Below are 131,553 nucleotides of genomic sequence, written 5' to 3'. Positions count from 1 at the left end.
GAACCATTCCTGGTGTCTAACGGTAGCCCGCACCTTGCTAAAGCCCCCGCAGCCTCTACAGAGACCTTGGGACAAGAAATCCTCGCAAAACTGGCATCGTCGGGGGCCGCTTGCTGGTAAATACGGAACACCAAACACTCACCTGCACACACAACTTCGGCGCGGCTGAGACGAAATGGCTAGCGGGCGCCTGCGCAACCTAAATAAGGCCCTTTGAACAAGCTCTGCGCACGCGCAGCTAGGTTCCCGCACCGCCCCCTTGCGTCACACAGAGCTCGGGCGCATGCGTAATACTATAAGCCGGCCCACCTCCCGCCAGTAAATTATTACACGCATGCGTATTTGGGTCAGCCCCGCCCACCTCCTTAAACCCGCCGGGCTTTTTTGCGCCTGCGCCTTACCGCGATTATTCGAGCCTTAGCGGTTTGAGTTTCACGCGCATGCGTCTTCCTTCAAACCGTTCGCTCGACTTACCCGCCAGAAGGGGGAGGGGTGTGGCGGCAGTTAGTTCCTTACGGGAACAGTACCAGGCTCTGGGTTGTGAGGAGGTGTCCCTAGCCTATTATCCGCAGTCCTAGCAGACCTGAAAGTACAAGTGCTCCCCTCCCTCGCGCCGCCTATACTCCTTTTCTCCCTAGAGCCATCCCGTGACAAACTGGGGGCTGCGGGACTGCATACTTCCTGCACCCGAAGCCACCCCCGCGGCGCCGGGAGCATGTCCAAGTCTTTCGTGCCGCCACTAACCCCCTACCTGCCGCCGTTGGGCCTGGGACCCGGACCCCGGTCCCGTACCCCGCTTTTGCCCTAACGAACTCCCACCCTGCGACCCCAGCTGCCTCGCCCCGGGGTCGGCCGGCTGGGCGCTCGCACGAGAGGGGGGCGCCGGATGCGCGTCTCGTCGCGCCTCGTGAGCGTAGGGTAAGCCGCCGGTGCACGCCGGACTTCGCTCTCCCGAGCAGGTTCCCCCTTAATTCTCCCAAAGTTAAGTAGATAACGTTATGTCCATTCTCCAGGTGGAGGCCTTCAGTTCGGCAAGATTCCAGGGTCACCCCATGTGCGCATATGGCCCGAGACTAGTGATGTTCGTGATTTCCGGCAGCACTGCGGAAACTGGGACCATTCCCGTAGCCTTCCAGTCCTCACCTTGTCTGATGCCGGCTGTCCTCCCCACCTCGGCCTGGTGGACACATGCAATAAACACAGGGGTACCACAGCGAAGGCCTCTCTGAGTGCCACCATGGGAAGATGCAAGTAAAGCACGTTTTCGTCCCTACAATGGTCTGGAAGTCGTATCCGGTTTTAACAGGTTTGAGAAAACTGGAGAGGACATCAATGGAACAGGGAGAAGATGATCCAAGATAAGGTCCCACAAGTAGGTGAGGCCCGATCCTGAAAGACCATTTAGGCCTTGGCAAGGGTGATAACTCCAAGCACACGAGAAGGCTTTGGCAGGTCTTCAGCAGGGCGCAATAGGACCTGTTTGAAAAGGAAAACTCTGTTGCTGGGTGTGAAGGGGACTCAGACGGGACAATCATGGTGAATGATGCTCCTTGCCCTCAATTGCAAAAAGAGCTAGAGGAAATAGAGGGCATTTTGGCTGAAGTCACCAAGATGTGGGATTCCCAAGTCTTCCAGATTGAAGGTCTATCTCTGAGTGATTCAAAAGCAAAAACAGTTTTTGCTCTTGGGTGCTATCTCTCCAGGACATCACAAAGATATCTCTCAAGGTTTCTTAATAGGTTACAGCATTTAAGAGCTCTGGTCTAATTAAATGACCTAAGAAGGGCGTTGCCTGGCGGTCCAGTGGTTGGAACTGGACCGAGGGCCTGGGTTCCATCCCTGTTCAGGGAACTAGGATTCTGGAAACTGCAGGGCGAGGGCAAAAAAAAAATGACCTAAGAACACTAGTTTCTGATTAGATGAGGGGAAAACCTTGATCCCCCCTGGTAGTGCATTATAAAGTCATGTTTTCGGGAATTCCCTTGTGAAAGGACTTAGCGCTTTCACTGCCGTGGCCTGGGTTGAATCCCTGGTCCTGGAACTAAGATCCCGCAAGCTGCGTGGCCAAAAAAACCCTAAAAAGATACACAGTATATCATGTTTTCGCCCTTTAACAACACGGCTACACTTCTAAGATTTGTTTGTTTGTTTTTTGGCAGCCTGGCTTGCGGGATCTTAGTTCCCTGACCAGGGATCGAACCCGTGCCCTCAGCAGTGAAAGTGCGGAGTCCTAACCACCGGACCTCCAGGGAAATCCCTAAGATGTTTATTTTTCCTAAAGTTTTCTAGGATTTTCTTCCATAATAAGTAGATGTACTGTATAATCATCATAGAATATTAGATCATTTCCTCAGGATAGATTTCTAGGAGTAAAATTATTCAATGAAAGAATCTGAATATTTTTAGGGCTACTTATAGTAAAAGGTTATCGCACTTGACAACACTCTTCAGCAGCAGGTGAGGGTTCCGTATCCCTTTGTTTTGCTGGCATTGAAATTTTCCTTTCCTCTAATCTTTGCTAATTTAATACTGAGAAAAACCGTATCTCTAATTTGCATGTTTGATTATTAGTAAAATAGAATAAATTATATACAATTAATGCTGATTCCCTCATATAAATTGTCAGTTCAGCTTCTTTCTCCAGTGCTCTTTTGGTCTTTATTAAGACTATTACCTTGGCCATAATTGCCCCAAATATTTTTCTGTTTGATTACCTTTTAATTGTTGTTGTTTTTAATGTTTAGACATACAGAGGTTTTTCATTTTGGTGAAGTCAAAGCCCTGGATACTTTGAGTTTGTCTTTAAGCTTAGCAAGCCCTTTCCTATACAGAGATGAAGCACATTTATTCATTATCTTTTTCACCAATTCTAAAGCACATTTTTTTCAGTTTAACCTCTCAAAATAGGGATGTGCCTTAAGAACCAGTGGCGCATCCTAGTTTAATTGGCGAAATTTTTTTATAAGTGGTACATAAAACATGGTGTGTCTTAAAATTGATGACCTCGGGACATCCCTGGTGGTCCAGTGGTAAAGAATCCACCTTCCAATGCAGGGGATGAGGGTTTGATCCCTGGTCAGGGAACTAAGATCCCCCAAGCCACGGGGCAGCTAAGCCTGCACACCACAACTAGGGAACAAAGATCCAACAAGCCACGTGGCTCTGACACAAAAAAGTAATGACCACTAAAAAGAGTCATGATAGAGCTGGAAAGAATGCAGGGAAGTGCCATGCCCATTGTAAATCGGTACACTAGAGGGCTACTGGCAATGTATATTCAAGATCTTAAAAATACGCATTACCTTGGACCCATACATTCCACATCTACTTTTGCACAGATTTAAATTTGTAAGAATGTTCATCACAGCGTGAAATAGGTAAATTTTAAAAGCAACTTAAATGTCTAATGGTGTATTGAATAAATTATAGTACAACTTTATCATGCATTGTCACCGGGGTCAATATAGCCTCCCAAGGGGGCAAAATTGGTTCTTGACTGTGGGGAGAAGAGTGAATACATCTAGGCTATTACAATGGTTTTTGGCCACGGTACCTAAAAAGATATACAGTATACCTATGCTATTAACATTTCACATGGGGGAGAATTAGGGAAAAAATTGTCTAAAAAGGTTCCTTTGGGTGACAGTCATAGGAAAAAAAAGTTGAGAAAAACTGACCTATATAATGCAATACTTTGCAGTTTTTTTAAATGGTGACTAGAATTATATTTTTGGAAAGATGTTTACAATACTCATTGAGTAAAAAAAAAATGAAACAATAATAATTATGCATTATTATGAAGCAATAATACAGTATGGCTCAACTTCCTGGAAATATAATTACACACATGCATAAAGAAAAATTATACATATATGGAAAAGATATATGTATAATTTTATACATATATAAAAAAATTTTTTTTTCTTCTTTGTATTTTCTCTTTCTTCTTTTTCTTTCTTTCTTTCTTTCTTTTTTTTTTTTTGGCCACACACCACTCACGGGATCTTAGTTCCCCATCCAGGGATTGGGCCCCTGTGCCCTGCAGTGGAAGTGTGGGTTCTTAAGCCCTGTACTGCCAGGGAACTCACTCTCTTCTGTATTTTAAATTGTTTTAATGCTGAACACATTACTTGTAGCTATAAAACTTTAAAATTTTCTGAGTAGTAAGGATTGAGAACATTTGAATGTGAGTTTCCTCCCATCCTTATAGCACCACGGCATCAGCTGCCTCCAGATCGTGCTGAGGACCGGGGGACCCCACTTTGAAGCTGGAGACTGGAAGCATAGCGACGGTGGCTCAGTGGTTAGAACCTGGGTACAGAGTCCCAAGCCCATCCCAACCCGGTGCAACATGGCTCGGCCCTTTCAGCTGCATAATTATGGTTGTCTTGAATAAGAACTCCTCCGACGCCTGGTGAGGGCTCCGAAACCATTTAAACTGCTCAGTGTGAATTCTGATACGTACTTTTCCTAAGTGAGATAGAAAAACAAAGGCGTCCCCACAGCCAGCCCAGCATCGCCGCTGAGGGGAGGGGCTGGCGCTCCTGATGGAGTGAGGTCAGCTGCTGGGGTGACCTGGAAAGGGGATCCTAACCTCTTCGGTTCTCTCAGCGCATCTCCTTTAGGCAGAATGTGACAACCATTGGTTTTGAACCTTCAGGGTATTGGCCCTGATTTTCCAAAGCTTCAGCTGGGACACTCACTGTGGTTGAATCCTTCGGCCATGTGTTCAAAATGTATTGATGACTAGTGTCATTACTTACCTTTTAAAATGTTTTATTTATTTAATTTTGGATCTGTTGGGTCTTCGTTGCTGCGCGTGAGCTTTCTCTAGTTGCGTCGAGCAGGGGCTACTCTTTGTTGAGGTGCGCCGGCTTCTCATTGCAGTGGCTTTTCTTGTTGAGGAGCATGGGCTCTAGGCACGTGGGCCTCAGTTAGTTGTGGCATGCGGGTTCAGTAGTTGTGGCACTCGGGCTTAGTTACTCCACGGCATATGGGATCTTCCCGGAGCAGGGATCGAATCCGTGTCCCCTGCATTGGCAGGCAGATTCTTAACCATTGCGCCACCAGGGAAGCCCCATTTTAACCATTTTTAAGTGTACAGTTCAGTGGTATTAAGTACATTTACAGTGTTGCGCAAATATTTCCACTCTCCATCTCTAGAACTTTTTCATCTTCTCCAACTGAAACTCTGTACCATTTAAACACTTAACTCCCCAACCCTGCTCCCGCAGACCCTGGTAACCTCTATTCTACTATCTGTCTCTAGGAATTTGCCTATTCTAGTACCTGATATAAGTGGAATCATACAATAATTGTCCTTTTGTGTATGGTTTATTTAACGTAACATAATGTTTTCAAGGTCTATCCATGTCCTCAGTTTCCTTCCTTTTAAAGCTGAATAACGTTCTGTTGTATGTATATAATACATTTTGCTTATCCATTAATTCATTAATGGGTTGGTTCCACCTTTTAGCTATTGTAAATAGTGCTGCTTTGAACTTTGGTGTGCAACTATGTTTGATTTCCTGCTTTCCATTGTTTCAGCCTGTATGGAAAACATTTTGGCAGTTCTTTACAAAGTTAAACATAGAATTACCATATGATTTAGCAATTCCATTCCTAGATATGTACCTTAACTATTTTACATACCTCCCAGCAATTCACCCAGCTTCCAAGTCTTTCCTCATCCTCACCAACACTTGCTATTTTCTGGCTTTGTTTTTGTTTTTTGACAGTAGATGTCCTAAAAAGTGTGAAACAGTATCTCACTGTGGTTTTGAGAAAGTTTCTGGAAGGTGGCACTTAAACTGGGATTTGACAGGTGATAGGGCCTGGTTAGAAGAGAGTGATTTGGCAGAGGGGAGGCTTTGAGGCTGGGAGACTCCAAGGCAGGAGTGGCAGCCCCAAGGCCAAATGGGCAGGGAGGGGTTGCTTCTACCTGCAGAAGGAAACCACTGAAGGGTCAAGGTGCACAGTGGCACGATCCAGTTTATATCCTTCAAAGATTATTCTTGCTTCTGTGCTGGGAATAGTTTCATAAGGAATCCTCCTTCCTCCCCCCACCCCATATGACATTCACCACACCCTGCCTTGTACCCATGGGCAGCACTCTGCCCCAGGTTCCTTCATCCCTCTGTCATCTGATGAATGCAGTTGATCTCCCTGGCTATACTCTTGGCATTTGTCTGGTCACCCTCACCACAGTCAGAATGATTTTTTTTCCTGCCAACAGCTTTTCTGAGATATAATTCACATACCATACAATTTTTTTTTAGTATATTCACAGAGTTGTCCAACCATCACATTCTAAGTTTAGAACATTTTCATCACCCCATAAAGAAACCCCATAACCATTATCCAGAGTCATCTTTCAAAACTGCAAATCATATCATGTAACTCCCCTGCTTTAAATCCTCAGTGGCTCTCACTGCACTTCAAGTTAAGTCCTTTCTTTGCTGTGGTCTTCAGGGTCCTGCATGATGTGATGCTGTGTACCTCTCCAGCACCTCATTACTTTTCCACCCCCTTTTTTACTCCCCAGCCACACTGACCTCCTTTCTGCTCTTTTCCACCTGTAGGCCTTTGCAGATGGTGTCTTCTCTGCCTGGAGCTCTCTCCCCAAATGCTCATCCTCACTAGCTCCTTCTTCAGGTCTTTCTCTATCAAATTCCTCTATTCATTTCCTTCACAGTGTTTCTGCACTCTGTGATTATCTTATTTATTTATTTAATTACTTTTTTTTTTTTTTTTTGCGGTACGCGGGCCTGTCACTGTTGTGGCCTCTCCCGTTGCGGAGCACAGGCTCCAGACGCGCAGGCTCAGCGGCCATGGCTCACGGGCCCAGCCGCTCCGCGGCACGTGGGATCCTCCCGGACCGGGGCACGAACCCGCGTCCCCTGCACCGGCAGGCGGACTCCCAAACCACTGTGCCACCAGGGAAACCCTATGTAATTACTTTTTATTGCCTGTTCCCCACACTAGAATGTTGGTTATATTGCTAACACTGGATGGAGTGCCTGGCATGTAGTAGGCATGAACAAGTTAAGTGTTGGATGAGAGATGGATTAGGGAGAGGAGGCAGAAGGACATGTGAAGGTCAGTGTACTGGAGTGAGTGAAGATGGGGAGAGCTGCAGGCAGGCAGAAAGGAAGGGGCATGTCAGTAGATCCATTTTAAACATGTTAAATTTGAAATGCCTCCAAGATATCCAAGTGGAGATGTCATATAAGCAGCTCGCGTTTTATGAGTTTAAAGCTAAAAAGAGTAATCTAAGCCGGATGTAAAATCTGGATGTCACAGGATACAGATGATATTTAAAACCTTAGGAATGAATAAAGGGGCTGACCTTTGAGAAGAGGCTCTTAGAGATTCCAACACAAGGTATCACACACATTACAGATTGGGAGTTTGTAACAATGAAAGAATGAGTGAATGAATGGGAGAAAACAGCAAAGGAGGCTGAAAAGGAGTGGCCAGAAAGATGGGCAAACCTGGGAATCATTAGGGTAACAAAGGAAAAAAAAAGGACAGGGTTTCAGGTGAAACAGTGTGGTCAACAGCATCAAATTATGGTGAGAGGACTCAGAAGATAGAGGAATGGAGGCCCCAGAATTTAGGTCTCTGGTGCCTTTAGCAAGAGCAGTTTAGGTTAAGCAGAAAGGGTGGAAGCAAGACTAGAAATGCAGAGAAGATTGAGGGCAAATGCAATACCAGCCTACACTTCTTAGAACCTAATATAATAAATGTGTGTTGATTTAAGCCACTAAATTTGTGGTAATTTTTTATAGCAATATCAGGAAACTAATACAGGGTTTAGTCCAGGAAATAAAAAGGATCGTTCATTTTCTTGCAAATTAAGAAGAAAAATCATATGATTACCAAAATCCATAAACACTCACTAGATAGAATTGATGGATAGATCTCTATCCCTAATAAAATCATAAGTTAAAAAGGAATAGAAGTAAAATACTTAAATATGAAAATACTATTTATCAAAACCCAAAAGTATAAAGCAAACTAAATGGAAATATCAAAGTCGTTTCCACTAAAATCCAGATCAAGACAAGGATGCCCACTACTTCTTAAGACTGTGTTAAGAGAGTCTAGCTATACCGTGCAATTAGAGCTGGTTTAAATGATTTTAAAGTTCAGTTGGAAGAACAAATGCCTGAGTAGATCCCAGAATACTGTGAATAGAAGAATGGTAGTGGAGTGGAACTGGCCAAGAAAAGGACAAGAATTCGGAAATAGCTGCAGATATATGTTGGATGGAAAAGGAGGTGATTAATTTGATGACTGGTGCTGACATTATTGGCCATGATTATGGGGAAAAGAAACACAAGCTGGACTCCAACCCAGTCTTTCTCAACTAGGGGGGATTTTACCCCCAACGGACATTTGGCAATGTCTGGTGACATTTTGGTTGTCACAACTGGGGGCTGCTATTGCATGTAGTGAGTAGAGGCCAGAGATGCTGCTAAGCATCCTACAATGCACAGGATAGTCCCCCACACCAAAGAATTATCTGACTCCAAATGTCAATAGTGCCGTGGTTTAGAAACCTTGCTCTGAAATAACACAAAACACCAAAATACTTTTCTGATGTGTTAAAGATTTCATACTAAATATTTAAATATAAAACCAGATAGCAGAAGAAAAAAGCAAGCATATTTATAATACTTTGGGGTGGAAAATCCTCCCTAAGTCTGGAAACCAAAAAGCCAAAAAAACCACAAAAAAACATACATTTGACTGCACGCAAATTTTTAGTTTTCCTAGTAGAAGATAAAATATATAAACAAATGATAGGCTGAGAAAATATTTATAAAATATGTGAAAGACAAAAATTCAAAAGCCGTAAGTCAAAAGTACCTACAATTTCTAACAGACAAATAAGAAAACAGGATACGTAAATGGTCTAAAGCTTATGAATAGGGGTTCAACCTAACAAGTGGTCAGAGAAATGCAAAGTAAAGCAGCAGCAGGATTGGCTAAAATTAAAGAACGATTTGTGTCCACAATCCCTTATCCCCAATCCAAAATTCATAAAGTCCTGGAAACCAGAAAGATGGTAAGTTTGAGGCCAGTTCATTTAGCAGCAAGACTTAACCTGAGCTAATATGAGGCTCTTTGCAGCATTGACTCATCTTGCTTGGTGAGAATATTTCTTATATTCTGCTACAAAACCATTAATTAATGAGTTTGATTAGGAGATACTGATTCAGAGTCTGCTGGGAGTGTCATAGAATTTTCTAAAATCCAAAAAATTCTGCATTCTGAAGCATATGTGAGGATTTTGAATAAGAGCTTATAGATCTGTAATCTCCAGGGCTGGCAAGGATGCAGAGTGAGAGAAGCATGCACTGACTGATTTTCAAATATTAAAACAACCTTGCATCCCTGGGATAAATCCTACTTGGTCCTAATGTGTTATATTTTTATATAATGTTGTATTTGATTTGCTAATATTTTATAAGGATATTTAAGTCTGTATTCATGAGGGCTATTGGTCTGCAATTTTCTTTTTGTAATGACTTCATAGGTTTCTGTCCTAGGTAATGATGGCCTCAGAAAAAGAGTTTCTTCAGTGTTCCTCACTACTCTGTTTTCTGCAAGTGTTTGTATGAGATTGGTGTTTATTTCTACTTTAATAAAATTGACCAGTGAAATCATCTGAGCCTGGATTTTTCTTTGGGAGAATATTTGGATAACAAAATCAGTTTCTTAACCTGTGTCTCTTTTTAAAAACAAGCCCCGGGCTTCCCTAGTGGCACAGTGGTTGGGAGTCCGCCTGCCAATGCAGGGGACACGGATTCGTGCCCCGGTCCGGGAGGATCCCACGTGCCGCGGAGCGGCTGGGCCCGTGAGCCATGGCCAATGAACCTGCGCGTCCGGAGCCTGTGCTCCGCAACGGGAGAGGCCACGGCAGTGAGAGGCCTGCATACCGCAAAAAAAAAAAAAAAAAAAAAAAACAAGCCCCAAGGCAGATACCTCCCCTGTCTCTCTCCATAGTCAGAACTTGGTCACATTCTCAGCGCCAACCAACCAAGGGCAGGAAGATGGCTCTGCCATAATTGGCTTAGACAAATCAGGATTTATCCCTGAACCAAGATAAGGGGCACCTTCTCCAAGGGTGGAACCCAAACTGTCACAATTCTGTAGGCAAAGAAGCAGGGAATAGAGATAATGCAGGCAACCCAGTGTCTGCTACAGAATGAGAAGGGGGAAAAGAAGAAAAATTGAAAGACTGAGGAATTACCCCAAAGACTAAATTAAATCCAGAGAGACTGTCACCATTAAAGAGCAAGTTTGCTCAGTTTCCCTTTAGTAGGAATGGGGCTCAGAAAAAGATGTGCTTGGATTTGAGGATACTTTGACCTGCCGTCCATTGTTCAAGAATGAATTCTGTATTCTCAGGGCTCACAGTCTCAAGGGAAATAGTCTGCTGGCTTTCTAGTTTGTACTGTTTTGTTTCAGAAAGGATTTAGAATGCATTAGTCAAGATGTGCTAGGTTATCCTGCAATAACAACCCAAAATATCAGTGGCTCAACACAGAAAAGTTGATTTCTCATTGGTCATACTACATGTCCATCTTAGATCAGGGGTTCTGCTCCATTTTGCCTCTTTCAAGGACTTAGGCTGAGGGAGCCTCCACCATCCAGAACCACCACTCTGGCCCTTAGAGGCTTCTGCCCAGAAATGACACATATACTTCTACCAACAGTTCATTAACCAAATAAGTCACATGGACAAACCTTTCCTCTGGAAGCCAATGTAAACATAAAAGAACGAAGAGTCTTGCCCAACATCCACTTATAAAAAAAAAGAGTTAAGTCACAACCCACTGCAGTCGCCCACCAACAGTGTGCACTGAGGAGAATTCAGTATGGAGAAAAATAGGGTGAAGAATTCTGTGTCTTGGATATATGGCTCCTAGACAGTTAAGATGCATATCTAAGGAAGAATTTCAGTGATCCCGGATTCTTGCATCTTCCCATACATAGAAAAGCACTAAAATTTTTAACTTGAGAACTTCCCTGTTTGTCCAGTGGTTAAGACTCCCCCACTCCCAATGCAGGGGGCCCGGGTTCAATCCCTGGTCAAGGAACTAGATCCCACATGCATGCCGCAACTAAGAGTTCAAATGCCACAGCTAAGAGCCCACATGAAGCAACTAAATACCCCGCATGCCACAACTAAGACCTGGTGCAGCCAAATAAGTTTTTTTAAAAAAGATGTATGCATGACTATATTTCCCAGTCAAAAATTTCATATACATACTAGTTCCTCCCCTACCTCTTCTGAGAAGTTCCTCAGAGCTGTCTGAGAGGCTATCTCCCAGGCTATAGTCCTCAGTAATGGTCCCTAAATAAAACTGAAACTCACTGTTTTTGTATGGTGGGTTTTTTTTTTTCCCAGTTGACACCAGGAATTAAATCTTATGAGCCTGGAAAGAGAAGAACCAGAAGTATCAGTGAACAATTAGTATGACCACCCTAGGTGGGGTGTCTGTGTTTACAAACACCCATGGAAGAGGAAATGCCTCTTGCAGTAAAAACAGAGCATGTGCTTGGTGGCATTGCTAAGTTTCATTTAGCCTTTGAACCATTCACCTCAGTGAATACCCTGTCCCAATCAATCCATCAGTCAGGAGACAGGGCAGCATCCCCAGAGAGCATGGCCTTGTCAATAACAGCCACATTACACTAAAGCCCTTGTGTTTCTCACTTTACGTACCCTCCCCACTGGGTTTTCCCCATTCAGGGCTAAGTCTCTCAACTGATAAGACTCTAGTGTTTTGGCCTAGAATTTGATAAATCATTATTTTAGTGTTGAGTTACTTCTGAGTCACATGAGTCTGAGAAAAGTAAGACTTCCCTATGACCCTGGGCTACTATAAAAGAAAAGTGAAGCCCACGGTCAGGCCCAAGGGCTATGCAAAGTCACTTGGAGTGGTATGACAGGGAGTGGGTTGGGCATTCCCAGTTGAGCAGAGGAACCAATGTTTGAGGGCTAGTCACAAACTTGGGGGGCCAGGGTTGGGAAAGACTAGAGGGAGGTTATGAAAGTTCAGGCCGTTGGGTTCAATGACTATTTTAGGGCCAGACCTCATTGCTGGGTACTTCACCATCTCTGTCTCACTGGGGCCTCTCAACAATCCCAAGTCTCCAAGAAACAGGCTCAGAGATGTGCATAGTCAGAGATCCAGTGAGTGGGCGGAGTGGAACTAGACTCCAGGACACATCCAAAGCCTGTGCCCCTTCCTCCACTCCAAGCAGTGGGAGAGCCAAGGGCACCTGGCCAAAAGGAACACTTGAGGAGTTGCGAGCTCCTGTGAAGAAGGTGCGACTACACTCCAGGACTGCTGTGAGGGAGAAGTCTCAGGAATCTGGTGGACCCCAGGAAGAGGAGTCGCCCAGAATCTCAAAGAAGTTTCAGAAGCAGCAACGTGCAAACCAATCCAGAGCCCTATCCAGAGCCAGAAAGGTGCCGCCCCTCTAGGAGGCAGAAGCCACTCCAGTCTCCATGTAACCAGCAGGGGGTGCCCCATCCCCACACTCCCACCCGAAGCCTGAAGCTATGCTGGGCCTGGGGACTTGATTCAGCCCAGGGAAGTCCTTTCCCTGTTAGTGCATTGAAAGTGGTTGGAAACTATTATCCCTGGTTACTATTGTGGAATTGCACTGGGTTAGAATAAGGACCCCTGCTCCTTAAATACTAAACATACTGTTTGACACATTTATAAGCTTGTATCATTTTGATAGAGTGTATGTTCTGTATCTGACTTGGCCTGGGTGCCCCTGAAAGCAGAGCCTACGGGGTATTGATTTAGCAGGTAAGGAACGTGAGCAGTAGAGGAGAGAGCACCAAAATAACCCCTCATTACCAAACTGGTCTCTGCACTCAGTCCCCCAGGACATTCTGGGGCACATCATGAAATGTCTCCAAACCATCCTGCTGGGAAGGAGAAAAGGAATTTATCCATTGGCTCCTAACCCCCTCTTCCAGCACAGGTCTAAAGGGAGCTTCTGTCCGGTTGTACCTGTGTAAAGCCTGCCCAGGAAGTTTTCCCAGTGGGGGCTGGAATAAAGGTGAGCGAGGGTAAGAAAGTCTGAAGAGGTGCACATGCGCTCAGAACCCCACCTGAGAAAGGGACCTAAAGGAAGCAAGAAGACCCTAAGGGAACCACTCACAATAACTACCAAGCTCTTCATCTCAGGGCCCTTTATACTAGGGGGAAGTTGGTGTGAGTTTGGAATAGATTCCAGGAAGTGGGATTGCCTGGCTAAAGGGTAAAGGCACATGAAATCTTACTACATGTCAAATCTTCATACCCAGCAGGTTGTACCATTTTTGCATTTTCCCCAACAATTCATGTGAGTGCCAGCTTCCCCACAGCCTTGCCAACGAAATATGTTGGAAAAACTTGGGTTTTTTCTGATCTGACAGGTGAGAAATGACATCTTAGTACACTTTCATTTTGTATTTCTGTTATTATGAGCAAGATTGAGCACCCAGCTTATGCACAAGGATTTTCATGGCACTAGACTCTTCATTGCAATATTAATTACATTAGCTAATTACAGGAAATACAAAACCACAATGAGAGATCGCCTCACACCCATTAGGATAATGACTATTAAAGCAAAAACAGAAAATAGGAAGTATTGGTGAGGATGTGGAGAAATTGGAGCCCTTGTACAGTGTTGGTGGGCATGTAAAATCATACAACCACTGAGGAAAACAGTATGGTGGTTCCTTTAAAAATTTAGCATGGGATTACCTATGATCCAGCAGCTCCACTGGATGTGCACCCTAAAGAATTAGAAGCAGAGTTTCAAAGAGATATTTGCACACCCATGTTCATAGCAGCATTATTCACAATAGCCGAAAGGTGGAAGCAACCCACATATCCACTGACAGATGAATGGATAAAGAAAATGTCGTGCAGCCATACAATGGAATATTATTCAACCTTAAAAAGCAAGGAAATTCTTACACATGCTACAACATAGATGAATCTTGAGGGTATCGTGCTGCGTGAAATCAGCCAGTCACGAAAGGACAAATACTATATATGAGGTACTTAGTCAAATTCATAGAAACAGAAAGGAGAAGGGGAGGGAGAAATGGAAAGTCATCTAATGGGTACAGAATTTCAGTTTTGCAAGATGAAAAGAGTTCTGGGAATGGATGGTGGTTACGGTTGCACAGGAAGGTGAATGTACTTCATGCCACTGAATTGTACACTTAAAATTGGTTAAGATGATAAATTTTACATGTATTTCATCACAATTTTAAAAGGGACAAGAAACAATCCAAACATTGAATACATAGTGAAATAGATTGTGCTACACTCACCCAGTGGGATACATTGCAACTATAAAAAGGAATAAGGAGTATCTCTATGTCCTGCTGAGGTGCGACCTGCAGGATATGTCACTCAGTGAAGAAAGTAAGGGTGTTGGACTGTAACCCACAGGACTCCAAGTCTTGTAATTGCCCAGCTGTGAGACTAAAGAAAGAGCCCAGAAACATCAACAATTTATTGGATAGGGAATCTTACAAGTCTGAAGCAGAGTCCTGGAGTGGCACCCCACTGTGGGTGGCAGATGGCAGGCAAGACAGGGCAGCAATCTTCACTCCTGGGTGGGGGGAGGAGGATACCATTTATAAGGGGGAGTTGACGTTAGGTTGGCTCATCAGTTACCAGAGAAACCAGTGGATGGGGCAAGGGGCAAGCACTAGGAGGTTACTAATTAAGCCCTATGATTAAGAGGATTGGATAGTCATGTGAGTCGGATGTATGTGAAGCAGGGACTGGTCGAGAAGGGAATGTACAGAGAGCAAGAGAACAGCCATCTTGAGTGGCCTGACCATACAAAAGGGTTTACAGGTTTTACTGTATGCTGCAGTAACCAAGAAAGGTTACTGCACACAGTAACCTCTTAGGCTACACACAGGCCGCACCCCAAGCCATTGACTGGCCTTGTCAATGCAACTGGCCCTGAAATGTAAATATATGTGCTTTATATTTTTCAGTAGAAACAATTTAAATTTAAAAATTTAATATAGGGCTTCCCTGGTGGTGCAGTGGTTGAGGGTCCGCCTGCCGATGCAGGGGACACGGGCTCGTGCCCCGGTCCGGAAAGATCCCACATGCCGTGGAGCGGCTGGGCCGTGGGCCATGGCCGCTGAGCCTGCGCGTCCGGAGCCTGTGCTCTGCCACTGGAGAGGCCACAGCGGTGAGAGGCCCGCATACCACAAAAAAAAAAAAAAAAAATTTAATTAAAAAAAATTTAATATAAACATTTACCTAGATGGGGAGGAATGATCAGGGTAGAGGTGTAGCTAGACATATCTGTATATACCTTGCTTCATGGTTTTTTCTCTGGAAACAAGTAAATGTGTGCACAATTTTTTTTAATTTAATCAATATAGAGTTAGTTGAATTGATTTCTCTGCAGTCTTAGTAAGCATAGCGTGAGAGGGGTATGGATGGTAATTTTTGAGATTTCTTCCACTAGGGTGGGTATAAAAAAAAACACAGAAAATAACAAGTATTGATGAGAATGTGGAGAAATTGGAACTCATACACTACTGGTGGGAATGTAAAATGACTGCTTTGGAAAATAACCTGACTTTGTCAAAAATGTAAACACAGAATTAGCATATCCAAGAGAAATGAAAACACACATCCACACAAAGGCTTATACACAAATGTTCATAGCAGCTTTATTTATAATAGCCCAAAACTAGGAACAACCCAAATTTCTACCAAAAGGCAAGTAGATAAACAAATTGTGGTGTTTCCATACAATGGAAATGATGTATACAACAACATAGATGAATCTCAAAGTAATAATGCAGAGCAAAAGAAACTAGCGTTTTGTTTTTGTTTTTTAGTACATACTGAATAATTCCATTTGCATAAATTTCTAAAAAATTAAAACTAATCTATAATGACAAAAAGTAGATCAGTGTTGTCCTGGGGCAGGGGTAGGAGGGAAGAATTACTAAGGAACACAAGGAACTTTTGGGGGTGATGAATATGTTCATTACTTGATTGTGTTGTTGGTTTCATGGGTATATACATAAGTCAAAACTCATCCAATTATACACTTTAAATATGTGCAGTTAATTGTTTACAAAAAATGGATGAGGTAATAAACAATACTTAAAAACAATGGATGTTGTGTTTGGAGGACATCTATCTAATCAGAAATTTCCTTTTTTTAAATTTATTTATTTATTTTATTTATTTTTGGCTGCATTGGGTCTTCGTTGCTGTGCAACGGGCTTTCTCTAAGTTGCGGTGAGCGGGGGCTACTCTTCGTTGCGGTGCGCAGGCTTCTCATTGCAGTGGCTTCTCTTGTCTCGGAGCACAGGCTTTTAGGAGCGTGGGCTTCAGTAGCTGTGGCACACGGGCTTAGTTGTCCCGCGGCATGTGGGATCTTCCTGGACCAGGGCTCAAACCCGTGTCCCCTGCATTGGCAGGTGGATTCTTAACCACTGCACCACCAGGAAAGACCTGTTGTCGTTTTGTTTGTAGTTTGTTTGCTTGAAAATCAGGAGCCAAATAATGTCCATGCATTGTAACTAGCTGATATATCTCTTAAGTCTCTTTATAGGTCTGCTCACAGCTCGAGGGTTAGGCTCCACTCTCCCACCTGCCTTTTACTTCTTAGGCTACACACAGGCCACACCCCAAGCCATTGACTGGCCTTGTGCTTTCTCTCTGGAGAGCTGTGGGACCACTGGTATGACCCCAGGACATGGATCTCAAGAGTCCAAACCCATCCCCAGACCCTGTTGAATGCACAGAGGCCCCATGACCCTGCTTCCCTTACTTCATGTCAGCCCTGGCTGATTAGAGCTAGGTTGGACATAGACCAGTTGAAAACAGACTGAGTATTTGAAGATATTGATACTACAGTTTTATTAAACTTTTGTAGGTGCAATATATTAGGAGAGGACAGAAAGCAGCAGACACACCACTGGTGTTGGCTCCCAAGGGGGCAGGAGCCAAAGCTCCTGAACTGTGCTCCAGAGGCAGCTGGTGCTGGTCCAGCCCTAGGCCAGTCCTGCTCCCAGGATCCCATGCAAGGCCCCCTTCCTCCCCTGTCAGCACTGTTCTTGGTGACCAAGCAGGCTCTGTGGGCCTTTGGTCCTTGCCCATCCTCTCTGGTTGCCATGGACTTCTGTGGTAATCCCATCCCACACGTGTGCAGATGCACACGGAACACCATGGGCACAGGCTTCTGAGTGATCTGGTTCCTGTGCTAGACACATCTGAGAATCAAAGGCAGGCAAGGCCATGCACAGACAGCCTCCCAGACTGACCAGGTGAGGAGGTCGGTCCTGGTAGTGGCCCCAGGAGTATGAAGGAGGAGACACACATGTGTTGGAACTGGCAGGTGAGGCAGGAGCAATGGTAAGAGCTAAGCTAGATGGGGACAGGAAAAGTAGAGAAATGGGGCGAGGCTGTGAACACTTTCCTCCTGGCCAGACACAGGGGAAGCAGGTGATTTTCTGGGAGATACCCCAGATCAGCTACCACCAGACAGCTGGGTCCCCTACAAAAGGCAAGAGGGCAAAGCCCCAACCTAACCAACGCAAGGCCAATGCATTGGCTCTCCTGGACACGTGACCATTGTCTACACCCGCTCGGCAGTCACATCCTGTTCCTCTCCCCTTTTATCCTACATGTATTTTCGAAAGCACTTCTGTCCTGGGATTTGCAGGTTGTTTTGTGGACACATACTGTTTTTCAGATACAGTCTGTTTTTCCTCTTAAGAGCTATGCTGCTTCTTATGCTCCTCTGGCTAATATTCTATTCTAGACCCCAATCTCTACACAGTCACCACTAACCATTTTTTTCTTTTTTTTTATTATGGTAAAATATACATGACATAAAATTTACTATATTAATCATTTTTCAGTGTACTGTTTAGTTCACATTGTTGTACAATTATCACCACCATCCATCCCCATAAGTCTCTTCATCTTGCAAAAGTGAAACCACTGACCATTTTCACTGGCCCATGTTACTGTCCCTGCTGCCATTTATCACCTGGACTTGTGGGGTGAGTTAAGTGCAGAGCACTGTTGCTGCAGGTAGAGGTCCTGGTCTCCCTGCTGCCTGCTGAGCCTGATTCCAGTTCTGGGATTTGCCTCCTGTTATGGACTGAATGTGTCCATAACATATGTCAAAACCCTACCCTGCAATGTGATGGTATTAGGAGGTGGGGCCTTGGGAGATGATTAGGATTAGATGAGATCATGACGTGGAGACCTCATGATGGGATTAGTGCCTTTATAAGAGTCACAAGAGAGCTGGCTTCCCACCTCTGCTCTCTGCCATGTGAGGACACAAGAAGTTAGCCATCGGCAGGAGGGCCCTCACTTGACCATGCTGGCACCCTGACCTAAGATTTCCGCCCTCTAAAACTGTGAGGAACTAATTTCGGTTGTTTATAAGTCCTCCAGTCTATGATGTTTTGTTACAGCAGCCTGAACTAAGACATCCACAAAAGGTCTGAATTTGGTGAGTCACTGTCACATTCATTTCTCTGCATGCCATACATCAGCATCTCACACTGCCTTGTCTCCTTGTTGGTATTTGTGGCTGGTACAGATCTTGCTCCATGTTCTTGGGTGTTCAAGAAACATGGTTTTTAACTGCTTTTCAATAACTCAATTTGTATGTCAAACCTGCCACTCTGCTGCAGTGGTGGAAACTTAACTTCAGTCTATTTGGAGCATTCTTCACCTACCTTTCCTAGGATGTATCTAAATACTGACCTAATACTAAGGAAGGCATTTTAATAGCAAGACTGTCTTTGCTGGCATGTCTCTCATCCTTGTTCCCCAACCCTTTCTATCACTTATTCTCTGCCTCCATTGGCTGCCCATTTATTTTGCCCCTACGAACACTGTGGCCTATTATCATCATTACCACAGGTCTCTGAGAAGCGAGGCCCCCCAAGTTGCCATTCCACTCTTGCTGCAAAGTATGATAAGAATGCCCTCCTGGCTTCTGATCTGTAAATGTCACCATCCAGAATGGTTAAATGCCATTCCCAAATCCCATCATTCCCAATGACACTAGGGAGCCCAGTTCCCTAGCAGCATCTCCTGCTGTCAACCCTGGCATACCGGGGACAACCATCAACACCTTCTCAATGATGCAATGCCCCCCCTCACTGTCATATTCCCTACTGCTTTAGCCAAAGGGGCATCCTCTGGGCATCTCCCAGAGAACAGAGTCAAATGGTGAATCTTCTGGTCTCATGTAATAAACCCATTCTAATATTCTCACTTCCCTGTAGCCTTCAGACCCTTCTTTAAACTCAGCCAATGCAATTCTGGTGTCTCCACCTCACTGACCCTAGGCCACCATCGTGTCCAATTTTCCAGAGTCATCTAGTAGAACATTAGGACAAGCTCTTGGCAGAACTCTAGTCTTGAGTTATGGGAAATGTTCCATTGCAATCAACTTCCTACCCAGTGTTATATACATCCCCACCCTCTAGATCCACTCCAATGTCTGTTCCCCCAGAGGTCCTGCGGTTAGACATGTCCTGCAACCTTTTGGACGATCAAACTATTTCCTTCTAGAGTAGGGACTGTGCTTCACTGCTTGGGCTATGCTGAGACTCGATCCTAGTTATTGGTCTAGAGGCAACGAGAGGTGGAGCTTCAGAAGGATTAGCATCATTTTATGACATCTACCTCAGGTGAGATCGCTGCATTGTCTCCAGGAAAAATAAAGCTGTTCTCCTCTATCAAGGGAAGGAGCAGCTGCTACTGGCCAGAAGGGTTCAGGGGCTCTGGGGGCTCAAGGTTCTTAGGTATATCCACCCAAACATCCCCATGCCAGGCCTTAGGGTCCCATTCCTTCCCCTTAAAACGCTTGACTTTAGTACAGGAAAATTGTTAAGGATGCCCGGGTCTTCTCTGCAGCTCTACTGCCCTTGATTAAATCTTGAGCCTTATTTTCAGCACACTCTGCTTCCTGGCAGCAGAAGTGAGCAGTTCTTTACATGTTGCCTTGGGAGACTTTCCAGCTTTCATATCATGCCCTGAGTTGAGTGGGCTAAGAAGAGCCTTTCATTCTTTCTTCAAAGCTTCTAAGACAGTTTAGAAAAGTTAACCACTTCCATAATCCTTGTAATTACAGCTGCCTCCATATCTTTCGAGTGCCAAAGCTACTACATAAGCCAAACTTTCCCTTCAATTTCTATCTCATTCCAATCCATCAAAGGTAAGAGTCTTATGCTTTAGGACACTAGGGGTTACTACCATCCTTCTCACCAACAGTGGTGAGCGAGCCTTCTGAATGGGGGGTGATCTAGTTCTAGATTCCTTTCCCTATGGCCTGCCTTCTAGTGCTACTTCTTACTAACTGCCTTAGCTTGAATCCCCATAAAAGCAGAGTCTGAGCTTAGAACTTGGGTGCAGTTTATCTGGTAGATGATTCCATGAACTGAGAGAGGGGGAGTGAGGAAAATGGTAGAAGGAAAATTCAACAAAGTGTGTTTTGGTTTCTGTCCTCTACTGGAGGTTGCCCCCAGAAGGCGTTAACTCTCCTGCACTCCCAGGCTATGTCTGTGGGTTGAGAGAGCTCCTGAGGCTTAGGAGAAAGCCCTGAAGCAGAAAGGCCGAGAAACCCACAGTAGACACCTGAAATGAGGCACTGACAGTATACGCAGAGCCATCCACCATAGTTGTGGCTAAAATCAGAGGTGGGCTTATCAGATGCAACCAAAAGTTCCAAAAGCATCTGGTACACCTTCCCTGCCTCCTAGAGGATTAGATACCTATGACAATACCAAAGGCCAAACACCATCTGCTCCTGGGATTCAGGTGCCTGTCTCTTATAGACCTTTGTTCATTCTAGGAATATCTGGAGAGAGCCTAGTAAGTGTTAAGCACTTTTCTAACTAAGATACAGAAAAAAAAAAAAAAAAACCCTATGGAGGGCTTCCCTGGTGGCGCAGTGGTTGAGAGTCTGCCTGCCGATGCAGGGGACACGGGTTCGTGCCCGGGTCCGGGAAGATCCCACATGCCGCGGAGAGGCTGGGCCCATGAGCCATGGCCGCTGAGCCTGCGCGTCTGGAGCCTGTGCTCCGCAACCGGAGAGGCCACAACAGTGAGAAGCCCGCGTACCACACACACACACACACAAAAAAAAAACCCTATGGAACTTACACTCTAGTTGGGGCAGAGTGGGTGGAGGGAGACTGACAAAATACATAGGAGGTCAAATGGTGACAGATGCTAGAAAACAAAGCAGGAAAGGAGGATAAGTTGTGCTGGTTTGGTTGGGTGTGGGGAGAATGCATGCTCTTTTAAATAAAGTCATTAGGGAAAACTTCACTGAAAAGGTGACATTTAAGTAGACACCTGAAGGAAGTGAAATCAGCAAGACACTGAGAAGGAGCAACTGTGAGGCAGGAGAGAAATCAGAAGAGTGTAGTGTCCTAGATGACAAGTGAAGATGAGGAGGCGTCAACTGCATGAAATGCTGCTGATGGGCCAAGATGAGGATGGAGAATTAGCCAAAGGACTTAACAACACTGGAGGCAATGTCATTCTTGACAAGAGCAGGCTGGGGAGACTTGGAGGTGAGAAATCCAAAGCTGAGGGGAACTAAGAGCAAAGAGGGAGGGGAGGAATTGAAGACAGTGAATATAAGCAACTTTTTGGAGTTTAGTTATAAAGGGAAGCAGAGAAATGAGGCAGTAGCTGGAAAGTAATGTAGGGTCAAGAAAGGACTTCTTTCCAAGATGGAAGGATCTCTTCTTCCATTTCCCTTCATCTTTCCTCTTGCTGTAGACAAATCTACAGCCTTTTTGACCTCCCTCCTCAAGCCCAAAAAATATGTTTTCAAAGCTCTGTTCCCCAGAGGGTTCTGAGCTGTAGAAGATGAAAGCCACAAAGAGTTCTTTGTTCCTACTTTCTGCTCTGTCACACACATACAGCCCCACCCCCAACCCCGGGGCAATGAGCTTGCTGCCTCAGTCAGGGGGTGAAGTTCCAGAGCAGAAAGAACAAAGTCAGATATCTTAAAATATCATTCTGCCCCATTTGATCTGGGTCCTTTATCCACTTGGATACCCCTCCCTAAACATGGGGCTCCCCATCTGCTGCTGATCTGGCAAGGCAGATACTTTTCTCTGTTCTAGAAAATAAACTATTTGTTTGCAAGTGCCCTAGCCAAAGCGATATTCCTTAAACTTTAGGTACTCTTGGATCACCTTTATGATTTTTGCTATTTCCCCATACCACATAGTTTTTATCTCATGTTTTAATGTAAAGCACTTTCCTCCTTAAAAAAAATCTTTTTTTATTGTGGTAAAATTCACATAAAACTCACTGTTTTAAAGTGTGCAATTCAGTGGCTGTTAGAACATTCACAATGTTGTACGACCACTATAGCTCCGAAACATTTTTCATCAATCCAAAAGGAAACCCTACTCCTGTTAAGTAGTCACTCCTTCCTCCCCACATCCCCCGGCTGTGGATTTGTCTATTCTGGATATTTTATATAAACAAAAGCATACAATATGTGGTCCTTTGCATCTGGCTTCTTTCACTTAGTATAATTTCTCCATCAGTGCCTTATTTTGTGCTTTTTTCTAGGTATTGTTTTGATTCCCTTCTCATTTCCTTTTCTGTATATTTTTTATTTTCTAAGTTATTCTAAAAGGAAATTATATTTTACAACTATTTAAAAATATTTTAATCTATGTTAATATAAATTAAAATACAAAAGAGCACTGCTCAAAAGAAATGTTTTTAAGCATAGTGTCTAATGACATGTTTTGTGTTGTTTTGCTGATTTAATTAGGCCACATTTTTATACACAGTAGTGGTTTAGTAATCCCTAGTCTTTCTCCTGAAAGCAAGTTAGGCCGAAGAAGGACACCCACTTCTCTCAAAGTTTTCACATGACTCTAAGAAAATGTGTTGTAATCCTACCGGACTTAAGTTTCACTGGGTGCTGAAAGGGCCTGTCTACATTCCAAGGGAAGGTTGCAGATTGCAAGGACCAGTGCCATCACCTTTGTTGTGCAGCCACATCACTCACAACACCCTCACCAAAAGCACTTTATATGATACCTTGGGCACAGGGCTCCCTATGCTCCAGGAGAGAACATCGATCTAGAACGGATATAGAAGGAGATCCAAAATCAGACACCTATAGGAGGAAAGGAGTGAAGCTGAGCAGGAGCTGACAGCCACAATTCAGGCAACTGCTGCTGGGCAAAACCAAGGTCCAGCAATGGCTGAGTCTTCTGGGTTTTCAGGAGAACACGGGAAATCTGGATTTTTAATGTGAAATCTCCAAATTCTTAAATGTTGGCAACTCATGCAAAATTGTAAAATAAGGTGGGTCGAGCAAATCCTATCTGTGCGCTGGATTAGCTCTGGACAGTGCTTGTTTGTATCCCCGACCCATAATTCTAGAGAGAGGAAAAGGAAACCCGCAACGAAAAGCGACTCGCCAAAAGCCACACAGCCAGAAGGGGGAGGCAGAGCTCAAAGTTTCGAGGGATTTTTTCGGGAAAGTTTCCAGGTCGTAAAATACACTTTTATCCTGGACTCGGGCTGAAACCCCTCCCGGGATCGCCTCAGGGAGGGAAAGGCCAACTGTAAGGTCACCGACCCCGCCCGCCCGCCCAACCGCACCCTCCATCCCTGAGCCCAGGTTTCCCTGCCTCCCGGACTTTGCCCTCCGTCCCTCGGGCCAAGAAAGCCATTGCTACCACTACCTCTCATCGCCGGCCATCCCCGCCCCCTGCTGCACTGTTGCAAGCCTGGCTCCCACTCCGCGTTTCCAACGGGCTGCAAACATCTTCCTCCACCGCCCTATCGCACCCTCCCGAGACGGACTGCTGGCTGAGTCTCCCCTCCACACCAGGCCCGGAGTGATGGTCCCTGAAGGCGCGCAGCAGACCCCCGCGCAACCGGAGCCCAGTCCTGGCCGGGCCCTCTAGGGGGCACAGGAACGAGACCGGGCCTAAGGTGTGGAGCGAGTTGCGCATGAGCTGCACGGGTTTTATTGCGTCACCGCGACTCTGGAGGCAGCGGCTCGGTCAGGAGCGCGCTGCACGCGCCTTCGGGCTTGCGCATTTTCCTCTGCCAGGCGCGCGCCGCAGAGGCAGTGCTTGCCTCGTGGTCTATCTTTTTTTTCCAACAGGTGCATGCGTGCTGTGGTCTCCGTCAGCATGTCCATGAGCAGTTCCTGCTGTAGCTTCAGGTAGTTGTTCTCCTCCAGCAGCACCTGGCTCTTAATCCGCTGCCCCTGCGCCTTCCAGCCCGAGGTGGTCGGCGAGGGCAGCTGCGGCCGCGACCGCACCGGCTGGCCCTCCGTGGTCCACCGGCCGCCGCGGAACACAAAGGCCTCGTCGCTGAGGCGCGTGCGCGGTGTGCCGTAGCTGAGGCCTAGCTCTGCCTGGCGCGTCTGGTGGTCCAGCAGGTAGAAGGTGGACATGGAGGAGATGCGGCGCAGCGGAGGGCGCCGCGGCGAGAAGCGCCGCGAGAAATGGTGGGCCCAGAACTGCCGCAGCTGTTCCCACAGGCGGCTCGCATGGCCCGAGGCCGAGTACCCGAAGGCCTCCAGGGCAAGGGCCGGGTGGGCCTCGTCAGGCGCACGGATACCCAGAGCAGAGCCTCGAGGACGCGGGCGACCCAGGCTGCTCCCTTGCCTCGCAAGCCTCGATGTCCAGAATGATAAAGGCGAGCCAGGGGCACTGCTGGAGAGCAAGAGTCTGGGTGAGCAGCCTGCTTGGACGTGCTGCCCCCTCAAACCGCGAGGCCTGGTGGGCAGGGCTCAGGCCCGCAGCTGGCGCTCAGGGTTAGCCAGCTGCTGGCCACTGAGGAGTCCATCCCTGCACACTCATACTAGCAGAAGTCTCCCCGAAACCCCCTTCCCCAAAGACTACTCTGTCAGGCTTTGGGGATAGATGGGCAGGTGAAGGACCAGAACCCTGCTCTCTGAGTGCTGGGTGGCTGCTGGAAGGGGTTAATAGGCCCTTAAGGGAGGAAGGAATGATAGCAGAGACAAGCAGGTACTTAAAAGATGCACAGGAATTTGACAGGTAGATTGGGGGTGGGTAAGGGAGAGCCGCTAGGCAGAGTGAAGAGCTAGGCAAGGCTCGAATGTTGCACATGTGAGGAAGAGCTTGGGGTAGGATTGGTGTAGGGTATTGAGCTGGAAATAGCAGAAGAGGAAGCTGGAAAGGGGGACCAGGACATTATATGAGGGTGCTGTACAGGCAGGCTTAAAAGTTTAGACTTCCTTCCGTGGGTTAGAGGGCGCTGCTGAAGCACTGCGAAGCCAGGGCTGGATCTACATTCTGAAAAGTATCTGGTGGATGTCTAGCATACCCAACAGCATTACTGCCCTCGTCATTCAGTTATTTTACAACCTTGAACTGACTGGCATCTGCTTTGTGCCAGGCCTTGGTCTGGGTAGAGGGTGCCAGCACAGCCTATGCCTGCCCTGAAGATGCTCCTGGTCCAGCTGGGAAGCCAGATGTGTGCGTGTAGATCATAGTCTGGTGTGGTCAGTCCAGTAGGGGCATGTGCCATGGGCTAGGACCTATGCTTAGGGCTTGAGCCAAAAGGGGTTGCACAGACTGCATGTGACTTTTATCCAAAGCAGACTACATGCTCAAGGAAACTAAAGTCCAGATAACAGACATGTCCCATACTCCTTCTCCCCCCATTCCTGTACGTTCTGATTCTGTTGTGTGAGAAAGAAGACTATATGCTTTCTTTTGAATTCCTCTTCTCCCAATGGAGAGTGAAAAGAGAAGGAACCCTGGGGCAGGGTTACCTCTGTCATGCCTTCATTAATTCAACACACACTTACTCCTCACACATAGCTGGGCAGTACTACCCCCTAGATCTGGCTCAGGGACATGTCTCTTGGAAGCCCAAGGCTAGAACCCGACCCACCCTTGAGGTTGCATCTTTCCAGAGGATCCTTCCCCAATAATCCTCACATGTTGTACCTCACCTGGAGGATGTGTTGGAGGTGCCAAACTGCTGTCCCAGGCCTGGCCCCATCTCTGAACCACTCAGTTGCTGTCTACCGGCTATGACTCACAATGCCTCTAGGCCAGATCAGCTAATCTATAAAACAGACCCCTGGGCTCTCCCCTGTATTCATTCAGCACACTTATTGAGTGCCTTCTCTGTTCCAGACACTGTTCTTCCAACGTGAGGAAGATCTTCCGTCATCAAGCTATCATTCTTAAGGGGGAGAATGTCATAAGCAGAGCCTAAGATAGGAATTTGTTCTAGGGGATTGAACAAAATAGTCCCTCATGAAGCTAACCAAGGGTGTCATGGGTCAGGTTTCCTAGAAGCAGAGCCTCAGATGAGAATTATTGAGGGATTTACTGGGGAAGTGTTTTTGGGAGAAGGGAGTAAGGGAAGCAGGACAGGGCAGGGAAAAGAGCTAAAGCTAAGCAGGAATGTGGCCTCAAGTGGAGAAGAGCTCTAGCCAGATCTCACGGGGAACTGTAGAAATTGTGCCACAGAGTTAGGTCTCCTTACTGCAAGGGAGCCAATCTTTTGTGCCCTTCTCCCTCACCCAGCCCTCAGTCAGTCATTGTCAGGGGCAACTGTGAGTTTGTCAGCCAACACTTAAGGCACCTATGGGGTGGGTGCACCCCCAGTAAAGGGATTTGTAGGATGTCAACAGCATAAAAGAGGGAGGAAGAGGGCTTCCCTGGTGGCGCAGTGGTTGAGAGTCCGCCTGCCGATGCAGGGGACACGGGTTTGTGCCTCGGTCTGGAAAGATCCCACATGCCACGGAGCGGCTGGGCCCGTGAGCCGTGGCCGCTGGGCCTGCGTGTCCGGAGCCTGTGCTCCGCAACGGGAGAGGCCACAACAGTGAGAGGCCCGCGTACCGCAAAAAAAAAAGAGGGAGGATGAGAATAGGTAATAAAAATGAAAGGAAATGGGGCTTCCCTGGTGGCACAGTGGTTAAGAATCCACCTGCCAATGCAGGGGACACGGGTTGGAGCCCTGGTCTGGGAAGATCCCACATGCCGCAGAGCAACTAAGCCCGTGTGCCACAACTACTGAGCCTGTGCTCTAGAGCCCACGAGCCACAACTGGTGAGCCCGCGTGCCTAGAGCCTGTGCTCCGCAACGAGAAGCCACCACAATGAGAAGCCTGCGCACCACAACGAAGAGTAGCCCCGCTCACCGCAAATAGAGAAAGCCCGCACGCGGCAACGAAGACCCAAAGCAGCCAGAAGTAAAAATAAAATAATTTTTTTTAATGAAAGGAAATAACTAAATGAATAAGAATTTCTGGTTGTGATACATGCCATGAAGAAAATATAGAAATACAGAAAGTGACTTTAGGACAAAATGAGGTGTAGGAACCAATTTAGACCTGGCACCCGATGAAGGCACTTGATATGCATACTAAAACCTGAATGATGAGAGACTCTAGCTACATGAAGACAGGGGCTAAAGGTACAAAGGAGTTGGGCTTGTTTGAAGGACAAGTGCTGTGTTGAGCTGTGGAAGGAAATGAAGTCAGCCCTACTCGCCAGCCACACCCAATCAATTGCCATCACGTTTACTTGGCTTTCCTGACCCCAAGGGTCTCTTGCAGGGGCCTCCTAGTTAATCCAGCATCCTGATGGCTCTAGAAGGGGTCACCCAGCTCCAGGGAGCTCACAACATAGGGCAGAGCCAAGTAGTAGTGCCATCTTCTGGGAAACCTTTTTCTGTAACAGTTTTATTGAGGTATAATTGACACAATAAACTACATATATTCAATATTTATAATGCACACTTTGATATGTTTGGATAATTTGATGTAAGAAATCATAACCAAAATCAAGATAATGAAGATACACATTACCTTCAGAAGTTTCCCCTGCTCCCATCACTATATAGATTAATTTGAATTTTCTAGAATTTTATATAAATAGAATTATTTAGTATGTACTTTTTTTTTTGCACTGGCTTTTTTTAATAAATTTATTTATTTTTGGCTGCGTTGGGTCATCGTTGCTGCACGCAGGCTTTTCTCTAGTTGTGGTGAGTGGGGGCTACTCTTCGTTGCAGTGCGCGGGCTTCTCATTGCAGTGGCTTCTCGTTGCGGAGCACGGGCTCTAGGCATGTGGGCTTCGGTAATTGTGGCATGCGGGCTCAGTAGTTGTGGTTTGTGGCCTCTAGAGCACAGGCTCAGTAGTTGTGGCTCACGGGCTTAGTTGCTCTGCAGCATGTGGGATCTTCTTGGACCGAGGCTCGAACCCGTGTCCCCTACATTGGCAGGCAGATTCTTAACCACTGCACCACCGGGGAAGTCCCTGCACTGGCTTCTTGCAGCATAATTATTTTAAGTTGAAATTCATTCATGTTGTTGCATTTATTAACAATTCATTCCTTTTTTGGTGAGTAGTATTCCATTATATGGAAATACCACAATTTGTTTTTCCATCCACCTGTTGATGGAAATTTGGGTTGGTTCCATTTGGGGGGCTATTACAAATACAGCTGCTATAAACATCTGTGTACTACTCGTTGTGTGGCCACGTGCTTTAATTTCTCTTGAATAAATACCTAGGAGTAGAATGGCTGGGTTATATGGTAGGTGTATTTACCTTTTTATGAAGTTACCAAGGTTTTTCCAAAATGGTTGTACCATATCCCTACCATCATTGAAAGAGTTTCTGTTCCTTTTCCTCCACATACTTGCCAACACTTAGTATGTTAAACCCTTTTAATTTTAGTTATTCTATGGGCATCCCTGATGGTGCAGTGGTTAAGAATCCGCCTGCCAATGCAGGGGACACAGGTTCGAGCCCTGGTCCGGGAAGATCCCACATGCCGCGGAGCAACTAACCCCGTGCACCACAACTACTGAAGCCCGTGCGCCTAGAGCCCGTGCTCGGCAACAAACGAAGTCACCGCAACGAGAAGACTGCGCACACCGCAACGAAGAGTAGCCCCCACTCCCTGCAACTAGAGAAAGCCCGCGTGCAGCAACGAAGACCCAATGCACCCAATAAATAAATAAAATAAGTTTATTTAAAAAAATTTTAGTTATTCTAGTGGGTGTGTCTAAATTGTGATTTTGATTTCATTTCTCTGTTGGCTAATAATGTTGAGTGTCTTTTCATGTGCTTATTTGTTACCCTTGTTGTTGAAGTTGTTCTTGTCTTTTGACCTTTTTTTTTAAACTGGATTGTTTGTCTTGTTGAGTGTAAGTTCTTTAACGCTAGATAAAAGTCCTTTGCAGATATGTTTTGCAAATATTTTTTTCCCAGTCTATGGCTTGCCTATTAAAGCAAAAGTTTTTAATAAAGTCCAATTTATCAATTTTTACTTTGACCCTCAAAAGGTCATGCTTTTCATGTCATATTAAAGAACGCTTTGCCAAATTAAAAGTTTCACCATTTTAGCTTTACATTTTGTGTTCTATTTTGAGTTAATTTTTGTTGATAGTGTTCTTTTCATATGGTTGTCAAGTTGACCCAGCACCATTTATAAAGACTAGCCTTTCCTCACTATTTGCGGTTATGTCTTTATTGTTCGTCATGTGACTGTGTATGTATGACTGTTTCTGGGCTCTCTATTCTCTTTATTATTCTTTTTTTTTTTTTTTTTGCAGTACGCGGGCCTCTCACTGTTGTGGCCTCGCCCGTCGCGGAGCACAGGCTCCGGACGCGCAGGCTCAATGGCCATGGCTCACGGGCCCAGCCACTCCACGGCATGTGGGATCTTCCTGGACCAGGGCACGAACCCTCGTCCCCTGCATTGGCAGGCGGACTCTCAACCACTGCGTCACCAGGGAAGCCCTTTATTATTCTTTTTATTCTTGTATCAATACCATATTTTCTTAATTATTGTAGCTTACAGTAAGTCTTTATCTGGTAATGTAAATCTTCAAACAGTTTTTTTTAAGACTGCTTTGGTTTTCTAGGTCCTTGGAATTTTCATATAATTTCAATTCCATGTAATTGAATTTCTATCCTAATTTTAGAATTAGAATGTCAGTTTCCACAAATAAACCTTTATGCTCACTGTTCAAAGCTCTCTCTTATCATCAGGATAAGCTTGAATCAGCCCTCAGAAGGTTATCTAATGGACATGGAATCAGAGCCCAGGAATATATTAACCCAGCCAATCACACATTCGCCTTCTCTCCCTCACTCCCTCTTCCACCCCCCCCCAATTGTGTCTATGTTATTAAAGCTACTTTTTATTAACACTCATGACATCTCAGGAAGGTCCTGAGTGATCATCAGGAATGGTATTCAGCAACTTTCAATTTCCCTATTTCCATGGTCTACAAAAGAGGAAAAGCTACAAAACCCAAGGAAGTCTTTTTTGATGATTTGAAAAGGAAAAGTTTAGAGGAGGAATAATTCCCACTTAACATGTTAACTCCTTTCACAAACAGACCTTGATTTTGAGGAAATTTAATGAAAACTAGTTTTGTTTTGTTTTTTTTTCTTTGCTGCATGGTGCAGCATGCGGGATCCCAGTTCCCCTAACTGTGATCAAGCCCATGACCCCTGAAGTGGAAGCGCGGAGTCCCAACCACTGGACTGCCAGGGAAGTCCCGAAAACTGTAGAATTTAAAAATGCACAGTCAATAACAATGGTTCCTGGCTCCTTTGAGGCACTCCATCTAAATGTCACTGAAAAGACCAGATTTGGAGCCTGTGAGGAAAGGAGTACCAACAGGTCTGAGTTTAAGGACGTAAAGCTCATTCTGATGGCACAGAGGAAAGGAGAGAGGACTTAAAAAAGAATTTTCATTTCTTCACAGCCATAGTGGCTGTAAATGTCAATGGTTCCCTTCTCTTGGCAACCAAGAGGAATAGTTCCAAAACCAAGGAAGCAAAATCTTGTTTACCCTCATGACCATTTCAATCCAGCTTCTATGATAATCTGTTAGTGATATTTAACCTTCTCTGAAACAATGAGGGGTTCTCTGTGCTAACATAGTTTTTTAAAAACTACAAATATTTGCATTTGTATAAGACCTGATAAAAACAGTAATTCAAGTAGTACGGAACACAAGAAGAACATAGTTATACAAAATGCACACGCTTCACCTGGTACTTCCATTTTCTGCACAGTGCCTTTTTAGGATGCATGAAAGGATGCCCATCTCCTATGTGGTTCATCCTTCCCTTGGGCTTTTTCTTCTTTAGCTTCTCCTTCAGCCTTCCTCATGGGGTTGGTGGTTTCAGCAGGGGTGGGATGCAGCATGAGGGGTAACCACAGTGGTGGTCTAAGTGTTGCTATTGCTTCCTCTCTCATACCCATGCTGCTCCCAAGCCATTTTGCCTTAAAATTAGTTACATGCATGTTCTCTGGAATCTTCAATACTCTATAGAAAATGTTTAAATTTTGTTTTAAAAAATAACTGAAAAAAAGTGTTGATGATGTTCTATTTGCTCTAGATAACCACCAGGAAGCACCCTGGAACCTGAGAGTCTGCACCTGGGTTTGAGTGGTAGTGGCTAACCAGAGGGGAAGGTAAGCAGACAGGCATGAGAGCACTGAGTCCCCCTGAGAATGGAAGATTTCAAAGTCTTCTGAAGAGTGAAAAGTGGACTTAGAATGTGTATCATGACACAGTACAGAGTGTGTGGCAGCAGAATCTGGAAACATCTGCCTCAGGGCACTGGGAGCAGATCACAGGTCAAATAGCACTTATTTTCAGCAGAAAAACATTTTTTGTTGTCCTATTGAAATGTTAATTTAAATGCTTTATAGGTAATTTATAAATTTATTGTGGTTTTATATTTGTATAACAGCTGTAAATAGGTAGGCTTATGTTTATAGACATTTAAACAAGAATGTGTGGTGGGTTAATATTCTGATTAGCCCATATATAGTTGTCCTGAATATTCGTTTTTATACAGGTACCTGTTATCATTTAAATGAAAATCTGAGGCTTCCTGCAGAAAACAGAATTATTTGGGGGCTTCTAACTTCCAAAATAGGCTCTATAGGATCTGAACAACTCTGAACAATTGTCTTGAATTGTGAGAGCCTGACTTTTTTTTTTTTTTTTTGCCATGCTCGCTGCGTGGCTTGCAGGATCTCAGTTCAGTTCCCCGACCAGGGATTGAACCCTGGCCACGGCAGTGAAAGCGCCGAATCCTAACTACTAGACCACCAGGAAAATCCCCTGGCTTTTTTATTTTTTTAAGTTGTAAATTTAAAAATTGTGCAAGGAAAAAAAATTTTTTTAATAAAAATTGTTCAAGGAACACCAGTATACCCTTTATCTAGATTCCCCTACACTCAGCATTTTACCCTATTTCCTTGATCATTTCTGAACCTTTTACATACATCATAGTCCTTTGCCCTAAATACTTCAATGTGTATTTTCTTACGTAACCACAGTACAGTTATCAACCTTATGAATTTACATTGATATAATACAACCATCCATATTTCAATTTTGTCAGTTTACTAAGAATGTCCTTTATAGCGTTTTTTCCCTCTAGTACAGGATCCCATCTAGGGATAGGTATTGCATTTAAGTGTTGCAAAGGAACCTTCCCTACTGTGGGCAGACACTTTTAAGACCATTTAAATGTCCTGTTCCTCAAAATTCCCACTAAAGTTAGCATCCACTGGTGACTCTTGCCTGATCCAATCTTTATGACTGCCAAATTATGCTTTTCCAACACAGCACATACTTATCAGTCGGCCCTCAGCATTCTACTGTAAGCAAGAGATCTTCTTTCTCCTCTGCTGGTATGGTGAGATAATAGAGAAAAAAAATACATATATATATATATACATATATATATATCTCCGCCCCCAGGCACATCTTTTGTTCTAATATTTGGTCTTTGACTCCTGTTCCTGACAGTTTCTAAATCCCTCAGAATTTCCTGAGTTATAGCAGTGTCTTTTGGTCTAATGAAGTGACTCATGGTGGGCTCCTGGATAGGAGCTGTTCACCAGAAAGACAGAGCCATGATTGGACACTTGGGACTTTCAGCCCCTCCTCCCCTCCCCCATTCTCCAAAGGGGAGAGGGGTTGGAAATGGAGTTAATGATTGATCCTGCTTCCATAAAAATCCCCTAAGTCCTGGTTTCAAAAAGTTTCCAGATCGGTGAACACAGCCATGTACTGGGAAGGTAACACATCCAGCTCCACGGGGACAGAAGTTCGTGCTTGGGACCCTCCCGGACCTCACCTTGTGTATCTCTTCATCTCGCTGCTCATCAGTATCCTTTATCATATCCTTTAATAAACTGATACATGTAAGTGTTTCTCTGAATTCTGTGAGCTGTTCTAGCAAATAATCGAAGCCAAGGGGGAGGAAGTCATGGAAACCTCTGATTTATAGCCAAGTCGGACAGAAATTGCGGGTAAGCTGAGGATCCAATTCTTGCGATTAGCATGTGAAGTGGGGTCAGTCTTACAGAACTAAGCCCTTAACCTGTGGGATCTGACACTAGCTATCTCCAGGTAGCTAGTGTCAGAATTAAGTTGTAGGACACCCAGCTGGTGTCACAGAATTGCTTGCAATGGGGAAAACTGCCACACATCTGGTGTAGGAAGTGATGTGAATGTGGTAGTAGTGTGACAGTAAAGAAGAAACACAGGAGGGGGACTTCCCTGGTGGTGCAGTGGTTAAGAATCCGCCTATCAATACAGGGCACACAGGTTCGAGCCCTGGTCCGGGAAGAGCCCACATGCCGCGGAGCAACTAAGCCCGTGCGCCACAACTACTGAGCCTGCGAGCCACAACTACTGAAGCCCACGTGCCTAGAGCCCGTGCTCTGCAACAAGAGAAGCCACCGCAATGAGAAGCCTGCGCACCGCAACCACGAGTAGCCCCCACTCGCTGCAACTAAAGAAAAGCCCATGCGCAGCAATGAAGACCCAACGCAGCCAAAAATAAATAAATAAAAAGTAAATAAATTTATTTTAAAAAAAAGCAACACAGGAGGAGTGTGAGTTTTTTCTTTACAGGTATAGACTTATTAATTCTATTTTTCTTTTCCTTTTTTTTTTTTTTTGGCGGTACGCGGGCCTCTCACTGTTGTGGCCTCTCCCATTGTGGAGCACAGGCTCCGGACGCGCAGGCTCAGCGGCCATGGCTCACGGGCCCAGCCGCTCTGCGGCATGTGGGATCTTCCCGGACCGGGGCACGAACCTGCGTCCCCTGCATCGGCAGGCGGACTCTCAACCACTGCGCCACCAGGGAAGCCCTTTTCTTTTCCTTTTTAAAATTTGTTTACAGTTCTCTTTTTCAGTGGTTTATAGTTCATTTAATTATTTTGATTCTCAGCTGGCTGGGCCCTCCCCCAGAGATTCTGATGTAATGTTCTGGGGGTACAGCTTGGGCACTAGGATTTTAAAAGCTTTCCAGGTAATTCCAATGTGCAGACAAGGCAAAAAACAAAAACAAAACAAAAATACCCTTGCAATGTAAAACATAGAGACCAAGGCAAGCAAACAGAAAACAGCTGAAAGGAAACAGCGAAAACATACAGAGAAAAAAATTTTCAACCAAAAGTAGTCAGCAAATTTTCTCCCCAGAAAACAATTATGAAACTGGAAAAAAAGATTTTTTTAAAGATTTAGGGCTCTGGAAATTGACCATAAGTAAATGAGAAATTGAGAAGCATTTATCCATGAAAAACTTCTGAACTCTGGTTAGAACAGTGAGAGTCTGTGGCATTCTTGTCTGAGGCTGCTAACATTCCCCGAGCTTGGTCAGCAAGCTAGCTGTCCCAGAATTGGGGAGGCTGCACAAACCAACAGCTTCACTGCCAGAGGGGGGCTCACTGAATCCGAAGCAAACCACAGTGAGATACTACTCTATATCTACTAAAATGGCTATTGGCAATGATGTGGAGAAACAAATCCTCCTACATGGGAAATGTAAAATCAGCAGCCAATTTGGAAAACAATTTAGTAGTGTCAAACAGTTAAACATAAACTTAGCATACAAGTCAGCAATTCTATTCCTATGTACTATTCAAATGGAAACTTGTCCATATGAAGACTTGTATACAGGGAGTTCCCTGGTGGTCCGGTAGTTAGGATTCGGCGCTTTCACTGCCCTGGCCCGGGGTTCAATCCCTGGAAGCTGCACGGTGTGGCCATGGATAAACAAAATGTATATCTATGCAATGTAATATTATTCAATAATGGAAAAAGAATCAATTCTTGATACATGCTACAACATGAAGTGCAAAAACATTATGCTAAGTGAAAGAAGTCAGATAATGATTCCATTTATGTGAAATATCTAGAAAAGGGAGAACAATAGTGGGAGAAAGCAGTTCTATGGTTGCCTTGGGTTGGTTGGGAGTTGACTACAAATAGGCACAAAGGAACTTTTTGGTGGTGGAGTTATTCTTTTTTTAAAAGAAATTAATTAATTAGGCTGCATAGGGTATTAATTGCTGCACGCAGGCTTTCTCTAGTTGCAGCAAGCGGGGGCTACTTTTCGTTGTGGTGCACGGGCTTCTCACTGCAGTGGCTTCTCTTGTTGTGGAGCACGGGCTCTAGGCGCGTGGGCTTCAGTAGTTGTGGCACACGGGCTCAGTAGTTGTGGCTCACGGGCTCTAGAGCACAGGCTCAGTAGTTGAGTTGCATGGGCTTAGTTGCTCCGCGGCATGTGGGATCTTCCCGGACCAGGGCTCCAACCTGTGTCCCCTGCATTGGCAGGCAGATTCTTAACCACTGCGCCACTAGGGAAGTCCGGTGGTGGAGTTATTCTAAAACTGGATTGTGGTAATGGTTGCACAATTCTATAAATTTACTAAAAATCAACGAATCATTCACTTACAGTGGGAAAACTTTATGGTATGTAAATTATATTTCAATAAAGTTAAATAAACTATGTGAGGGTAGAATAAAGATACTTTTACATGTGCAAGATTTCAAAAAAAATACTACACAGTCTTTCTTGGGATAGATGTAACTATTAATTGAGGTAGTAAACCAAGAATAAGTGAAAATGTTGGGTTTTAAGGGAAAAATAAAATATATGTCTATACAAAGAGTGGTACACCATGTCCATAGCAGTTGTATATCATATAGCCAAAAACTGAGAACAGCCCAGTTGTCTTATTACCTGGTTAATGGATAAACAAACTGTGGCATACTTGTACAATAGACTACTACTCAGCAATTAAAAGCAACAAATTACTGATACATTTTACAACACAGATGAGGATCTCAAAACAATATGAGTGAAATAAGCCAGATACAAAACACTATATACTCTATAATTGCATTTATATTAAGCTCTAGAAATGACCAGTCTTTTCTATAGTAACAGAAAGCAGATCAATTTTTTTGCCTGATGCTGGTGGTGGGAACGGAATGGGAATGGATATGAGGAAACTGTGGTATAATAAAAAATACATTTGGTCTTTATTCTGGGTTCCTGGCACAGAGCTTCTAAAACCCTTGGCATTTCCTGAGTGATGAGAGCCTTTTGTTATTCATATCATTATGAATATCATATCATCATTCATATCATTATGATGATGTCCCCTTCCAACAACACCTGAGTTTATGCTAATCAGGTGATTATTGCTGGGCCCCTTGATCAATTCAGGATAAGGGTGCTAGAGAAACCAAACCAAGTGATTTAGAGGAGTAGGATTTTCAGCTCCACTTCTGACCTTTAGGAAGGGGAGAGGGACTGGAGATTGAGTACAATCACCAATGGTCAACGATTTATCAACTGTGCCTACTAATGGAACCTCCATAAAAACTCCTAAATAATGGTGTTCAGAGAGCTTGCAGCTTGGTCAAAACATGCAGGTGCTGGGAGTTGCATGCCCAGAGAGAGTACAGAAGCTCTGCACATTCACACACATACATATCCATACCTTGCCCTATGCATTTTTCCATTTGTTCCTGAGTTGTAGCTTTTTTAGTAAACCTGTGATAGCAAGTAAAGCACTTTCCTGAGTTCTGTGAGTTATTCTCTTGAATTACTGAACCTGAAGGGGGGGTGTCATGGAACCCCCAAATTTGTAGCTGGTCAAGCAGACATGTGGGTAGCCTGTGCACCTCATTTGCAGCTGGGCATCTGATGTGGGGGCAGTCTTAGCTTCTAAACCTGTGGTGTCTGAAACTAACCGGGTAGTTAGTGTCAAAATTGAACTGAACTGACAGAAGTGGTGTCAGAAGAGAACTCATATTTGGTGTCGGGGAACTTCAGAGGAAACTTATGGTGTAATGGAAATGTTCTATATCTTCATTATGTAGTGGTTACATGGTATGTGCTGTACATTACCAAAATTATGGAACTGTACAATAAAGTTGAATTTTTAAAATGTGGGGTCTAGGAGTTGAGGAAACAGGAGATCTGAACCCAGGAGGAGGTACAAGGAGGTCCAGTGACAGTAGCTGAAGAGCAGTCTGTTAACTGAAAAAATATAATTGCACAACCTAAAAGTTGAGAATTATGTTTTATTTGGTGGGCTTGCTGAGGACTTAAGCCCAGGGGATAGCCTCTCAGATAGCTCAGAGTGACTGCTCCAAAGAGGTAAGGTAGGAGTCAAGATATATAGGGGGTTTTGCAACAAAAACCAGGTAGTCGGAACATCAAAAGATTACTTTTTTAAAAAAATTTATTTTATTTATTTATTTTTGGCTGTGTTGGATCTTCATTGCTGCGCACGGGCTTTCTCTAGTCACAGTGAGTGGGGGCTACTCTTCATTGCAGTGCTCAGGCTTCTCACTGTGGTGGCTTCTCTTGTTGCGGAGAATGGGCTCTAGGCTTGTGGTGGAAGCCCTATGGTGGATTTTTAATATATATTCTATCTTTTTTGAAAATCTAAGCACAAAAGCAGAAATTTGATTACTTACTGAAAAAATAACATACGCATTATAAAAATATCTCCTTTCCATATCCAAAGTCTTAGCCACCTCTTGGGCATCAACCACTCTTAGCAGTTTCTCCTGCATCTTTCCAGAAAGCTTGTTTGTCCAAGCTTATATCCATGAGAATATAGCTCCCTTTGCAACATGAAAGGAAACATACTTTTCTCAGTGCTTTTTCACATAACACTAAATCTTGGCAATCATATCTATATACATATGTGTTCACCGAAAGTTTTCCAATGCAGAACCATTATATGGATGAGCTATATTTTATTTAACCAGTTCTCTATGATGGTGGTTAGGTTGTTTCTAGGATTTGGATACTACAAACAATGCTGCAATGCACATCACTGTGTGTGTGTGTGTATATATATATATATATATATATATATTTTTTTTTTTTTTGGCGGTACGCGGCCCTCTCACTGTTGTGGCCTCTCCCGTTGCGGAGCACAGGCTCGGGACGCGCAGGCTCAGTGGCCATGGTTCAGGGCCTAGCCTCTCCTTGGCATGTGGGATCTTCCCAGACCGGGGCATGAACCCATGTCCCCTGCATCGGCAGGCGGACTCTCAACCACTGTGCCACCAGGGAAGCCCGTGTATATTTTTAAATACAAGTACATCATGTGAATATTCTATCAAACCTAGATATAGATACAGATATATTCCCAGGAGTAGAATTGCTGGGCCAAAGCATATGTGCATTTTTATTTTATTTTTATTTATTTTTTAAAGTTTTTTTAAAATTTATTCATTTTGGTTGCTCTGGGTCTTAGTTGCAGCACGCAGGATCTTCGTTGCAGCATGCAGGATCTTTAGTTGCAGCATGCAGGCTTCTTAGTTGCAGCATTTGAACTATTAGTTGCAACACACAAACTCTTAGTTGTGGCATGCATGCATGTGGGATCTAGTTCCCCGGCCAGGGATCGAACCCAGGCCCCTTGCATTGGGAGCGCAGAGTCTTACTCACTGGACCACCAGGGAAGTTCCCATGTGTGCATTTTTAAATGAATATAAATAATTTATTTTGAAAATCATCTTGCAGATTATAAGGTCAAAATACATTCAACCCAATCTCCCATACGTTCGACATCTAATTATAAAATGATTATTTCTTTTAAAGAAATACTCCAATACCTCAAAGTAACTTTTGCATTATCAAGAAAAGATCTTATGCCTTTTTCCAACTGGAACCATGGTGGGTGTAGAAGAGAAGGAAAAGCCTTAAGAAACAAGTGGAGGGATTTTACAGAGCCTGAGATCGAGTGCCTGAGAAAGAAGTTTGCCCAAAAGATGCTTCAAAAGGCAAGGAAGAAGCTTATCTATGAAAAAGCTAATCACTGTCACAAGGAATATAGGCAGATAGAACTGAGATTCAGAAGGAAAGGATGACAAGAAAAGCGGGCAAGTTTGGTGTACCTGCTGGACCCAAATGGGCATTCCTCATCAGGATCACAGGTATCAGTGGTGTGAGCCCAGAGATCTGAAAGGTGTTACAGCTTCTTCGTTTTCGCTGCATCTTCCACGGCACCTTTGTTAAGCTCAGCAAGGCTTCAGTTAAGATTTGAGGAATGTGGAACCACATATTTCATGGGGGTACCTGAACCTGAAGTCAGAAAATGAATGCATCTACAATTATAGTTATGGCAAAATCAACAAGAAGAGAATTGCCCTGACAGATAACACTTTGCTCCATCCCTTGGTAAATATGGCATCATCTACATGGAGGATCTAATTTGAAGGGCTTCCTGTGGCCCTTCAAATTACCTTCTCCGGGAGCCCAGATCAACAGATCTAACAGGCTTATTAGATGGATGAACTGAGGTGTGTCTACCATGATTATTTTTGTAATCTGGTCAGTTAATAAACAGTGACTGATTTCAGAGTATAAAAAAATTAAAAACTCATTCTGCAGGGATTTGTCCTCAACTTCTTTTCAAGAACATTATGCTTTAGCAGAAAAACCCCTAGAATTCCAAGATTCTTGGCAGGACCTACAGTCCTGTTCTGTCTTGGGCCCAGACCCAGGATTCCCAGGATCAGCTAAACCTGAATTCCCTTCTTTTAAGGGGCTCTGTACTTTACCACCAGTCACTCAGGCTCATACTCTCATCGTTGCCTTTGGTTCTTCTCTTTCCCTAGGCTCCTGAATCCAGTGGAGCATTCTTCAGCATCAACATTTAATGCTTTTGTTCCTATACACTCTGTCATTCCCTAATTCTGCCCTTTAATCAACTTCAAGAAGTGGCTTCCTAACCAGCCTCATAGTGGCGGCATGCGGGCTTCTCCATGCGGTGGCTCCTCTTGTTGCAGAGCACGTGCTGTAGGCACACGTGCTTCAGTAGTTGTGGTACGCAGGCTTAGTTGCTCCTTGGCATATGGGATCTTCCCGGACCAGGGATCAAACCTGTGTCCCCTGCATTGGCAGGCAGATTCTTATCCACTGCGCCCTGGAATAATATTAAAATAATGCTTCCCTAGGGAATTCCCTGGCGGTCCAGTGGTTAGGACTCGGCTTTTTCACTGCTGGGGCAGGTTTGATCCCTGGTTGGGGAACTAGGATCCTGCATACCACGTGGTGTGGCCAAAAAAAAAAAAAAGCTTCCCTAAATATCTAAATCATAACCCAAACCTAGAATTTAAACTATCTCTCTACAGACTCCTTGGCTAGGTCCTAACCCAACTCTGGAGCTGACCGATCTCCTATTACTTTCTTGAACACCTTTCTCCAGCCAAAATACTCTCATACATGGTGTCCCCAAACACAATACCCATTTCCCTGCCTTTGCATATGCCATTCCCTCATCCAAAGAAGCCTTTCTCCAAGTCTCCACCTATAGAAATCCTGCATATCCTACCAGGCCCAGCTCAAGTCTTACCTATTTTCCTGTCCATTCTAGATGAAAGCAGTTCCTCCCAACTCAAGACCCCATTAAATTCTTTTCAGTACCACCATGTTTTAGCAGTTACCTTTGCTGCAGTAGCTCTTTTGGTCACATACAGTTCCTGTAACTACATTTTAAGCTCATTGTTTGGAACCTGTGACATCCAGAACATCATTTTGCCTCGAATATCCACTTCCCCACGTAAAAAGGAAGCAAATGCTCTTAACACAAATTTGGGGGGTGAGAGTTGGAGAATACTAAACTCATGCAAACACCAAACTCTTGACTTCTCATTTTCCCTTCCAGATGGCAGGAGGGAATAAAGCTGGCTCCTGGGGTAGTTGATACACCTACTGAGTCTAGTTTTTCCCAGCCTAGCATTCAGTCTTTGGGTATCCAAACAAATGGAAGACAGAGACCAGGACCTATAAAGGTCTAGAAAAACGATAGGTTTTTCTGAGGTTCTCAGTATACTTCCATTTTCTGAGGTTCTCAGTATACTGAAAACTGAAGATGTGCTAAAAGTGAGTTACAAAAATTGTGGTGTGTTTGAAATTTTTCCATTGCACCATCCTTTTCTTTCAATCCTGTTGTCAGTGTGTCTTTGTGCCCTCTTTGTCTAATGTTACTTAAGGAAACATCACAAATTGAAAGTTGAAATAACCTTGGAGGGTAGTGTTCTGGACTGTATTTGATGTTGGGTAACAGGGTGGCCTCAGGCTGCTGGGCCCAGAGCAGTGACTCTGCAGGAACGGTGGCGCCTGGTTACACAGCGTGATGCAGTCGACCTCAGGCCTGACTTAAGGAGCCGTGACGGGTTCCGTCAGCGCCGCGCACTCGCTGCATTGGGGACCAGGCCCTTCCCGATATCTCACCGGACTTCCCACCCCTTCTTGCCAGCTGCCATTTGCCCCTCCAGAGAAGGAAACGGGATGCCAGACCCCGAGACCCAGGTCCAGGCCCAGGAGGGGTCGGAACCACAGAGACTGGGATGCAACGCCGGGCAGCAGGCCCAGTAAGGAACGAAGGCAACACGGCGCGGGAACGCCGACCCGGCCGGCTCCGCCTCAGGGCGCGCGCCCTGGGCGGTACTCCATTCCGCCGCAGCCCGACCCCTTCCCTCCCGCCCAACCAACGGCCACTTCCTGCCTCACTTCCAGCCAATCCCCACTCTCCACGAAGAATAGCCCTAGGGGGCGTATGGGAAAGTGAAGAGAGCGATGGTCTCATCGACCAACCGAATCCCGGAGCTTGCGTGGGGGGGCGGGATTTAGCGCTGGCCGCAGCTACTCAGGAGCGAGGGGCGGACGCAGGGCCGGGCTTCGTGCAGTGGGGCTCGCTCGCGCGGCGGTCGCGGTAGTCAAGGCCTCTTGGTTCAGCAGCACGTGACGGTTGTGCTGCCTCAGCCGCTGTCTTTACTGCAGCGCGGGGCCGGGTGTGCGGGCGGGAGGAGACGCGGCGCCGCCGGCGGTCCCCCTGAGGCTCGAGGTGAGACGGGAGGCCTGCTCATGTTCTCGGGCCTGTGAGGACCCCTGGGGGCCTGGGTACGCGGCGCCGCGGCCGAGGGCCCGAGGAGCCGGGCGTGGCCGGGGCCGAGGGGTCCGGCTGGGTTTCGAGAGCTCAGGCCCAGGCGGACGCTCGGGCCATGAAGGGCGAGGCCCGAACCTGGGCCGCCTGAGTTGGGTAGCCAGGCCCAAGCCGCGCCGGCGGGGTCGGGAGGCGTGGCAGGTGCCCTAGAGCCTCTCTTGACCTCTGGGAAAGCTAACTTCTCCTTCTGGCTTTGCTTCTAGGGCTTTCTTAAGCCTGTTGTTGGCTGCTTGTGAAGCTGCGAGGTGTTCTGGTGTAACCGGGTAAAGGTCTGGAATAGGACCGGGCCTAGTTGGTATCCCTAGTAGCGGGGAAGGGTGATAGTGGGCCGAGAGAGAATGTTTAGGATTAGCATTACAGGTTCAGTATTTGAAAATTAAAACCACAAAGTGAAGACTGGACTCTGGTAGCCTGACGAGTATGGAGAATGTGCTAGAACACGCAGTGGTTGAAAAATTTCAGTCCTAACATTTACATCTATTCGGGGATGGGGAGTAAGTAAACTAGTAAATTCACAGGATTTTTAAAGCAGGAAAGCTCCCAAAAGCTCTCTGTGGGCAGGTTGTTTTATAGTGGAGGAAACTGAGGCCCAGAGCTCTGAATGATTGGCTCAAGGTCATGCGATTAATTTTATGATCACGTTGGAATTACTGTTGAGGCAGATTTGGTGTAGTTGTTAAGGCTAAGCCCTGATTCAAGTCCTTCATCAGCAATTTGTTGCTATGTGAACTTGGACAGTTTACTTCCCCTTTGTGCCCCAGTTCTCTCCAAATAATGGGTATAATACCTGGTGGAGTTGTTAGAATTAAATTGTGTATAAAAAAGGACTTTAACTGCTTGATAAACGATTGAAATAAATTGTTACGGTCTGAATGATGTTGGTCCACTACACCAGCATCCTACTTTTTGAGTTGGTTAAGCCCTGGGACCTAAAATCACATTTATGGAGATAGAGGAAGAAACTGACTTAGTGGATTAACTACTGGGCATGACACAAGTGAATGCTGGCTGAAGGAAGTTAAACTGAGCTGAATATTAAAAGGTTGGGAGGACAAAGGTGAGCCACAGTTAGGCTCTTTACCTCTAATTTAGGAAATGGAACATTTTGCTTAATTTTTTAATAAGTAGAGTTGGTGGGTTGGGAGGATTTGATTTGTTTTGGTTTAGTTTCTTTTAAGGGAGGAACTGTATTGATCTTAAAATCATTCTGTATCTCAGTCTTTTGACAGTGCTGTTTAAGGGCCATGAATAAAATCACTGCTGAATTGTACATTTGCTATAGTTAGAGCAGAGGTAAAAGATGGTGTGGGGAGTTCTGTGCACCACCCAGGGTACACAAGCAAATAAGCGGGGGAACTGGATTATGAGATGGCCAGAATGAACTTTGTATTGGAGTAAATGTGTCGCACAACAAACAAATTTTCTGACCTATCTGATAATGGGTGTTAGCATCCCTCCCTACCTTACTATCTTAACTCAGCAGTTTCAACTAGCACATTATCTTTCAAGGACCTCGAGGGGTAAACGTTTTGACGGAAGTTGTTGCTGCAGTTTTGGCAATCATGCTCTTGCATCCTTTCAGTTACAGAGTTCACTTTGCCCTGAGAGATAGCTTAAGGGGATGAAGTGACAGTTGGTAAGCATAAATGCAGACTCAAGAGACTTGAATTCCAGGCCCAGCATGGTAACTAGCTTAATGAACTACATTGGTTTCCACCTCTTTAAAATGGGAATGAAGAGTGCCCTGGATACCTTACCAGGAGGGACAAATAAGATGGTGAACATGAAATTACTTTGAATGGCATAGTGAACTGTGCAAATAGAAGAATTGGCAGCTCATAACAACTCCTAGGAAATAATAAAAGTGCCTGAACATAGTTATAACCTATATAGCTTACCGTAGAACTTTGTCAGTAAAGTGTATGTTGAATGCTTTGTTAACTAAAACAGATGTGCCTTTAAATTAAGCTTAACTGTGCGCTGTGAAAATTATTTGGAGAATTTTGTTTTTTAAATAATTTAGAATCTTCAGCAATGTTTTGCGTATCCACATCTTAAACCTACTTAGTTTATAGGAGAAAAGAAAGTGCTATGGAAAAATAGATTTTAATGTTCCTGTCAGTGAAAAGCAAAATTCAAAACTGTAAACTAGGCAGTAGTATATATCTGTTTTTAAGTGGATGATCATCTACAATAAAGACCACTTTGAATTTTATGTACTTTTTTCCCCCTTTAAGTGCTTCTATATTTTGACTAGATGCACATGTAGTAATATCAGAGGGACAGAAAGTAGTATTAAAATGGTTATCTGCGACTGGAATCAAATTCCTTTTAAGTGGTTCCTTTTCAATCTAAGACTTCAAATTTCTTATTGCCTTAAAACTCAGCGTTTTAGAACCATCAAAACTTAAATGGTGTCACTGGGCAATACCTAGTAATAGTAGAAATCACTGCTAATGTTGCATTTACTGTAAGCCAAGTACTGACATAAACACTTAACATGCATTTTGTTTATATAACAATCCTAAGAAGTACATAGTGTTGTTATTCTCATTTTAGAGATGAAGAAACTGAGGCCCTGAAGTTATTAAGTAGCCGATTAGGGATTGTGACTTCTGAGTTCCTGCTCATAACACTATTCTATGTTCTACGCCTAACTGTGACCTTGGACAGCTTATGTAACTTCTCTTAGCCTTAGTTTTGTCATGTGTCACATGGGAATGATAGAACTTCCTGGGGTTCTTCTGAGGGTTAAATTAGACAACCTAAGGTAAGACTTAACATTTTTAAAGGGTATATTGGGACTTCCGTGGTGGTCCATTGATTAAGACTCTGTGCTCCCAATGCAGGGAGCCCGGGTTTGATCCCTGGTCAGGGAACTAGATCCCATATGCATGCCGCAACTAAAAGATCCCGCATGCCGCAGCGAAGATTCTGCGTGCTGCAACTAAGACCTGGCGCAGCCAAAATAAATAAATAAATAAATAAATTTAAAAAATAAAAGGGTATGTTAATAGATGAATGGATAGCCTACATGAAAGAAAGACTGCCTCATTTTTTATTACACACTGCCTTTTAAAAAAAAATCACTTTTGGGAATTCCCTGGCAGTCCAGTGGTTAGGACTTGGCTCTTCCACTGCAGGGGGCCGGGGTTCGATCCCTGCTTGGGGGACTAAGATCCCACAAGCCATGCGGCATGGCCAAAAAATAAAAATCTTTTTTTTCCCCCCCCAGAAACCTAGAACACCAGCTAGGCCACTTCTTCTGTTCTTCTTTCTAATTTCTCGTGGATCAAAGGAATTAGAGGTGAAATTTCCTAACTACTTTTAAGAGGTAAAATTCCACAAAGGAAAGCCCCGAACCAAATAGTTTTAACACCAATCCTTCACAAACCCTTCTAAAAAATAGAAGAGGGAACACTTCCCAACTCATTCTATGAAGCCAATATTACCATGATACCAAAACCAGACAGACTTCACAGGAAAAGAAAAACATAGAACAGTATCCCTTAAGAAAATAGATGCAAAAATCCTCAAAATGCTAGCAAATGGGATCCAGCAACATATAGAATTATAGGGCTTCCCTGGTGGCGCAGTGGTTAAGAATCTGCCTGCCAATGCAGGGGACACGGGTTCGAGCCCTGGTCTGGGAGGATCCCACATGCTGCGGAGCAACTAAGCCTGTGCGCCACAACTACTGAGTCTGAGTGCCACAGCTTCTGAAGCCCGAGCACCTAGAGCCTGTGCTCTGCAACGAGAAGCCACAGCAATGAGAAGCCTGCGCACTGCAACAGAGTAGCCTCCACTTGCCGCAGCTAGAGAAGGTCCACGTGCAGCAACGAAGACCCAGTGCAGCCAAAAGTAAATAAATAAAATTTAAAAATTAAAAAAAAAAAATTATACACCACAACCAAGTGGGATTTATCCCAGAAATGTAAGGTTGGTTCACCAAACTATAATAAAGAATGTAATATACTGCATTAATAAAGGACAAAAACCGCATGATCATTGCAGTTGATAAAGTGCAACACCCTTTCGTGATAGAAGCACTCAACAAACTAGGAATAGAAAGGAACTTCCTCAGCCCTCTGAGACAAATAATCCCTTCTGTGGGATTCCTTCTGTTCCTCTTTCTAATTTCTCATGGATTAAAGGAATTAGAGGTGAAATTTCCTAACTACTTTTAAGAAACAAAGTCTTACAAAGAAAATCCCAGAACCAAATGGCTTCACTGGTGAATTCTACCAAATACTTAGGGAAGAATTAACGCTAGTCCTTCACAAACTCTTCCAAAAATACAAGAGAGAACACTTTCCAACTCATTCTATGAGGCCAATATTACCCTGATACCAAAACCAGACAAAGACTTCATAAGAAAACCGTAGACCGGTATCTTTTAAGAAAATAGATGCAAAACTAGACTAACTTGAAAATATTAAAGTTTAAATTTAATTTAAAAATAATGTGAGCCTCCCTTTGTTTTAAAGATTTTTTTTCTGAATGGACCCTTACTGAGCATAAAGATTCTGCCAATGAGAGGTGACAAATGTAATATTTCTTTAGTGTTTGCCCATTCCTAAAGTTGATCAATTTTGGATTTGTTAAAATTCAATGCAGAATGTGTCTGTTTCCATTAAATAGAATATTTTGTGTTCAGTTGAAGTCTCATGTACATTATTAAATGTGTATAGTAAAATAATATGGACTTTTTTTAGAATGTGTTGAGAACAGAATTATCATTAACCAAAAATAAGTTAAATTTGGGAGAATTCATAAAGAAAATTGGTGGAAGAGCAGGAAAAAAGAAAATCACAGATAAATAGGGATATTTCCCTGTCCAAATGCTATAATTGTATATACACCGTTGCAAGGAAGAGTTAAAGACGAAATCATAGAGTATAATCAGAGGAAAGCTAGTGTTTCTTGTTACATAAAATCATTCAGCTTTGTTGAAATATAGGAGGTGTACGGGCACAGTTACACCTTTTGGCCCATTCTGGGAATTGAAAATGTATTCACTGTGGTTGTACTAATTTTGTATCAAAGAATAAACCATTTGGGAACTCCTATGAAGTACTGGACTCTGATAGACTTTGTATTATCTTTTTATATTTTCACAGCAAGCCTTCGAGCCACTAATACTACTAGCTACATTATAAAATAGGGAAGAAAGACTCATGGAAATTCAGTAAGCTGACCAAGGCCACAAAGAGGATCAGGAAAGTCTAGAACCCAGCTTTCTCTGACTTGACAGTTTACACCATCACATATACCATACTGCCTTTTGTATAAGGAGTTCATTTTCTGAATCATCAGTTTTTAAAATAGAAAACTTCCATCTCTAGAATTCAAGATAAATTCACTCTTTGAAAAGTTAAAAGAGTGAACTGAAACATTAAAAGTGAGTAGATTAGTTTCTCTTGAAAAATCCTTCTGACTCAGATTTTGAGAACTGGGCTTTTTGCTCTGTCCTTGGGAAACTGAGAAGCAAGTCAGAAATCATTTATATTATTTATAAATATATATTACAAATGTGCATATGTTTAGCTCCTGTTTTCTTGGCTTTGTGTATGTTTGTCTATGTGATCCCAGAGGGTAGAGCTTCTCTGACTTGGATATAGGTTGATAATTATATTTTATTATTAAAAACAAAACACTTATTAACTGGAAGGAAGGGAGTAAGAGGTTCATATTTCTAATCCAACTCATTTGTGAGTCTTCCTCTGTACTTCTGTGCTTTAGAATTTAAAGCTGTTTTCTAGACAACTTTGATCAAGTCTAAAGAACCATCTATACTGATCCAGTAATAAATTTTTTAAAAGAAGATTTTAATTTTGAAATAATTATAGACCCACGGAAAGTTGCAAAATAGTACAGAGAGGTCTCTTGTACCCATCACCCAGCTTCCCCCAATAGTAGTATAGATAGATAACTATTGTAAAATATCAAAACTAGGAAAAAATTGCACTGGTACAGTCTAAAGACCTTATTCAGATTTCTCCAGGTTTTATATGCCCTTGTGTGTACATAGTTATGTGCAATTTTATCATGACACTAATGCATTTTTGAAATTTTTACTTGACTTCTTTTTTAATAGAAGGAAAATACTCAAGCTAGAGCGTTAAGTAGTACTAACATACCTATGCACATTTTTTTCCTAGTTAGATAAAAGGTTATGAGTTTATTTTGGTATTATCCCCCCAAAACCCCCAACATTTGATTAATAGAACTAATACTACAGAATATTCATAAACTCTGAAAACATGGGCAAATACTTTTTATGTTTCCAGACTTTAAGGACACCCTATATAGATTGATCCTGAAGGTCAGAGACTTTTTTTTTTTTAATCCTTAGTAACTAGTTGACACTCATGGAATTGACCACTATCAGCAAACATTCATTTAGTTTCTAACATGTGCTGGGTTTTCTGATGGGCATCAGATATATTCTCCTTTAACCCTTTGTAACGCAGAATTCCGACAGTTCAGTCTTGTGACTGCCAGAAAACAAGTCTTGAACTCTGCCACCCAGCATTTATTAAAAGTCCAGTTGAGAGAATTCACTGGTGGTCCAGTGGTTAGGACTCAGTGCTTTCACTGCTGGGGCCTGGGTTCGATCCCTGGTGGGGGAACAAAGGTCCTGCAAGCTGTGCAGTGCGGCCAAAAAAAAAAAAGATAAAGTCCAGTTGAGAGATTTATTGATGAGTATTTGAAGGAAGTGCAGTCTGTTCACTTCTCTAGAACCTAGAAATTGTAAGTTTTATTTGTAGATCAGTTCTGGATCAACAGAAATCAGAACTTGGACTATATAGTGTTGGCCCTCATAGTACTGGTTTTATTGACTTAGGCTTTGCTCTAGTTAAAAACTCAAATTTACATATAACTTAAGGTATTTTAAAGAAAAGTTCACTTCAGTAGACTCATAAATATTAAAAGATTTTCTTGTTCGTGGTTTTGATTTTTAATTGCTGGCTCTTCTGGAGGTCTATGCCTGTAAGTAATTTGTAATTTGGCCAAGACAGGAATTTAAATGGGCCTACTGTGGGACAGTTTGTGGCATTAAGTAGCTTAGTCATGAGTTAGACATCCACCCAGCATTTGCACCCTAGCTCAAAGGGGCACTGCTGTAGAGTAACGGTCTTGCAGTGATAAAAAAATTAGAGCGAGAAAATGGCTCTTGGAAGAAAACCAGGAAATGAAGTGCTCCAAGAAAATGATGGCTTTCAAGCAGAAAGTAAAAGTATGGGAGAAACTGCTATAATGGCATTCAGGAATATGATAAATCTTGTACTAGAAGAGCTAATGTAGCTTAGTGAGCATGAACTGTGAAGTAGAAGAGACTTAGAAAATGTAGTAAATGTTTATTTACTGCTGGAAAGTTACTCGGTTTAAAGGTACCTAATTTCTTTATTCACTTTTATTCCTGAGCATTCTGGATCTAGGAATCACTTGCTCTGTGGCTTTGGGCAAGTTGGGGGTGGGGGAGATGTGCTATTTGTTTTTTAAAAGCATTATTGCTTTGTTGCTGAGCTACTTGTTACGTATTTCCTATTGATAATCCTAGAAATAGTGGGTGACAACAGAGAAATACGCTCTCTGCTTAGGAGTCTGTAAATGTTAAGACAAATGAAGAGGGTTTTTTTTTAAATATTTATTTATTTTTATTTGGTTGTGCCCGGTCTTATGTGCAGCAGGTGGGCTCCTTAGTTGTGGCATGCGAACTCTTAGTTGTGGCATGCATGTGGGATCTAGTTCCCTGATCAGGGATTGAACCTGGGCCCCCTGCATTGGGAGCATGGAGTCTTAACCAGTGTGCTACCAAGGAAGTCCCCAAATGAAGGGTTTTAAAGGGAGAAAAAAGCTTCTGAAATCTTTTTATACACTAAAATGTGAAAAATTATTTTGTGTTTCTAAGACAAAGCCAGTATAGAATTACCAAGTAAGGTATTAGGAGACAGGAGACTTGGCCTCTGATCCTGATTCTGCCAATAACTGGTTTTTGGCAAATCAATCACATTTGGTGCATAATAATGGAACATCTTTTTTTAAAAAAAATTTTTACAGAATAGTTTTGGATCTACAAAAAGATTATAAAGATAGTACAGAGTATTCCCATATAACCCATAGCCAGTTTCTGCCATTATTAACAACATTAGTATAGTACGTTTATTATAATTAACGAACCAATATTGATAAATAATTACCAACTAAAGCCCATATTTAATTCAGATTTCCTTTGTTTTTACTTGCTACCCTTTTTCTGTTCCATGATACCACACTACATTAGTCATCATGTCTCCTTAAGCTTCTCTTGGCTGTGACAGTTTTTTAGATTTTCTTTGTTTTTTGATGACCTTGACATATTTTGAGGACTACTGGTCAGATTATTTTGTAGCATGTCCCTCTGTTGGGATTTCTTCGATGTTTTTCTCATGACGAGAGGGAATATGGATTTTTGGGAAGAAGACCACAGAGGTTAAAGTACTGTTTTCATCATATTTTATCAAGGGTACATACTATCAACATGACCTATTACTTTGGATGTTGACCTTGATCAGCTGGCTGAGGTAGTGTTTGCTAGGTTTCTCCACTGTAAAATTCTTGTTTTTCCCCCTTTCCATACTGTGCTCTTTGGAAGGATATCAGTATCACTATGTGTAGCCCACACGTAAGGAGTGGGGGGTTACGTTCCACCTCCTTGACAGTGGAGTATCTACATCTGTTACTTGGAATATTTCTTCATGGGAAATTTGTCTCTTCCTCATTTATTTATTTACTCAATAATATATTTGTATTGTGTAGATTCATGGGCATTTATTTTATAATTTGAGGTATAATCCAGTACCACTTATTTTGTTGCTTGTATTGTTCCAGCTTTGGCCATTGCTTTTTCTTGTGTTCTTTTGACATAGCCCCCATCACTGTGGGTGTTCTGTTTTTGTTTTGAACACTTCCCTTTTGGGCACCACAAGATGCTCCAGGCTCGTCTTGTATATTTCCTGCCCTAATCCTAGAGTCAGCCAAGGAACACTGTTTCCTTTTATTCGAGATGATATTGGAAACCAAGATCCTTGCTACTAGGTGTATTTATTGCTACTGGGGTGTAGCAGTTTCTTGTATGCCCTCTTAGCTGACAGAGCAAGGAAATATATGTGTGTATACTAACTGGTATATATGCACATATCTATAAATACTTCTCTGTGTAATCCTCTGTATATTAAGATAAACATGAATTCATACTATAGTCTCTCTCACCCATTACCATGAGGATTATTTTAGCCTCTTTCCCTTGCTTATCTGTAAAATTCACACACCCAACACTGAAAGTGGCTCCCACAATCCATTTATTTAGTTGTTAAATTTTGATATACATATATAGCAGTATCCGAATTCTTAACCTGTATATTCATGTGAAACAACTTACTCAGCTTGAGCAGTGCTTTTGTACAGTCTGGTTTTACAGACTCCACTCATTTCCAGAGTTACTTAGGTTAACATCTTTTCCCTCCACCCCATTCAGTGAGGTTGTTTTGTATGTTTGTAATACAGTTAGATTGTTTTGTCACATCCTGTGTGCCATCCTTGGATCACTCAACCTCTTCAATGATTTTTTAAAATTTTCATACATGGGGCTTCCCTGGTGGTGCAGTGGTTAAGGATCCACCTGCCAGTGCAGGGGACACAGGTTCGAGCCCGGGTCCGGGAGGATCCCACATGCCACCGAGCAACTAAGCCAGTGTGCCACAACTGCTGTGCCTGTGCTCTAGAGCCCGCGAGCCACAACTGCTGAGCCTGCGTGCGACAACTACTGAAGCCTGCACACCTAGGTCCCATGCTCCACACAAGAGAAGCCACCACAATGAGGAACCTGCGCACTGCAACAAAGAGTAACCTCCCTCACCGCAACTAGAGAAAGCCTGTGTGCAGCAACGAAGACCCAATGTAGCCAAAAATAAATAAATAAAATAAGTTTTTAAAAATATATTAAAAAAATTTTTTCATACATGAAGATTCATTCTTTGTGCTATAAAGTTTTATGGGATTTGAAAGATGGATAGTGTCATGTATCCATAATTGTAGCATCATAACAGAATGGTTTCACTGCCTAAGAAAGTCCCCTGTGCTTACCTATTCAACCTGACTTCCTCCCCTAAACCTCTGACTACCACTGACTTTTTTTTTTTTTTTGGTATCTAGAGTTTTGCCTTTTTCAGAATGTGATCTAATTGTAATTCTATAGCATGTCACCTTTTCAGACTGGCTTCTTTCACTTAGCAATAGGCATTAAAGATTCATCCAAGTCTTTTTTTGGCTTGATAGCTCTTTTTTTTTTAATTGAAGTATAGTTTATAGTTTATTTACAATGTTGTGTTAATTTCTGCTGTATGGCAAAGTGATTCATTTTAGATAGCTCATCTTTTAATTTCTGAACAATATTCCATCGTATGGGTGTACTACAGTTTGTTTATTCATTCCCCTACTGAAGAACATTTTGGTTTCTTCAAGTTTTGGGTGCTTATGGATAAAACTGCTATAAACATTTGTGTGTGAGTTTCTGTGCATTTGTAAGCTTTCAGATCAGTTGGGCAAGTACCTGTGAGCATGATTGCTGAATCCTGTGGTAAGTCTATAGTTAGATTTGTAAGAAATTGCCAAACTGTGTTCCAGAGTGGCTGTACTATTTTGGATTTTCACCAGCAGTGAAATGAGAGTTCCTGTTACTTCACATCCTTGCCAGTTTTTTTAATCTTAGCCATGCGAATAGGTGTATAGTAGTATCTCATTGTTTTGTTTTATTTTATTTATTTTTTAAAATTTATCTTTGGCTGTGTTGGGTCTTCATTGCTGCATGCGGGCTTTCTCTAGTTGCAGCAAGTGGGGGTTATTCTTCGTTGTGGTGTGCGGGCTTCTCATTGCGGTGGCTTCTCTTGTTGCAGAGCATGGGCTCTAGGCTTGCGGGCTTCAGTAGTTGTGGCACGCGGGCTTCAGTAGTTGTGGCACGCAGGCTCAGTAGCTGTGGCTCGAGGGCTCTAGAGCACAGGCTCAGTAGTTGTGGCGCATGGGCTTAGTTGCTCTGCGGGATCTTCCTGGACCAGGGATTGAACCCGTGTCCCCTGCATGGGCAGGCAAACTCTTAACCACTGCACCACCAGGGAAGGCCCTCATTGTTGTTTTAATTTGCAGTTACTTAATGGCAAATGATGTTTGATCTTTTCATATGCCATCTAAATATCTTCTTTGGTGAGGTATCTGTTCAGATCTTTTGCCCATTTTATAATTGAGTGGTTTTCTTATTTTTAAAAAATATTTATTTTTTAATTTATTTGGCTGTGGGTATTAGTTGTGACGTGCGGGATCTTTAGTTGCGGCATGCGGACTCCTAGTTGTGGTGTGTCGGATCTAGTCCCCTGACTAAGAATCGAAACTGGGCCCCCTGTGTTGGGAGCACGGGGTCTTTTTTTTTTTAATTTATTTATTTTTGGCTGAGTTGGATATTTGTTGCTGCACGTGGGCTTTCTCTAGTTGCAGTGAGTGGGGGGCTACTCTTTGTTGTGGTGCACGGCCTTTGTAGTACCTTCTCTTGTTGAGCACGGGCTCTAAGTGTGTGGGCTTCAGTAGTTGTGGCTTGCGGGCTCTAGAGCGCAGGCTCAGTAGTTGTGGCGCACTGGCTTAGTTGCTCCGCGGCATGTGGGATCTTCCCGGACCAGGGCTCAAACCCATGTCCCCTGCATTGGCAGGCGGATCCTTAACCACTGTGCCACCAGGGAAGTCCGGGAGCACGGAGTCTTAACCTCTGGACCACCAGGGAAGTCCCTGTTTCCTTATTGTTGAGTTGTGTTCTTCGTACATTTTGGAAACCAGTTCATTATTAGATATGTATTTTGCAAATATTTCTCCTACCTTGTTTTGTTTTTTAATTCTCTTAAGTTTCTTTCATAGAGTTGAAGTTTTAAATTTTAATAAATTTCAGTTTAACCAATTTTTTCTTTCATGTATCTTGCTTTTTTTAATTTTAAAAAATTTATTAAAAAAACAAAACATCATGGTACAAAAAGGTTGAAAGTAAAAGAATTGGAAAAGATATACTGTGCAAATAATGTATCTTGCTTTTGATGTTGTATTGAAAACTCATTGTCAAACCCAAGATCACTTAAAATTTCTCCTGTGTTTTCATCTGGAAAGCGTAATAGTGCAACATTCTTTTTGGACGCCGTTTGATATAAGGAGTGTGGGTAGGAGGATTGAAATGAGGGTGGATTATGTTTCTTGGTAATATTGGATTTTCATTAATGAAGCAGAGAATTAATATCACCTTAAAATATATAGTCTTGAATTATTTGTAAGTGTGACCAGGTCTTTAACAAAACTTGAAATGTTTGGGCTGGCTTCATAGTGGCTCTTGGGACTAGACCTGTTTGCTGTAGCAATTTCTCGGGAGTCTTGGCAAATTACAAATGTTGAAATAGCATATGTAAAACTAGCAGTGGCTTAGGATCATCAGTGCACAGCTATGAGAATCGGTTTACCATGGTTTGGCAGTAGTGGTTCCTCCACAGCTTTACAACCCTCTGGATAATGCAAAAGTTAACAGATATGTGCCTAAGACTTCTGAAAAACTGGGTCCTGCAACTCAGGGTGTAGGGGAAACGGTGGTGGAGCGAAGTGCATTTCCTGAAGTTTGCTGGAGACTCCCTATCCCTTTGTTGTTCTTGACAGGGATGGTAGCCTTCTGCTACCTGAAAACTGTTTTCCTTTCATTGGGTCATTCTGCCTCCGCCACACAGATGCCTCCTTTCCCAGGATCTTTGGTCCACCAACCAGGGCTAGCTGTTCTGCAATTGCACTTTCCCTCACTAAACCCTACCTGAATCCCCTATTCTAGACCACTCCCTTTAGTACCCTTACTGACTAGTCTTCCAGTCCTGTCTCTATCACACCTTCTCAGTATTCAACTACATTTTGTCTAGCATAATAGAAATATGGGATTTGAATTCTTTGACTCTTATTGGTTGTGATAATGAGTAAATGATTGGGTTATTTTCATTTTACTAGTCTTAGTTATTAATATGTAAAGTAAAATTAGAGTAATACCTCAAGGGAGGTTTATGCGAAACAGTGTGCCTATGTGAAAGTGCTTTTATTAACTGGAAAACAAAGCACAAATTGATTATTCATAAACCCTAATCAGTGGTTCTCAAAGTGTGATTCCTGAGCTAGCAGCCTTTGCATCTCCTGGAACTTGTTAGAAATGTGAAGTCCTAGCCCGCTGGGCCCAGCCCACATCTACTGAATCAGCAATTTTTTAAATTTATTTTTAATTTTTAAAATAAATTTATTTATTTTAGTTATTTTTGGTGGTGTTGGGTCTTTGTCACTGCGTGCAGCCTTTCTCTAGTTGTTGCGAGCGGGGGCTACTCTTTGTTGCGGTGCACGGGCTTCTCATTGCAGTGGCTTCTCTTGTTGTGGAGCAAGGGCTCCAGGCACGCAAGCTTCAGTGGTTGTGGTATGCGGGCTCAGTAGTTGTGGCTCGTGGGCTTTAGAGCACAGGCTCAATAGTTGTGGCACACGGGCTTAGTTGCTCCACGGCATGTAGGATCTTCCTGGACCAAGGCTCAAACCTGTGTCCCCTGCATTGGCAGGCGGATTTCTCTTTTTGAATTTTATTTAATTTATTTTTTTATGTAGCAGGTTCTTATTAGTTATCCATTTTATACATATTAGTGTATATATGTCGATCCCAATCTCCCAATTCATCCCACCACCACCACCACCACTACTACCCCACCCCCGGCAGGCGGTTTCTTAACCACTGCGCCACCAGAGAAGCCCGTGATTTGTTTTAAAAAGCCCCCTGATGCATGCTAAAATTTGAGAAGCACTGCCTTATATAAAATTATGCTTAACCTAAGGACAGTTGTATTAGTCTGCTTGGACTGCCGTAACAGTACCACAGGCTGGGTGGCTTAAAAAACAGAAATTTATTTTCTCACGGTCTGGACTCTGGAAGTCCATGATCAGGGCATTGGCAGAGTTGGTTTCTGGTGTGGACTTTCTCCTCGGCTTGCAGAGGGCCACCATCTTGTTGTGTCCTCTCACATGGACTTATGTGCACACGGACTTCTGGCTCTCTTCATCTTATATAGATTCCAGGCCTATCGGATTAGGCCTTATGACCTCTTTTAACCTTAATTACTTCCCTAAAGGTCCTATCTCCAAATATTACATTGGGAGTTAGGGCTTCAACATGTGAATGGGGGGAGGGGGGCACAGTTAAGCCCACAACAGCAATGTATCAACAAATTAAAAATTATTGGGAAAAAAAAAATCAGGCTTACCTTTTTAAAAGGTAAGTAGTTAGCTCATCTCCCTGATTAGCTTTTCCTTGAGCAGCGATGTTCCAGCATCAGTACTTAGTCCGGATTAATCCACTGGTTTTGTGCTTCATTTAATTACTACTAGGCTTACCACATTTTGTCTTTTAAAAAGTTTTAACAATTGTATGCATATATTGTTTTAGCTATGTTTTGGGCTAATTTGGTTTTGTAGCTTATCCCTGGGAACCCAGCTACCATTTATAGCATTGTTTCTGTGAGGACTTGGGAGTTGTATAGAGTTGATTTAGATAAAAGTGTTGAATCAACCTGTTTAGTTTTAGAGAATCCCTTGTAGTTGTAAATGAAAGCAATGTTGCTGTGCCATTGTATATTATTTTGATAGTAGAGAATAGAGGCCTTTCCAGTGAATAAATGAAATTAGTGATATTCCTAGTATATTAGAAACTAGAGCAGAATGTTGACATTGAGAGTTTCTCCTAAAAACTAATACCAGTCCTAGGAAACATTATCTATGATTTTATTTAGCACTTTTTTTTTTTAGCACTTTTATTTTCTGCACTGCCTAAATGCTAAGCATTTAGGAGTCCAGTGAACTTTACCTTCTTTCATTTTGTGAAAACAGTACCCAAGATATGTAAATAAAAGAAATACCACCAAATGATATGTGAAAATCTAGTTCTACATACTGTTACTCACTTTAAAGGATTATAGAGTTTATAAGGAATTAGGCGTCAAATTCAGCATTGGAATAAGTTGATGTATAAGACACCAAAAAAAATTAAGCTATTTTCTTTTTTTAAATTTTTTTTTAAAATTTTTTATTTTATTTATTTATTTTTGGCTGTGTTGGGTCTTCGTTGCTGCACGCGGGCTTTCTCTAGTTGCGGCAAGCAGGGGCTACTCTTCTTTGTGGTGCGTGGGCTTCTCATTGCAGTGGCTTCTCTTGTTGAAGAACACGGGCTCTAGGCGCGTGGGCTTCAGTAGTTGTGGCACACAGGCTCAGTAGTTGTGGCTCACGGGCTCTAGAGTGCAGGCTCAGTAGTTGTGGCACACAGGCTTAGTTGCTCCATGGCATGTGGGATCTTCCTGGACCAAGGCTCAAACCCGTGTCTCCTGCATTGGCAGGCGGATTCTTAACCACTGCACCACTAGGGAAGCCCCTAAAATCTTTTTTATTGTAGTAAAAACGCTTATCATAAGACTTACCGTATTAACCATTATTAAGTTCAGTGGCATTAAGTACATTCTCATTGTTGTGCAGCTTTCACCTCCATCCATCTCCAGAGAGAACTCTTTTCGTCTTGGAGAATTGAAACTCTATACTACCTACTACCAAATCTTTTTGTGCATCCATGTGGCTCAGTTTTTATATCTTTAGGTCTGCGGTTTTGGGAAAAGGACCGACTACCATCCATGACAGTCTAATACAATACATAAGGCACTTACAGGCTTAGAAAATAAGAGGTAAAGATAGCTGGTCTGTGGTTTAATATATTTTTTTGTTGAGTCTTAAAACACTAATTTAAAACCATATCTACACTTGATGGTCTTTGGACAAGAGCAGCAGCATCTAAATTAAGTGTTTAATGTGAGGCTAGTTAGCTCCTCTGTTACTTCATTGTAATGTTTTAACTCATTTAAACTAACCTGTAAAAGGGGCTTTGTCCATTGTAGAGCTCTTTACAAATGCAGGAATTTAGTTTGAAATTGTATCTGAACACCATAAATTTGTGTAGCCAACATGATATTCTATATGGGGACACCTGTTTATGTTTGAGTTTTATTTTGAAATTTTTATTGAAATTGAATCTTTTAACTAACTGATTTTAGGAAAACCGCTTTATCATTCTGGATTCACTTTCTTTATCTGTAAAATGAACTACAATGAAGTTCTGATTTGAAAGCCTTAATTTTAAATAAGAGAGGGGTTAGAGCTTCCCTGGGGGCGCAGTGGTTGAGAGTCCGCCTGCCGATGCAGGGGACACAGGTTTGTGCCCCGGTCTGGGAAGATCCCACATGCCGCGGAGTGGCTGGGCCCATGAGCCATGGCCGCTGAGCCTGTGCGTCCGGAGCCTGTGCTCCGCAACGGGAGAGGCCCGCGTACCGCAAAGAAAAAAAAACAAATAAATAAGTGGTCCATGTAGTGGTCTTACAAAATTTTTTTAAAAGGAGATGATGCATTTAACTGTACCCTTTTTTATATTTAGATCATGGAAGGGAAGTGGTTGCTGTGTGTGTTACTGGTGCTTGGAACTGCTCTTGTTCAGGCTCATGATGGACATGAAGATGATGTGATTGACATTGAGGATGACCTTGATGATGTCATTGAAGAGGTAGAAGACTCAAAACCGAAAGCAGATACCAGCACTCCTCCATCTCCAAAGGTTTGAAGTGGTCTTTGAATCTATTCATTTTGCCTCTTGAGATAACCAAAGGATGAAGGTAAATTTTGGATCCTTATCACAGGGAAAGCAAAATTTGCTAAAATTTTTATTGACCTCTCTGTCAGCCTTTGTTATATTGTCCCAAAGATAAGTTATATGGATTGAATTCGAGGGCCAGCTATGAAAGTTTGAAAGCAAATCAAGAGAATAGATCCTACTGAGAAAGGAGTGTTGCTGAATATTTCAATTCTTAATTCATTTTTATATTTAACACAGGTCACCTACAAAGCTCCAGTTCCAACAGGGGAAGTGTATTTTGCTGATAGCTTTGACAGAGGAACTCTGTCAGGGTAAGTGTTTCTTAGGGGGAAAAAATCTTAGAGGCAGACATCATATAAATAAGATGGGATAGTGTATTCCTTTTTGGATATTATTTTATATAGTGAAATGTCTAACTATTTTATATCTTTCATCCCTTTTAGGAAAATAGTGTTTTAGAACATGTGGTTCTTGCTTCCATATCTTTTCCCTTCACCCTGTATTTTGTTCTTTGAGAAAGTTGTTTTCTCTTGAGTCTTAAAAGGTGAAATTATTTCATGGGTTTGGTACTTTTTCTTACAGATTTTTGAGTTGAGTACAATATATTATCACTACTTGAATGACATTTAAAAGTTGAAAGTACAGTGGTTAGGTAGGCTAAGAAGAGCTGGATAGTTCCTATTTTTATTATTGTTTACATTGTTTCTTTTTACAGGCCAACTATAATTTGAATCTTAATTTAGGGGTATGTCTTAATTACAGGTGGATTTTATCCAAAGCCAAGAAAGATGACACTGATGACGAAATTGCCAAATATGATGGTGAGAGTTGCATTTGATTTAGATATAATAGCAGATTGAGGTTTGATGTATTTCCATAGTATCTCTCAAGACTAGTTTAAAAGGAGTATGTCTAGGGCTTTCCTGGTGGCGCAGTGGTTGAGAGTCCGCCTGCCGATGCAGGGGACACGGGTTCGTGCCCCGGTCCGGGAAGATCCCACATGCCACGGAGCGGCTGGGCCCGTGAGCCATGGCCGCTGAGCCTGCGCGTCCAGAGCCTGTGCTCCGCAATGGGAGAGGCCACAACAGTGAGAGGCCCATGTACCGGGGAAAAAAAAAAAAAAAAGAGTATGTATACATTTTAAGATTTTTCACTGGAAGTTTGCTTTCTTTGTGTGTTCTATTATATTTTATAGGGTTAGACCTGTTTAATGTTTATTTTTACACCGTAAAATGGAAGGAGATTTATTACCCATGGTGCTGTATTTTGGAAATGGAAGGTCTTTTCTAGGCATTGGTAGAATGAATGTGCTATAGGTTTTTAAAAACCATATCCTAATATTTGTCAATTATGTGTGTTTAATATTAATAGACCAGCTCTCAGAGGTAAATGGAACATGTTAAACATTTGTCAGTATGATGGATTTGCACAACTTGGAGTTTTGTTTGTTACGATTTCAGGATCTTCAGAGGTGTAATTAGGGAGTGGGACCTTTTTGTTGTCTTGCAGGAAAATGGGAGGTAGATGAAATGAAGGAAACAAAACTTCCAGGCGATAAAGGACTTGTATTGATGTCTCGAGCCAAGCATCATGCTATCTCTGCTAAACTGAACAAGCCTTTCATCTTTGATACCAAGCCTCTCATTATTCAGTGAGTGAAACAATTGCTTGATAGACCCTTTCTAGGAAGAGTGAAGACATTATATTATAAAACTATTACTCTATGTAAAAAAAAATTATGAGAATAATTACATGCTACAGTAGGAATTTTAGGATGTATTTAAGCATCCTGTAATGTAACATTTTTTTCATGCCCAGTAAATTATTTTGAAATAAATCAGCTATTTTTCCTACTGATAGCAAATGAACTTCTGGATTTTGCAAATAGTATTTACTGGGAATCTGCATTAAGATTTAATTTTCTTTTACTTAGTTAATTTTGGGGGATTGGGTAAGTATAACAATAGAAGATGGAATCTTCACATATGACCTGTGATAAAACATGTGACCAAAGTGGGGGAAAGGGAAATAAATTAAGAAATTTGATCTTTCAAAATGCCATATGGTCTCTGCCTTTCTCTCTGAAATTAGGTATGAGGTTAATTTCCAAAATGGAATAGAATGTGGTGGTGCCTATGTGAAACTACTTTCCAAAACCCCAGAGCTCAACCTGGTAGGTACTTCCTATTTCTTTATGTGGCCTCCCACAGTTACCTTTTAAGAATCTCAGAGAAAAGGAAAGAAAATTTTCTAAGACCAGTGAAAATAAGGCCGTTTCTCCTGCTGTTGAAATATTTTGGAGGCTGGAAATACTGACCTTGACATTTCTGTGCTTTTTATTTGAAATGTAAATTTCAAAGCTGTTTTGTTTTATCCTTGGTTTCTGTCCTGTGTAATTTTTAGTTTTAGCAAACTTATTTCTTTGTTTTATGAAAGAAGCAGTAACTATCTAGGTATATGCATTATTTTGTGTTTTTAAGCACTTTCATATATTCTCATGTAAAATTTCCCGGTAATTTCTGGTTATTCCTTTTCACTGGTATCTGTACAAACCTCATAAATGAATAAACTTTTCCTGTAATAGGACACTATTTGGGATTTTATAAGAGGACATATCACACTTTTGAAAGGTTGCTTTTCAACACTTTGAGTTACTTAATCCATTTTTGTTTCTGAAGGATCACTTCCACGACAAGACCCCTTACACGATTATGTTTGGTCCAGATAAATGTGGAGAGGACTATAAATTGCACTTCATCTTTCGCCACAAAAACCCCAAAACGGGTGTATATGAAGAAAAGCATGCTAAGAGGCCAGATGCAGATCTGAAGACCTATTTTACTGATAAGAAAACACATCTTTATACATTAAGTAAGAAAAACTGTTAATAAATTTTGGTTTTTATGGCACTACACATTTATCATCCATTTAATTTAAAGATTGTAAGCCTGCAAATAAGAATCTCTGTTGACTTAATATTAGTTGTGAGAAGAACTTAATTTCTCAGCACTAAAATGTCTCTTCCTTAGGTTGAATTGAGAGCTAGGGTTTGAAACAATTTTAAGAATAAGATTGTATGTCCCATAAAGAGCTTCTTTGCTTGATCCTCACCCTTCATTTCCTCCCTTTGTTTATTTTCTTGTTGATGGGATGTTAAGTTATAGGACATACAATAGAAATATGTATACAGTTTTTTTCAAAGTATCTTCTAGTTGAACTTGTTTGGATGCTCCAACACCTAGACAGTTGAGTTTAATCATTTGGACATTGGAATGGGTCTTTTTATTTAATGAAGTTTTTCCTGCTGCTTTGAGATCACATATAGACATGCCTCTTTTCCTAAAGAATGCAATAACCTTTCTTCTTTATAACAAAAGTAATATATATTCAGCATAGGAATTTAAAAGGAAAAAGAAAGCAAAAAGAAAACATTTAAAATTATCTGAAATATCAACACTGTGATATGTATTTGGCTATATGTGAATAAACATGTATATATGTATAGACACATGTAATTTTTATTAGAAGTTAAGTGTGCTATATTTCACTTTTTCTCTTCACAAAAGCATGAGAATCTTTCTGTGAGAGTAGATATCACTGATAACATTGATAACCTTCATTGTCATTGAGGATAGCAGCATAGTACTCTGTCATTTTCCATAGTACTCTGGATGTTCTGTGACCTAGTCAGTTGCCTATTAGGCTTTTAGATGTAGGATCCAGGCTTTAGCATAATTCACACTTAAGATACCTTTATGGATTTAAAATTATGTTTGCATTCTTCACTGGATTCCAAAAGTACAACCTGAGTAGACACGTGGTTTAATAAACCACATGTAATTGAAATTTTGTGTAATTTGAAATTTGGGCAACATAGTGGTAATACCAACTCAAAAAATGAGGAAATGGGCCTTTTCTGTTGGGGGACAGTTATAATAAGTAAACTTATTTGCCTGTTGACTGGTGTGTAACCATTTGTGTCAAACCAATATTGCATTAGTTTATGTACCTTTTTTTTTTGATGTTTTTAATGTTCATACATGGAATCTTTTGGTGTGTAAAAATTTTACCTGTCATTTGTTCTAATTCCTAAAAACCTGAAGAACTAACATTTACGACTTACAGATAAGGAAAAAGCGTGCTAACTTGCATAAGGCTCCATGACCATGTTCTAACGCCCAAGGTCTTTACTCCATGCTTCTGCTTTCTGTTAGAAATATGATTGTTTGTGTTGTGGTAAAGAGAGCTTGGGAATGAGTGGCTAATTAACTTTTTAAAATTGCATTTAATTTTTTCAGTCTTGAATCCAGATAATAGTTTTGAAATATTAGTGGACCAGTCTGTTGTAAACAGTGGGAATCTGTTAAATGACATGACTCCTCCTGTAAATCCTTCACGTGAAATTGAGGACCCAGAAGACCGGAAGCCTGAAGATTGGGATGAAAGACCAAAAATACCAGATCCTGATGCTGTCAAGCCAGATGACTGGTGAGTCTTTGGGACCTGTCTTTGAATGCAGTGGAGCATTTCATACATTCCATTTGGCTTGAACAATTGAATGGTGGTTGAAATCTGATAATTTGGATAATCTGTGATGCAGTCTAAATGTTAGGAAAAATGTAGACTACTATAGCTGAAAATAGTAGTGACCACCTAGTGATTACTAGGGCCATCGTGATCATCTGGGCTGCCTCATACCATTTTACAAGCCACCAAATGCTGAAACTGATGATAGAGTTTGCCTGTGGTGACACGGTTGGTTTGTGGCAGAACCTCGGGTCTTTCGGCCTGGCCTTTCCAATGCTTCTATGAATTCACATTTAAAGCTGGAGTCCTAAAATTTTAAATTTTAATTTGAAAAATAACCTTTTTACTATTTAAACAATACTCAGGAGATCTCTGCTCTGTGTTGAGCACTGGAATACAAAACCACAAGCACACCAGCTGCCTACACAACTCCCAGTCTAGTTGTGAGACAGGCACTTGAAGTTGGCATGCATGGGATGAATGGTCTAATATGTGTTACTTGTGACCAGAGCACCAGGTATACCTAACTTCAGTAGTTTCTTGGAGTTGGGCAAATCAAATTGAGAACTGAAAGTGGGCAAGAGTTAACTGGTGAAGATGGAAAATGGTATTCCCTGGTTGAAGGAGAATATCAGGTGCAAAAGTAGACGAATAGGAGTGAGCTTAACACGTGTGAGGGAAATTGAGTAGCCTTTTACATAAGGTGCAAATTGGAGAGTGGTAAGAAAAGAAAACAGGTGGGTTGTACTCTTGTATGTGACCATCTTTGAACTCTGGTATGGTGACTTTTGGAAATGTCAGGAAGTGAACAAAGAGAAGTGATAAAACTGATCTTCCACTTGTAAGTATCCTCTTAGGCTTCACAGTTAAATTCTAGTTGATACTTTTATGCTGCACTGGTGTAGTGGGTGAGTTTATTTGTATATTTGGTGAACATTAGATTTCGACTCAGCCTTGTTCAGTATTGTATTCCTTAACTAGCTGTTTTATTTTGGGGGTGGAGAAGTGAATGTTCAGCTTGAAAGATCAGCTGAATGATATACAAGTCTAAGTTCTTACACAATTTTAAACTAGCAAATTTCAAAACCAAGCATAATCCTGACAAAGAATAGAAGATGTCTCTGCTTACCAGCTAAAGTGGCTCTAACAATAACTGCATAAAGCTTTGAAATTAGGTACTTCTTGATGAACTTTTAAGGGTAACTGAGTCATAATTCACATGCTAAAATCCACCCTTTAAAGTGTACAGTTCAGTGGTTTTACAGTATGTTTGCAGTGTTGTGCAACCATCACCACTGTCTAATTCCAGAACATTTTTATCACCCAAAAAGAAGCCCATACCCATGAAGCAGTTACTCCGTATTTCTCCCTTCCACCAGCCCCTGGCAACCACTAATCTGCCTTCTGTCTCTGTGGATTTGCCCATTCTGGATATAGAATAATATAATATGTGGTCCTTTGTGTCTAGCTTCTTTTGCTCAGCATAATGTTTTTAAGACTCATCCATGTTGAAGCATGGATTAGTACTTCATTCCTTTTTATGACTGAAGACTGTTCCATTGTGTGGATAATACCACATTTCATTTATCCATTCCTTATTTGATTGACATTTAGGGTGTTTCCCTTTTTTGGCTGTGGTTATGAATAATGCTGCTATGAACATTCATGTATAGGTTTTTGGGTGAATATACATTTTCATTTCTCTTGGGTATATTCCTAGGAGTGGAATTGTTGGGTCATATGGTAAAGTTTTGGGTAAAGACCCAAAAGTTTAACTTTTTGAGGGACTGCCAAACTGTTTTCCAAAGTGGCTGTACCATTTTACTTGCTCACAATCAATGTATGAGGGTTTCATTTTCTCCACATCCTTGCCAATACTTAGTTTTATCAGTTTTTTTTATTATAGCCATCCTACTGGGTATGAAGTGGTATCTTATTGTGGTTTTGATTTGCATTTCTCTGATGGCTAATGATGTTGAACATATTTTCATGTGCTTATTGGGCATTTCTATGTCTGAAGAAATGTCTATTCAATCCTTTGCTGGTTTTTAAATTGAGTTTTCTTTTTATTATTAGGTTGTAAGAGTTCTTTATAAATTCTGCATACTAGGCCCTTGTATATGATTTTAGATATTTATAGGAGGAACTATTTTAAGTTTTTTGATTAAGTAAGGCCTACATATTTTTAGATTGCCCTGTTTCAGATTCACAAAGTGGGACCACATTGTGATTCTCTGGCCAATGTTGTCAGTAATTGGCTTTTTCTTTTGTGTTTAAGGGATGAAGATGCCCCTGCTAAGATTCCAGATGAAGAAGCCACAAAGCCTGAAGGCTGGTTAGATGATGAACCTGAATATGTACCTGACCCAGATGCAGAGAAGCCAGAGGATTGGTATGAGCTTTAGTTAACTTTTGAAATTGCCTGCTTTTTTATTGAAGTAAAAGTTAATACTTAAATACAGCTAACTGCTCAAATTTAAGTGTAGAGCTCAACAAACTAAATTGATTACATTTTCATCTCTTTTTTTAAATGCATCTGTCATGAAAAACCCTTATTACTGGAAATGTGGAAACAAGATGATGCTCTGTAGTACGACATTGTGAAAGTATTTCTGCAGGATTTCAGGGAAGCCCTGGGGCAGCTTTTCACAGTCCTGCATCACAGAACCCATTTGTAGTTTGTTTGTATCTCCACAGGGATGAAGATATGGATGGAGAATGGGAGGCTCCTCAGATTGCCAACCCTAAGTGTGAGTCGGCTCCTGGGTGTGGTGTCTGGCAGCGACCTATGATTGACAACCCTAATTATAAGGGCAAATGGAAGCCGCCCATGATTGACAATCCTAACTACCAGGTTTGTACCTCTCTGTGGTTTCATAGATCTCTTTGTGTTCAGATAGAAGTTTTGTCTATAGTGAGGCTGCCAGGTTGATCCCCTGTATTCAAACTATTGAATTGAAAACAAAGTAAACTTCAAAATTGAGAGAAAACTTGTGTGTTAAGTGTTGAAAAGGTAAACCTAGAAACTAGAAAGAACTTTCATAATTGCTTTGTAACTTGTGTTTAAAAGCAAACAAAAAATAGAAAACTTGTGGTTTGGGCACCCTGCTGCCATGTGGATCCAACTTGGCAATCTCTGTGGTAGGGTGGATAGAGGATTATGATGGGAGTTGGTTCCCTGACCACAAGTCAGGGAACACAAGTCAGCTCATTGCTTGACCTCAGTATCTTCAACTATAAAAAGACTGTGAGGCTCAAATGAGATGGTAATACAGGTGGTGATATTTTAAAGCTTTAAGTTTACTATGGAAATGTAACAACTCAGACCCTGGTCTCACTTCTGTTTCTGTTCTAGTCAAATTATTTAAAATCATTAATTTCTACTCTGTCACACTTCAAAATGTAAAGTGTAGGTCTGTATCTCTATGTATCTACTATGTATATACTTTTCTGTTTTTAAATGTACTTGTGCAATCAATAAGATAAGTTAAAAATTGCGCTTTAGCTGTTTTGTTGATGGCCATTTAGGTGAATTGCCATTTTTTGCTTTTAGAGTCCTTGCTGCAGTAATTTTCCTTGTAAATGTCTGAGTATATGTGGTAACTATTTCTCTAGGTAGTTATCTGAGGTGAAATATCTGGTTGAAGATTGTGTACATTTTAAATCACCACTGAAGGAGTCTGTACTGATTTATGCTCCCACTCCTACCAGCAGTTAGTTGATAAGAGTGGAGGCTGTTGGAATGTGCCAGGTAGAGCAAGGTGTTTGGATCAAGGTCATGGATGAAATTGAAAGTAGCTGGAGTCCAGATGTCTTAGAGGCATCAGTAGCATTTATTGTTTTCTTCCTGTTACTTAAGTTTTACAAAGTCAGCACTTAACTCGCAGGTAATGCAGAATTCATCTTAATTCTTATTTAGGTTCACCATAAATTTGTGGTGATCATTATCTGAAATGATTTTTTAAAATATTTTTCTCTAGGGAATCTGGAAACCCCGGAAAATACCAAATCCAGATTTCTTTGAAGATCTGGAGCCTTTCAAGATGACTCCTTTTAGTGCTATTGGTTTAGAACTGTGGTCTATGACCTCAGACATTTTTTTTGACAACTTTATTGTTTCTGGTGATAGAAGAGTAGTTGATGATTGGGCCAATGATGGATGGGGTCTGAAGAAAGCTGCGGATGGGGCTGCTGAGGTTTGTGCTTGCTTGTTTATTGTGCATTTATGTCTTTTATTACAGGTAACTAATTGCTTCTGTTGTGAAAAGCTATCTTCTAAGATTTGTCTTTTCCCTTTTTGGGGGATGTTGGCATAGAAAGTGTGACTTTGTCTGCTAAAGACAAAACACTGGGGCTTTGGACGTGATTTCATTAGGCCAATATAATGGCTTTAGAGTCTGTATTTGTGGTATGTGTAGGGTATTTTTTTTTAATTGTGTTAAGATACATTTAACAGGGATTGACATATACACACTACTATGTATAAAATAGATATCTAAAAAGAACCTACTGTATTGCACAGGGAACTCTATTCAATTCTATTCTGTAATGACCTATATGGGAATAGACTCTAAAAAGAGTGGATATATGTGTAATTAACTCACTTTGCTGTACAGCAGAAATTAACACAACATTATAAATCAACTATACTCCAATTTAAAAAAAATTTTTTTAAGATATTTAACAAAATTTGCCATTTAGGGTATATGCTAATGCACTCTTAAATACTGAATCTTGGTTTACCCAATAAGTGGAATTTTCACATAATTGGTCATAAGGCCAAGATGGGAATTGGAGAGACATTGAGATCAAGAAATTCTTCATTCACTGGTCCCTGAGGTTAAGGAAACCTTTGTAGGTGATTAAGAAGCCAGCTTTCACACCTAGGAAGGGGAAATCCCCTTGATGATAAAGAGAGCAGGAAAATCGAAATTTTTCTCTTATTTCCTTTTTACATTGTGTGAACATCTAGGCTTGAATCCTCTGAAAAAGGTGCCTGAGTAGTGCCATGCGGTAATTGAACAGTGGGACAGTACAGCCTGTATTTAGTGTCAAAAGCCAAAACTTGAAATGAGTCCTGTCTTGTTTTTCAGCCAGGTGTAGTGGGGCAGATGATTGAGGCAGCCGAGGAGCGCCCATGGCTCTGGGTGGTCTACATTTTGACTGTAGCTCTGCCCGTATTTCTTGTCATCCTCTTCTGCTGTTCTGGAAAGGTATGAGTTGTTGCTGGTTTGTTTTTGCTTTGTTTTTTTATTTTGATTCACTCTTATATTGTTAAAAATAACTAAGATACATTGCCTGAGGTTTTTCTTTGTAGCAGCTCAGTAGTGACTGGGCCACATTTGGTGTTGACTTCTGAAACCCTGTTCACTACTTTCAGTGGCCATTTATTGTGGCCAGATGGAAGTAGGATTGTTAGCCCCTCGGTTTCTAATAGTATTAGCCTACTATATTACTCTCCTTCACATTTGGCAGAAGCTTTCTGAAAGAAAAGAAAAAAACAACTTAGAGATATAAAACTGAGCCAGCTGGGCACAAACTAGCTTTTCCTTCTGGCATAGCTGTTTCTATTCATATACTTTATAATTCAGTCTTTGATTTCTCATTATCCATTTCTCCCTCAGCATCCCTACCCTCCCTTCCCCCGCAAAACACATGTAGGGCTGATACAGCCTTATTCTTTAGCCTTTGTTATATGCAATCAAAAAAAAGAAAATTTTGTTTAGACCCTCTACTTCTACTAAATGAGGATTATGCTTCACCTTGCATTCAAGATGTTTTGTAACCTGATCCCCAATCTTCCTTTCCAGCCTTATCCCCCCACCACTATTCTGCATATCTGTACCTCAGTCACCTTTGACTAGTTAGACTTGCACATTCCTGCCTGACCCCTTTGCTTCTACTGTTCCTTCTACCTTGAACCATACGCATGCTCAGTGAAGAGGAAGCTCTCAAGCAGGAATTCCATCTTACTCATTTCTTTGTATCTACCCCAGCATATAGCCTTTGTACAGAACTTTGCTCATAGGCCTTCGGTAATTATATGGTAACGTAATACATAAAATGTGAACAAAACTGTCATGCTTTGGGGGAATATTTCAGAAACAGCCCAATCCTGTGGAGTACAAGAAGACTGATGCTCCTCAACCAGATGTGAAGGAGGACGAAGAAGAAAAGGAAGAGGAAAAGGAAAAGGGAGATGAGGAGGAGGAAGGTGAAGAGAAACTTGGTAAGAAGTAGACCCCAAAATATCTGCTTTAAACCAACATCCTAAGAAGACGTTTCAAACCCTTACAAGCAAGTTACTGTCAAGATTGTTTCAGACTCTAGAGGTGTGTTCTAATGCTGATTTTCTAGTTACCAAAAACAAGTATAAGATTTTGCTCAGTTGTTTTGCTTTGTTTTCTGTCTTAGAAGAGAAGCAAAAAAGTGACGTTGAAGAAGATGGTGGCACTGTCAGTCAAGAGGAGGAAGATAGGAAACCTAAAGCAGAGGTAATAGAAAGGGGGAGAGTATATCTTAATGTTTCAAGCAACTCAGTGAAGGTACATTTAAGTAGAGAGTATTTTCATAGGGTAATTTTCAATGGCTGTGGCAGTAAAAATTCCATTACAGCCAATTTTGTAAAAGTGGAATTCTTAGCACTAAAAAATTAAATTTCAAATTACATCTGAATCTCAAAAGTATTTTCTGTGCTGAAAATGGTTTTCTGTAATAAATAGAAGGTAAGGAAAGACTAACAAAATGCTTTCTAAGATGGCAGCTTCAGGTTATTATTTTACAGTTCTGTGTCATCATCTACCTCTCCTCACTGTGCCCTTAAAAATATTTATTGGACAAATCACTGCATTCTAAAATTTTTATCCCTCTTGCTGATGGAGTCATTCTTTCGTTCATTCAATAAATATTTGTGGAGTACCCATTGTGTACCAGGTATTGTTAGTGAACAAGACAGGCAAAGATACGCTACATCTGGGGAACTTAAATTCTAGTGGAAGGAAACAGACAGTAAGCAGTAGACGTTATAAGGAAGTAAATGAGAACAGTATGTTAAAAAGCAATGGGCTATGAAAAATAAAAGTTGTACAGGAAAAGGTATTGGAAATGCTGGAGGCGGGGTGTGTTGTATGTAATGTTAAAAGATGGTAGGTAGGCCTCAGTGGAGAGGTGACATTTGAGCAAAGACTTGAAAGAGATAAAGGACTTTGCCATGGAGATGTCCATGGGAAGAGCATTCCTGAGAGAACAGCCGGTACAAGGGCCTGAAGTGGTAGTCTAGATGGCCAGTACGGTCAGTAGATTAAGAGGGTGGAGCAAAGGAACATGGGGAAGGCTCCAGATTAGGTGAGGCCTCCTAGGCTGTTGTAGGGGCTTGGCTTTTCCTCCTAGTGAAATGGGCAGCCATTGTAGGCTTTGGGGCAAAGGAGTGATCAGACCTGATTACTCTGGCTGCTATGTTTTTCACAGACCAGGGGGAATCAAGGAGCCTAGTTAGGAGATTACTGTAATAATCCAGGCAAGATATGGTGGCCCAGAGCAGGGTGATAGGAGAGAAGGATGTGAGCTTCTGATCTGGATTTTCTGGTGGATTGGATATGAGGTATGAGGGAAAGAGAATAGTCCACACCTTTCTTACCAAGGTCCCTTTTCTAAGCACTGCTGTTTCATTCTGATCCTTTCTGGAAACTACCCAGTTTCCATTTACAGCTACCACAACTCTGCCCTTCTATTGATAAAGGTCAATGTTGTTTATATTTTCAGTGGACGTATTCTGTCTCAACTAGAATGCATAGTTCTTTCAGGTAGGGACCAGTCTGTTTTTATATTCCCCAAACTTCCTCACACAATAAGTGTGTGTAGAGTAGAAGGAGCACTGGGTTTGTAGTCTTGAGTTTTATGTGGGACTCAGCTTTGATAGCCTTTAGTCCTCATGAATCTTTGAGGCTTTCTCAGCCTCAAAGTGGGACTAATGTGTCCACAGGCCAGTAGTTATTCAGGATTAAGCAGGATAACATGTGAAAGCCTGGTGTCTGGTCCTTTTTAAAGAAAATGCTTATAGGTTAGATTTAGAAAACAAAGACTGAATTAGAACATATACAATCCCACCACCTTTGAGCCAACATTGTTTTTGATGCATTTTCTTCCAATCATTTTTCTTTTCCTGTTTTTCCTCAGATGGGTTATACTCAGCCTGGCTCATTTGAAAACTTGGTGAACTTTTACTTTTTTAAAAAATATGCTAATTATAGTGAATTTCTTGTTTTTTCAACCAACAGGAGGATGAAATTTTGAACAGATCACCAAGAAACAGAAAGCCACGAAGAGAGTGAAACAATCTTAAGAACTTGATCTGTGATTTCCTCTCCCTGCCCTTCCCCTGCAAAGTGTGGGTCCTAGGAGAGGACCTGGCACATCTTAGGTTGAAACTCAGAAAACCTTCAGAGTCACCATCAACAGGTTCCAGCTGAACACTAGCCCGTGTAATTTTAAACATCTAGCAGTAAATAATTGCAGTTGTGACATAAAGGACCCTGTTTCTGTAGAAAGAAAGCATTTAACATAATGGTTGTGAAATGTAACATGAAGCAACTAACTTGTATTTTTTTTGTTTTTAAACATCTTTGTTTTTTAAAATAGAGTGATAGAACTTTGTCAGTCTTTAAAAATCTTGGCTTAATTTAATATATTAATCTGTCCATGCAGAAATAACACCAACCTTTAAAAATGCTAGGGGGCTGAATTTGAAGTAACTGATTTTGTTTTTTAAGTTTGGTATTACAAAACATTCACGTGTCTTTGTCCCTTAAAATTGATAATCATGTTTAAAGTGCAGTCATTTGTGGTTATAATCTTGTTTTGCTTGCTTCCATTATTCAATTCCTCCTAAGGAAATTGAGGAGAGTGATTGGATGGAAGCCCAAATTTATATAAAGGTTCTGTTAAAATTGTATTAAAAATAGACATACAAAAAGAAAAAAACTTTTCACTTGATGTTGGTTAGGCCATGAAGTATGTGTGTTCTTTTGCCTTTGGAACAGCTCAGTTCCCAGACAGCTTTGCAGTTAGTGGAGGAGGTGGCATAATGTGGCGCTCGGGCATTCATTCTTCACACCCTGGGAGTGTCTGGGCTTCGGCCTTCTCAAGCAGGTGGCTTCTTAAGGAACGCTACCAGAGTAGAGGCAGATGTTTTCATCACATCTTCCACTGTGTTGACACTGTTTTACCTTCTCAATTTCCCCAAATTCCCAGCTTTCTTCTCTGCTATGCATTGTCTTCACAGCACAGCTTGCAGTCCGTTGCTGAAAATGCTTATGAGCTCTGCATAGTGTTAAGCTTTACTGTGATTATGTGTATGTTTCTTCCTTTATTAAGCAGACCCACACCTTTCCAGGGTCAAAGTACACGATAGAATAGTGTCCTTCATCTTTACCATTTCTTTTACTCCGTGTAAAGACTTTAGAAGTGTAATCCAGAGGCGAGCCAATTCAGAATTGACTGTAATTGAACACAGGCTAAAAGTATTTATGGAGAAGTGACTTTTAGCATGAGTTTTCTGATTTTTGTAGCTGCTAAATCTTTTAAGTCTTTATTTGCAGTTCATGTAACAGTTCTGTCTTAAATTACATGATAAAGCAGTCCTGTTCAAAACTTTTTTTAAGTATGTGGCTTGTATAATTTTTAAGAAATGATCTTAGGTTTGTTTTTTCATGTGGAATGCAGATGGGTGCTATCAGAGCCTCTCCCCCATCACTATAGTGTAATAACATCATTATTACACCACACTGAAATGTATTCAGAATTAGATTTTTTTTTAGCTTTATTGTTTTTTCAGAGGTGTTTCAAATGTACCGATGATACTGTTCCTTGCACTGAATATATAAACACTCCAGAGTGTTTATATTGGGGAGATATTGGGGAGGAAGTATATTCATAAAAGATGAAGGCTGTATCTGTTTATTTTGTTTATCTTCAGTTTTTTTACTGGTTCACTTAAATTCTTATGAGGGTGGGATGCATTTTTCTTACTGTTCAGTGCTTTATCCTTTTCATCTGTTGTTCTGTGGTCACAGTGACCTTAGCTATGTAGCAGACTTTCCCAAATGTATTGAGTGCAAATAAACAGTTACTTAGCAAGACCTGAAAATATGTCTGCAGGTTTCTCCTTGAAGCAAGTGTGTGGGATCATTGCATTTCCAGAAATCTGCCTTCTTTACCCTCCATTGACATTACGGTTTCTTCCAGCTGAGCTGTGGAATAACAAGTATAAATCAGTAGACTGTTCATTTGCCTTTCCAAGGGTAATTTAGCAACGTTTGTCCAAAAAAAGAAAGACAAAACAAAAAGTCATTTCTTGGTTTTCTTTTCACTCTTTGTTGAAGGTGCAGCCTTCTAGGTGCACCTAGAAGTCTGACACATTAATGAATGACCAGCAGCAGTATTCAGCTCTTTAAAAGGCACTTACATTATGATTTTACATGCTGGTTATTTGTCCCATTCTTGTAAAATGCCCACTCCATCAGATGTGTTCCTCAGTTTCTCTCATCCATAAAATACTCTTCATTTTTCTCCAATTGTTGCGTTACTAAATGGTATTACATTAAAGCCCTGTGTTAAGCATCTGCTTTTGACTGACCTTCTTTCATAATAACCTTCAATTTGTGTGTTTTACTGGTTCAATAGTGGGTTGATCTTCCTTTAATTGACTACTACATGAAATTTTCTAATATTGCAGAAACTATTATGGACGATGAAATAATTACTACATCTCACCACGTGGATTTGACTATAATTCAGAGTAGGCTATGCATCCTTTTCCTGCTGGATTGGGGTTCAGTATTTCAGTTCTATAATAGGTATAGCAGCTCAGAAAGGGAATGGTAATTTGTAGATTATTCTTTGAGATTTATGGGAACCATTCGACTTTTAAACATTTATTAGAAAATAAATCTTTGTTCAGAATCAGACTCCATCTTTTATATATTCCTACATATTTCAGGGATATTTTTGAACATTAGGCCATAACTTTTTTATGCAGTATTATTAGGCTTTTGAATTGCTTACTGAAGAGTACCCAAAATGTACTGCTCCTAGTTACGATTATCTTTCCCATTAGAAAAGAAATTTATTTAATTCTGGTGTAAAATTTATGTTTGAAGAATGGTAAAAGCAAGACTATGTTATGGCGTTCATGAGCCCTAAGCACTATTGCCTTGGTGGGCCACTTGTATTTTTTACTGCATTTGTATAAAAACAAGTACTATGTGAATAAGGACTCAATTTTTTCTTCTGATTTTAAAATAAAACATTTTCATTGGCCTAGTAATAAGTTACTGTACCAAAGTTTGAGCTGTTTATGGTGTCTCGTGCAGCCTTTTGGCACCTCCTGTTTAACTTTTTAGCAGTTAGGGTGCCAATACCTGTCTCTAGTTTGTCTTGGCCCAACAGAGACGGTCTGTAGTTTCATTGCTCCTGTTTTTTCCTCTACAGTCTCCCACTCCCTTTGCCTACTAGGTATAATACTAGAGTGTAATTGTCTTTAGTTGTATTTTGTTGAGATTCAGTTTTACCTAACAGACCATCTTTTAAATGTAAAGCTTGCAGGCCAGGCTCCCTGTTTTTTTACTGAAGCATCATCCTTTGCAGTTCTACCCCCCAACACCAGAAAAGGAGCTAGACTCCTTCACATCCTTTTCTTCCTGTCTGCTAGGGCTTTTGTTGTTGTAGTAATTGAACTTCTGAAATTTGTTCAAAATTTATGTAAGGGAAGATTATATAGTCTCGATGATTCAGAACAGCGCGAGAAGAAACCTCTTCACCTCACCCGTGTACAATTCTTACCAATTGTGAGGCTGAATGTGAGCCATGAGGTCGAACGAAAACAGCTGACACTGAAAAACCCTGGATACTTTTTAACTTATCAAAGCCCCATTTAAGAAGCTACAGGAGGAATAAAATGATGAAGCGCTATGGTGCCGGGAGCGTCTGGATCTGGCGGGTTACGCCGCGCCGACTGCCCGTCTTTCCGCGACGGACCCGGAAGGGCCTGTCCGCGTGAGGCGGCGTTTAGAGCCGGCTCTTGTCGGTCACTTACATGGGTGAGGAGGACTGAAGCCCGCCCACCTGCTTCCCTCCGCCTCACTTGAGAGTTCCTTTTAAACTGCGCACGGGAGCAGCCCCAGCGCGCCTCTTGTGTGCTAGGCCCCGCCCCTCGGGCGGCCCGCTCTTCCTTCTCTGTTTGGCCGCAGTCCCTGTTCATCAGCTGTGACGCCGCTTTCGCCTGCCGGAGCCCCGCCCTTTTCCGAGAGCCCTGAAAACAATTTTAAGATGGCGGCGGCGGCGGCGGCGCGGAAAACAATGGGGCCGGGGCGGCGGGGACAGGCCGAGGCCTGAGGTGGGCAGCGAGCGACTGCCTGGGTTGGGCCGAGCGGGGCCAGAGGAAGACCCCCGCCGCGCGCGAGCCCGCTCCGCAGCTTGCGGGGCCATGGCGTGGCCGTGAGGCAGCCGGGCAGCCGGCGGGGAGCGGAGCCTGCCGTGCCAGCCGGCCCCGAGAGGCCCGCCTCGGGCCCGGCCCGTGCAGCCCGCGGCCCATGGTGCTGCCCACCTGCCCCATGGCGGAGTTCGCGCTGCCGCGACACAGCGCGGTCATGGAGCGCCTCCGCCGGCGCATCGAGCTGTGCCGGCGCCACCACAGCACCTGCGAGGCCCGCTATGAGGCCGTATCGCCCGAGCGCCTGGAGCTCGAGCGCCAGCACACCTTCGCCCTCCACCAGCGCTGCATCCAGGCCAAGGCCAAGCGCGCCGGCAAGCACCGGCAGCCGCCCGCCCCGGCCCCAGCTCAGGCCCCGGCCCCGGCGCCCGCCCCGGCCCCCCGCCTCGACGCCGCCGATGGCCCAGAGCACGGCCTCCCGGTCGCGGTGAGTAGGGCTCGGGGAGCAGCCCCTTCCCGGGAGATGCTGCCCCTGACGCCGCCCAGGGCCCTTTGAGACTTCCCCAGTGCCCGCAACTTCTCTGGTCTGACTCGGGGGAGGCTAACATGGCAGGGACTGAGTGGTTGTCATCTGCGGGAAATGGCACTGTGGCGTTACTTTGGGAAAACATGACCCTAAGGACCTTACATTAAGGTCCCGGGTGGGAAGGCTGGCGAACTGTCGGTGAAAGGTTTTTCTTCCAGACTGGATTCCGAAATTTTGAGAACTTTATTTTGGAAGAGACTGGCATCTAAGTTGCCTGTGATAGTGGCTTCATTTATTCTGCAAATGTTCATTGGGTCCTTGCTCTTTGCAGGGTCAGGGCTTAAATATGGAAATAAAACGGCCTTTAGTTGACCAAACTGTTCTGCATGGAAAATCAAGAATCTTTGGAAATCTTAGTAAAGACATAGTACTGCTCATTGAGGTGTACAAAGGTATTCTTTATTTAGGCAACCCTGAAATTTGTGAATTTGTGATTCCAGCAATACTGTTGACAAAGCCAGTTTTCATTATAAGCCTGTTTAAAACCTCTGATGATATTAGAGTTTGTTGGTAAATTATTATGCCCTTTGGGTTCTCAGTAGATATTCGGGAAATTTGTTGGTTAGAGGTTTTCCTTCCTGAGACTGATTATAAGGTTCCTTGCTGTTGTTTTCTTGGTAATTTAAAGTTTAGAACAAATGTTACCAATTTAATTTGTGTGTTTTTAAATTCATGCCTCTGTTAAGGTCTCACCTGGGCTGTTGCAGTACTCTTCCCTAATTAGTCTTAAGGTGTTCGGTCTCTTTCACCCTTTAAATGCTAGGTGTGTCACAGCCCCTATGCTCTGTTTGAATTATTTTCCTTATTCTCTCCCACACTAGCTTGGGCTACTGGACATCTCATTGCTTATTGTTATCAAGTCTTACATAGTCAAGTCTTCTCATCCTCACTTTTCTTGTCTGTAAACTGAGGATGTGTTTGGTTTCCTCTAGGATTTTTATAAGACTCAAAAGAAATGAGTGTCGATGTGAAAAATATTTCATAAATGGAAAGGCTGCCTGCAGGACCCTCCCCCATCACCTTTCAGAATCCTGACATCCTTCAGGGCCATCTCATCTTCCTCTTTAAAACCAGTTTCCACCCTACCCCACAGCAGTTAGGATCTCCTTTGTCAAAACATTTAGGAAATGTATTGTCTATGCTATTTATTTTAAGCACAACGTCACATAGTACTTTAGGACATGTCTTGCAAACAGACTGTAAGCCCTGGGAGACAGGGAGGGGTGCAGCTCACAGTCAAAGGAAAGACTTTTAAGAGTTGTGGGGGGTGGGCTTCCCTGGTGGCGCAGTGGTTAAGAATCCGCCTGCCAATGCAGGGGACACGGGTTTAGAGCCCTGGTCCGGGAAGATCCCACATGCTGCGGAGCAACTAAGCCCGTGTGGCACAACTACTGAGCCTGCACTCTAGAGCCCGCGAGCCACAACTACTGAGCCCACGTGCCACAGCTACTGAAGCCTGTGCGCCTAGAGCCAGTGCTCTGCAGCAAGAGAAGCCACCACAATGAGAAGGCCGCACACCACAACTAGAGAAAGCCCACGCGAAGCAATAAGACCCAACACAGCCAAAAATTAATTAATTAATTAATTTTTAAAAAGAGTTGTGGGTGGTAATTCCGTGTAAGTAAATAGTGAAAGCTCATAAAAATCTCAATTTTACACTCACATAGTTACCTTGAACCACCCCCTAGAATGTATATTAGTAGTGATTCAGTTTGTTTAAAGAGACTAAGAATTTAGATCCCCTATGATATTTTTAGTCCTAAACTACTAGAGAGAAATTGGACATGCTGTTTGAAGAGAAATTAATTCTGAGTGTGTTAGAACTTGAGTCTGGCCTGTCAGTCATTCTTTTGGGTGATTAGGTATGCCATGTTATGTTGATGTCTTATCGCATTAAACCTTGACCCAGGGATTTCATGAGTTAAACTTTAGAATGGAATTGCTCTTCAACCTCCTTACTAGGAAGAAGGACCTTTTTCACTTCAATCTCCAAGTGATTCTAGGTGAGCTCTTTGGCCTTGGAGTGGGATTTTAGGAATGGAAGATCAGTGTCACTAAGAACACAGTGGCTTGTTCCGTTTTAGTGGCTCCTGCAGTTCAGAGAGGGGGAGAGTCCTTGCCTTGGTAGGATTTTGGCTTGGAGAGAGAGCACAGCTTTGCCAGAGAAATGGAGGGGAGAAAGTGCCTCTCAGTCATTGTTATTTTTGACAATTCTGTGTATGTTTTTGATCTAATTAATATTCCTTACATAAGGAATATTATTCTTATTTTTTTTCCAAATGTCCTGTAGTACTCTTAGGCAGTCGTTTCATAGCAAAGTTACCATTGGTAAACCATTTGTACAAGTGAAAAGGGATCAAGTCAAATTACTAGTAGAATACACCTTCTGCTTATGTTTTTCCCCTTCTTAGGATATTCCACAACAAAACCTTGACCACTATCTTCCCACTGTAGATACTGTTAGAGATGGATCAGAAACAGTGCTTCAGACTTTTTTCTACTCTAATTGTCAAGGAATTACCTCATTAGGTTTTCTTCATACTGTGTGTGCTCATTAAAAACCAAATAGTAGTTTTCTAATGATAGGATTGACTTTTTTTTAAATTTATTTATTTATTTATTTTTGGCTGCGTTGGGTCGTCATTGCTGCATGGGGGCTTTCTCTAGTTGCAGCGAGTGGGGGCTACTCTTTATTGCGGTGCACGGGCTTCTCATTGCAGTGGCTTCTCTTGTTGCGGAGCACGGGTTCTAGGCATGTGGGCTTCAGTAGTTGTGGCACGTGGGCTCAGTAGTTGTGGCGCACAGGCTCAGTAGTTATGGCACAAGGCTTAGTTGCTCCGCGACATGTGGGATCTTCCTGGACCAGGGATCGAACCCGTGTCCCCTGCATTGGCAGGCGGATTCTTAACCACTGCGCCACCAGGGAAGTCCAGATTGACTTCTTTGTATTAGGGATGCCAGATAATAGAGAATTATCCACTCACTTTATACATTCATTCTGTCATGAAAATAGTCTTCTACAATAGCTTGAACATTTCCTTTTAGTAAAATTTTTTTTAATATATATTTATTTTGGCTGCACCTGGTCTTAGTGGCAGCACACGGGATCCTTGCCGTGGCACGTGGACTTCTTAGTTGCAGCATGCATGTGGGATCTAGTTCCCTGACCAGGGCTTGAACCCGGGCCCCCCTGAATTGGGAGTGCAGAGCTTCAGCCACTGGACCACCAGGGAAATCCCTCTTTTAGTAAAATGTTATAAAGGTTTATGCCACATCCCCTTATCCACCATTGTCACACTTTTTTTTTTTTTTTTTTACATCTTTATTCAAGTATAATTGCTTTACAATGGTGCGTCACACTTTTGCTGCTTACTCCTTAAGTCGTTGTGATAGTCTACCAAGAAATTTGACGGTTGCATGCCAACCATTCATGGAAGTTGCCTTTCCTGCTTAGTTTAGGCATGCAGTATTTCTCTCTCTCTCTTTTTTTTTTCTTTTTCTTTTTATCCTTTTAATAAGATCTTTCACAGGACAGAAAAATTTAATTTTGATAAAATCCAGTTTATAATCATTTATGAATTGTGTTTTGGTGTTATGTTTAAGAACTCTTTTTATACATCTCTAGATTCAAAATGTTCATATTTTGTCGAGGATTTTTTGCATTTAAGTTCATGTAAAATGTTAATCTGTAATTTCCTTCCTTTCTCTCTTCTTTCCTTTTTCTTTCTTCTTCTTTTTAACTTTTATCTGTACATAACTACACAAATAGTACAAAGAACATCTGCATACCCTCCTCTTAGATTCTACCCATTGTCATCATCATGACCCATTTGCTTTATCGTTTGCATACACACCTCTTTCTGTCTTCTCTTTCTCCCTAAAACTTTTGTTCTCTGAACCACCTGTGAGAACACTGCACATATGGCTCTCTACCCCAAACACCCAGTGTGTACCTTCTAAGAGTTAAGAAAGATGTGTGAAATCTTAATAATGATTTTGTAGACCGAACTTGTGTAGGAATTATGTAAATAACAAATTATTTTTAGGGAGTAGATATTTCTAAACATAAAACAGACATTGTTCTATAATCATATGGGATAATTTTAGAGAAAAGATGACTAATGTGGTTTTAGAATCCCATTTCTTCCTGTAACATTTGCGACCTTGTCATAGTACCATCTTTCCTTTTTTATCTTCAGTATCCCCTTTCCCACTGGGTCCTTCCCTTTAGCTTGAAACAGGAGCACATATTCTCCTTTCTTTTGTCTTTTCTCACCCTCAAAATAGTATTCTATCTCCTTCCTTCCCTTTGTGCTTTCCACTGCACTTCCCATTTACTCATTGCCCCATTGTGATCTGCCTTCTACCTCTTTTACTTTTCCAAAGCTGCCCCCTTAAAGGACACCAAAGATGGAATTACCAAATTCAGTGGCTTCTTAGTCATCATTCTTTTTGACTTCCTCCTTCCTAAGACTCTTCTCTTAGCTTCTACTCTCTTCTGATTTTCCTTCCAGCTTTCTGACTTTTTTTCTGTCTCCTTCCTGCTTTCCCTTATTAATTCATGCAACAAATGTTTGAGTGCCTACTGTGGGCCAGAGCATATTTTAGTTGCTAGGGTTACAGCAGTGAACAAGACAGATTGAAACTCTGCTCTTACGGAGAGAGATCAATAATTTTTTAAATTAATTTTAAGTTATAATAAATGCTAAGAAAAAATTTAAAGAGTTATGTGATACTGAGTGATTTGTAGCAGCAGCTTTAGATATGGTAGTAGCAGCTTTGTCTTAATTTGGCCTGAATGACAGGAGTTTATGAATCAGCTGAAAGTTTCAGAAAAGAACATTCCAGTTAGAACCACCAGCACAAAGTCTTGGAGGCAGGAACCTTCTGAGCTTGCATGAAGACAGAAAGGAGGTCAGTGTGGCCAGAGCAGCAGGTATGCAGCTGGTATGAGTAAGGAAGGATCAGATCAGGTGCAGTGAGAAGCAATAGCAGGATTTTAAGCAAAAACATCACATGATCTAACATTTTTTAAAGGCCATTCTGGTGCTAGATGGAGGATGTCTGGGATTGGTCTGGGTGAGAGTGGATGCAGTTAAAGCTTTTGCAATGTCTAGGCTGGGGCTGGTGGTAGTAGTGCAGATGGAGAGGAGGAGATGGATTCTGGACAACTTCTTAAGGCAGAAGTGACAGAGGTTGCTGATGGACTAGACGGATTGGATGGGGGCAAATGGGAGGCGTTGAAGGGAATTCCAATTTTTTTGGCTTGAGAAACTTTCTTTGCACACTTTTTAAACATTCATGGTCCCCAACCAACTAAATTCTCTACTTTTTTCACTCAGTTTTCTTTTCCTGGGTTAATGTCATTGATTTTTTTTTTTAATATTTATTTATTTGGCTGCGTCGGGTCTTAGTTGTGGCATGTGGGATATTCGTTGCAGCATGTGGGATCTTAAGATTGTGGCGCTCGGGTTCTTCGTTGCAGTGCACAGGGTTCTCTCTAGTTGTGGTGTGTGGGACTCCAGGACGCCCAGGCTCAGTAGTTGTGGCACGTGGGCTCTCTAGTTGTGGCTTGCGGGCTTAGTTGCCCTGCGACATATGGGATCTTAGTTCCCCGACCAGTGATCGAACCCGCATCCCCTGCATTGGAAGGCGGATTCTTAACCACTGGACCACCAGGGAAGTCCCTGTCATTGATTCTTTCATGGCTTCATCTATCACCTGTAATAATGAGATTCTCCAGATATCTCTACCAAGGTTCAGATCCAGCTGTCTATTGGACATTTACACTTTGATTTCCCACATGTCCAAAAGGGACTCTCCCTTTTTCTTGCCAGTCTTATGTTTCTTCAGAGTATTTTCCCTAGTCCAGTCATCCAAAGTAGAAACTTGGGAATTATCCACTCCTTTTCTTCATTTCCTGTTTTTTTGAGTTTTGTGTTTTGGGGGGTTTTTTTGTTTTGTTTTGGTTTTTTTGGGGCATGCTCTGCAGCATGCGGAATCTTAGTTCCCCGACCAGGTATTGAACCAGTGCCCCTTGCATTGGGAGAGCAGAATCTTAACCACTTGGACCGCCAAGGAAGTCTCTATTTCCGTCTTCAAGTTGGTTATTTGTTCAACCAACATTGAGCTCCTGCTGGGAGCCAGAAATTGTGGTGGTGCCAGACCTGTGTGTCATGCAGTCTCTTGGGGAGTAGGTGGTAAACAGTTCATTGCAAAGCCTGTTGAGGGCTGAAAAGCCTGTGGGAATACTAGGAAAGGGATGCCCCTTGGGTGAAGTTGGGAAAGTTTTAAAGACTTGACTTTTAAAATGGGTCTTAATATTTTGCCAGATGTTTTCCCAAAGGGCATTATATGAAACGCTAATTTCATGGGCTGTTAAAAGAGTTCTAGAGTTGAGCAAATTTGGGTGACACTGGGATAAACAAATTTAAAGTTTCCTTTATTTAGGATATTTCCAAACATTTAATAGGCTAATATGCATGCGGACTTGAGCTCTTATCAGGGGGCATCTAATAGGATTTTGATTTCTTTGGGAAACTAAGCAAAAGCACAAAATTATGACAGTGAGTAAATCTTTGAATTTAAGGCTTAAAGTGCCAGAGAGGCTGGAAGATAAAACTGGAAAGGTAGGAGTCATATCACGAAAAGCTTTGTCTTTGATACTGGGTGTTTGGACTGAATAATTTTGAAACATTGTGAATCCTGCCTCACACATTTTATGTTGACATTTTGAAATTTTCATCCTAAGTTTTTAAGCTTATGAAAAATTATAATGCATTGGTTGTGTTAATCAATTGTATATTAAATTACTGTAACAATTTATTGAAATATATGAAATAAGAAATTTATGTAACACATAAGTGCTACATATGTTTAATGTGAATCAACTATTTTAAAAAGAGAAAAGAAAAAGGGTAAAAATGCTGTTTATAGTTGCAGAGGATATAACTTCCAGAGAATTATAAATACTAACATTTAAAAATAAAATGGTTATATCATTTTTTAAAATGTTGCCAGTGGAACCTGAATACCTTAGTGATATGCTTTCATCAACCATTTAAAGAATGCTTTTCTTTAACAGAAATTTTGTTTATTTTAAGAAGGTTTGTTTATTATTTTTTTTAAATTAATTTATTTATTTTACTGCGTGTGGGCTTTTCTCTAGTTGCGGCAAGCCGGGGGCTACTCTTTGTTGCGGTGCGTGGGCTTCTCATTACGGTGGCTTCTCTTGTTGCGGAGCACTGGCTCTAGGTGCGTGGGCTCAGTAGTTGTGGCACGTGGGCTCAGTAGTTGTGGCTTGCGGGCTCTAGAGCAAGGCTCAGTAGTTGTGGCGCACGGGCTTAGTTGCTCCGCGGCATGTGGGATCTTCCCGGACCAGGGCTCAAACCCGTGTTCCCTGCATTGGCAGGAGGTTTCTTAACCACTGCGCCACCAGGGAAGTCCCTGTTTTTTTAATTTATTATTTTTGGCTGCGTTGGGTCTTCGTTGCTGCGTGCGCAGGCTTTCTCTAGTTGCAGTGAGCAGGGGCTACTCTTTGTTGTGGTTCTCATTGCAGTGGCTTCTCATTGCAGTGGCTTCTCATTGCAGTGGCTTCTCTTGTTGTGGAGCACGGGCCCTAGGCGTGCAGGCTTCACTGGTTGTGGCACGCAGGCTCAGTAGTTGTGGCACACAGGCTTAGTTGCTCCGTGGCATGTGGGATCTTCGCAGACCAGGGCTCGAATTCATGTCCCCTGCATTGGCAGGCAGATTCTTAACCATTGTGCCACCAGGGAAGTCCTAACAGGAATGTTAAATCATTCCTTTTTCTTGGAACTTGCATTTCTTTTTCCTTTTCTTTCTTTCTTTCTTTTTTTTTTTTTAATTGGAGTATAGTTGATTTACAATGCTGTGCTAGTTTCAGGCACACAGCAAAGTGATTCAGCCCTACACACATATATATCCGTTTTCATATTCTTGTCTCTTATCGATCATTACTATACAGTAAATTCCCTTTTTGCTCTTTTTAAAGTTGATTTATAGGGAATTCCCTGGCAGTCCAGTGGTTGGGACTCCACGCTTTCACTGCTGAGGGCCCTGGTCATGGAACTAGGATCCCACAAGCCACATAGCGTGGCCAAAAAAAAAGTTGATTTATACAAAAGAATGTATGTAGCATTTATAGGTTCTGTGTGTTATATATATTTCTTATTTCAGTAAGTGGAATTACAGTAAATTAGTATACAACAAATAACAAGCACATTATAAATTTTTATAAATAATTAAGCAAAAAAAGTACAGGTTTATTATACATGCCTCCCTTAATGAGATGGATGAGGCTTTTCCCACCTCAATTTGTTCACATAACTGTGGATGAATATTACTTGTTGACAAAATGATCTTAATTCTTTTCCTATTTTTTGTTTGTTTTTATACATTTAAGTTCCAGTAATCCTTGTTCATATAAGTATAAGAGAAAGGAAGAAATTTAATTATACAATGTTAATCAAGTTTTTGAAATTTGAGTTGGTATGCCAGAAATCACACAGTGATATGTATCATCAAAATTAATTTACCAATTAGACGACAGCTTGGTTTGGTACACTTTCAACTTTAATGAAAGCAGAGAATTAGAAACCATCTCACTTACAAAAGGATAATCTAGTCATCAGTCATTCACTTTCTCAGTTATGGAGAAATGAAACACAAAGGCTTTACATTTATCAATTGATTGTTGATTATACCTGTTATTCTTTCACTTAGAAGGACCTTGTTTAACCTAATATACTCAAAATTGGTTGGGAAAATCAAAATACTGTTCATTTCAATACACCTTTGCCAATACAGTATTTTTTGATAAAACATTTTTATTTGCTTTAGATATATTTTTATCAAAACCTTAGAGCTGTGACTGTAGCTTGTTTAATATATGAAAAATGTCTACCTAATTGGCAAAATGAGTCTCCATTTTCAAGTTAATCAGCTTTCTGTCAGAAAAAGTTTGCTTCATTTTTCAAATACAAATAATACTATACAACGCTGTGAGTACCATCTCACTTTTCTAAGGGAGAGTTCAAGAGCATGGAGCCTTGTCGTGAGTTTTGTTGCCTGCATAAAATACTGTGCATTGCCTGCGTGTATTTTAGTCATATTAAGCATTCATTTGAAGAGCTATATGTTATTTGGTTAGTTGAGGATGGAAGAATGATGTCTTTAAATGAAAAATATCACCACTCCTGCTGCCCACTCTATGGCAGTCTTAATTCAAAGCATCCCAACTCGCAGGCCAAACTTTGGCAATTTAAGTGCTCAAGGCCCTTAAGTCAGTGAAGAACTATTGTGCCTAGCAGAGCAACAGAAGAGACTGGTATACGGTGAACATTTGGAGCAGCATGTCATTGGGGTGGCATCTGGCACCATGGGAATGAAACCCATGTGCAACACTCCAAGGTCCCTAAAATACTTTGAATGCAGTTCTTTGAAAATGGCCTGATTTCTCTAGGTGTCTTTACGCGTATGCCCTTCCCTAGTCTCATAATGCCTGACACCTGCTCACCATTCAGAACTCTGCTCATGTGCCATCTCCTCTAGGACCTCTTTCCTAAGTCCCTCCTCTAGCCAGGCTAGGTACTTAAACCTATGCCAGAACAACCACACTGAGCTTTAATTAGCGTGTTTGCCGCTCTCCATTAGACTATGAGCAATCTGAGAGCAAGATCAGTAGTTTAGCACCAGACCTCACACATATTTGGCAGTCAGCAAGCATCTGTTGAACGAATGTTAATGATATTGTGGAAGGAGCTCTGAATTGAGAGTCAGAAGCTGTATGTTTTTAGGCTGGGATCATTTCAGAGGTGGAGTTGACAGAGCTAAGACAGTAGGCCCTGATTTGTACTGCCATGTTCATTGCAGCCTTGTTCATAGTAGCCAAGAGGTGGAAGCAATCTGAGTTTCATCAACAGATATGAATGGATGAAGAAAATGTGCTGTATACATACAGTGGACTATTATTAAGCCTTAAAAAGGAAGGAAATCTTGTCGTATGTTGAAACATGGATGAACCTTGAGGACATCATGCTAAATGAAATAAGCCAATTGCAGGAAGAGGAATACTGCATGATTCCACTTATCTGAGCTATCTAAAATAGTGAAACTCTTAGAAACACAAAGTAGAATGGTAGTTGCCAAGGGCTGGAGGGAAGGGGAGAGTGGGAGTTGTTCAGTGGACGTAGAGTTTCAGTTTTGCTAGATGAAAAGTTCTAGAGATTTGTTGCACAGCAGTGTGCATATAGTTAACGCTACTGTACTGTACATATAAAAAAGATGGTAACTTTTATGATATGGTTTTTGACCACAAATTATTTTTGAAGTATAGTTGAATTAGTGTTACTTACTGCTGTACAGCAGTGACTCAGTTGTACATAGATATATACATTCTTTTTCATATTCTTCTCCATTATGGTTTATCACAGGATACTGAATATAGTTCCCAGTATATATACCAGTTTGCATCTGCTAATCCCAAACTCCCCATCCAACCCTCTCCCCCCAACCCCATGGCAACCACCAATCTATTCCCTATGTTCCTGATTCTACTTCTGTTTCATATATAGGTTCATTTGTGACCACAATTTTTAAAAAATTAATTACAAGACAAAAACTATGATTTTCCAAACAATATGCTTGGAAAATTTTTAGCAATTATAAGGGCTTTAGTTATTTATTTATTGGCCACACCTTGCTGGCATGTGGGATCTTAGTTCCACGACCAGGGATCGAACCAGTGCCCCCTGCATTGGAAGCACAGAGTCTTAACCACTCGACCACCAGGGAAGTCCCTAATAAGGGCTTCTTAATAAAGGCATATCAAGACATCCCTGGAGATGCAGTGGTTAAGAATCCGCCTGCCAGTGCAGGGGACATGGGTTTGAGCCCTGGTCCGGGAAGAACCCACATGCCGTGGAGCAACTAAGCCCATGCACCACAACTACTGAGCCTGAGCTCAAGAGCCCGTAAGCCACAACTACTGAGCACATGTGCTACAACTACGGAAGCCTGTGCGCCTGGAGCCCGTGCTCCACAAGAGAAGCCACCACAATGAGAAGCCTGTGCACCACAACAAAGAGTAGCACCCACTGGCCACAGCTAGAGAAAGCCCGTGTGCGCAGCAATGAAGACCCAACACAGCCAAAAATAAACAAACAAATAAATAAATTTATTTAAAAAAGGATACTCTGTGGCAGAGTGTCATGTATATCAGAATTAGAGCGGTCCCCACTTATCTGCAGTTTTGCTTTCCACTGTTACAGTTACCTGAGGTCAACCATTGTCCGAAAATATTAAGTAGAAAATTTTAGAAATAATTCATAAGTTTTAAATTAGGTGCCATTCTGAGTAGTGTGATGAAATCTTGTGCTCTGTCCCCCTGGGGACATGAATCATCCCTTTGTCTAGCATATTTACGCTGTATACCCTATACACCCTTTAGTCACTTAGTAGCCATCTGGGTTATCAGATTGATAGTCATGGTATTTAAGTGCATCTAACCCTCATTTTACTTAATAATGGCCCCAAAACACAAGAGTGGTGATGCCAGAATTTCAGAGATGCCAAAGAGAAAGTGTAAAGTGCTTCCTTTAAGTGAAATGTATAGATTTCAGTACTATCCCTGGTTTCAGTCATCCACTGGGGGTGCAACCCCCTGGATAAGGGGGAACTACTGTACTTGGGGCACTTTTTAACTATATATCTTCTTGCCTACTGATGCCCTCCCTTTTCCACCTCTCCCCTGACTTTCATCCCTTATCACTGCTAAAATGAGTCACTGTTATTCATGGGAATATGTCATATCCCTTAGTTGTGTGGAGGTTTGGTCTCAATTCTTCACTCTTTGGGTCATATTATACACCTACACCCTTGCCATAGTTTCAGAGCAGGCAGAGTATATGTCCCCATTCCTTGATTTGGAGCTTGGATATATGACTTGCTTTGGCCAATGAGACGTTAATGAGAGGGATAAGAGGATATATTGTATTTATGAAACAATAATTTTTTAATTCAGAAAACAAAATCTTGGAAATATTATAAAAATATGAAATATGTGCATGAACTATACATATGAAATATGAGTAATTTTCCCAAAAAGTAAAGAAAAAGAAGACAAAAACGAAAATAGAGAAGAAAATTAGAGGACCAGTGTAGGAGGTTGAACACCTGAAAAATAGAAGTTACTAGAAGAAAGAAATGATTTTAAAAGTAATTTGAGGGACTTCCCTGGTTGTCCAGTGGTAAAGAATCCACCTTCCAATGCAGGGGACGTGGGTTCCATCCCTGGTCGGGGAACTAAGGTCCCACATGCTGTGGGGCAACTAAGCCCGCACGCCACAATATTGAGCTCGTGTGCCTCAACGAGAGAGCCTGAATGCTGCAAACTACAGAGCCCACGAGCTCTGGAGCCTGCGCACCACAACTACAGAGTCCATGCTCCCAGGAGCCTGCACGTCACAACTAGAGTGAGAAAACCTGCACACCATAGCTAGAAAGTAACCTGAGCACCGCAACTAGAGAGAAGCCCGAGCGTTGCAACGAAGAGCCTGCGCACTGTAACAAAAGATCCCACGTGTCTCAACAAAGATCTCGTGTGCCGCAACTAAGACCTGACGCAGCCAAAAAAATAAGGAAAATAAATAAATAAAATAAATATTTTAAAAATAATAATAATTTGAGAATTTAAGGGCATGAGTTGCCAGATTAAAAGGGCGCACTGTGCCCAGCACTGGGGAAGAAAATAGACCCACGCCAGTTATAAATTCTGAACATTCAGTTTAAAGAAGAGATACAAACTTCCAGCATGGGGAGGCTAGGGTACTAGGTCATATATCAAGAATCAGAGTATCTTTGGACTTCTTGGCGGCACCATAGGAATCAAGAGGACAACAGTACAATGCTGAAATTCTGAAGTAAAATGTTTACCAACCTAGAATTCTATACCTAGGCAAAGTATACAACAAGAATGAGTATTGAATAAAGTCATTTTCAGAAATTAAGGATTTAAAAAATTTTACCTGTCACCCTTTTTAAGAAGCTACTGCAAGAAATACTCCATCAATATTGAAAGAATAAATCAAGAAAGAGTAAGACATTAGATACAGAAAACAGGAGACCCAACAAAAAAAAAAAATGACAAGGGTTCACTTGGAGGAGGATGATAAATGATACCAGGATGGCTTGTATTGATCATGTCTCTCCTTTCATGCTTTGCCAAGGACACTCATGGAAGTTTTCAGCTTTTCCCTGAGAGTGGGAGGTAGGCCACGTTGGGCTCAGAAGCAGAAGTACAGAGCAGCCCACTCTCACTGACCAGACTTCTGCTGCATGTCCAGCGCCTGGTCTACATGCTGCATGTCTTGCCATGTGCCCAACTGTGGAGAAACCTGTGTTTCTCAAGACTCACTCATGACCTCGCTTGCAACTTCCCCAGAGGGGACCTTGTCAACTTCCATAGAAGCAGAAGTCAGACCATGACCCAAGACTGCTCTGCTCACCTCTTTCTGGAGCCTCTGTCCAGTGAGATCAGTGCAGCTTGCTTCTTGCATGGCTGGTGTTTGCGTGCCCTCCCTTTTCAAGACTAGGTGGTATGTTGTTTGGGGATAGATTAAATGAGGATGGTAGAACTATTATTAAAAGCAATTAACACAAAATCAGGATATTAGATATCTGTGTCAGGGGTTGAAGAGAAGGGATACAGGGGTTTCTAAGGAGAGCTCCTCAGACTTAATGTGCGTGTGAATCACTTGGAGACCCTGTTAAAAAGCAGATTCTAAGCCAGAGCAGGGGGAGGCTGAGATTCAGCAGTTTTTAAACCTTCCAGGTGATGCTAGTTCTGTCCTGGGACCATACTTTGAGTGCCAGTGTTCTAAAGTGCCGTTACTGTCATTTCTTAATTTGAGCAGTTGATGCACAGTGTTCATTTTATTGTTAACTCTTGATGTATGCATGTATGTGTGATAGCTTTCGCAACAAAAAGGTTTTAATTGCAAAGGAAAATATGAGAAGGATGTATTGAGCAAAAATCCTGGAGATAAACATGTCAAATCATAAAAGCCTTGCGTACTTTATTGTATTAGTCAGTGTTCTCCAGAGAAACAGAACCATTAGGAGACATATATATATGGAGGGGAGGGGAGTATTGATTGGTTTTATTGTAATGAATTGGCTCACACAGTGACAGAGGCTGACAAGTCCCAAGATCTGCAGTCGGCAAGCTGGAGACCCAGGAGAACCAATAGTCGGAATGTTGGCATGCTCCAGACCCCATGAAGAGCCAGTGTTACAGTTGGAGTTCACAGGCAGGAAAAAAAAAAAACGATGTCTCAGCTCAAGGCAATCAGGCAGGAGGAGTTCCTTCTTGCTTAGCCTTTTTATTCTGTTCAGGATCCCACTTGATTGGATCCATCCAAATCAGGAGGGCAATCTGCTTTACTCCGTCTACTGATGCAAGTATTAATTTCATCCAGAAGCACCTTCATAGCCACACCCACAATAATGTTTGACCAAATATCTGGGCACCCCATGGCCCAGTCAGGTTGATGAATAAATGTTAAGAAATTGAATGACTTAGAATTTCTCAGCAGCAACACAGGGAGCTAAAAGACAATGGTGCAGTTCCTTCCAAATTCTGAAGAATGATCTCCATACTGGGCTTATCTATCCAGACAAAATACGAGTCAAGGGCATGTGTAGAAGGAAGACATTTTCAGACATGTGAAAAATTAATCTACATGCTTTTTCTTAGGAAACTATGGGAGAGTGTGTTTCATAAAACAAAGGAATGAACCAAGAAGGAGGAAGATATGAGATAAGAGGGACCTTAGGATGACAGTAGCCAGTCCACACAAGAGCTTGTCAGAGGACTCCTGGACAGACTCTGCCAGAAGATGAAGAGACAATGTCTTACGTGAATGCACATCCCGAGAGACATCTAGAACACTGGCATAGAATCAGGGGTTGACAAATGTATGGAAAACCAAAAAATAAGCAAAAAGAATATAACCTTTTTACACCTTTGTCCTAAACATTTTTTACTTTTTTTTTTTGCGGTACGCAGTCCTCTCACTGTTGTGGCCTCTCCCGTTGCAGAGCACAGGCTCCGGAGGCGCAGGCTCAGCGGCCATGGCTCACGGGCCCAGCCGCTCCGGGGCATGTGGGATCTTCCTGGACCAGGGCACGAACCCGCGTCCTCTGCATCGGCAGGCGGACTCTCAACCACTGCACCATTTATTTAAATAAAATTAAATAAATAAATAAATAAAAGAATCCGCCTGCCGATGCAGGGGACACGGGTTTGAGCCCTGGTCGAGGAAGATCCCACATGCTGCGGAACAGCTAAGCCCGTGCGCTACAGCTACTGAACCTGCGCTCTACAGCCAGCGAGCCACAACTACTGAGCCCGCCTGCCACAACTACTGAAGACCGCACACCTAGAGCCCATGCTCTGCAACAAGAGAAGCCACCACAATGAGAAGCCTGCGCACCACAACGAAGAGTAGCCCCCGCTTGCCGCAACTAGAGGAAGCCTGCACACAGCAATGAAGACCCAATGCAGCCAAAAACAAACTAATTAATTTTTTTCAAAAAAGATGTGAGCAGCTATCACTCCCATGTTCACTCCACACACACACTCTGATACTGCTTCTGAGCTACAGTTACTGCCGATCTTCTTCCTCTTTGCTCTCTTTACCCTCTCCAAGCCTTAGTTCCCTTCCCTGTGAAATGGTGATAATACCTGCTTTGCAGAGTTGCTCTGCCTAGCACAGAATAGGTGCCTAATAAATGGTACTCTTACTGGTTTAGGAGATTTCTTTTTAAATGTTTGTTTTTATTTTGTTGTTTTTGATCTCCTGCCTACCTCTTCTCATCAAATCAGGTATGAGCTGGTTTGGCAAACTAGCCAATCCCAACGAACAAAATTTAGGGGTCTGTTTACTGAGCGGTATTAATGAGTCAGGTCCCGTTCTGGTGCTGAAAAGACTAGAGGTGAATGAGGGAGTGACCCTGCCTTTGGAGCTGACAGAGACAGATGCGGGATTGGACTGGACATCACTGTGCTGTGTTACATGTGCCACATTAGAGGGTGGCACGAAAAGCCAGTGGCAAACTCTGCAGTCGCCTCTGGGAATTGAGGAAGACTTTAAGGTGGGCACTAGGTGCTCTTTACTGTTGAGTGCAGGGGGATGCCCACACAGCTCCCTGTGCTCCTGGCACATCCACTTTTCTGCTTGCTCACCTCCATCCTTATTGCCACACACCCATGGCCTCTCCCCACTGCCAGCCTGAGAGTCCATTAGAATAGCACCAGTGAACCTGACCTCTCTGCCGCCACCTGTCATCACTCACTGTGCTCTAGCCACACATGAGCCTGCCAGGGACACTCTTTTCCCAGAGACCCTTGGGCAAAACCCTATCAGCAAACCTCAACAGTTCCACCTTCAGCATACATTCAGAATTGGCCACATCTCACCACCTCTGCTGCTACCACCCCAGTCTAAGCCATTGTTTCTTTTACCTGGATTATTGCCTCCTAATCAGTCTTCCTGTTTGCCCTAATCTTCCTATGATCTGGTCTCTGCCCAGCAGCCAGAGTGATCTTGTTCCCCTGCTGGACCCTGCCATAGGTTTTCCATCTCACCTGAGGATAAAACCAACCCTTAACCAGGGCCCACAGACCCTGTGCAGTCTGGTACTCCTGTCCTTCCTGCCTTCTCTCACTCGGTCTCCTCCCCCTGGATCCCCTCTGGCATCATCACTTCAGGCTCCCCATCACCACCACCACTAGGCACGCTCCCACTCGGCCTCTGTATCACTGTTCCCTAGGCCTGGACCCTCTTCCAGAGATGGCACCTCTTACTCATCTCTCAGATTTTGGCTCAAACTTCTCACACTCAGTGAGGCCTTTACTGAGCACATTTTAAAAATCATAAGCCCCCACAAACTTCCTTTCTGTGCTTTATTTCCTTGGGAGCACAAGTTGATAGGAATGTAGGCTCCAGGAGAGCAAGGGATTTGTCTGTTTCCTTCCCTGCTATATCCTCAAGGCCCAGACAGTTGCTGGCTTGATGAGCTCTAAGTAGATTTTGGTTGAATACCCTGAATGAGATAATGAGAAGCAGTTTGGGAGAAAGTGAGAAGGGGCAACGTAGAGGCTTCCCAGGCAGGAAGCCGCCCATGCAGAGGCACAAAGGGTCCTGGTATGTTGAAGTTCAGCTTTCCTGACACAGGAGGGTAGGCTGTGACGAGGAGCCTTGTGTGCAGTGAGGAGCCTGCTGCCAGAAGCAGGCAGCAGGTTTAGGGGCGCTCCCTTTCGTCTTAGTGCTGTCCTGAACACTTAGGTTCAAAGCTGATTGCTAGAGCTGCGTTGTACAGTACTGTAGTCACTAGCCACGGAGGGCTGTTAAGTGCTTGAAGTGTGTCTAGTCCAAATTGAATTGTGCCAAAAGTGTAAAATATGTACTGGATTTTGAAACTGAGTACCAAAAAAGAATGCAAAATCTTTTTTAAATATTACATTTGAAGTGGAATATATTGGGTTAAATAAATTATTAAAATTAGCTTCACCTGTTTATTTTTGATGTGACTACGCCTGGAGGGCTTTTTAAAACTGTTTCCTTGGCCCAACCCCAAGTTTCTCACTTAGTGGGTCTCATTAACCCAAGTTGATGCCCGAGAATTTGCATTTCTAATAGGTTCCCAGGTGATGCTGATGCTGCTGGTCTGGGACTACACTTTGAGAACCACTGCTCTAGAACAAAACAGGTTGAAGTTATTTTTTGAGGTGGGGAGGGGAAGAATTTGAAGGGGAAAAGTCTCAGATGAGGCAGGTCCAGAGGGAATAAGAAGGTGCAGCTGAAGGGAGTTAATCTTTGCAAGGAGAGATGTTTCCCTCTCAGAGAAGAGGGAAAGAAGAGAGTTGATAAGTAAAGACATTAAGTTTTGAGGTGAAAAAGAGGTACATTTGAAGGAATCACAGAAGTTGAACTTTGGGAAATGACTTTGAATCAAATAGATCTGTGTTCAAATCCTGATTCAGCACTCACTTTCCATTCACTGTAAGCCCACCCCATAGGTAGTTGTGGAGATTAGGTGAACCAGTACTGCCTCCATTATTGGGCAGAGATCCCACAAAACTGAAGGACAAATATCCATGGGGCTAAAGAACAATATAGTGACTGTGAAAGGGAGTGATGGCGAAGGTGGGAGGGTTAATTCTAGAAATGTTCATTGGGTGCTTGTAACTTGCTGAGCATTGGGTGCTTGTAACTTGCTGAGTACTGGGGGTGAAAAGGGCAGGGCTCTTGCCCTCTACGGATGGAGGGAGATGTAGAGAAATAGATCAGTGAGTATTTGCAGTATGACTCGTCATGGAATACAAGTACAAAGGTTTGTTAGAGCACTAAGGGATGGAATAAGGAACTTGACCAGGTTTGGGGTAAGTGGCCAGGGAAAAAATGCTCTAGAGGAGTTGAGGTTTGAGCTAAATCTTAAAAGATTAGTAGGAGGTCGCCAGGCCAGAGATATATTCTCAGTCCTGAAAGGAGTTCATTTAAGTCTAGGCTTCAAGGGAACAGCAGAGGATTGAACAGAGTGTATTGAGATCAGATCAAACAGGCCTGTACATGCCAGGTTAAGGAATTGGAACTTCATGTGTAAGTGATGGGGAAGTAAGGAATTTTAAATGGTTCAAATATGTGTGTTTTTTAGAGATCACGTTGAAAGCATCATAAAGAGTGGATTAGAACAGAGTGAGAATAGATCAGCATGAAGCTACTTCAGTAATCTAGGTTAAAAAAATAATAATAATGAGGAGTTGAACTAAGATGGAGGTGGTGTGGAGGGATCTTACTGGAGAGCGATTAAAAAGGTAGAATCAGCAGAAATCAATGCCTGATCATCCAAGAGGTCAAGGATTGAGCCATGCACCGAGTCAGGGAGTAAGGGGAAGGAACGGATTTGGGGAGGAAGGCAAAGAGCTGAGTTTGGAGGATATCCTGTCTGATATCCACTTGGAGATAACCAGTTTACAGTTGTCTAGAGCACAGGACAGAGGACTGGGCCCAAAGGTGATGATTTGGGAAATGTTCACTTAGTAAATATTTGAGTGCCTGCCTATGCCACGTTGTCAGGCCGTGGACGGGGTTGCCTGGTGAGGTGATAGCAGTGAAGAGGGACGAATGCCTTGCAGGTGTCATCACTGAAGGAGCAGGCATGAGAAGGAGCAGCCTGCAAACAGTGGCCTTGGAAGCAGGAGCAGGTCCAGTGTGGTTGCGTGGGCCTTAAGGGAGGAAGACGTTTGGAGAAGGTCAGAGCTCAGTGCTCTGGTCAGGTAGATACAGTTTGAAACGAGTTCCTTGAATTTAAGAACCAGGAGATCACCTTGGTGAGTATGACAAAGTAGAGACTGCTCCTTGAAGAAGCTCTGAAGCAAAGGAAGAGGATTAGCTGAACAGTAAGAACGTTAGCTGCTCAATAACTGGTAGTGACGCGCCTCACAGCCCCTCCTCCCCACCCCCTGGAAGTGGTTCTTCTTACCACCGCCACACCTTATTTTTTAGATGAGGAGCCAGAGCTTCTGTAGATGTTTAGCAATTTCTCTGTGAGCACACAGCAGTTAAGCAACTGAACCAGGATTCAAACCTAGCCTAGCTGTGCTCTTAACACTGTGCTAAATGGTATGGAGAGTAGGATGGAAGTTAAAAGATGGGAGGTACTGAGCATGTGTCAGTGCTCAGGGGAGGAAGGAACTGGTAAAGAGGGAGATGAATGGGAAATAGAGAAAAAGGTGGTAATTGAATGAGCAAGAACCTTGAGGAGGCCAAATGGGGTAGAGAACCCAAGTGGAGGAGGGCTTGGCTTCGGAAGGGCATAGCCTTGCTTTTATATACACAGTCCCTAATTAAGTCAGAATTTCCCCATAAACAGGAAGATCATGGTGTTTATGCTTTAGGTAGTTGTTATGATACATTTTACATATTCATATTCCTGTGCCTGATTGCATTCATAGAATAACAGAATTCCAGAGAATTTCAGAGAGATCTAGTCTAATCGATAAGTAATTATCTGCTGTTCTTTAAGTGAGCTCATGTATCATTCCAAAATAACCCTCCTTTAACCCTTTCACTAATTGTGGCGAGTGGGGGCTACTCTTTGTTGTGGTGTGCGGACTTTTCACTGTGGTGGCTTCTCTTGTTGCGGAGCATGGGCTCTAGGCGTGCTGGCTTCAGTAGTTGCAGCACGTGGGCTCAGTAGTTGTGGCTCGCGGGCTTAGTTGCTCCGCAGCATGTGGAATCTTCCCAGACCAGGGCTCGAACCTGTGTCCCCTGCATTGGCAGGCGGATTCTCAACCACTGCGCCACCAGGGAAGTCCTCTATATCTCCCTTTTTAAACTAGGAAGAGAACAATCCGTATTCTCTCTACTTACTCACGTCTCAAGTCAAGGGTTTTTACTGCAGTCATTCTTCTGGAACTGTTCTGGGCAACAACATCGGTGATCGTTTAGTGACCAGACCCAGTGTACTTTTCGGATGCATTTAACCCATCACTCTCCCTTGTGCTCTGTCTTCAGTATGGGCTCTTTATCTGCCCCTTGGCTGGCTTCTCACTCTTTCTGAGTAAATGGATCTGCTCTTGGTTTTAGCTGCATGTGTTGCTGATGACCGTCTTTCCATGGAACTCATAGTCAGTATTATTCACTGCCTCGTGGACATTACCTGGATGGTCCAGTCATTTCTTTGTGGCTAAAACTGAAGGAACCCTCCTCCCACCCCAAAAAAACCCTGCTTTTCCTTTGTTCTCTATCTTACCCATGTATGCAAACTAGATAGAAACTCCTTTCTCCCTCACCCTCAATTTGAAATTGGTTTCCAGTATCTGCTGACTTTTCTTCCTCCCTAAATCTGAAATCATCTTTTTTTTCCCATACCCATGTCAGATCCTCATCTCTTTCATGAACTATTTCTGCAATTACCTACTTGTTTACTCTGGCTTGTAGCCTCCCTCCCTGAAATCCATTCACCACACAGTCATTATAGAGAGCTTATAAAAAGACAAATCTGACCTCATCTGCTAAGGTCCCATTAAAATGACATGCAACACATCACCTATAAGTATTTATACCCCACCCACCCCCCAATCTGAATCTGATCGAGCTTCTAACTGCCAGTTTATAGAAAATACAGAGGATAGAACTTGTAAAGGACACCATGGGGCCACAGTCAGCCAACTGTGGAAGTGGAAAATTTTACAGGACAAGTGACTAAGCGTCTTGGACAAATAAATGACAAAGGGAAGAAAGGGAGAAAGAACTGTTAACATATTGAAAGTCTTAAGAGCATGTCAACCAAATGCAGTGTGTTGGATACTGATTTGAATAAACCAACTGTAGCAACAATTTTTTTTTTTAACATTCAGTAATCGTGTTATGGTTATCTTTTTTTTTTTGTCTCTAACTTTTCATTGGAGAGTTTAATGCATTTACATTTATATAATCACTGACATATTTGAAATTATTTCTGTTCTTTTAGTACTTGTTGGTTTATTGTCTCCCTTCTTTGATTCTTCCTTTTTTCTTTCCTACTTTTGGATAGATTGATAGTGTTTTCTGTGATCCCTTTTGTTCTATTGTTGGTTCTAAAGCTAAAAACCATATTTCTATCTTTTTGGTAGTTAGCCATAAATTTTAAGGTAAGTACTTAACCATATTTTTTTTCTAACATACTTTATTTTTCACAAGTCTGTGGAATGGATATTATTAGTCCCTGCATATAAATGAAAGAAATGAGTTTCAAAAGGTAAAGCATATTGCCCAAGATCATATAGCTTGTTAGCGACCGAGGTGGATTTTAAATGAGGTCTATATTATTTGAAAGCATGTATTTTTAAAAAATCTAACACCATGCTGCTTACAAGTGATTAAGGTTCAGTTAACTAGAATCATCCTTGTGTAGACCATATTTTTTTGAAACATCATCAGGCAGTCCAGATCTTCCATTAATTTTGCTATGCAACCTTCAGCAACATACATTCTCTCTCCAAGTCTTGATATCCCCATCTGTAAAGTGGCTTGATTATCCCTAATAACGTTTTTATTTTTATTATTTTTTTAAGATTTTTCTTATTTATTTTACTTATTTTTGGCTGCGTTGCGTCTTAGTTGTGGCACACGGGATCTTTCATTGTGGTGTGTGGGCCTCTCTCTAGTTGTGGTGTGTGGGGTTTTTTTCCTCTCCTCTAGGTGTGGCGCACAGGCTCCACGGCACGTGGGCTCTGTAGTTGTGGCACGCGGGTTCCAGAGTGTGTGGGCTCTGTAGTTGGCAGCACGGGGGCTCTAGTTGAGGCGCGGGAGCTCAGTAGTTGCGGCGCGCAGGCTTAGTTTCCCCAAGACGTGGGATTTTAGTTCTCTGACCAGGGATCGAACCCATGTCCCCTGCATTGGAAGGCGGATTCTTTACCACTGAACCACCAGGGAAGTCCCAACATTTTTTAGATCATATTTTTGAAGTGCTTGGAGAGTTCTTTGGTGATTGTTTTTTAAAAAGCTTTTATATTTTAGCAATACATGCTGAAGTATTTAAGGAGAAATGGTGTGATTCCTAGGTTAGTCCAGGGAGCATGGGTAGGGTGTGAATAAGACAAGATGGGCTGTGTTGTTTCAGCTGGACAATGGGTACATGGGGGTCATTGTACTTTCTTTCTACTGTATTGTATGTTTGAAATTTTCCATAATTTATTATGCTTAATTTTGTTTTATTTGTTTTGTTTGCAAAAGATATTGATGAGACAGGGAAATGTAAGCACTGATGGGATATAGGATAATAATAAAGAATTAAAAATTTTAAATTGTGGTAAAATACATATAACATAAAAATCTACCATCTTAACCATTTTTAAGTGTACAGTTCAGTGGCATGAGGTATGTTCACATTGTCTGCAACCACACCGCCATCCATCCTCTTCAGAACTCTTTTATCTTGCAAAACTGAAAACACTATACCCATTAAACAATAACTCCCCATTTTCTCCGCTCTCCAGCCTCTGGTAACCACCATTCTACTTTCTGTCTTTAATGAATTTGCTTCAGGTGTCTTATATGAGTAGAATCATATAGTATTTGTCCTTTTGTGGCTGGCTTATTTCACTTAACAATGTCCTCAGGTTTCATCCATGTTTCAGCATGTGTCCAAGTTTCCTTCCTTTTTAAGGCTTCTGTGGGTATACCACATTTTGTTTATCCATTCATCCATTGGTGGACACTTGGGCTGCTTCTACCTTTTGGCTATTGTGGATAACGCTACCATGAACATGGATGTACAAATCCTTGGCTTCAGTTCTTTTGGAAATGGAATTCTTTTAGAAATTAAATTGCCGGCTAATACAGTAAGTCTTTTTTTTTTTGAGGAACCACCATACTGTTTTCATAGTGGCTGCACCATTTTACATTCCCACCAGTAGTACACAAGGGTTCCAGTTTCTCTGTACACTTGTTACTTTCTGGCTTTTTGATGGTAGCCATCCTAATGGGTTTGAGGTGGTGATGATAAAGAATTATTAATGTTGTAGGTGTGATAATGACATTGTGTTGTTACATGCATATATGTTTAAGAGTTCTTACTTTTTAGAGATACATAGTGAAGTATTTGTGGATTAAATGATGTTATGCCTAGGATTTGTTTTTTAAATTATCCAGGTTTTTTGGGGGGTGGGTGGGGAAGATAAGGAGATGGAAATGAAACAAAATGCCCAAATACTAATGGTTGTTTAAGTTGAGTGATGGGCATATTAGGATTCATTATACTGTTCTCTCTAGTTTTGTGTATTTTTAAACATTTTTCATTAAATCACATTTGGGATAGTCATAGTCCATTCCAGCCTTTCCCTTTCAGTACTCCCTGTTGTGCCCTTTATGCTTCATCAGCATTAAACAACTCATTTTTTTCTGCTTACCTCCCTCCATCTACTGCCATTCAGTGCTCATTTGTATATCCTTGCCTTTGCCTCTCAGCCGAAGTGCCTTCCGCCTCTTCTGGATGACTTCTCTGCATCCCCTTCTCCGGAAAGTCTAGCATGCCATCCCCACACTGTTCTGTTCTCTTTCCTCCCATAACACTCGGGCCTGCCTTCATTGATTCTCCATCAGATTCTGGGGGTGGAGCCGGAACTATGTCTTGTCCTTTTTTTTTTTTAAGTGAAAGTATTTTTATTTTTTAATTTTTTGGCTGCACCTTGCTGCATGTGGGATCTTAGTTCCCCAACCAGGGATGGAACCTCTGCCCCCTGCAGTGGAAGCACGGAGTCTTAACCACTGGACCGCCAGGGAAGTCCCATGTCTTCTTTATCTTTTTATCCCCAGTAACTAGTGCTCTGCCTAGCATATAGTGAAAACCTAGTGAATATCTGAATTCACCATTATTTTGTGCACAGCCTGTATAGGGCATTATCTGTCAAATAGTAGGATCTCGGTGAATGAGCACTGCATGAACCCGTGAGGGTATCTCCCTCTACAGGGCATTGATCGATATTAACAGGACAGCAGTGTGGACCTTTAAAGCTGAGTGGAACTTTAGGTCATGTTACCCAGGATCTTAATTTTATAGGGCATGAAAGCAGGTCCTAGAAGAATTGCATCTTAACTAAGATCACACAGCCAGTTAGCAGTAGCCTGCTTTGTTTTCATATACACCGTGCAACCTTCTGAGCCTCACGTGGCTTCCCAAATAGGTTTTTCTATAGCAAAGAGAATGTGCGGACTGCTTGCCAAGCATGAGAACCAATCTGTTTATCAATTTTGATTCTCAGTATACAGTGTGAATTTTAACTTTCTGCTTTATAACCATTGCAGGAAGAGATTACATTGTGTTAAATACATAGTCCTGCTTTCTTAAATAGCTTTTTATAAAAGAGCTTTTTAAAAGTTTTCTTATCAAAAAAGGTGATAGTCTAACCGGGAAAAGAATTTTAAAAAGAATAGATACATGTATATGTATAACGGAATCACTTTGCTGTACACCTGAAACTAGCACAACATTGTTAATCAGCTATGCTTCAATATAAAATAAAAATTTTTTTAAAAGGTGATAGTCATTTGCTAAAATGACATAGAACTGTACACCCACATTCTACCCATATCTTCTTCCTGGTTGATATTTTGCTATAATTAGGTAAAATACAACTGTTGAGGGAAACTGGGTGAAGGGTACACAGGACCCTCTGTACTCTTTGCAACTTCCTATGAATCTATAATTCTTTCAAAATAAAAAAATTTTTTAAGGTGATGATAAAAATGTCTAGGCACAAAACTATAAAGTTTTCTGGAAAATACATTTCTCAAAACTTGGCATTTTCAGTATGTCCTTGTAGGCAGATTTAGTGGCAAGGAGTGGTGCTTACAGATCTCCTTAGTACTCAGTGTGCTTCTAATCAGTGATGATACCAAACTATTAAGACATAATGTCTTAAGAGTGGGAATCTTTAGTAGCAAATTATAGAAGGTTCTGTAACATTTTTTTCTTTAAATATTTTACAAAGAATCTTTTGTAGCCTTGGTGTGTGAGATATTTTTCAGCACAGCCCATTTTTCTGGTAACGTCTTAACAGGGCTCTTTGTGCTTGGTCTCAGGGAGGTTCTCCTTACAGTTTGAAACTCTTGACTCACTCCCTGCTGCTTGTTTTTTACCAAACTCTTTTAGCTTCACAGGTGGAGTTGGGATTAATTTGGGCCCGATCTCAGACTGACCAGGGGAGGGGCAGGGCTGTGGGGATCTGCTGCAGATCCTTCCCAAGACCTCTGAATGCTCAAACTTTAGGAAACCTCATGTAATCTGACTTTAATCTGCCGTAAAACAGAAACAGTGATACTCATCTTCAGGGTACCTTTGAAGATTGAGTGAGATTCTGAATCAGTGAGGAATAGTAAGTGCAGGTGCTGAGTGGTCCTCGAGGCACACTAAGGAAGTAATGACTTCTCCTTGTAGCATTTGGCTCAGATTAGTGCCTTATCAGAGTTGCTACTTTGGACCTCACTGATTTTTTCCTCAAATCATTGAAACCTTTAATGTTGCATGAAAATAGATCCACTTTACCTTTAGAGGATCTTTTCCAACAACAGTCGGGGTTCCTGAGTGTCCTCACTGTATATACAGGGTACTAGAAGAGCTCATGGGGGAAAGAAAGGTGAGCATGGTATTAGGTTGAAATTACCAATATTACCTTAAAAAGTTAAATGATTTTATATGTTTCAACCTATACTCTGTTTTTTTGAAGTTTAGTTGATTTACAATGTTGTGTTAATTTCTGCTTTACAGCAGTGATTCAGTTATACATATATATTACATTTTTTTATAAAATCCTTTTTGGACTTCCCTGGTGGTCCAGTGATTAAGACTCCATACTTCCAATGCAGGGGGCATAGGTTCAATCCCTGGTCGGAGAAGTTCTGCATGCCATGCGCTGCGGCAAAAAAAAAAAAAAAAATTCTTTTCCACTATGATTTATCATAGGATATTGAATGTAGTTCCCTGTGCTATACAGTAGGGCCTTGTTGTTTATCCATTCTATATATAATAGTTTGCATCTGCTAACCCCAAACTTCCAATCCATCCCTTCCCGACCCCCCACCCACCTTGGCAACCACAAGTCTGTTCTCTATGTCTGTGAATCTGTTTCTGTTTTGTAGATAGGTTCATTTGTGTCATATTTTAGATTCCACATATAAGTGATATCATATGGTATTTGTCTTTCTCTTTCTGAAGTACTTTACTTAGTATGATAATCTCTAGTTGCATCCATGTTGCTGCAAATGGCATTATTTCCTTTTTTTTTTTTTAGAAATTTATTTTTTATTTATTTTTGGCTGCGTTGGGTCTTCGTTGCTGTGCGCAGGCTTTCTTTAGTTGCAGTAAGCGGGGACTACTCTTTGTTGCCGTACGTGGGCTTCTCATTGCGGTGGCTTCTCTTGTTGCAGAGCATGGGCTCTAGGGCACACGGACTTCAGTAGTTGTGGCTCACGGGCTCTAGAGCACCGGCTCAGTAGTTGTGGCTCATGGGCTTAATTGCTCTGCGGCATGTGGGATCTTCCTGGACCAGGGCTCGAACCCGTGTCCCCTGCATTGGCAGGCGGATTCTTAACCACTGCACCACCAGGGAAGTCTCTGTCTTTTTGAATTATATTATTGTCTGGATATATGCCCAGGAGTGGGATTGCTGGAACATATGACAACTCTATTTTTAGGTTTTTGAGGAACCTCTATATTGTCAACCTATACTTTTTTTTTTCCCTTCTTCTTTTGGCCGCGCCACACAGCATGCGGGATCTTAGTTCCCTGACCAGGGATTGAACCTGCGCCCCCTTGCAGTGGAAGCGCAGAGTCCCAACCACTGGACCGCCAGGGAAGTCCCTGTCAACCTATACTTTCATCTACATGTCAGTGCATAAGGAACATTGATGAGAGAGCCACCCCGTCTTAAACAGCCACATCTGTTTGTTAATTCAGAGTGGGAGAACTCTCATTTGGGGAAGTTTTACCACAAAGCACACTGGAATTTCATTGGTGGGTGGTGGAAGTAGAGACTAGGTGAGGGACTGTCCTCACTAAGTGAGATCTAGTGGGTGTGTGGGTACAGTATACTGATTTGGTGTCCATAAGGTGTGGCAACTCCAGCTTGACTCACTGTTGATATCCTGGGGCCCCTCTCGCAGAGTAGAAGATGATGGGTTAGGAGGCTAGGGTAGGAGTCAGGACTGACTGGGTGAGCATGCAAGGCCTCCAGTTTACCATCAAGCATGAAGTATTCTTCAACAAAACCCCCTTGTGGAGGAAATGAGCACCAGATCACATTATCCCAGAACTGAATCCTCCTGAAACCCTGTGCATCAGGAGACCATTAGGTAGTTACAACAGAAACCTCTGAGCTGAGTACCCAGAAGTACCAGATACACTGAGGGCAAGCACAAGGACAGCCAGTCTTGTATGCTTTATAGCTCTTACTGTGTTTGTTCTTAAATAATTTATAATCAGTTCAGACCATTTTCCCATCTGTTATAAATTCCTGGAGATCAGATTCCATGGTTTACTCATCTTTGTCTTCCTCTGCAGTGCCCTGCACATATCAGGCACTCCGGCAAATGCTCAAGACTCAAAAATCTGCCAGAGCCACCGTATTCCACACTTCCCAAGCCCACCTACATCATTCCAGTTAAATTTTGTGCACAGTTGAGAAAATGACCTGGCGTTTCCTTTGGCTAAAAGCAATCGGTATTGCAAAATTAAGTTGTTACTTTGGAACTTGTCTGCAGCTGTTTGCATGTGGATATTGAAAGAGGACGTGGTAGCTTTTATAACTGTTATGGCAAAGAAGGATTCTGTTTCTAATCTGGGACAATCAGCTGACTCATCAGGTGCGTTGATCTCTTAGGTGTCCATCTTCCCCCTTAGGAAAATAGAAAACTGAGCTCCCAGGTTTACAGAGAGCCCAAACCTGACACTGGGGAACAAATGATTTTCAAAAAAACAAAAAGAAAGAATAGAAAGAATAACCCCCCCTAAAATAAGCAACTCATTTTTATTTCCTTCTGACGGACTAAATGGGTATGAATTTACCTTCCGAGAAGGAAACTTTTAAAACAAAAGATCTTATAAAGGGTCCATTTTAGGATTATGGTTCCTTTCCCCCTCTCACCCCTAGGTGGCAGCAGGAAGCAGAAAAACCTACATGAAAGTAAAGCACACATGTCCTTGTGTTGTAGGGGCTGTGTTCTTAGTTTTGTTTTGTTTTAATATTTATTTATTTATTTGGCTGTGCCAGGTCTTAGTTTCAGCACGCGGGATCTTTGTTGCGGCAAGCGGGATCTTTAGTTGTGGCACGTGAACTCTTAGTTGTGGCATGTGGGATCTAGTTCCCTGACCAGGGATCCATCCTGGGCCTCCTGCATTGGGAGCATGGTGTCTTAGCCATTGGACCACCGGGGAAGTCCCAGTATTTTTTTTTTAATTGAGGTATAGTTGATTTACAATGTTGTGTTAATTACTGCTGTACAGCAAAGTGATTCAGTTATACATATATATATATATATATATACACATTCTTTTTTTATATTTTCCATTATGGTTTATCATAAGATAGTAAATATAGTTCTCTGCGCTATACAGTAGGAACTTGCTTATCCGTTCTGTATATAAAAACTTACATCTGCTAACCCCAACCTCCCACTCCAACCCCTCTCCGCTGGCAACCACCAGTCTGTTCTCTATGTCCGTGATTCTATTTATTTCATAGATAAGTTCATTTGTGTCATATTTTAGATTCCACATATAAGTGATATATCATGGTATTTGTCTTTCTCTTTCTGGCTTACGTTACTTAGTATGATAATCTCTAGTTGCATCCATGTTGCTGCTAATGGCATTATTTCCTTCTTTTCTATGGCTGAGTAGTATTCCATTGTATATATGTACCACATCTTCTTTATCCATTCATCTGTCAGTGGACATTTAGGTTGTTTGCAGGTCTTGGCTGTTGTGAATAGTGCTGCTGTGAACATAGTGGTGCATGTATCTTTTTGAATTATAGTTTTGTCTGGGTATATACCCAAGAGTGGGATTGCTGGATCATATGGTAATTCTATTTTTAGTTTCTTGAGGAACCTCCATACTGTTTTCTACAGTGGCTGCACTGACATCCCCACCAACAGTATAGGAGGGTTCCCTTTTCTCCACACCCTCTCCAACATTCATTTTATTTTTTAAAGGGTGTTGTGTTTTTTTTGATAAATTTATTTTATTTTTGGCTGCGTTGGGTCTAAGTTGCTGCACGCGGGCTTTCTCTAGTTGCGGCGAGTGGGGGCTGCTCTTCATTGCAGTGCATGAGCCTCTTATTGCGGTGGCCTCTCTTTGTTTCGGAGCATGGGCTCTAGGCACAGGGGCTTTAGTAGTTGTGGCGTGTGGGCTCAGTAGTTGTGGCTCGCGGGCTCTAGAGTGCAGGCTCAGTAGTTGTGCACAGGCTTAATTGCTCCACAACATGTGGGATCTTCCCGGACCAGGGCTCGAACCCGTGTCCCCTGCATTGGCAGGTGGATTCCCAGCCACTGCACCACCAGGGAAGCCCTCCAGCATTTATTATTTGTAGATTTTTTGATGATGGCCATTCTGACCGGTGTAAGGTGATAGATACCTCATTGTAGTTTTGATTTGCATTTGTCTGATAATTAGCCATGTTGAGCATCTTTTCATATGCCTGTTGGCCATCTGTATGTCTTCTTTGGAGAAATGTCTATTTAGGTCTTCTGCCCTTTTTTTTTTTTTTGCGGTACGCGGGCCTCTCACTGTTGTGGCCTCTCCCGTTGCGGAGCACAGGCTCCGGACGCGCAGGCTCAGTGGCCACGGCCCACGGGCCCAGCCACTCCACGGCATGCGGGATCCTCTTGGACCGGGGCATGAACCCGCGTCCCCCGCATCGGCAGGCGGACTCCCAACCACACTGCACCACCAGGGAAGCCCTTCTGCCCATTTTTTGTCGAGTTGTATGAGCTGTCTGTATATTTTGGAAATTAAGCCCTTGTCAGTCTCATCGTTTGCAAGTATTTTCTCCGATTCCATAGGTTGTCTTTTCATTTTGTCGATTGTTTCCTTTGTTGTGCAAAAGCTTGTAAGTTTCATTAGGTCCTGTTTGGGTTTTTTGTTTGGTTTGGTTTATATTTCTGTTACCTTGGAAGACTGACCTAAGAAAACATTGGTATGATTCATGTCAGAGAATGTTTTGCCTACGATCTCTTCTAGGATTTTTATGGTGTCATGTCTTACATTTAAGTCTTTAAGCCATTTTGAGTTTACTTTTGTGTATGGTGAGAGGGTGTGTTCTAACTTCATTGATATACATGCAGCTGTCCAACTTTCCCAACATCAGTTGCTGAAGAGGCTGTCTTTTTCCCATTGTATATTCTTACCTCCTGTGTTGAAGATTAATTGATTGTAGGTGTGTAGGTTTATTTCTGGACCCTCTGTTCCATTGATCCGTATGTCTGTTTTTGTGCCAATACCACACTGTTTTGATTACTATAGCTTTGTAGTATTGTCTGAAGTCTGGAAGGGTTATGCCTCCAGCTTTGTTCTTTTTCCTCAGGGTTGCTTTGACAATTCTGGGTCTTTTATGGTTCCATATGAATTTTAAGATTATCTGTTCTAGGGACTTCCCTGGTGGTCCAGTGGTAAAGCATCTGCCTTACAATGCAGGGGACATGGGTTTGATGCTGTGGGGCAACTAAGCCCATGTGCCACAACTATTGAGCTCACACGCCTCAACTAGAGAGCCTGCGTGCTGCAAACTACAGAGCCCACACGCCCTGGAACCCACGTGCCACAACTAGAGAAGAGAAAACCCACATGCCACAACTAGATAGAAGCCCACATGCTGCAACGAAGAGTCCATGTGTTGCAATGAATATCCCACGTGCTGCAACCAAGACCCAACTGAAGCCAAAAATAAATAAATAAATCTTTAAAAAAATGTTTTAAAAAAGATTATTCTAGTTCTGTGGAAAATGTCATGGGTAATTTGATAGGGATTGCATTAAATCTATCGATTGCTTTGGGTAGTATGACCATTTTAACGTATTAAGTCTTCCAATCCAAGAGCATGGGATATCTTTCCATTTCTTTGAATCATCTTCAGTTTCCTTTATTAATGTTTTATAGTTCTCAGTGTATGTCTTTCACCTCCTTGGTCAGGTTTATTCCTAAGTATTTTATTGTTGGGGGTGCGATTTTAAAAGGTATTGTTTTTTTTTTTTACATTCCTTTTCTGATATTTCATTGTTGATGTAAAGAAATGCAACTGATTGCTGTATGTTAATCTTGTATCCTGCTACCTTGCTGAATTCGTTTATCAGTTGTAGTAGTTTTTGTGTGGAGCATTTAGGGTTTTCTATGTATGGTATCATATCATCTGCATATAATGACAATTTTACCTTTTCTCTTGCAATTTGAATACCTTTTATTTCTTTTTCTTGTCTGATTTCTGTGGCTAGGACTTCCAGTACTGTGTTGAATAGAAGAGGTGAGAGTGATCATCCTTGTCTTGTTCCAGAATTTAGCAGGAAGGCTTTCAGCTTTTCACCACAGAATATTATATTGGCTGTGGGTTTGTCATAAATTTATTATCTTGAGATATGTTCCCTCTATACGTAGGGGCTGTGTTCTTGAGTTGAGTCCTAGGATCATGTTTTGCTTATACTTCTGCCCTACAGTTCCATTTATTGAGCATTCCTAACCTTTTCTGAGCTAACTTAAGTACCCAGATATGCATTTAAAGAAATACTTAGCCAGGATTTATAGAACACTGTGCAGTCAGCTTTAACAGTTAAGAAATAAGAAAATCTTGAAGGAGAGGGAATGGAACATTAAAATTGGAACTCAGGGACTGATAAAATTGCCCTCCTTGTTTTCTTGCTCATTACACATTTGTGTCTACAGGTAGTTTGCTGCTGAGAGCTGGTGCCCTTGGCCCCCTCCTTCCCTCCACCCCCCGCCCAGGGGGTCAGGTACTTCTGTGCTCAGCCTCCTGGGGTGGATGTGGTGGGTCATTGTGGCCCTTCTCTGCAGCAGAAGAAAGCAGCACAGAGTGTCCTGTGCTACTCTCTGATTCCTCTGAAATCTGCTTATCTTTAATACTGAAAGCTGTTAATTGGAATGTTGTAAATAGCACAGTATAAATGCTTAGGGCCAGTGGTTGGGGGAGAGGTTGGAATTGAGAGTGGGGGATAAAGAACAAAAATGTAACAGAAGTAAACATAGGAAAGGAGCAGACATGTATAGAGGCTGAGTGCAGGTGCCTCTGTTAGTGGAAGAGTTGTGTCCTGGTAGCTGAAAACGAGGCTGGGAAATAACGGAAAGATACCACCTCTTCTCTTCCCTGTCATGTTCTCTCCATGAAACTCCTGCCCTTGAACTCTCAGGGTGCTTATTGCTCTACGGCTTGCATATGGTGTTTGTCTTATTCTGTAGCCATGTCCATGTATGTCCCATATCCTAGAAGATTGGAAGCCCATGAAGAGCAGGGCCCACCTCATTTGTCTTGATATCCCCACAGCACTTGTCTCTGACACACGGTAGACTCTTGATAAGGTTAGTTGAACAAATCCAGTTGAGGAGAACATGGGGAAGTAAGTAACTGCCAGACAGACATGACTGTGTTCAAATTAATGGTCTTGTTAAGAAGTGGCAGGGTTTGGGAGGGCTGGTGACTGGGTGCAGGGGATTAGAAGATACGGTTGGTGGGGAGCAGATTGGGACAGAAGCCAAAAGGCAGAGGCCTGTAAGGCATATGAGGAAGCAGCCTAGCCTGGAGACAAGGGGTGGAGCCGGGCAAGGGCACCTAGAAAGATGAGGAAGGGCATGAAAATGCCTGTGCACCAAGGTGGAGGCCTGGAGCTTGTGATCAGCCCCCAACAAGGCCTGAAAAAGAGCCTATACTAGCCCAGTCTCCTTTAGCTGAAGGCAACAGAAATCCAAGTTAAAACAGCTTAAACACAAGGAGGAATTTATTGGTTCCCATAAGTGAAAAGTCCAGGGGGATGGCTGGTCTCGTGTATAACCTAGATTCGGGATGCAAATGATGTCCTCAAGAATGTATATGTATCCTTTGGCTCTTTCTCATTAGCTCCATTCTCAGTCACACCCTCAGATTAGACGACTGTGGGCTGCATCAGGCTTGTGTCCTGCAAAAAGAGCTGCAAGAGTCCAGGGACTGACATTGACTGCAGCCGGATTACTTTCCCACAGCTAAGCTAGTCTTCACTCAGGCAAGGCCACAAGAGAGGAAGAGGCAGAGACAACCCTGGAGGGGGAATGGGGGTGTGTTCCCAGAAGTGAGGGTTGTAAACTGAGCAAGCAAAATCGGCAGGAGAGCACTGCAGGGATACAGGCCCCTGGTTTAAGTCACCATGAGAAGCAGACGGGCCTCATACGTGGTGTATATATAAGTCACTCTTTTTCTTGTTTTTCAGCATCTCCATGATACAGTGAAGAGGAATCTCGATAGTGCCACATCCCCTCAGAATGGTGATCAACAGAATGGCTATGGAGACTTCTTTCCTGGGCATAAGAAGACCCGCCGGGAGGCCCCTCTGGGAGTTGCCGTCTCTTCCAACGGCCTGCCTCCAGCCTCCCCCCTTGGTCAGCCTGACAAGCCTGGCACAGAGGCCCTACAGGCCAGCGGGAAGCATTCACTGGGGCTGGACTCCATCAACAAGAAGTGTCTGGCAGACTCGAGCCTCCACTTGAATGGAGGCAGCAACCCCAGTGAGTCATTTCCCCTGAGCCTGAATAAAGAACTGAAGCAGGAGCCCGTGGACGACCTGCCTTGCATGATCACAGGGGCCGGAGGCTCCATATCTCAAAGCAACCTCATGCCTGACCTCAACCTTAATGAGCAGGAGTGGAAGGAGCTCATCGAGGAGCTGAACAGGTCAGTGCCTGATGAAGACATGAAGGATCTATTTAATGAGGACTTTGAAGAGAAGAAGGATCCAGAGTCTTCTGGTTCTGCCACACAGACCCCCTTGGCACAGGACATTAATATTAAAACAGAATTCTCTCCAGCAGCCTTTGAACAAGAACAGTTAGGCTCTCCACAAGTGAGGGCTGGGTCTGCAGGACAGACCTTTATGGGGCCTTCATCTGGCCCTGTGAGCACAGATTCACCCAGCCTAGGGGGCTCTCAGCCCCTGTTCCACACCTCTGGTCAGCCTGGGGTGGACAATCCCAGTCCCAACCTGATGTCAGCATCAGCCCAAGCCCAGAATGCACAAAGAGCCCTCTCCAGTGTGGTGTTGCCTAGCCAGGGCCCAGGCGGGAGCTCAGAGCTATCCTCTGCCCACCAACTCCAGCAGATCGCTGCCAAGCAGAAGCGTGAGCAGATGCTCCAGAACCCACAGCAGGCTGCCCCAGCACCAGCTCCAGGCCAGATGTCCACGTGGCAGCAGACAGGCCCCTCCCACAGTCCCTTAAATGTCCCTTATTCCATGGAAAAACCTGCCAGCCCTCCCGGTTACAAGCAAGACTTCACTAGCTCCAAACTGCTCATGATACCCAGTGTGAACAAGAGCTCCCCTCGGCCAGGAGGCCCCTACCTCCAGCCCAGCCATGTGAACCTGCTGAGTCACCAGCCACCAAGTAACTTGAATCAGAATCCCGTGGCTAACCAAGGATCCGTGCTGGACTACGGCAACACCAAACCGCTTTCTCACTACAAAGCAGACTGTGGGCAAGGCGGCCCTGGGGCTGGCCAGAGCAAGCCGGCCCTGATGGCTTATCTTCCCCAGCAGCTGTCTCATCTGAACAACGAGCAGAACTCCTTATTTCTAATGAAACCAAAGCCAGGAAATTTGCCCTTCCGATCACTGGTTCCACCTAGCCAGGTGAGCACGGGGCTTTACTCTGTTACTCTGCATCCACATCCATCCTAGTGTGGTTACCAGGTCCCAGGTAGTTGTGGAACAAAGGGAGGGAGGGAGCTGGTACTTTCGTCCTTTGACTCCCTTGGGAGTGAAAATTGACCAAGCAAACAGGATTGATTCTTAATAAACAAAAATAGGGTAAAATTCCCTAGTGTAACTTGGTTTTAACTGTATACTCATTTGAGGAATCCCCTGCACTTGGTCTAGTGTCTCTTTCATGCCATACAACTTAAGTTATTTGTGGCAAGATCACATTTAATGTCCTTAGAGGCTCTGCTTTTTTTTTTTTTATACCACTTTTCAAACATGTGTGTTCAAAATACCATAAGTTTTAGTAAGCTTATAACATTTAGGTGAGTGCTGCTTCCTAACAGGTTATTTAGTCAAGACACTCAAGCCTGGCAGAATCACATGGCTTTGTAGGGTGGAGAATAGTCAAGTACCATTCTATGATGATCATTATTTGCATTTCTACTCACATTCAAATATGTTCTAAAATGTCTCCCCACTGGAAGCCTTCTCATGGCTAGGGCTTGTACAGTAAACAAACACAGAGTGTTCCCGGACTTCCTCAAAGTTAGCACTTGCTTTTCTTACTACACAGTGTGTCCTGGATTGTCTTCTATATCTATAGAAGACATACATATATAGATGCATTGATACTTTTTAACACTTGTGTGACAATAGTTGTGTCACATGCAGTTGGGTGTATTGCATTGCCTCCTTTCTTTCACTACTGTAAGCCTGCAGTCTATTTGTAGCACACTCTAAAATTTTAAAAATTAAAAAAAATGCTAGTAATACCATGAGGAAATTGACATGTTCAGATAGTAGTGAGCATATGTAAATGGGCACAATGCTTTTGGAAAGTAATTTGACTTTTCGTATTTTTCATAAGCCATAAAAATGTTCGTAAGCATTGACACATTATATACCCCCGCAAGAAATAATCCAAAAAAAGGAAGAAAGTTACATACAAGATACTAATTGCATGATTATTTCTAATAACCAAAAACTGGAAGCAGTCTAAGCATCTGTCAGCAGAAGAATGCATGTGTAAACATTCATACTTCTAATTATTTCAGCCACTAAACTGCTACACAGCCACTGAGAGCATCCTAAAGAAAGAGCGGCACAGTGATGTCTGCCATTTCAGTAGTACTTTGCACCTCACAAGGCACTCTTGTAGTCCATAAGCTTCTGGTGATTGGAGTGAGGAGATTACTTCAGAATCTGTCTACTCTAAGATCAGAATCTTGTAAAAAGATTAAATATACAAATGAGGGACTTCCCTGGTGGTCCAGTGGTTAAGACTCCACACTCCCAATGCAGGGGGCCCAGGTTTGATCTCTGGTCAGGGAACTAGATCCCGCATGTCCCAACTAAGACCCAGTGCAGCCAAATACATATATACATACATACATACATACATACATACATACATACAAATAAATAAGGACTGGGTAAAAGCTCAAAAAGTTGAATTTGTTCAAATGATAATTGCTTTTTGCCTTTTTCCTGTATGAGTTAAAAATTTTTCCTTTTCTTTTAAAGGTAAGTAATGATGTTGGGGTAATATTGTGGTAACCTTTGACATGACTCTCACTTTAGGTCCAGGTATTAATAGAGAATATCCATTAAAATTCTCATTGGTACTCAGTATTTTTTGAGCATGAGTATCTGACAAAAGTCAAGCAGTCTCTTCCCAGGAAAATGCTGTACACATGTGGACAAACCATATAATTTCAGGAGGTTCAGGGACAGCCCAGCCACCAGGGGCCCAAGGTTTGCACACTCAGAATGTAGCATCTCCATCGACCAGAGCCCCTCAGAAGTTCCTCCTCTGGGGGCCTATCCACACCCATGCATTCCAGTAAGGGAGCATTTATAAGCTACAGTTGCCACTGGAACTATGTATACAAATATACGAGCTTAAATGTAAAATCACACCTTTGCCACTGGTGAATCATAGGAAACAAACCTAACATGCAGCTAGTGACTGTTCATTGCCATGCCTGGATACTCAGGTGTTAGTGCTGTTGGTCTCCAGCCCCGCCCTGGAGGGTGGTTTCACTGGAGTCGCCTGCAGGGAAGAAGAGGCTTCAAGAGAGAGCCTTGAGCCAGGTTTTCACTGGATGCAACTCATCTTCTCTGATCAGGGCTTATAGTCTTCAGTGTGTCCCACCTGACTTGAGACCCCCTTTTCTGTGTTGACAGGACCAGAACCCTCCCAGCGTCCCTGTACCAACCCAGGCTGCCAGTGTGGGGACTCAGCCACCTGTCGTGTCCGTAGCCAGCACTCACAGTAGCACCTCCTTTCTCAGTAACCAGCAGCAGGCAGCTGTAATGAAGCAGCATCAGTTGCTTTTGGACCAACAGAAACAGAGGGAGCAGCAACAAAAGCATTTGCAACAACAGCAGTTTTTGCAAAGGCAACAGCACCTTCTGGCAGAACAGGTAAAGGGAAAGGTGGAAGAAAACCCCACCATCCCTTCCCATGTTTTCCTGCCTCCCAAGTCACTGCAGTGGCTACAAGCTCCAGTGTGTATGTATGTGGATTTGTGATTGTTTGTATGCCCGGTATTAGAGTATCCTTGAAACAGGAGTGTGACGTTTCTCAGACAGTGGTAGCCTGTGTCAGAGCAGCTTTATGTCACTTAGTGGGGATTAATGAAGGCCGAATCTGTGGCTAAAACTGTATGTGTTAGGAACATTTTTCCATGTCCCTTGTCAGCAGCTACCAAAGCACTGAGCTCACTTGGTCCACCAGTTTGCTGTGGGATCCAGCTTTTTTGTAAAGGTAGAGATTGCTATAAGGGAGAACATAAAGCGGGGAAATGAAGACATCCCTGAGGTCCTGGGGTTCAAGAATCAGGACTGACAAGCCCCCTCCCAGTCCTGCAGTTCACCCACTTGGTCACCAAATGTAGTGTTCAGGTACCAAGGTTACAGGAGTTCTTAGGATTTTAAATTACATCCTTAAGACATAAGAGAACTAGCTACCCAGAGAATAAAGTTGATTGAGGATGACTTTAAAGCCCACATTACTGCCTCAATTCTGCCATTTTTTAAATAACAGCTTTATTGGGATGTAATTCACATGACATACAATCCACCCATTTAAAGTGTATTATTCAAATAGTTTTTAGTTTATTCATAGAGTTATACAAACCATCACCACAGCCACTTTTAGAACATTACCTAAAAGAAACAGGTTATTTAGTCAAGACACTCAAGCCTGGCAGAATCACATGGCTTTGTAGGGTGGAGAATGGTCAAGTACCATTCTATGATGATCATTATTTGCATTTCTACTCACATTCAAATATGTTCTAAAATGTCTCCCCACTGGAAGCCTTCTCATGGCTAGGGCTTGTACAGTAAACAAACACAGAGTGTTCCCGGACTTCCTCAAAGTTAGCACTTGCTTTTCTTACTACACAGTGTGTCCTGGATTGTCTTCTATATCTATAGAAGACATATATATATAGATGCATTGATACTTTTTAACACTTGTGTGACAATAGTTGTGTCACATGCAGTTGGGTGTGCAGTTGGGTTAACTTTCTTAAGAAAGTTCTTTGCTTCTAGCATTATGTGTCTGTTCAAAAAATGACCCTCTCCTATTTTAATTACCCATTAAAAGTTGTTCCCCCATCTTCCCAAGCCTAGGGCACCACTAATCTACTTTTTATCTCTATAGATTTACCTATTCTGGACATTTCATATAAAATGCATTCAAGATTCAACCATATTGTAGGATGTATCCGTACTTCACTCCTTTCTGTGGCTGAATATATTCCATTATATGAATATGCTGCATTTTATTTATCTGTTCATCAGTTTATAGACGTTTGGGTTGTTTCCCCTTTCTGTGGACATAGGTTTTCAGTCCTCTTGAGTATACACCCCGGGATGGAATTGTTGGGTCATATGGTAACTCTTTAGTTTAACCTTTTGAGAAACTGCCAAACTGTTTTCCAAAGCAGCTGCACCGTTTTACGTTCCCACAGCAGTGTGTGAGGGGGCCAGTTTCTCCACATCCTTGACACACTTATCTGTCTTTTTGATTCTAGCCATCCTAGTAGGTGTGAAGTGGTATCTATCTTATTGTGGCTTTGATTTGCATTTCCCTGGTCTGCCATTCTTTTTTCTTTTAACTGATACATCACCTTTTTTTTTTTTTTTTAATCATTGCCCCATCCTTCTGTCTCATACTACAATTTATTAAGAGCCCCCCAAATGAGATTACGAGCATTATCTCCATAGGAGTCCCTCTGAGTAACAAACTTGGACAGTTTACTTTTCTCTAATCGCTTTGTTCTTGTTTTATGTGGGTCTTGTAATTTTCTGTTGTTCTTGGCATTTTCTAGGAGAAGCAACAGTTTCAGCGCCATCTGACCCGCCCGCCACCCCAGTACCAAGACCCAACACAGAGCACCTTCCCACAACAGGTTGGACAGTTCACAGGTGAGGAGTGTCTGAGGCAGTGGAGTGGGGCAAGGGAAGGCAGGCACTGGACAGAGCAGGTAGTCTGTTCCACTCATGCTGAGTTCCTGCTGTCTGCCCAGTTTTATGCTATAGATGCTAAATGGATGTATATGCTCCTGTAACTCCATTCTGCATAAAGAGCCTAGCGTTCTGGTTACTCTACAGGTCAGGAGAAGAAAGTCACAGAGGCAGACTACTTTGGCTAAGTGCTTTGGCTGGGTCCCTGGCTGTATAATCTTTTGAGGCAAAATCATCTGTACTTGGAAGATGTCTTATCAATAGGAAGTGGCTTCTGTAATTCTTAAGAAAGTTCTTTGCTTCTAGCATTATGTGTCTGTTCAAAAAATGACCCTTTCCTATTTTCCAGATAAGGAGAGACTTAATGCACTTGTATGCCTTTTGCTTCTTTTCTTTCTTCTTGTCTGCTCATATTGGTGTCATGGGTGGCAGTATCAGCAGCAGACAGTTGGCCAGAAAGGGGCAGGAAGCATTCTGAGGTCTCAGCTGTCTTGTCTCAGATATGTGAGGGAACCTGACCGCCATTGCTCAGGCTGTTGCTCCAGAAATAGAGATTTCAGTTGACAAATGCAGTAAAATCTAGGCCATACCTGCCTTCCTAGCTCTTGGAATATCTTCGAAACCTGTGCTTCTCTTGGTCAGTGATTCTCGTTATAAAGTATCCCAGAGAAGTTGACCATAGCTGTGCATTCCAGAGGAGACTTAAGTGGGTTTTGTTGTTGTTGTTGTTGTTTTTGTGGTACGCAGGCCTCTCACTGTTGTGGCCTCTCCCGTTGCGGAGCACAGGCTCCGGACACGCAGGCTCAGCGGCCATGGCTCACGGGCCCAGCTGCTCCGTGGCATGTGGGATCCTCCCGGACCAGGGCACGAACCCGTGTCCCCTGCATCGGCAGACAGACTCTCAACCACTGCGCCACCAGGAAAGCCCTTAAGTGGTGTTTTATGCTTGTGCTAACAGGGACCAGGGGTTGAAGTCTGTGGGCATCTCAGAAGCCTGGGTCTTGGCCAGCTTTCCTGCCTTCATCCCATCTGATGTTGTTGTGGGCTATCAGTGGTAGAGAAGTGGACTGTTTCAGCATTTCCCTTTTGTCTTCAACTCAGTTTTTAGTTTAGGTGCTGATGGAGAGAGGAAGAGGAGAAACAAAGTGTACTCAGTTATGGCCAACCCCTGAACAATCGCTCACCTACCAACAAAAAAACATCTCAGTCAGGGCTGTCACCATGCATCCACTGCTTAAGACAGAGTCCCAAATAGCAAGTTCCCTGAGGACAGGACCTCTCTGTCCCATTCCGTGCTGTCTCCCCAGCACAGAACCTACCACAGAGCAGGTGCTCAGTAAATATCTTCTGATTTCAGTCCAGACTCCTTCCTCCCTTCACCGCCCTGCAGTGCCACACTGTGTGGGCCTCATCTAAGTGATCCTGACAGTCCCTGCCGAGCTAGGTCTAAACCAGAGTCACAGTCCAGTTACCCTTTGGCTTTGCAACCCTGTCCCCTCCTATGGTGGCTGCAGCTCTTCTGAATCTAGCCGGGACCATCTCTTCCTTTTATCTCTAGATACTCTCCCCACATTCTAGCCATAGAGTTTGCCCCTTCCTCTGTGCCTGTCTTAATCTCCTTTTTGCTCCAGGCTGGCCTCCATTCCACCCTGTGGGAAACCTTTGCCCCCAGGGTTCTCTTTGAGGTTCCACTGATCATGAGGTATCTGGTGTTCTGATTTTGCCTTTCAGGCCTGTGGGATAGCAGCTGCAGCATGGGTCTTGGAAGTATCTCCATAGTGGTGGTGAAGAAATGCTAGCTTAGTTGACAGAATTTTCTCTGTCTTCTAGGGTCCTCTTCTGCCATGCCTGGCATGAACAACTTGGGTCCATCTAACTCCAGCTGTCCTCGAGTGTTCCCTCAGGCTGGGAATCTGATACCAATGGGTCCTGGACACACTTCGGTTTCCTCTCTCCCTTCAAGCTCAGGCCAGCAGGACCGGGGTGTGGCTCAGTTCACTGGCTCGCAAAGCATGCCACAGGGCAGCCTCTATGGCATGGCTTCTGGTATGACCCAGAGAGTTGCCCAGCCCCCGCCACAGGCCACCAATGGACATGCCCACATTCCACGGCAGACCGGTGTGGGCCCGAACACCTCGGTTTCAGCTGCCTATGGGCAGAACTCTCTGGGGAACTCGGGTATCTCCCAACAGCACAATAAGGGGACCCTGAACTCTGGTTTAACTAAGCCACAGGTCCCAAGGGTATCGGCAACCATGGGAGGCCAGAATTCCACATGGCAACATCAGGGAATGCCGAACCTGAGTGGCCAAACCCCAGGGAACAACTCCGTAAGTCCCTTCACTGCAGCTTCCAGTTTCCACATGCAGCAGGCCCACCTGAAAATGTCCAGCCCACAGTTCTCCCAGGCGATGCCCAGCAGGCCTATGGCCCCCATGAGCTCAGCAGCTGCAGCAGGGTCCATGCTGCCCCCTGTGAGCACACAGCAGAGGACCAGTGCCCCTGCCCCAGCACCTCCCCAGGGAGCCCCACAGCAGGCCTTGCCGGGCCTGAGCCCAGCTGGGCCTGAGCTGGGGGCCTTCAGCCAGAGCCCCGCCCCAACAGTGGGCGGCCGGGCAGGGCTACACTGCGCCCAAGCCTACCCTGTGCGGACCGCAGGCCAAGAACTGCCCTTTGCCTACAGTGGGCAGCCAGGTAGCAGCGGGCTGGCCAGCATGGCCGGAGATGCCGACCTGATCGACTCCCTGCTGAAGAACAGGACTTCGGAGGAGTGGATGAATGATTTGGACGACCTTCTAGGGCCTCAGTAACAGGAGGATTTGTGGTGTTTTCAGTGTTCATACAGCCTATATTTTTCTTCTCAAATTCAAGAAAGAGCAACTACTTTGGACCAAAAGCCCACAGCCCGGGGAGCTGGGCAGGTAGAGCTAGAGCCATGGGGCTGAGGCCTGGTCCTCCCAGGCTCTGTGGGGCCCAGGGCTCCCAGCCAGCAGTTGTGGTATGTTGGGCTGGCCCCACCCCATCTGCTGGCGTCGTTATCTGGTTTTGGGACAGCAGGACAGGGTTCTGCAGGTGGTTTTCTATCCAAATGACCAAAAAACCAACAGTGAAACCCCACGATGTCAGGCTTATAAAAATCTATGCTATCATGTTGACTTAATCCAAGATTTCTCCACTTGCCCCAATTTTGGGACAAATTTTTGTTGAAACTTTATAGCAGAACTATTTGCAATTTGTAGCATAGAAAAGATTTTAAATTTTTTTTTAAGGTTTTAAAACAGATTAGGGTAGGTGGTGGTTTAAATTGATAAGTGGCATTGGAAACTTAGGGTTTCCTTTTGATTAAGAGCCTTTTTTATTCCTGCTCTTTGTCAGCTTTCAGGGCAAAGGGAGGCTCACTGGAAAATCATTTCCGTAAGTGCAGGCTGTGACTGCATGTGCCAAAAAGGAACAGGATGCCATGAGAAAGCAGAGTTAGTGACACAGATCTGGTCTTTCCAGCAGCTCCTCCTTCTCCCAGAATGCTGTTCTTCCAGGCTGGCATTTAGGAGGATGTGGGCTGAGGAATCCCTTCCTCCCATGTGTTGGTAGCAAGACCCCAGGCGGCCCCCAGGCCAAATGCTGAAATGAAACAATTGGGATTCCTGTGTCCTCTTTTGTTGTTTCTCCTTTTGCAGTTTCTCCGAAAACTCATCTTTAATGTGTTAGGAAGGTGATCATTGTCGAGTTATGAACAGATGTCTTTCCTGCACCCTGTCTTCATTTCCCATAACCTTTCTTTCTGCCTCCCCTTCTTTCTCTCTCCAGCCCAAATGGAAAAACTCCTTAAGCCACTGATTTACTGGATTGGAGAGAAAAAGAAAGAGTCATTAGAATTCCCTAGGGAAGCCTAGCATAGTAAGGAGCTGGGTATCCCTTCCCCAGAAAGCAAAGGTTTGTGGGAAGGAGAAAAATAGGTGTGCCCTGTTTGGCAGGGAGGACGCAGGCTGGGCCAGAGGAAGGAATTCCACTTTGTTTTACTACTTCTGCCACTCCCTTGTCAGATGACTTGCACTTTTTAAAGAGAATTGCTTTGTAACACTAATACATCCTTTCTAAAGATTCAAATGGATTTCTCTCTTAAGGTCTATGACTTTTTAGGTCTTGACTAAGCTAAGAGTCCACAACAACCTGTGGGCTGTTTGTGGGAAATGAAGACAGAGCACTTCGATGTAACGAAAGCAACATGGTAAGCACAAGGTGAGACCCTTTTAAATGGGGTGTCGGAGAGAAAATAGTACACTGAAAAGAGTAGCGTATATACAGAGTGGTCTCTGGCGAAACCACAACCCCATTTTTATTTCCCTGGAGCCTCAGAATGGATAATTCAAGGAGTATCATATGTAAAGAATTGAGCCAAGGAAAATATTCACACAACCAGCTTGAGTGGCTTTGAGGGGACAAAGGGTTGTACACACATTGGTAATTATTTTGCACCAGCAGTGCCTTTCATGGGGGTACTTGGACCCTCAGATCTTCTTCTCTAATAGCCATTTGCCACCATGGGTGGTGTTTGGGCCATTTCCCCTTTAAACACCCTCCCTGCCTTCTCCAGTCACTGAATACAACTCTCAAAGAAGGGAATGAATCATAAAGCCAGTGAAGACTCCACCCTCTGAGTGAGTTCCCCAGTCTGAAGGGGAAGAGGGTGACTTCAGCGGGTTTTCTACCAAAAATAGCGGGCGGAAGGCTGGTGGTGGGTCCTTGCTCCTCTCCTGGTCTCCCTCTGGCTGCTGCTCACCTCTATCCCTGGGCGCTCGCGCCTCTGCCTCCCCCTTGTGAGGAGGGCTGCCCCTGCCTTAGTCCTGGGGCCACCTAGACAGACAGCAGGCTTCTCACTTGCTGCAGTGTCAGAGCAATAAAATGTGATGCTTGGAGTCCCCCCAGGGAGCTGCCTGTGGCTTTATTTATGAATCTGGTTTTTGGGTAGTCAGGGAAGGAGACAACTCCACTTCAGTGCAAATCCCCATCTTCCAGGAGCCATGACTCAAAAGAAAAGGGTGCTTGGACTTTTGTTATACACACTTGCTTTGTGTAAATAAATGTTTACAATTTTATATTAAAGATGGAATAAGCGTTAGCGCTTCTGACTGTATATTTTTTACTTTTATAGATTTTAAAACTATGATCCTTTATATATGTGTTTTGGGGGCTATAAGTTTTATGTCAAACAGTTGGTATTGTTAACTTTTTACTGTCATCAAAGTACATAAAAGTCCTATTAATTCCCTTATTCTTCTACTTCCCTTAACTCTGGTATACACCAAAAAGAAATCTTTACTTTCCTGTTTTATCATTATAAAATAATAAAAGTATTTTGCTAGTATGGAAACTGCCCATGTATTTCAATTCACATGGCTGTGCCACAGGCAGGAGGTGGACCAGTACACAGCTGCTTTGTTTGGTAGTTGATTTCCTTTGTGATTTAGCTGCTTTCTTAATGCACATTGGTGGTGGGGGTGTTTGGTTTGTTTTTTGGTGATACATAGGAAATTAGCACTGACATTGCCCAGGGCCACCGGTCTCTCCCCTCTCTAGACCTCATCCATGCCCTTACGTCTAATGTGAGGGAAGTTGGACTTAAGGGATACTTTAGATCCTTAGCAGTTCAGATGTTTTACTTAAACCCTTCGATTTACTGTCAGTGCAGTTCTCTAGGTCTTGTTTCGTTTTCTTTTTTATTGTAAGAAAGTGTGTGCTCTGGCATGTTCACCCACCCACTCTTGTCAGTGTCACACTGTGAAGGGGCATCAAATGATGACAGAAGCCACACCGGGAGCCTGGAAGGCAAGTCTTCTCAGTGACCTCTCACCTCAGCCATAGGCTGGAAGCGGGTCAGACCTAGAGAAGCTGGAGCTCTTAGAAGGGCAGGAAAGAGCACCCTTCAGGGAGGAAGCCTGTCATGTGATGGAATTGAAAGGTTTAATTACTCTAATGAAGCCTAACATAGCCATGTATATAAGGCACAGTAAAGGGAAGAACACAAGACTCATGAAGTCTTGGCTGAGAATGCACAGAATGTGTGTGTTGTTTGGCGTGGGGTGGGGGACACGCTCTCATGAGTGGTGAAGGAAGTACAAAACAGAACCAAAGGGAGATGATTCTGCTTGTCAGATTACCTCAGTCATCCTCAGTACTGACTGCAGTGTGAGGAGGCAGGCTGCTGTACAACTTTTTTGTGGGAAGAAATTTTGAAAAAGGTAGCAAGCGCCTTAAAATATTCGTGCCGTCTGTCCACCCCAGAAATTCCAATTCTGAGAAGCCATCCTTGAAAATAATTCTGAGTGCAGAAAATGGTTATATAGCACAGTGATGTTCCTAGTAGCACTATTTATAACTGCAGAAAACTAGGAGAATCTAAAGAGCTGTCAGAGGGGATTGGTTAAGTAAATTGCAGTACTTCCTCTTGATGAGATACAATATAGTTACTTTAAATATTTAGGAAGGTTTTGAACATTGCAACTTGGAATGCAGGTTTTGTTGGGCTTCTGTTGGGAGCCAACAGAAAAACTAGCTAATAAAACCCTGAACATTCCCTGCCCCCAGTCTGTATTTTAGGTTACCAGCTAATTCCCAGAATCAGAGGAGGTGTTTAACAAGCCAGGCCTCAGGAGTGCCAAGGGTCAGGCAGTTCCAGTCTCTGCTGCCCGGCCACCTTCCCGAGTCTGTCGAGAGTTACAAGCCAGACTCATGTGGTGACCGAGGCAGGCCTCTTGAGGCACAGCTCCCTCAGCTCATGTTTATAGAGCACCCACTATGTCCAGGCATTGTATTAGGAGCAGGGAAAGTAGCAGCAGTATAGGAGAGCAGGGCCCCGCTCTGTGGACCTTCAGTCTCATGTGAAGGGGATGTCATAACATGTGACAGATGATTTCAAAATGGTGTCAGGAAGAAACTAAAGCAGTGCATAAGGTAGAGGCTGCTGTGGGGGAGGGGAGGCCTGAGAGACTTTAGATGTGGTGGGCAGAATAGGCCCCTCTAAGGAGACACCTAACTGAGGCCGAGTACTGGAAGGGAGCCAGCCAGAGCTCTGGGGAAGAGCAGTTCACAGCCACATGGAACAGGAAAGGAAATTCCCCAAAGGAAGAGGGTGCTGTTAGCAGGAAGGGAGGAACGCTGAGAAAGTAAAATCAGCAGATGCCCAACACATGTTCAGTTAAAAGCACAAAGGACATATGTTGCATATAGTAGGAGAGTGAGCCCTTGCCCCTCTGCCAGGTGACCCCAGCACTGCAGCATCCGCAGTGCAAGCCTGTGCTACTCTGGGGCCTCTGCCAGCCCAGCCCAAGGAGATGCTGAAGGTAAGATGGGATCCCACGTTCATCCCTGGGGTTGGACTGCTCCTGCCATCATTAGCGGCTTTATCAATTAGACAACCTTAAGGCCAGTCAGCTGATGAAGGTGTGGAAGTGGCAACGTGGAAGTGGTAAAGGTGTTGAAAGATGCAAAATGGTGGTTGCCTGTGAACTTGGTCCAAGGCTAGTTAACTAAAAGTTCCAGGTACTCCGGGACCAGCACAAAGAATGGTAGGTGATGTCTTGGAAACAGGTCAGCTCTTCTGCACATGGGATCAGTTTGCCTTACTGGAAAGCTGGTGATGCACTTGCCACTTTTCAGATAGGCTTTGCTTATGTGGCAAAGATAATTTGCCTTCTGAATGGTTGCAGTTAGCTGGGCTGCAGACCCTATTCAGTACCTGCAGACCATTTCATGGAAGTTGGAAAAAATAGCTTCAGACCCTCACTCAAAGTGAAATCCAGCATGGCAAGGACAGAACACACGGCTCCACCTTGATATCAATGTTCTGGAATGCAAACTCTGAGAGAGGTAACCTGTGCAAGAAAAAAATAGGAAGGTGTCCGAGGAAAAGATATCTGCTGCAAAAACAGATATGGCAACAAATACAACAGCTGCCCGAGGGTGGGGTGAGGGGGTTCAGGATTCCCTCTCCTGTCTAATGAGGCCGGGTGGGAAGAGTCCTCTGCTGCAAGTGACATGGCGGGTCCTGGCCAGACAGGCACACCATGCATTCCGGGGCTGTTAGGTGGTCGGCGCCGGGAGTCCAAGTAGAAGGCTCCATTTGTCTTTGTATCTGGAAAGCAGAATTTTTCAAGGTTACAGAGAAAAAAAGCTGGAGATACATACTCTTAATAAGTTGTGAAGGATCTAGCTCCAGTTGACGCAGCTGAGGTGAGTACTTGCTGCCCTACCTTTGGATTTATCACTGCTGATACCTCCACTATCTCTCATCTTGAGTTTTAAGGCTCTAGATAGGTTGTATACTTTAAGTACCCACTTCTTTAACGCAGGGCGAAGCCCAACCACATACAGTCATCTTCAAAGTCAAGAGCTGCAAATGTTGCCATCCTTCCTACTATGTCATGTTACCCTTGGAGTTGGAGGCCCAAGAAAATCCTTCACCCAAGTAGTAAAAAAAAAAATCCAAATCTGCTCTATTAGTTATATCTCCCCCCATGCCATTTCTTCTTTTTGATACTTGCTTGTGCAGTAAAAGACACTTAAACTCTGCTGCTGCCTCTCGTTCCTTCTGTTGAACCTATCCAGCCTCCTCTGTTGGCTCCTCTCTCCATCCATCCAACTTTTTAGCCCTGCCATAGTGTTATAGGAAGACTAGAACAAGAGAACAGGCTTGTCTGAGCCCAATCCTGCCACTACAGACAAGGTGTGAGCCCAGCTGCCTCTTCAGGACCGAGGGGCTCCTTCCACCAAATGCCAGGAATGTTGGCTGCTGCCAGCTCTCAGCTGAGTCTGGGAATTGCCTTCAGTGGAAAGGAGCTGCCTTGCCTGTGGCTATGCCCTCTACTCAGGGGCAGCCCACATCTGGAGCCTGGCCAATATGGGGGTACAAAGGCCCAGCCCCTTTCCTCAATTTGGGGCATGAAAGGGCCACCCAGATCCACGGTGCTAGTGGGACCATCTGAGGCCTCTGTTGCGACTGCCTCTCGGTTCAACACCCCTCTGCCCAGTCCAGCTGCCCTTGCCTACTCACCAAAATCTGCTTCTGGGGAAGCCAACCTGAGACAGTAGGAGTGGGGAGTGCTCTCAGAGCTGGCTGGAGCTGGCTTACTGCCAGCTGCCCGGCCATGAGAGCCCCATCACTGGTAACCATGGGGCAGGAAAAGCCACTAGCATGCTGAAGTTAACAGGCTTTCAGCATGGTGATACCGGGATAGGATACTGGAGAAGGGAATGCAATATCCTACGCCTCCGAGAAGTTTAAGGGAAGGAGTAATTATAAGAACTGTGGAACAAAAGCCAAAAAAAGTGTTAGGATGTGGAGAAGGTGGGAATGCAAAATAGTGCAGCAGCTATGGAAAACAGTATGAGTGTTCCTCAAAACATTAGAGCTACCACATGATGAGGCAATACCAGTTCTGGCCATTTATTTATTCAAAAGTACAGAAATCAGCAGATATTAGCACAACCATGTTCATTGCAGCACTATTCACAGTAGCCAAGATGTGGAAACAATCTAATTGTCCACCCATAGGTGAATGGATAAAGAAAGTGCGGTACATGCATACAATGGAATATGCTCAGCCTTTAACAAAAGAAATTCCTCCATGTGCAACAACAGGGATGAATTTTGAGGACATTTTGCTAAGTGAAAAAAGCCACAGAAAGGCAAATACTGTATGATTCCATTTACATGAGATGAGGTATTGAAAATAGTCAAATTCACAGAATCAGAGTGGAATGGTGGCTGCCAGGGGCTGTTGGAGGGAAAATGTAGAGATGCTAATCAATAGGCGAAATGTTTTAATGAAGCAAGACTAAGAAGCTCTAGAGATCTGCTCTATAACAACAGTCAAGAATACTGTATTGGGCTTCCCTGGTGGCGCAGTAGTTGAGAGTCCGCCTGCCGATGCAGGGGACACGGGTTCGTGTCCCGGTCTGGGAGGATCCCACATGCCGCGGAGCGGCTGGGCCCGTGAGCCGTGGCCACTGAGCCTGCGCGTCCGGAGCCTGTGCTCCGCAACGGGAGAGGCCACAACAGTGAGAGGGCCGCGTACCGCAAAAAAAAAAAAAAAAAAAAAAGAATACTGTATTATACACTTAAAAATTTAAGAAGGCAGATCTCATGTTAAGTCTTCTTACCACAATAAAATTTTTAAAAGAACTGTGGTGTCAGGGGACTATTCCTAGGGCCCGTCACCAATGTATTGAAGAAAGACAATGAAAAGCTGAGGATGATTAAGCACCAGCTTAAGACCGAGTGTGAGGGGCTTCCCTGGTGGCGCAGTGGTTGAGAGTCCGCCTGCCGATGTAGGGGACACGGGTTTGTGCCCGGTCCGGGAAGATCCCGCATGCCATGGAGCGGCTGAAAAAAAAAAAAGACTGAGTGTGAAATCAGAGGGCCTCTTTGGCAGGCTCTGAGAAGGGCAGACAAAGCTGAGGGGAATCAAGCCAAGCCTTAGGTGTTAAGAGGGCAGATTGAACTTTCAACCCACTAAATCTCCTACACAAAAGTCACTGTCCTCATTAGGAAGGAGAGGGACCCTGACACTTGGGATGGGAACATCTGATTGATGCCTTAGAAAGCCTTGGAAGCCCAGGTCCCCCTGCAACCCCTGGGCCTGCAAACACAGCCTGCTTCCTCTTAAGGATTGGTGCCTTCATCTTGCTTAAAAATCATGCACAGACCTCTTCCCCACCTCCCCTTCTGGCCACTGGATCAATAATGAGGGTGATGTAATAACAACCTGTCTCGGCAAGTGTTGGGCCTGTTGAGAGAGGAAAGGGACAATATGCCGAAGGCACTGAAGGACCTTGCCAAGATGGATGGGCAGGAGCCAGGAGTGTGTGGGACTGAAAGGGCTGGGGTGGGGGGAAGGCAGTGCTAACAGGAAATGGGTCCAGGGAGGGCTTTATCCATATGGGAGTGCCCTGCTGTAACACATGACTTATTACCCTAAACGCTACACTCCCAGGAAACATAGATAATATGCCCCTAGCTTGGCTCTTGGAAGCTTTGAGAAAGCCATGGCCTGTGCTCAGGGAAGTAGAAATGCAGGAGCTGCTGCAGCAGGCAGTAGAGGCAGGGCTCCACACGCTCAGTGAAGGGCATGCAAGAGTGGACAGACTATATTTGTGATGGGCCACAAAACCTACCAGCCAATTATGTTCTGCAGGAGGACCCAGAGGACATCCCATTTACCCAAAAGAGAAGGCACACTGGAGAGGGGCACCACATCACTGAGAAGCTGGGTGGCCATTCCTCCGAGGCCCAGACTGACAGTAGAAGGCATAACAGAACCAGCCTCCCTGATAGCAGTGGGGTTGTGGGGAATCCTAAAGCAATAGGGCCAGGTGGCAACATGGACATTTCAGAAGCCAGATGTGAACAGTTATCATAATGAGCGGCCAGGTTGGAGGACCTAACCCACAGAGAACTAGGGAGCTATTAATGGATCACAGTGTAGTGCAGGGACAACAGTGTAGTGCAGGGCAGCTGACAAGAGGTTGGCTTCCTTTATACAAGCAGAAGGAATCAACAGTGGGTCATTGATTGGTTGGCTGAGGGAAGCTGTCCCAAAACAAAAGTTACAAAACACTGCCCAGTTTCCAGAAAGGCAGCCATCACTGCGAGTGACACAGTAATGATTCTCCCTGTCCTCCCCAAAGGGACCCATAGTCATTTACTCAGAGAACCATACCCCAGGGAGGAGGAATACCTAGATTTTGCTAGGTTACTTGGATATGAAGTCTGAGTTGACATTGACAACTGGGGGTGCCAGGAGTCTTCGTGGCTCCCAAGTTAGGTTAGGGGTGTAAGAGCAATACATGAAATGGAGCCCTGGCCCAGGTCTAGCTCACGATGGGACCACTGGATCCACAGCTGCACCTGACTACTTCCCTAGACCTGAGGTTTAATCAGAGTGGACACACCTTATCATTACAGAACCCTCCCACTGGCCAAGTGGAAGCCTTGGAAACAGCTCCTCCCAGCCAAGAGAGTATATGAAAAACAATGTTGCATTCCAGAGGGAAAAGCAGAGATTAGTGCCACCCTAAAAGCCTTATAGGATGCAGAGGTGGTAGTCTCCCTCCCATATGCTCATTTAATCCACCAGCCACTACAAATAGCAGATAGTCCCTGGCAGAGAACTTGGACTGCTGCAAACTCAGCCTAGTTGAGTCCAAACTGCAGCTGCGATGAACATCAACCAACTTCTGCCATCAACCACCCTGGTGCTGAAAAAAGGGGCTTATGAATGGACTAGCTATGATGGCAGTGGTGGAGGCTCCACACGATCCCAGCAGTATTGCCCCAACTCACCAAGGCTACTCTAGCTCTGTCACTGCTGAATGTCCATCCTGCCAGTGACAGACCAATGCCAAGCCTCTGAGTCAATCTATCCCTCGAGGAGACCAACTAGCTACTTGGTGGCACATTGGTCCCTTCCATGCCGAAAAGGGGAAGACAGACATTTTTTTTCTTTCCTTTCCTTCTTTTTTCCCTCCCTGCAGCTTTTCATTTTTAAATAATTTCAAACTTACAAAAAGAGTTGTGAAAGTAATACAAAGACCTCAAAAACATTATGTGAAGTTGTGGCAGACATGAAAGACCACATATTGTATATTCCCTTTATATGAAACGTCCAGAAAACAGATCAGTGGTGGCCTGGAACTGGGATCTTATGGGGGAGATGAAAATGTTCTAAAATCAGATTATCATGATGCTTGCACAACTGGGTAAATTTACTAAAAGTCATTGAACTGTACTTTTTTTTTTTCGGTACGCGGGCCTCTCACTGTTGTGGCCTCTCCCCTTGCGGAGCACAGGCTCCGGACGCGCAGGCTCAGCGGCCATGGCTCAGGGGCCCAGCCGCTCCGCGGCACGTGGGATCCTCCCAGACCGGGGCACGAACCCATGTCCCCTGCATTGGCAGGCAGACCCTCAACCACTGCGCCACCAGGGAAGCCCTGAACTGTACATTTTAATTGGCTGAATGTTATAGTATATAAATTATATACCTCAATAAAGTTTTTTTTTTAATAGTACAAAGAGGGACTTTCCTGGTGGCACAGTGGTTAAGACTCCACGCTCTCAGTGCAGGGGGCCCAGGTTTGATCCCTGGTCCGGGAACTAGATCCCACACGCCACAACTAAGAGTTCACTTGCCACAACTAAGGAGCCCACGAGCCACAACTAAGGAGCCTGCCTGCTGCAACTAAGACCCAATGCAACCAAATAAATAAATATTTTTTAAGTTAAAAAATAAAATAGTACAAAGAATGCTTATATACCTTCACCCGGCTTCCCCATATGTTAACATCTTTTATAGCAACAGTACAATTATTTAAAAAAAGGAAATTAATATTGAAACAAAGACTGTTAACTAATGGACAAATGTGGTTTTTTAAATTAATTTATTTTTGCGTTGGGTCTTCGTTGCTGCACACGGGCTTTCTCTAGTTGCGGTGAGCGGAGGCTACTCTTCGTTGTGGTGCGCGGGCTTCTCATTGCAGTGGCTTCTGACGTTGCAGAGCACAGGCTCTAGGCGCACGGGCTTCAGTAGTTGTGGCTTGTAGGCTCAGGGAAGTCCCAAATGGAGAGATCTTATCCAAATTTCACCAAATGTCTCATATGCCCATTTTCTGGTCCAGGATCCTATCCAGAATCACACTGCAGTGAGTTGTCAAGTCTCCTTAGTATCCCCGGTCTGTGACAGTTCCTATGTCTTTGTTGTTTATGTTCTTGGCACCAGCTATTCACATCTCCTGGAATGGGCACAAAGTCCGGGTGTGGCTTTGCCTGTCCTGCAGGTGAGTGGGGACCAGCACTGCTATCCAAGGGATCAGAGTGTTTGACCTGCCAGTACAGAATACATCTTATGTTGCTTTGGACCAAGGGACCCTCTCCACAGCAGTGCTACCATGGGTACATGGCAGCAGGATCCTTTCCCTGGGAATCACCTTGGCAAGGGAGCTGTCTGGCCCCAGTTTACAACTCCGACCCAGGGCCGCCCGCATACAATGCCTGATCCCTGTGTGGGGGATGCACAGGCCCAACCTGCTTGCCCCAATTTGGGGCCACTCTGAAGGACTTTCCAGCTCCAGGGCCCTCTCTGGGGCAAGCTGAAGCTTGGCTGCAACCACATCACAGCTCAACACTCCCTGTGACCTGCCCTACTCTCCTCCTGTCTTTTACAGCTGATGTTTCCAGGCCCAATTCCCAAGAAACTCCTCGCACACAAATCCTCTGTTTCTGAGGAACTCAATCCATAAAAATGGAAGGTTTTACATTTAAGTATGTTTTTGTTGAGGGTAGATTTATCAGCGTTTCAAAGGCTTTTGCGGCCCAAAACAGGTCAATTGAAAGTCCACCCTCCTCAGCCTCTAGAATAGCCTACAGGAATGAGAACAGCTATTTCCCAGCACTGTGGCCTCCCAGCAAGTACATGGGGCTTCTGCGAAATGAACATTTTCAGTGTTGTGGAATGTTTCCTTCTGATTTTAAACTCTCTAAAAACTGTCAGGTAGGGACTTCGTTGGCAGTCCAGTGGTTAAGACTCTGTGCTTCGGACGTCCCTGACAGCGCAGTGGTTAAGAATCCGCCTGCCAATGCAGGGGACATGGGTTCGAGCCCTGGTCCGGGAAGATCCCACATGCCGCGGAGCAACTAAGCCCGTTGCACAGCTATTGAGCCTGCACCCTAGAGCCCGCGAGCCACAAATACTGAGCTCATACATCACAGCTACTGAAGCCCATGCACCTAGAGCCTGTGCTCTGCAACAAGAGAAGCCACCGCGATGAGAAGTCCACGCACCGCAGCGAAGAGTAGCCCCGGCTCGCCGCAACTGGAGAAAGCCCACGCTCAGCAACGAAGACCCAACAGAGCCAAAA

At 43.1% G+C, this 131,553-nt stretch overlaps 3 protein-coding genes and 1 pseudogene across 3 annotated transcripts; 3 read left to right on the top strand and 1 right to left on the bottom strand.

The window, feature by feature from the left end:
• Window positions 1-24,080: 24,080 nt before the first annotated feature.
• Window positions 24,081-26,087, bottom strand: CBY3 (chibby family member 3). The gene is given in 3 exon segments (XM_060146393.1): window positions 24,081-24,203; window positions 24,205-24,766; window positions 26,038-26,087. Coding segments are annotated over 3 exon segments (735 nt in total).
• Window positions 26,088-39,059: 12,972 nt separating this feature from the next.
• Window positions 39,060-39,626, top strand: LOC132518438 (60S ribosomal protein L7-like; annotated as a pseudogene).
• Window positions 39,627-42,104: 2,478 nt separating this feature from the next.
• CANX (calnexin) lies at window positions 42,105-74,263 on the top strand. The gene is made up of 15 exons (XM_060144423.1): window positions 42,105-42,259; window positions 58,902-59,078; window positions 59,355-59,428; window positions 59,880-59,938; window positions 60,627-60,768; window positions 61,209-61,290; window positions 61,796-61,988; window positions 63,416-63,605; window positions 65,923-66,036; window positions 66,342-66,498; window positions 67,625-67,840; window positions 68,738-68,857; window positions 69,747-69,873; window positions 70,059-70,138; window positions 71,921-74,263. The coding sequence occupies exons 2-15, from the start codon at window positions 58,905-58,907 to the stop codon at window positions 71,972-71,974; spliced, it is 1,782 nt and encodes a 593-aa protein (XP_060000406.1). The 5' UTR covers window positions 42,105-42,259; window positions 58,902-58,904; the 3' UTR covers window positions 71,975-74,263.
• A 1,701-nt stretch (window positions 74,264-75,964) lies between these two features.
• Window positions 75,965-122,014, top strand: MAML1 (mastermind like transcriptional coactivator 1). Its single transcript, XM_060144420.1, has 5 exons — window positions 75,965-76,558; window positions 110,683-112,095; window positions 114,352-114,591; window positions 116,508-116,604; window positions 118,474-122,014. The coding sequence occupies exons 1-5, from the start codon at window positions 76,232-76,234 to the stop codon at window positions 119,451-119,453; spliced, it is 3,057 nt and encodes a 1,018-aa protein (XP_060000403.1). The 5' UTR covers window positions 75,965-76,231; the 3' UTR covers window positions 119,454-122,014.
• The last annotated feature ends 9,539 nt before the right edge of the window (window positions 122,015-131,553 follow it).

This window comes from Lagenorhynchus albirostris, chromosome 3, assembly GCF_949774975.1.
Source record: "Lagenorhynchus albirostris chromosome 3, mLagAlb1.1, whole genome shotgun sequence".
Taxonomy (NCBI): Eukaryota; Metazoa; Chordata; class Mammalia; order Artiodactyla; family Delphinidae; genus Lagenorhynchus; species Lagenorhynchus albirostris.
The sequence above is the reverse complement of the archived record's forward strand: the minus strand, read 5'-3'. Positions and strand labels throughout refer to the sequence as shown.

What these genes read in the sequence shown, in the direction of transcription:
- CANX (XM_060144423.1), top strand. Translation starts at nt 58,905, where the DNA reads ATGGAAGGGAAGTGGTTGCTGTGTGTGTTACTGGTGCTTGGAACTGCT. An exon ending in CGAAATTGCCAAATATGATG is followed by an intron (nt 59,939 to 60,626) that starts GTGAGAGTTGCA and finishes GTTGTCTTGCAG; the next exon opens with GAAAATGGGAGGTAGATGAA. An exon ending in AAACCCCAGAGCTCAACCTG is followed by an intron (nt 61,291 to 61,795) that starts GTAGGTACTTCC and finishes TTGTTTCTGAAG; the next exon opens with GATCACTTCCACGACAAGAC.
- MAML1 (XM_060144420.1), top strand. Translation starts at nt 76,232, where the DNA reads ATGGTGCTGCCCACCTGCCCCATGGCGGAGTTCGCGCTGCCGCGACAC. An exon ending in CACTGGTTCCACCTAGCCAG is followed by an intron (nt 112,096 to 114,351) that starts GTGAGCACGGGG and finishes CTGTGTTGACAG; the next exon opens with GACCAGAACCCTCCCAGCGT. An exon ending in ACAGGTTGGACAGTTCACAG is followed by an intron (nt 116,605 to 118,473) that starts GTGAGGAGTGTC and finishes TCTGTCTTCTAG; the next exon opens with GGTCCTCTTCTGCCATGCCT.